We start from the raw sequence: 129605 nt of genomic DNA, 5'->3' as shown, positions 1-129605 counted from the left end.
AGATCAAGAATGTTTCTATCATACCATTTCAAATTTCGTGCATTGTATTTCAACGTATGTGCACCCAGAATAACAAAGTATACTACAGTACTCCAGAGGAGCCTGTTTGAGCATTTATTTTCCAGCATTTCCGTAGGCCTATCCGTACTGTAATCAAAATATTCTGTAAACTATATGTATTGTGATGTACTTTCTCTAAAATTTCTGTAAGATTATGTATTACATTTCTGTAAAACTATGTTTTCGATTTCTGTAATTTATGTATTCGATTTCTGTGATTCATTTGTTCCTTTTTAAATTTCCAACAGAAACATGTGATCTGTTTCGATTGGAAATGGAAATAAATAAATGAATGGATGAAAATAAAATGAATGAATAAATTATAATCTTATAGGGAATAATATCATATAACCGCTGATTCCGTGGTTAATATGCAGGTGTGTTTGTGTGTCTTTCTTTGTCTCTGTATATGCCGTTTTGCCCTTATTTATGATATATACTTATTATATGTATAGGCCTATATCAAACACGTCACACTTTGATGACAGAATCATTATTGATTTCTATGCTTTCTTCAGTGTTCATTTTTAATCTTGTGATGGAGTGTCTTTCCTTTCACAGAAATTATATTGCATGACATAACGATAGGTCTACATAAAACTTTAAACACAATTTGCGATGTGCTGTTTTATTGGATAGTACACAATGTGTTTTCGTTTCAATCTTTCATCCGTCATTTATTTTTCATATACGGAACGAAGTCCGAACAAAGTCTATAGGGTGTATACAAAATCATTATACATTCGAATGCAGGGCTTATTTATTTGAAACATACTTGCCCTTTCATGAATTTGAATGACGGAACAAAGAGACTCCAACCCTAAGCACCTTCTGATCTGGAGATTCTCCCGCCTGAAACCCCTAGCAAACGGGAGACTCCAACTTGATGTGCGCGAAGCGCATATCACGAGCGCAAAGTTCCTAGCGCCGGCCGGCGGGGTCCAGGGCCCGCTTGGCCGCCCTGGAAGCTCTAACGATTAGGGTTCTTGATGCTCTCTCGTGCTATCTAAGGCTTATTTTTCAACATACAAAGACAAAAAGTAAGAAATCATTTCAAACGGGAGACACAGAGCCAGGGCGGGAGAAATTAAATCTCAAGCGGGAGAACGGAAGATTTTGCAAAAGTGGGCTTTCGGCGGGAGATCTCCCGTCGAAAGCGGGAGAGTTGGAGTCTCTGGAGAGTCCACTGATAGTGGGCATCTAAAATTTTATTTGAATGACTATGTGCTGAACATGTATACGCTTCTGATTTGAATTTGAATTATGTTCGCATATTCTTTTCCACGGATGATAAATTCGAACGAGGGAATTTCGTTTGCACATGCCTCAAATCGTTTCCGTTTCGTCGAACTTTGGATGACTCACTTGATTTTTTTTTTCACGACAACATGATGCAAGAACATGAATTTGAAAGCTCATTCCTGAAAATGCACGTTTTTATTCTAACTTCGGATGAGTCATGCATCTTTTGCAAGGATAAGAAATTTGCATACGAGACAGAATGAATTTGAGCGCTCCATCCTTAGAAATCGTAAGCTCTTTTTTTGACACCTTTGAAATGCTTATTGAACAAAATAACGAATAAAAAAAATCATTTGAATGAGCGATTAAGAAGGTAATTCTCACTGAGCAGGGAATGTTTGCGAGTGTAGCGAATTCTAGGGAATTTCAGGGTACGTTAACAGTTGCAATCAAATTCTTAAACAATAATATTGCAATCAAATTTGCAAACAGTTTTCATTGTCGTGAACAGTTTTTCTTGTCGCAAAGAAATTTTGAACATCCACGATCAATTTTTTATTTTCTTATTTTTTTGTTGCGAAAAACTGTTTACGACAATGAAAACTGTTTGCGAAATTGATTGCAATAATTTGATTGCAACTTTACTGTTAATGAACCCTGACGAAACCTAAAATTCCCTAGAATTTGCTAGCTGGCAAACATTCGCCCCTCAGTGAGATACCGCCATAACGAATTCAAATGACGACTAAGGAGGTATCTCACTGAGGGGCGAATGCTTACGAAGTTTGCGAATTTTGGATTCGCCAACTCACTTTCTGACGAATGTTGGTGAAAATCAGGGTTCGCCTCTGTCATTTTAGCGACATTCAGCAATTTTTAGCGATGTTTAGCAACCAAAAATTATTGCAACATTTGAGTGAATGTTTGCGAAAGTGTTTGCGAAAGGCAGTTGACGACTATTAGCAACCGTCAGCAAAATGTTAGCGACAGTTTTTGCGAAGATTAACTACTATTTGCCAATCCTTTATACAATTGTACTGCTATTTGTGACTGTTTGGGAACTTTTGCTAACTCCTGGAAAAATACCAGGCGAATTTATGGACCAAACCCTATATAAAAACGGTGAGCAAACCTTCACCATGCAGCATTCCGATTTCCTCTGACCGCGGAATATTTTCGAGATTTAGAATGATGTCCAGAATTCCTGTATGGAATACAGATTTCCTGTATGGAAAAGAATTTCTGCCAGGAAGAGGCCCCATCATCAAGAGGTTCAGCAGCAGGGGGTTTATAGCAACCTCCTGCTACTGAAGGGAGAGTTCTTCCTCGGCCGGGGCCTGGCATGGACATCCACCCGATCCCAGATTGGTTTTCGCTCTCCATGTACATTGTTTCTTTGACATGGCGACTTACGTGGCAAATTTCTCCCAATGGGTCAATAACATACAGTAACCATCATAATGATCACGTGTCGGTATATAATGGCATTTTGGCGATATACAGTAGTAGAAAGAACTTCAGCGACACTGTCATACAACCGTTTGCAAAGACTTACGACTGTTTTACAAACGCTTGCAACTGTTTGCGGAATAATTCTTCGCAAAGAAATTTTGAACATGTTCACAATTTATTTGCGACGAGAAGAATTGTTTGCGACAAGGAAAACTTTTTTGAAAAAATATATAGCTGCTTCTGCCCACGCGCCCCAGTTCGATTCCCGGGCCCCACTGAGCAATGTTGTGTTTAATCATACCGTCCCCTCTTATTAATAGTATAAGAGGCAAAACACTCTGTCCAACGGATAGGACAATGGAGGTCCCCACATGTGTGAGGGAGTCACAACTCATGCACGTAAAAATCCTATATAAGAGCAGGGTGTTCAACCCGCTGAAGTGGTCCCGCCTTACATCCAACTGAACCAAGAAGACCAGCTATACTGCAGCTGAATAACAGGATGAGCTATCCAGCCATCTTCTCAGATGGAAATGAAACAAACGCACTCATGTTTGTGTTCATTAGCATGGGACATCAATCGAGCTTTTCTGACAGGTATTATACTAGTACACCACGCGGTACCCCGGGATACTGTACCGCGGGGTACCTCCTTGAATGGCGCCATCTCGTGTTTGGAAGATGTACCCAGTATATTAATTATTGCGTTCATGTTTGCCTGGGGTCATCCCACGAGACCGACATCCACGAATCATACGGCCCACGAGTTCGACATTGAAGATAGGTCCATGAGTCATACAACCCATGAGTTCGACACAAGGCAATCAAAGCCCACGAGTTCGACACTATACGCAAAAGCTATATAGAGGCTCACGAGACTGAAAGGAGGCCCACGAATTCGACAAGATGAACAGCGCCATCTATTTGCCTACATGATCATACAATGTCATCTGTACAAAAAGGCATAATTTACAATTTGCAGATGAAACAAAATCCCAGCATTGGTGCTTTAAAATAGTTCTGAAATGTGAGGTGGGGACAGAAACAACCATTGTAAAAATTTGAATCCATAATTGATGTAAAGTATTGTGAAATACACACAATGTGAACAATAGTTATAATAAGAATGCTTCTAGACTAAACCGTCTACAGTTATGGTTTATTGAGAAAATACTGATATTTATTATCTCCTTATATTTCAAGCTTTATTGCAAAAAATTTATATGGTAGGATGCTTTGTGATACAACAGACCTATACATAGCATCAAATGTGATATCTTGAACATTTTTAAAATCACTGCTCCAAAAGGTAAACTGGACTTTTTATGATAGAAGTGGAAAACTGACATAAACGGCGGTGCATGCACTTTCGTCACGCTATCAATTTTTCATTGTTTGATTGTTTGTTTGATAGATACTTTATTTTCAGCAAATCAATATACATAAGTTACATAATCATGAAAATGCAGGAAATATACAAAGTAAATTAAACGCAAAGTCGTTTGACTTGCATAAACCAAGATACATACTAAGTACATAATCATGAACACGTAGGACATATGTAAAGTAAATTTAACACAGTCTTTTGACTTGCATAAACAACGATATGAAAGAAATTTAATATACAGTATGCATGTCTATGCAGCAGTGATAAGAATAACATTTATAGTTAAGAAACGATTATGCAGAGGGCCGCCATTATAAGCATTGCTTGAAAAGATGGCCGGCCCGAGGAAAAGATAAGGACGTACTAAATTCGTAACAATATAAATTCTGCTGCGAAGGTAGCAGGGGAAAATAAACTCTGGTGTGCGATGGTGGTGGTGGTGAATGTGTGTGCAGGTGCTTGAGGGTGCACAATAGCAGATATGCTGGAATTTAGAATAGTGAAATTGGTTTACTGAAAGAGGGGACGATATGCGCTGTTGCTATCAGGAGACCAACATTAGTTACAGGTTTATATAATTTATTTGTTTTTAGTTCATATTTGAAATATACTGTAATAAAATGTACTTCTTTAAGTTTGCTTTAAATGAAAACAAGGAGGCACACTGTTTCAACTCCTCAGGAAGAGTGTTCCATGTATCCGGACCTTGATGTCTAATCGACTTTTGAGCAAGTAAAAGCTTCGGATTACTTAAGTGAAAATCATGGGAACGACGGGTAGGGTATGAGTGAATATGGTCATTGGTTACTAGGGTATTATGAAAAAATGGTAATGCATTTCGAGTGTGTTTATACATAAATATGGCAGTTAGGTATAAATGTATATCATGGGCCTTCAAAGTTTTTAGGCGATAGAATATGGGGTCAGTGTGAGCCAAAAAATGTGAATGTGTGCATATACGAAGAGCCTTTTTCTGGAGAAGAAAAATTGTGTTCAATTTTGTTTTGCTACTGTTGCCCCATACAATATTACAGTACATTACATATGGTAAAAATAAAGTGTTGTATAACATAATTAAAGTTTGATCATTAATTAAATATTTTGTTCTTCTTAAAACACCAGTTACTTTAGATATTGCTGTTGTAATATTCTGAACATGAGTATTCCAAGTTAGATTGCTATCTAGGGTTACTCCTAGGAACTTGGTTGAATGTTTCTCAGCAATGTTTATATCATCAATAAAAATACTTTGAGGAAGGGTGGGTTGGGATTGCAACGTATGAAAGTGTATAAAACATGTCTTATCAATATTCAATGAAAGCTTATTACTTCTAAACCACTTCGAGATGTTGCTTAATTCCGTATTTAATGTGTCAACCAGTGTTACAATGTCCTTGTGGGAATAAAAAACATTGGTGTCGTCTGCAAATAAGATGAAATTTAAACGAGGAGAGGAGTTGATAATATCATTGATATAAATCAAAAAGAGTAGGGGCCCAAGGATAGATCCCTGAGGGACACCGCATGACACGTTTGAATATGTTGAGTGAGTGAATTTAAATACAACATATTGTTTTCGATGACTTAGATAACTTCTGAACCACGACAGAGTAATCCCTCTCACACCATAGTTATATAATTTTTCAAGTAAAATATCATGATCAATAGTGTCAAACGCTTTACTAAGGTCCATAAAAACTCCAATTATGTGCTCCTTTTTAGAAAGCGCATCAATAATACTATCAACAGATTTAATTATAGCATAATCGGTAGAAAATCCTTTCCAAAAACCAAACTGATTCGCATTTAATATTTCATTTTCAATCATGAATGAGTGGAGACGCTTGTAAACTACTTTTTCTAAAATTTTCGATATTGCAGGTAACAATGAAATGGGTCTATAATTTTTCACCATTAAGGGATCTTCTCTTTTATGAATGGGGATAACTTTGGCCGTTTTGAAGGAGTCTGGATAATTTCCGTTGAGTAGGGATAGATTGAATATATGGGTTAGAGGGGCTGCTAGGGGGTAAATTATTTTTTTCAACAAATTCACACTTAAATTATCAGACCCACAGGATTTACTACATTTCAAAAATCGAACAGTATCAATAATTTCCGATTCATTAATTGGAGTAAAAAACAAAGAATTTTGATTACTTTCAAATAAATAATCTTTATAATTCTTTGCATCATTTGCAGGAATAGATGCTGCTAAAGAAGGACCAACATTAACAAAAAAATTGTTAAAAATATTTGCAATTTGGTCAGGATTGGTAATAACATTATCGTTATGAGTAATGCTGTCAGGACATTCCGTAGGTTTCTTTTTGAGTATTTCATTAACAGTCCGCCAAAGAGCACTTTTATCATCCTTATTAGATTCGAGTTTATTTGAAATATATGATTTACGTGAGACTCGAATCAAGGTAGTTAATTTATTTCTATATGTTTTATACCTTTTCACATTTTCAGGAGTAGGTTTTCTCAAAGATATTTTATAAAGACGGTTTCGAGTGAGAATGGAACGTATAAGGCCTTGAGTAATCCAGGGTTGCCGAGCTTTTTTCCTTCCTTTTCTTTTGGGAGTTAAAGGAATGTGCTTATCACAATAATCTAATAATTTTTGTAAGAAAATTTCATAAGAAGAATTAACATCTTGGAGTTCAAAGACGTCATTCCATTGTTCTTCAAATAAATCTTGATTCAATGAATCAATATTATGTGGCGTTACATTTCTATGCATTTTCAAATATTGTTTGGGTTGGTGACGTATTGGGGTTGTTACAGATTTATCATTTATCATAAAAATTGGTAGGTGATCGGATATATCTGAGTAAATAATGCCGTTCGTACAGGTTTCCGTTATTACGTTAGACATTATGTTATCTATTAATGTTTTGCTATGTGTGGTGTTATTTATTCTGGTAGGTTTATTGATGTGGGGATGCATTGAATTGGAAAATAATATGTCGTGGAAATGGGTAGGTTCCAATAAATCTATATTGTAATCTCCCATCAAGAAAATGGATTTTCTCTCTCCAAAGATTTCATTAACACAATGGTCGAAGTTATCAAAAAAAGATTGAATGTCATTTTGTGGAGGACGGTAAATAGTACCAACTATAATATTTTTTTCATTTTCATTTAGGATTTCAATAAATAAACTTTCTGCTTCCTGAATACACAAATCAGTTCGAATTTTAAATTCAATTTGATTATTGACGTACATGGCAACCCCACCTCCTTTGCCATACTTTCTATCATTACGAATAAAATTGTAATTTTCAATGCCAAATAGGTCCGGGGAATTGGTGTGCAACCATGTCTCGGTAACTCCTATGACGGAAAATGGGAAATCATTGAGGGAACTTAAAAATAATTCAAATATTTCAAAATTTTTATTTAAACTTCTTATATTAAAATGAATTAAACTGAAATTAGCACAAATCTGATTTGCGGTATTGAAAGGAAATTGACTGTTAAATTCGTTGATAGTGAAGTATTGGCTTGTGTGGTTCACTAGCTGTTGGTCATCTATTCCAAAATCAAAATTCATTTACAATGAGTGACATTATGTGATAACTGCATATCGTGGTGCAACGTGGAGTGCAGTGCATATCGTATGCACGGGGTGTATACGATGAGGTGCATCGGTGCGTGGTGTGCTGTAACAAACTATAAAGGAGTAATTGAAACGAAATACTTAGAGCCAGAGTCAACATAATTACGTTACTACTAGTAGTCATAAAAAACAACAACAAACAAACAGGGGAACTTAGCTATAAATCTGCGTATAAATGCACATTTAACTATTATTCACCTCATTGAGTCCTCAATGCAAACTCTACCAAAACTCCTGCACTGGATTTACTATCATAAGAATAGAACATAACATCTGGTTCACCTGTAACACACAAATGGAGCTCTTTGATAAGGGGTGTGAAACGTTGAAATGCGGTTATTTCAGATCATCCTGTGTAATAATTGCTTTCGCAATTACACCGCATGCATACCAACCATTGACATTTTCTAAAGTTTCCGTTTTCGATGTAGTGCAGGTGTCTAGTCCAACATACAAAGCGTCACTTGTAGTAGTTTGTAAAATGAATCACCGGTTGTCTGTTGACCTGTGAAGAGGCCTACACTTAACATATTAAGGGTTAGTGACACTCCGGAGCACACCGCAGGGCCAACACGGTCAACCACCGGACCCCCCCCCCCCCCCCCCCCTCCACATGGTTTTATACCATATGAAGGGAGTGGAAGGGGGCCCGGCAGCCAACCACGCCGACCCCACAATGCACCCCAATGTGCACCATACCTTGACAATATATTACATCAGTAGAGGAAAAAGAAAAAAAAAATATTTGGTTGCAATGCGCTGAATAAACTGAAGCACCATCACTTCGGCAGTTGACAGGAGAAATGCGGACATGCGTTAAACAGTACATAAAGGATGGGCCTCCGCATTGCTAACGACTGTAACAGTATGTACGGATTGAAATTGGGGTCGGATAAAAGACCGATTTGATTCTGCAATACACCCTACGACTATCAAACTTTGCCTCGTAAAACAAGAGAAAGAAAAAAGAATACAGACTTTACCATCTACTACGCAAACAGTTCGGAGATATTCAACATAGAAACTGTTCGCAAACAGTTTGGAGATATTCAACATAGAAACTGTAGTTCATAAATACACCCGATTGTATGATGTAGTAATCAATAATGTGAATGGATACAATAGCGAGAAATTATAAAAAAACGCCGAACTGTGCCGTTGTTTAATTTTGTTTTGTTTTCAGTCTTGTCTTTGGGGCGACAGTAGTATCAACACATATGCTAGGTTAAGCTCACTAAACCGAGCGTCATACTAAAATTATCTATTTAAAACCTAATCACTGAATAAAATGTGATACCAATCGACCGGGGCTCAAGCTCTATTGCGGATATAGATAACCTGTCGACCAGTGTTTACTAAATACCTTAAAGAGGCAAAAATGTGTCCGATACCTGCCCGTACTGACTCAATACTACGTATACCAAATTTTTCATACTGAATTGACTGCTTAGCAACAACAAAGATAATGGCAGTCGGAGTTTTTCTTATACGTATTCAGATCGAGGTGTTAATCGTGCAACATCTGGTAGACAGAAATTACCTCTTGGTATTATTTTGTGCAAAAAGTTAGAATGAGCGCATTGACCGCAGTGACTCAGTACTGTGTATGCTACATCTATGATACTCAAAGGACTGCCTATATAATCACAAGAATAATAATGACAGCTGAAGCTTCTTTTACACATATTTGGAGGCGTTAATCATGTATCAACTGGTGGGCAGGATTTTGTCCCTTGGTATGTGTACCAATAGTGAGAATGAGGGTATTGACCGTATTGGCTCACTACTATGTATGTCAGCTTTTTCGTACTCAAGGATTGCCTAGCAACAAGAAACATAGAGTCAATCAGATCTTTTTAAACACACAGGGGTGCTAATCATACAACATCTGGTGCACATTAACTTAACCATTGGTATTTGTACCAGGAGTGAGAATGGGTATACAACGCTATGTAGCAACGTAATGGCAATTCAGAACAGGTTATTCTGACTACATAGCTTTTCGGGTGGTTGGTTTGAGGGCGCTATGTACTGTGAATAATAATTAAGGCGCCATTTCTTAAGTAATCTATATAACCATTTTCAATTTCTTACGTAATAATCCGTGTTTATCAATACAAAGTTAATGACAATTAAATGTACACTTGATTACCTCCTATCAATCCAACACATTTATGATTTACAGGTGTCCAACATAAAACTTCGGGGTCTAGAAATGACCCTTCTCCACAGAACTCTACATGCATCGCAGACAGAAGGCCTATGTACGCCGTAGCACAACAATACCACGGATCGCTGAGAAAAGAACTTGATTCAAATACAACATTATTCTAATCATCTATTATGGGGTGTATGTATATATTAAAAACGGTTGATAACAAATACACAGTTAAACCTGGTTCATAAATAATGCAAAAACATAATACCAAAATTATTAGTTTGCTTGAAGCATAAAGGGATGACACTGTTCTCTTCATGGACCCCCCCCCCCAAAAAAAAAGAGACAAGAACAACACATGGCTTCAAGTTTAGGTCTGTGATAATGACATCATGCTAATTTCAAGATAGGCTTGCCCCAATTCTAGCTATATGGGCAGGGCATCAGATTTTCCCCTTTTCTCTATTGCTTCGGTAGTTAGGTATTAGATTTTAACCTATCATACCCGACTTTTAAGAAGTAATGCAAAACCAATTTGGAATTTGTATATTATAAGCATTTCTGTTGCTATAACTCTCTCAAAAAAAAATCGAGTGAAAATATTTACTCTTGAAGGAGTGAATACAAAAAAGAGTGAATTTAGAGTGAAATTGGAGTGAATTTTGAGTGAAAATGTTCATTTTCATTCATTTTGGAGTGACCTCAGGGATCACTCGAAGATTTTGGAGTGATCCCTGAGGTCACTCAAAAATGAGTGAAAGCGATGAACATTTTCACTCCAAATTCACTCCAATTGCACTCTAAATTCACTCTTTTTTGTATTCACTCCTTCAAGAGTGAATATTTTTACTCGATTTTTTATAGAGAGTATGTGTGAAACGAGGGTGCTTTTAAATTTTCGATATAGAAGTGGAAAGCCAGTTGATCTGGTGCACACTTTTAGTTAATGTTGTTAATTTCTGCGCGCGCGCACACACACACACACACACACACACACACACACACACACACACAATAAATGTCTTAAAGGGTGTGTACATTGCAGTTCTGGTCGGGGTGAGGATTTAGCTTTTAACGTTTTGCAAGATATTCAGAAACCACTCTATGAGATGTCAAAGAGCATGCAATTCTAAGGGGTATCAAAAGTTTATTTGATGAAAATCGTTTTTGAAATGTCTGAGATATCCAAAAACAAAGTGAAACAAAGAGATCCTAATAAAGGTGGGGCATGTCGCCTTTTATTATTATCACTTTTGGGGATATCTCAGCCATTTGAAAACCAATTTTCATCAAATAAACGTTGAATCCTTCTTAAAATCACATGCTCTTTCATATTTCATAAGAGGTTTCTCATTATCTCACTTAGGAATGTTCAAAACATGAATCCCCACCTCAACCACTACTGTACAGTCCCTTTAAGGGAAGGCAACCGACGAGATAAGCTGCGCCCGTTACAGTATTAAGCAACTCCCCTTTCTCGCCACTAATCATTTCTTCTTTATATTATGCCATAATAATAAGGACACCCTGTACAATTATGCACTCTTACTGTCTTACTTGATTTAATGGCACTCACTCATCCTGTCGAACCCGTGAGCCTTCTTTTGCTATATAGCGTCGCTCTCGTGAAGTGTCGAACTCGTTTGTTTGCCTTATGCCGCATGTCGAACTCATGGGTTGTAGTAAGACTCATGGGCCTATTTTACTTGATGTCGAACTTGTGAGCCTTGTTCTCTTTTTAGTGTCTCCAGGGAGGTAGGGTGGGCTGTATAACTAGCGGGCTGTATGCCTCAAAACTTATGGGCTGTATGACTCGTGGGATGTGATAACTCGTGCGTATAGGCTATGACTTGTTTAGGTGTTGGTTTTAATTGTGACGTGCATGTATAGGGGCTCGCCCAACGGGACTCTTAAAACTCTTGGACTGATGCATTACTACCCTACTACGTCACCTTTAATTTCTATATATTATGATATATATATATATATATATATATGTGTGTGTATATACTTTTTTGAAATGAAATAAGTTGAGCAAAATAGTTTATACAAACATGTACGTATACACTGCTGAAAATAGCTGGCCTATAACAATGAGGAAACTAACAAAGTACAACTGCTTATTTCATATCAAAGACAGTACATTTTAAAACACTGTTTGTAATAAAAAACACACACCCAAACTGATTCACTCATTAACAGATTCACATCACACACACGCAAACACACACGTAAACAAAGATTAATCACGTGAGGTAATAGTCTAAAGGTGCATGTATGGACCGTCAGTGTTATAGCTCCACTCTACAGCGAGGGAAACTAGGAAGAGGGAGAGAGAGAGACACTCTTCTTATGAACGCATATTGGAATACAATGATAAAGTCGATCTACTATAGTAATAATTGATCAATTTTTTCAATGTTAATGATAAGCTAAAGAAACTGATGATATAGGGATGATTTACGATTAATCCATGCTTCTTGCACACCGTTTCACTACTATACAAGTTTATACATTGCCCCTCTGGAACATCTCTCTAGATCAATATAGGAGCTAGTATCAAGCGATCAGTCAAATTTATGTGTTGGTTTTTTTTGTTGTTGTTGTTGTGGTTTTTTTTTAATGCTACCGGGAAAGCTAAATTGCAACTTAGAAGAATATACTTATGATAACGCATTTTTGACCATGTATATAGTATATGTTTTGTAAGCCTACAAAACATAATTGTGTTTCGGGGGAACTGCATGCATGGTCCGCTCTTTCGACACAAAAACATTATATTTAGCACGATTAATATCAGGAAATAGCGATTCCATCAGAATGACATAACCTTACGCACATTACGGTCTTGCAAGTTTACAATCTATCAAAAAGTCTTCAGAAGTTTGAGAATCGTCTCATTGGATTTGTATGGCGGAAGAATGGCATACTCTAGTATCATCCATTTACAGGAGATGGGTGTAAACGGATGATAGCGACTTCTCGAGCCAAAGTATCCGCTCCAAAAACTGGTATCCGACGTCACGGCAGTAACTAAAATCATCGGCTATCGGTATTAGTTTCGCGTTTTCTGTCATACAGCGTCGACAGCACAGTTACCCAACTAGCTGATTTTATCGTCTATATTCAGTTTCTCGGTGTTCACTATCCCACGGTACGCACGATCAAACAGCACTCGGTGCATTCCCCCAGTCGCTTTGCATGTACACGCAGCATAGCATGCACGTACTACGCAAGTCGCGTACACTAATCTCACGTTGAATAGTGTGTTGTCGCCAGCAAGAATTGTGAAGATCTTTTGCATAGCCTACTTCTTTGCTGTGTGTTTTCCAGTTTTGGCATCGTAACTTGATATATTGAGCTGCAATATCACCAATGGCGTCCAACATGGAAGACGAGCAAAGTCTGAAGGAATGCGAAGCCTACGTTCAGAAGCATAATATCCAGCAATTGCTGAAAGATTCTATCGTACAACTGTGCATTCATCGGCCTGAAGATCCAGTAAACTTTCTATGGGAGCACTTCGGAAGAATGGCAACGGTAATAAATACTTGAGTTCTAGCTCGTCCACCTTGAAGTTAAAATATACGGTTATATTTGAGCTTATATGTAAATAAGGTATATGGGAGGATTAAAATATTAGTTTTGATAAACAGGGAACCTTGAGTACCCTGTGTATGTCCGGTATTTTTGCGCTTGTTGTGGTAGGTTTACCCGCTAGGCGCTGTACGTTTGTCTTTTAATACATACCACTTGCATACGGTGACCGAACTGGAGTTTTGCCTAAAGATTGACAACACACACAGCACAGTGCAGCATTGCAATGTGATGATCATGATCATGGCTCTTTAATACTCGGAACCATTCGCCGGTGCTGTGCAACGCCATGGTGTTTACTATCATATATCAGGCACCTTATGGGTCCCAACAATGAAGCCTGTCATTGAACGCATATACATGATGTTGGCTAAAACCAGATATTAAACAGCAATCCAGGGGTAATCGGGATCCGTCCACTGCACGCACAGTTTAACGTTACTAGACCTCAACAGTGTCAGAAAAAAAAAAATGACTAACACTTAACAGTGTAATAGAATCTAGGTCTAGGCTTAATTAATTCATGGTAATCAATATTTTGAGCTACTTAGTACAGGCACAGCAAATTATACTCTCATAAACTGAAGTATGTGAGAGTGTAACCCCGGGACGCTCCGTATACAGTTACACACTGTGGGAGCGTCCTGAGTCAATAGAGTGCTATATCGGTAAGCTTGAAAAACATACACAGTCTGTCACAGATTTTCGCACCTCCGTAAGTTTCGAATATCACGAGGAAAAAACGTACTTTTATAGTATACATAAGATTCTTATCTAATTAATACCCTTCGTTCACCTTGTTCTTGTTCACACTGGTCCAATGATCTTGAAAAAACGTTTTTTTCACGGCCATATACGGGTCCGTAGTCCTAGCTCCCCATCCCATTCACCATTTTCGAAATCAGTATGCAGTACACTGCGCACGTAAATATTCATGTGCTGGCGGAGTCGCAGTGCGTTTAGCCTTTTGACAAGGCCTGCGCGCGCGCACCCACCCAGAAAGCAACGCAATATACAGCGAGAGGGTTTGCCAACAGTATGATAAGGCCTTGCCACAAAGCTACACGACTTGACGGCCAGCGCACGCGCACAAATCTCAAATCCATTGACTGTATAAGATGTAGTTCTCCCGAGTTCCTCTCGACCGAGTCGCATTTAACTCATCAAACCGAGCAGAAAGGGACTATTGCCAGAACCAAAAGTTGAACGCAGTCAGTCTTCAACATTACATCTTCACCTGTAAGTCTTCATATTGCAGAATTTTTGCGATTTCATATTGATTTTTAGGCGCTATACTTCGCCTGTCATGATCATGTCTGCTACAATGCGCAGCCCCAACACTGCGTGTTGGGGCTGGTCGCAGTTAGTGAGAGTGTAATTTGCTGTAGCCCAAAATGTACTGTATTTACAATTTAGATTTTAATACAGCTTTTCTAATTCTTCGATGTTGTTATGATGTTACTGTTCTAACACAGTTAGCGTTTATCGTATGAAAATCAGATATACACCAAGCCATGAAATGAGATCAATTACAAAGTATACCATGTGACTCTGCACCTCAAAACAAACAAAAAGTCGCCAGACATGAATTTTTAGTTAAGACCATATTCTCAAAGAGCAGACTTTAAGCTTTAAAATGATGTATAACTCAAATCAAATGGACTCTCCTAACCTATCTAAATATTGGAAAGAATGCACAAACTCAGGAAAAGTGTGAACTGAGAAAAGAGGCTCTGAAGAACAGTGTCTATTCAAGCGCTTAATCTTTACCAAACCGTGCTGGCTGTGCGATGAATGGGACAAAAAACAGGAAGTAAACCACCAGGGTAACAACAATGAAGGGATTATTAGATTAAAGTGAAATTAAGCATGCCTCATTAACACATTCTGTCTGTAATCAATGCCAACTTTCAAAGCAGTGGCAATATTCTTTCAAAAGTTATTAGAGTTGAAAGTGAAGAGTGAGGACAAGGTTTTCCAGAAATGAAAAAGGGATTCTAAAGACACACATAATCACACTATTCTACAAAAATTTTTCGAGATAAGCTGCTAAAAAAAACACTTTCCTGCCCGTTTTACGATACCAAATTTTAGCATAATGTAAAAGAAGACCCGCTCTTTCAGAAAATATGAAAAAGTCAAGTTCGGCTAGGTTGACTCATTTCACTTATTTTCAGTCCTCACGCAATATCAGTGTGTGCGACTTTATGTTCGTTTTGAGGTGCACGGTCACATATGTAGATTGATACGTAATATAGATATAAAAAGTGTTTAAATCAGCGAAATTTTTTGTTTTCTTGAAAAAATCCCGCACTTTAATAACTTTTCGTGTTCACGATTGTCCAATTGTACTTTGTAGTGGCGGCTTCGATTCGCCCATCGTTGTAAGTAGAGAGCTCGCTAGCGCTGAGCCAGTGCGCGGCGTCCGCATACGCGGAATGGCAGTCGTAAAACACACGACATCCATAGCGACTCCCGCGGCAGCAACCGCAAAGCTCTTCGCGGGCTCCGATCGGGTATCCAATTTCACTAAAACCAGGCATTGCAAGGTCCATTTCGTGTACTGTTGTTACCACATATGCGTGTATGTGAGGCTGATAAATCTTTCTTTCAAAAATTCAGAAAACATTTCAATTTTGAAAAAAGTGAAGTTCGATACTGCCATATTTTGCGCAATGTGGATTAAGTACAAAATACACCAAAGGTCATGACAAATGCAGTAAGTGTGAAATTTCGACTTAGCGTGCTAAACAGATCATCGATCTTCCTCGGGCTACTAGCGGTAGGTAGCAGACGCAAACCCGCGTACAGGAAGGCAAAAGTAGCTCAGGTTTGTGATTCGAACACGTTATTTGCCATACGGCTGTATTACTTTTGAAAAGAATGATATCAATCTGTGTCCCCCCCACTAGTTTGCCCAAAATGGATAGATTGCTATCTTTTTTTTTACTAATGACTAAATAAAGGTTATGCCATTTATGGGAAGACTTCCCATAACCTGTATTTAGTTTATTATTAGTAAGGGGGAATGGTGGTTTGTTTATTTTGTGCAAGTTGGTGGGGGGGGGGGACATAAGGAACTCTTTCCCAATCTGTGGCCGTATGTAGATCATGAAATTATTGCAATAAATATTGCCAATTGCATGCAGAATTAATCAACACCGACCAGTGCAAAATTTTCTTGCTACTCATTGTATTTACCAATTATCTCAGTTTGCAGCAGGGTGCCTATGGGCAAGTCCAAGATAACGCGCACGTTACGTATGGGACATTCAGAGACTTTTATGACCTGAAAAATAGTGTTAATGGCCTTTCATCATATTGAACTTCATCATGGTGATTGATATCTAGGAGAAGTATAATCATGTAAAAAATTGAGAAAAATGACCTTGACAATTATATTCTAGAAGAGAAAATATGTGCCGTTACGTATGGGACCAGAAAAATTTTGTTTTTTTGAACATTTTTTTCAACCTCAAAACTCTCTGAAAGTATATCATTCTACAACTTGTAACTCACTGTGATGAAAGTCACAACACTCAAGATTATCACAGGTAAGTTTCATGTCATTAGGCAAAAAGCTCTAATTACAGGTTCTAATTAAAGACAGACATGACGCGTTACGTATGGGACAGTTACGTATGGGACGGTTTGTCCCCCATTCATTTAGTGTGTGAAGAACTATGTTTATGGGTATTTTGCATAATTATTGAAGTAAAATCAGTTGAAACTACTCAAATACTGATCCAGATTGTCAAGGAAACAATATTCCCCAAATATTCACCATTATAATCATATTCAATCATATTTTTATATATTTATGACCAACCTGGGTATGCATGCCCTTTGTCCCCCATTCGTTTAGTGTGTGGAGAACCATGTTTATGGGTATTTTGCAAAATAATTTTGCAAAATACCCATAAACAAATTTTTGCATAATCATTGAAGTGGAATCAGTTGAAATTACTCAAATACTGATCCAGATTGACAAGGGAACAATATTCCCCAGATATTTACCATCATAATCACATTTAATCATATTCTATATTTTTATGACCAACCTTAGTATGTATGCCCTATTTTTATCAGGATAGTTACTACTGAAAAATTGAATAGTTTAAAGTGTTTACTTCCTATGATGAAGGGCAGTTTGCCATTCAGTTTCAATAAAATTCAGCTTGATACAAGAAATATCAAGTTTAATAAATAAGCAATACCTGCTGCATGGAACCCCAGTGATCGAGTAGATATATGATGTCTGTCTAGCAGTCAGGTCATTGATTCGAGTCACACTTCAGTATGTATACCCATGAATTTTGTTGTGGCTACTATTGAAAACTGAATAAGGACAATTTGTGTATCACTTGCAATAAATAAAAAAATAATTTTACTTTATTTTTTTTTTATATATATCACAACCATTTCAAATTGGAACTCCATACATAAACTTTGAATTCCTCTAGTCTTAAGATTGTATGCTCTTAAGTAATTCATGTAATTGGTTTCCAATCATCTCATTAAATGTTGAAAACGGAATCCTCATTTCTACAAAAAACTATACCATCCCTTTAATGCTGATTTTTCATTGTGTATTTTGCCATTTTCCCCTCCCCCTTTCAGAAAATTGTTCAGTCAAGTTCATGTATTGTTTCAAGTGTCTATAACTCAAAAAGTAGCTACAATGTTGAGATGCTTTCTTAAGGATGATTGACCATTTGTGTACTGAGAGACCTTCCCAGCTAGCTACATGCATTCACATGCAATATGTATGAGGATGTCCCATACGTAACGCATTTGTCCCATACGTAACATTATTTCAATGCCTAATAAAAAATGTTTCTTTTACTTTTTTTTCTTTTTTCTCTGGTATTTAATTTCTCTAAACAATAAATTAGAACTTTCCAAAAGGGCATTAAAATAACCTTAGCAATTTCAGAAAAAACCTAAAAAAATGACCTCATTTTGTTACGTATGGGACATCTCATGATAGGACACGAGCTAATTTGCATAATCATTTGCATAATCCCTAAATTTTCATACCAAGTTAAACTATGTGATGAACTTCTTATGTCCACATATAAATCAAATATCATTTGCTTTCCTTTGAATTAATATGAATTTTTATAAATGTCCCATACGTAACGCTGTGTTTCACATTTATGCAAATGAAGCCCTTGAAATTTGCATAGATTTACATAATATCATTTTTTCCTCCATGGAAATCAAAACTTCAACTCATAAGCTTCAAAATGATACCAAACATGTCAATATTGAGCGAAGATGAAATTTTGCCTTCTGAGGGGACCTTATCTTGGACTTGCCCCTATTACTAGTGGCAGGTGCAGTTTCCTTCACCACTAAAACTACAACTGCCCATTCAGGTGAAAGAGCGAAAGTAGTCTACTCACACTTCCCATTACTTGTTTGAGTAAAGGACGGCTTCTCGTCTAGGTGAATTACAGCTGTATGTGGGACTAAGCACATTCAACACTCTTTAGGTGAAAAACAACTGGAAATTCCAAAGAAAGCCTCTCAAGCTGGTTAATTCGCAAGAATACCATAAAGTTCCGTGTATAAGACGCACTATTTTTTCGTCGGAAAACATTGAAAATCGGGGGTGCGTCGTATACACGGGTACAGTCGAATCACGGAAAAAAATCCGTCATGTACACCCAATTTTATAAGGCCAACTTGGGGCCATGTATGCCCATCGACGTGTGGAAGGTAAGCAATCACTAAAACTTACGGATAAAAGAGCGATCTTTCAATCTGGACACACACAAAAGCTGCAAATACGAGATAAACTTACGATTGACCTTGTGCAGTAACGATGTATCAATCTGGCCATAGACAACAGCTGTAACAGCACTGCTGTATACATGCTGCCAATGTCAGTCTACCAAGCTACCAACAGCCAACCTATGTAGTAGCTGGAATTCGCGATGTACAGGTATCATTACTAAATTACCGATACCGTAAAACTTATCAATGTACTAGTATCAATATGGCCATAGACAAAAGCTGTAAAATACGGAGTAGGATCGACACTACATTGTATGTCACCGTAAATATGAACGATGTGTGAAGCATGCATGCATATCCATGTCGTTCGTTTGCTCTTCATTTCACCGAGGCCAGCTAGGATAGCATAGCTACACTGTAGCTAGCTAGCTAGCTAGCAAGCCTTTGGCAAGCAGCAGCTGCTGAGAGGCTTTTGCAATGGACTCGCGTGCACACAGCAATCGGATCGTAGCGCGCTTGCCCGTTGCACGCTGTGTGCGCAAGTCCATTGCTCTCTGTGTGCGTGTGCTGAAATTATAGCGAGCTGCCTTTTGCAAAAGGCTAGCACTGTGCATACAAGCATGGTACAAGAGACACACATGTTACTGGTAATCCCTCTGGGCGAAACAACAGTGAGTGTAATTACCGTACGCACCGTACGTCTCGCCGTATGATCCCTCTGCTACACTTGTTGATGTTTTTCTTATTTTCGTAATGAACCTTCCAGTCTGACATGCGTCAATATATGCGAGACACCCTCTGCTATGTATGACAGCAAAGATCGTACTGTACACTCATGAGTACGATATGCATGACACATGTACCACGATTGAAAGGCGAAACAATAGCAAGTGAGTACCGAGACAAGTCTCGCATTTTGCGTCTTCCATATTTTGCCGTTGTCCGATGAATACCGTTAAAAGAAAGTATAAAAGGAAACGAAAAATAGAGCAAATACATGCTGCATTCTAGGGAAATTTTGAGCTGAAATAATATGTACGACACACGCAATATTTGCGTGGAAATTTTCGTTTTTTTTTTTTTTTTAATTTTAGGTCCAAAAGTAAGGGTGCGTCTTATACACGGGTGCGTCTTATACACGGAACTTTACGGTACTAGAATCGAATCGGTAAATTTAAGGCTTTATAGACATACTACTACTATTACTACCTAGATCTGTTTAAAACGAGTAAAGTATATATTGTACTAGAGGTCAACTTGAGTTGATGTGAGAGAGTAAATACCCTGTTTACACTAGGCTGAAAAGGGGATTCTGAAGCCTCCTATCGCAGCCCTGAGCAGACTTTCAGCTCAGTATAAACAGACAGAATGCAGAAAAAGAGATCTGGTTAGGTCAGGTTCTGAAACCCTCTTTTTTGCCCTTTTTTGCTGACCCAGAAGTTATTACTGAAAGTCATGGCCAGCTTAATATGTAAACAAACCAGCTGTCGTGACCAATTGCTCGTGATAAAACACCTCACAACTTGCACACTTTTGCGCTTAATCACAATTCTGGTTAAATGTGAGAAATTCAAAAGCCCGTGCCCTGTATCAAAGGGGAACTTGGTTACCATGGGATTGGAGCCGGTCTGACCTGCTCTGGCAAAACTGGCCCAGGCAGTATAAACAGACAAGAGTCCGCTTTTTCAAGTTGGACTTCCGCCGAACAGCCAGTGCTGGTTCTAAGTTTTCAGCAGGTACTGCATACCGGTAATTATTCAAACTCATGAAATTCTTCTGTCAAGTTGTTTTTATTGCAACTGGTTAACAAATTGCCCTTTCGTATGCATTTTAATTTTGTGAATCTTTGCTCTTGTGAAATTAAAATGCACGCAAACAGTTTTGGCTGTACAGTAGTAACCACTGTGGTGGGATCTTGAGCTACAAGTGCATTGTACATATCATACAAAACATGCCGGGTTATCGTCGGTCCTCATGGATGTACACTATGTATTAAAGGCATAATTTACCATTTGCAGATGAAACAAAAACCCAGCATTAGTGCTTCAAAATAGTTCTAAAATGTGAGTTCGGGATAGAATCAACCAGTGCAAAAATTTGAACGAGTATAATCGATGTTAAGTATTTACATTGTATACACAAAATGTGAACAAGAGTTAATAAAAATGTTTCAAGACTAAACCGTGTACAGTTATGGTTTAATGAGAAAAACAGTGATATCTCTTTATATTTTAGGCTTTATTGCAAAAAATTTATATGGTAGGATGTTTTGTGATACAACTGACCTACACAAAGTGATATCTTGAACATTTTTAAAATCGCTGCTCCCGAAGGTAAACAGGACCTTTAAAGGTTGAAGGGTTAGGTACCTAGTCCTCCTTGTTTATGGCTACAAATAATAGTTTACAGTCCTAGATCAGCAAATTTTAACTTACATAGAGGATTATTGACTTTATATTTTTAAGTATAAAGGTATAAACTCATCACCTTATTGAAATATCCAAGATTTGGGTGAGATTTTCATGAAAAAGATACCGCTCAGCTGCCAGCTTGTCAACATGCTAATTAGTGATCATCGGCAAATGAATATGATAGCCAGTCACTGTAGTTTCTGAGGGCAGAGCACTCCTATGTTATTGGATTGGGTAGTACTATAGGAGAGGGGATTCTGTGAAGTGAGACGTGGTCTCTATGGAACATACTTGTTTTATCCCTGGTGATACAGACTGATCTTTCAGTCAAAGGCAGTGTATACAGCCACATTATGTTCTCTTTTTCCTGTTTCGTGTTTCTTTTATTGGCCCTAATGGGTAATGCTGAAGCCATGAGCTTTGAGCATCATTTTGCTTTTCAGTAACCCTCCCTTCCCCACAAAAAAGAAAAAAAAGAAAAGAAAAAAAGTATTGGATGCGTGGCAACTTTTATACAACATGCTTGCATGTTTCGAAGAGTAAGATCCTCTGCAAGCAAAGGCTTATGCTGTGAAAATGGATACACTGCTGATTGGATGATTCATTGTCTGCTGTATCACTGTAGTCTTGCACAGTGAGTGTGGCAAGGGTATGAAAAGTTACAGGTGCAATATGAATGATATTTAAGAAATTACAAATGCCAATTCTCAAGAAGAATGACATACAATGTACACATCAATTTATCAAATATTCTACTGGCATCAAATGTAACAACATACAGTAGAGAACAGTAGCAGACTTGATGTACCGTACCAGTACCAATACACACTGAGAAACAAAATATAGCATTAACCCACGTTAAGAAATATGAGCAATTATTGTCTCTGCTTTAGCCCTTTCCCAAAATAATGATTGTAATTTAACAAGATGTTGCCTCATTTTTTCCCTTTGTTTTTTGGTAGGCTCATGTAATGTGCAGAAAAAACCCTTTTACAGCTGATTTAAAAGCCGTTCTTGAAGTTTTGGATAAATTGAGAACATGTACACATACGATATACACTTGCCCTACAACTGTACCTTGTAAAATGTGGAATGAAAAAATAATGTGTGTACATGTATGCTTTTCTCTGAGGATAATGATTACGGATATCTCGTATTTCACATCATGAGAAAATGAGTCATATACAGTACATGTACAGTTGTACATTGTACATCACTTTATTCAGTATAGTGGCAACCCAGAGGTACAGCTGTACAGAGTGTACACATATTAGAAAACCATTTGAAAGCTAAAATGGACTATTAAAGTTATATTATGCCTATGGACTCTTCAATAACTCAGCATGCACATCCAAACTGTATTTATTCCTGTCAGATTTTCTGTACAGTGTATGTGGCCCCATATGATACGTGTAATCAGGTTTTAAGATGTGAATACATCATGAGAAAAGGCTTTTGTGCCAATTAAAATGACATACTGGATTAAAAGCAGTTACAATATTTTTGTGAGGTTATCGCAAATCACTGTTGGATGCTTGGACCAGTGCTTGCGATACCCTCCATTTCAAATCGCGAAAACAACTTGTGAAAATGTTTGTGAGCTCCTCATTCGCGAACAATATCTTTGCATGAAAATAACAGCTTTGACAGTGAGATGAACTGCATTTTACAGTCTAACATGTTTCATGAAATCATACTGCTAAACCTCTCTGTTTCTGCTTCAATACAACCTATAATACTGCACCAAATTCAGTACCGTAGTCTCTGTTTCTTTATGGCTCAATATCTTGTAATTCAATGCATTTCATTTCATTTCATTTTATTTTATTTTTCCACAGAACATTATATAGCATACATTGTGTCTTTGCAATACACAAAAATAACAAATAATAGATGGCTTTGTCAGCAAAATCATGTAGATATACATTGTAGGACTCCATGTACCTGATATGTGCTTCAATGTATTACTGTACATTGTATAAGGAACCAAACTTGAAGCTGTTTGTGGCATATTGTATGCAATATGTCTGGTAATGATTTTTTACCTTTGCCATGGCACAGCTGGGCAACCAAATACTATAAGCAGTGCATTTTACTTGGACAGAAATGAACTAGATAATACCATGTAAACACACACACAACATTCCTTATGGCAGAATGATTTGATTGTGATTTCTGACTGTAAACTACTGAAAAGTTTAGGTTCATGTTGTAGGATCTGTGGAGAGCAGCTGGAGCGTGGTGCCTCAACTCGTGGGAAAATGGAGTGAATGTACCTTAGATTTATATGTGTAGTGGTGTGAATCTACCAGTTCAATACAGGTGTAATGACAGTGACAGTGTGTGCTATATAAATGGTTGCAGGGCATCTACATGTATATCGTGTATACGGCTGTGTAATGTTTTTTTTTTTTTTTAATATCTTGCCATGCTCGGCTGTGCAGTGTAGCAGATGACATCATGCAATACATAGTTTGGCCACCTACACTTCAGAAATGTCAATGTCAAATTCTTAAAATTTAATTTTTTTTCTCTTTATACACTGTAAGTCTGTATTTGGATAATACATGACATATATCTAAGTCTGTTTTGTGAAAGGACAGTGTACAGTAGAAATGCCCCTTTTTGTACAGTCAATAAAGCTGCACCAATGAAATCATTTCAATATTTTTTTTTTCTCAACACATGTGACCACAGTATCTTCCCTGCTATAAAACATTGTTGGGGATTCATGTAGAACTCTCGAAAAGCTTGTAATGCAAAACACTGGATCAGGTAGGATTGTTGTGTGCAATTTAGTGGGATCAGGGAGGGTGTGATGATGAAACCTCATGTATTAAATGCACAAGGTATGACTTTCATGATCTTGGAACCTTGTACAGTAGTTGTACATTTGTATTATTTTTTTAATAGTTAGTGATTCTGCGTAAAGTTACAGTATGTTGCAGACCAGCAAAATTGTATAAAAAAAGCTGTCCATTAGCGAGCATTACATCTTTCATTGTAGGTATTGCAGTGTGAAAAATGTGATATTTTTAGGTACAGTTCAAGTACTTTGTATGAGGTGCTGTGGCAGAAGCCTTGATAATGTTGTCCCTCATGTTTGTTATGCCTCCGCCACGAAGTGTCGCCGGAGGCATTGTGTTTTTGGGTTGTCCGTCTGTCCATCAGTCTGTCCGTCCGTCCGTCATCCCATCCTTCTGTCGTAGCGTCCGTCCGTCCTTCCATCCGTAATCAATTTTGTGGACAGCGTATCTAAAAAACTGTTAGAGGTATCCTAATGAAACTTGGCATGTATATGTATGAGTGGGCGAAGTTGTGCCTAGTATCAACTCTTGGGTGCACATGCTCAAGGTCAAAGGTCAAGGTCAAATGCTCACAATTTCACTATTTCCCCTGTACATACTATACAATGCCTAGAGATGTTTTCTTGAAACTTGGTGTATACAATTATACATGAAGTACCAAATAAAGATTCCCCAGGGAGAGCTTTGGGTCATGGGGTCAAAGGTCAAAGGTCAACGGTCAAGTGAAAATGTTACAATTTTACTTTTTTTTCCATATATATCTCAAATATTTCAAGGTACATGTATCTTCATGGAACTTAGTTATGCATGTACTGACTGGCAGTGATCATGTCGGGGATTTAGGGGTCATGGGTCAACAGTCAGGGGTCAAAGGTCAAGGTCAACTCATCAAAATGTCATTTCTCTCTTATCTATATATATGCAATGTCTGCAGGATTTTTTTTCTTGAAACTTAGTATATACATGTATGCATGTACTACCCAATACAGATTCTCTTGGAAGGTTCTTGCCAAAAGGTCAAAGGTCAAGTGAAATTGCTAAATTTCACTTCTTCTTTAAACTTACCGGGGTATAAAAAGGTCAAAAGTTGGGTACAAATCCTCAAATCCCCAAATACCTGCACTCTTAGACAGTATAGCCATTCATCCATTATAAACCTAGTTCAAGGAAAGTGAACACTCAATGCATTTGTGACAAACCTGTCATTTTAATACATTGTATTTTGACAGTTATGTGAAACTGTCATCACACATTGTCAAGACATTGTGCTATAGACCTATTCAGAGAACCATGAATTATGGCGGAGGCATACCAGTTGCCATAGCGACATTTCTAATTTAAAATGTTTCATTTCGAACAAGTAGTGATGCTTATAATGCAAAACAGTAAATATAGCTCCTCCTGAAATGGAAGGAAGTAGTGATAGTCTTTTCACCTGAAAATGCAAACTGTGTCAAGTCTAGCATTGCAGTGGCTTTCACACTGTCTACTATTGAGACGATGTCTCTGTAGGCAGCAAATGTGTAGGACAATTTTATGTGTGCAGATAATGTTACTGCATTTCAAATGCACTACAGTGTCATACTCTGCTGAGATTTTGCAAAACATTCATTGTATTATTTGTGTACAGCTGTAGGTAGTGAGTTGTTACAGACTCCATATAATGCACAAGCATGGAAGAATTATGTTACAGTGTTAGAGTAGATGGGCATGCATTTCTTGCAGTGACAACAGCTTGTGCGTGTACATGCAGGTAGTTTCAAACGTGATGGCACACGTGATGAAAGCACTCTTGATGAATACACGCATTATGCATGGAATCACCACAGCCGTGAGGTGTGCATGGCAACCAATACCACCCTTTGTACGTGCACATACAATGAGTAGAGCTCGTGCACGTTTTGGATGCCCTTTAAAACGAATTCCAGCAGAGAAACTACTAAAATAGAAACCAAAATATCAGCAACCTCTACATGTAGGAGATGTCTACATTGTATGCAAACCATAGTTGAGTAATGCATAATCAAAGAATCATAAATTTTGCAAAAGCAAGATAATCACAATGTTCACCTCCACATTGCATTTAAAATCCTGTACTGCAGTATCACCTACAGTTTTTGACATACAGGCCTGTACTTCGTTGCTGATGCATATTTGCGTCAAGGCATTACTCCTTGATTGCATGTTGCATTAAGCAGCGTATTGCACAGACAAGTGATTGCTGAGACAGCCCACAAAATCCTCTGTTTTTTCTACATTGTAGTAGTTTTGAAAACATAGAATTTTGATTTGACACACTTGAGGATTCCTGTAGAAAAAATAATCTATAGCCTTTTTAAAAGTTAAATCTGGCAAGCCATGAAGTACTTGTATTGACAGCACATAAGTTTGATATTTTTCCACACGTACTGCTAGTTATTAAATATAAATGTAGGAGTCCGATTTTTAGCGGAAAATTATGAAGACCATTGTTATGTAATTCTCAAATAAGATTTGGCTTTGAGGAAATCTCCAAAGTATACAATTTACCAGAATTTGTAATGCATCTTTGTATCATGTGTAGATATATTTGAAGTTTTGAGATTATAGTATACCATTACATTGAAATGTACACGTGTACAGATCAAGTCATAAAGTAGGGCCTACAATGTACATAATATGCATATGTACAACAGTGTATTCAAAGCAACTCGCCTCCACAATGAAGAAAAACAAAGGATAAGTGTACGCATACATCGTATGTAGAGACCAATGTTGAGAAGAATCTACTGTAGTATGTACCCTGGTTCTAAAGGTATTTTGTGTTGTCATGTGGTGACATTTTGTTGATTGTAATTTGCAATCATGTCACAATGTTCATCAGGGAGGGAGAAACTGGAGAGAGGAAAAAAAAAAGCGTATTTGCAGCTTACGCTGTACTGTGTATGAGGCACACACAATCATGATTGCCCATGGTTCATGATAGCAATCACATATAATGAACTTTTGACATGCCTGGATCCATCGTTGCCAAGCGGAAATACAAAATGCGAAGACAAGTCGTAAAGTTCAGAATAAAAAACAGTTACTGTTTAGTGTAACTATATATATACAATGTACACGTACATGCTTCATTTTGTGGTGGTTTTAAATGGGGAATACACAGTGAGTTGACCAATATTGCCTCCAGTAACACTTTATATGTATTGTTTTATTTGAAGTGGGAATTCAGCAACTTCTTTCCCCCCTCGTATCTCCTTCCTTCCTTGATCATGAATCAGCCACTGTGGAAATTGTCTTACAAAATGTGCCGGTTTGCAAAATGTATGACTGTTTTTTCCACTTTCATTGAATCAAATTTGGTCATCTGGATGTGTAATACAAAAATGTTGAATGTGATTTTGACAGGGTGTGATATCATTTCTAGGTTAGAAGGAGTGCATTCATGTATACTTCAAAGAAGTAAGCCTACAGTAGGTCAAGCTCTTTGTTATGTCATCATAGCCCTTTACAATGCCCTCTTAATTTTAGCTCATCATGCTAATTGGATGTATCACTAAATTATAAAATGCTTTCAGTGTAGCACAGTTTTACACTGCAGATTGATAAAATCGCGGACAAGCATACCACTTACACTGTAGACCATTTTTCGTAAAAACAAAACAGAAATAAGAATAAACAGACATGATTGATTTATCGTGAAGTACCCGGTAATATTAATGTTTAATGTTAGTCACATTACTGGTGTGTTATATTCTATAAATGTAAATCTGTAACATTAAAAAGCAATGTTACATATGTACATGTACACAGTGTACAATGTACAATGTAGACTTGCGCTGTGGAGACGCACAGTCAAAGAGCTGCAGCTACAAGTGTACATGTACAGCTTGTGTACAACACTATCCAGCTGAAAACATAATGTCATGGCTCCACTTTTGAGGAAATAGTTGATTATTGCTAGTTATTCTTAAATACACCTTTGAGTGCAGTGATACAGTGTACATGCTGGTACAAAAGTGTAAAGTAAAAAGCATACAGAATACACAAAGGGTTGCAGAAAAGAAATGTAGGAAAGATATAGAGTAGAAAAGTAATGTTGATCTTTTCTGTTCATGGATTGTGGCCTTCTTTCAAGCTTGCATGGGATAGCTATCTCCGTACATTTACAAAATGCCTGAGGGATACAGTCCTCTAGCCTAGATTGTGTGTACAAGCAAACAGCATGCCGGTACACGTGAAATTGGTTTGCGGTGCTAGCGAGCATGTCCCAATGGCAATGGATATCATCATGCTGCCAGGGCCTCAGCATGCCACAGACATGCCATCAGATGCATTGCACTGACACCACTGAATGCTTTAACAATTTTGTTTTTTTTTTTTGCTGTGATTTAAATTGAATTACATTCATGTGTGTGTATGAGTGTGTGTGTGTGTGTGTGTGTGTGTGTGTGTGTGTAAAATGCATGAGGAGGCATAGTTGTACATGTATTTCATATGAAGAGCCACCATGGCTGACTGCTGCAGGTATTTTTGTATAGCTGTCTCGCCAGGAAATTGGAGGGTGTAACTGGATATTGTTATTCCTGAATGGATGTAGGAAAATTCATGTTCATCCATCGAGTGAGAGGCATTAGCTCTGTTTTTTTTTTTTTTTAAATTTGTGTGTGAGTGTGGGGGGGGGGGTGGGCAGCTTATATTATACTCTTTCATACAATGTATAAGTACATTGTACAATGTACAGTATGTACAATGTATATAGGAGATAAAAAGTCAGCAGATGATGCAGTCTGTGATGTGCAATATTTTAAAGTCCTGTGAGACACTGAGCTTTTGTACATCACAAATATACAGCAATGGGCGTGCGCCCCCTTTTATTGTTTGTTAAACAAAAGAAATTAAAAAAAGGGGGAGCAGGGGTGCGCCCCCCTTTAATTTTGTAAAGGTGCCTCCCCTTTACGGAATTCCTGGATCCGCCCCTGAATATATGCGCTAGACTTCTGCAAAATCAGTACATGTATACATGTAGAAGAAAACACTCCAAAGACATCACACATGCATTTGCTGGACATGTCAAAAAATACACAAATACTCAGTATAGTAATTGATTACTGTACATCACTCTGGTTCTTCATTGTTAATTTTATATGAGCTGCACAGTTGTCTTGCAAGTTTTAGTTTGCGAAAATATTTTAAAATTCTTGCAAAATGAAAGGTGTACATGTACAAAATGTATGCCTATAATATAGCTGTATAAAGTTCAGCCAAGGAGTTATCAGACACGTGTCTGATAACTCCTTGGTTCAGCTATGATTTATTTTTGCGTTAGGAAAAGAACATTATTTCCTGTCGTCCTGATTCTTTATTGTTCTACGAGTATTTGAAAATTTAGTGACAGAATTTAGTCATAATATATACTGGTGTCATTGCTGCTGTGTATTGAGGCTTTAAGTTATAATGAATTTGGGGTACTATCACCAATATGCAATGTAATGCTTCCCGGCCAGCCCTGTTTCAGATGCATTGTGCAGAGACTCCAACCCCAAGCACCTTCTGATCTGGAGATTCTCCCGCCCGAAACCCCTAGCAAACGGGAGACTCCAAGTTGATGTGTGCGAAGCGCGAAGTTCCTGGGGTTCTAGATGTTCTCTGGTGCTATCTAAGGCTTATTTTGTCAACATACGATAGCAATAAGTAAGAAATCCTTTCCACCGGGAGACACAGAGCCAGGGCGGGAGAAATCAAACCTCCAGCGGGAGAACGGGAGATTTTGCAAAAATGGGTTTTCGGCGGGAGATCTCCCGTCGAAAACGGGAGAGTTGGAGTCTCTGATTGTGGGATGGCTCTCAATAGCAAAGTTGGATTGGGTCTGGGCTGCATCTCAGCAGACCAGCGCACGAACAATGTTCTTACATATTTTTCTGGGATGAGTTGGGGAAGCAACTCCTCATGTGTTAGAGTTTGTGAACCAACAAACTGGTCATGTCTTTCATCGAGGGGTACGTTTTTTTTTGAAGATTTCTTTCCGTATCATTGTGTGATCAGCACATACACGTAATTGTAGCATTTCAGTGATGGTCCATGACTTTAAAAGCTGCAAATAAGTCAAATTGAAAACCTGTACACTCTATTTACATGTACACCAAATTCAAATGGAGGAAAAGAATAGTAATAGAAAAACAAAATCCAGGCACTGATTGCATTGCATCATACTGTATGTACATGTACGTGGACGTACATATTGTGTACAATGTAGATAGGTATGCGCTTTAATAGACAACTGGAAGTGACCATGCTACTGAGCTATCCAACAGTGCATAGACGCTGTGACAGGGCTCTACAAAGGTGTTTGGCATATTGGTAGTGCCTCAAATTGAATATGGGCATACACTGTATAGGGTTTCAGTAAATAGTAACAGATTGCATATTTATATCATAATATCCACATACTGTATGCATATTTTGTCATGTACTTTTATAGATGCATAAAGACACTTAAATTCTGTATGTTGTGTGAGCACTGACCAGTGAGCAGTAATTTGTACCCTAGCACAAACATTTGCCTCACTTGTAATTCAATACAAGAATTCGTACTAAGTATTTCAAAATAAGAAAAGAAATGTATAGAAACACACACACACAAAAATGTAAGAGTAGCTCTGGATTTATCAAATTTATAATCTGCAGTATAAGCTGACATTACAGCTTGATTTTGCTCAGCACATCCCTTCACTGCCATTCCAGATATGCAATACCATTAGAAGAATTCATCAGTCCATGACTGCACTACAACGTATCAATGACTACGCACTTATTCATACTGCGTCAAAAGCCCTGCATGTGGCATGCAGGGCATGCCGTGCTCAATGTGCCATGTTGCAGGGATGCTGATTTCAGGCAACAGCGCCCACTGGTGTTGGATCATGGACAGGCTCTTTCAGCAGGGGTGTAGCCACCTCCATGAAAGGGACTATCTGTTCATGCCACACGTCAGTTTCCCCTCTGTACAATCATTGAGGAGCAAGTGGATTGTGAACTGACAGGTGTGTGGCAATTAACAAATGTACACAATTGTTGTTTCCTTCTTTTTTTCACTAAAAGAATAGGAGTCCTGCAAATGGTACCAATTTCTAAACTTGATGTGTGTGTGCCAACACAAAATCTACAAAATTCTGTCATGATAATGATGCTTCCAATTGCCAGGTATACATTAGTGAATTTAGTGAATTTTATTGACTCTTTCGACCCCCTCTCGGGGTATGAGAGTACAAACAAAGAATATAAATAACAATATGACAAACCAGTGAATACAATACTTGTAGATTACACATAACAACACAGAAGATATACAAGATAATATAGTGTATATATGAAAATACAAACATGAGTAAGATAAGATACACTACACAGACAATCTACATGTAAATAGCAGAATATTCCAAATTTAAGAAAGAAGTTTGCTTCACTTATCTACCGCTACATGTCTGTGTAGGACCAACTCTTTTTGTACTATCTATGGTGCTTGTGCGATTATCGTTTTTTTAGAGTTTTTAGAAAATTGGGACATGATAAGATGAGTAAATCTTGCTATAAAGTTTTTCAACTGAGAGGTACCGGTACTTTTGGTATCAAAAAGCTCTGTCATGTGCAAATCACTTGGAAACCTAATTTTGGTTAACTTTTGGGGCAGATACAAATGTCTCTCCCTTTGGAAATAAGGGCAAACAAAAATATAATGAAACTCATCTCCTATGTGAGACGACAAGCAGAGTGTGCATTGCATATCACAATGTGATGTGTTCGCATTAAATCGACCATTGTTTACAGGTAATAAATTTATGCGATCTACACCGAAACAATGTAATTTGCTCTCCAAATGAATGCAAATTTTACATGGCCAGAAATTGTCAGCTGTTGCAGAAAATATCCAAAAAGATATTAGTTTGTCCTGAGATTCTTCACAGCTTTCCAAGCTTTCTAAGTTTGACATAATGTACAGTTCAGGGGTTAGATAATTTCTGCCATCTAATCAGTAAATTATACACACAAAAGACTTGTGCACTAGTATGATATTAATCCAGCGTACATTATACACTGTATTTTACAAGCATTATTTCCACTTACAGTGCATGGCACATTGCAGATTAAACATATTTTATGCATTTCATTCCTACACATCCCCTATTACAGTCTTCAGTATGTTTGTTACACTTTTGTTTTTACTAAAATGGGAAAAAATATGTTGTCTTGAATTCAATTTCAATGACTTTGTTTCATTTATTTAGCGGTCTACTGATATGATGATATAAGATGCAAAAAAGGAGAGGAAAAAAAAAACATAGACAAAGGACTGCCCGAACAACACAAGTGGGTCATTAATAAAAAACAACAAGTTAATTTGTATGAATCTACTCGTACATAGTTTATAAGCCATGTTTTTGTGGTTGATTAAAGAGTGCTTTATGATACTTTGCGAGTTTTTTGGTCAAAGTGCATACATTTCACTTACTGTAAAACTTGATATATTCGTGGCATGAAATTTTCACGAATTGCCACTGGCATTCGATGCGTATAGTGTAAACAAGAAATTCCGCATGCATTTTAATTTTGCAAATCTTGGGGCTCGCGAAATTCGCGAAATTAAAATGCATGCAAACATTCCTCGTTTTACAGTATGTGGTTTATATTAAAGCACTATCCTGTAGATTTCTTAAAAATCACCAGTTTTTACCTGTTGTGAATTTGTAGGGTACCAATGTTATCACGTCTCATCCAGCAACAGTTGCAAGCACCATATTGAATGGACGATTCCGAAAATGCTGTGGTGCATTTTAAAAAAAAATGCTAATGTGCAGTATGAATGCAGTGGTGACCAAAAACAAAAAGATAATCTGATGTGGACGTAATGCTTAAAATCAATGATTAGCAATTACTAGTATGCTGTTGAGTAGATGCTACTAAAAAGGACATTGACTTTTACCACATATTAGTCTGAGTGCATATTCAGACCTAGGCTGCTATTGAATTAAGATTTTAATCACCATGGCATTAAAGGCATAATTTACCATTTGCAGATGAAACAAAAACCAAGCTTTAGTGCTTCAAAATGGTTTTAAAGTGTGAGTTAGGGATAGAAACAACCAGTGTAAAAAAGTTAATCTGTAAAACCAATATTAAATATTGTTAAATATACAAAATGTGAACAATAGTTACAATAAAATTGTTTCTATCTACCGTCTACAGTTATGGTTTAGTGAGAAAAATAATGATATCTCCTTATAATATTTTAGGCTTTATTGCAAAATTTGTATATGGTAGGATGATTTGTGATACAACTGACCTACAAGTATACATTAGCATCAAATGTGATATCTCGAGCATTTTTCAAATCACTGCTCCCAGTGGTAAACTGTGCCTTTAAATGTCTGGGATTGGAAAATTCTAGGACTGGGATTTTTTGCTGTGCACATCAACCCAGAAAAAACCCATTTACTGGTCTCTTGCCAAGAATGTGCATTCATATTGTTTCTGAGCATGCTGAGTACTGGCCTGTTTTGTTATAGTGTGTGTATACAGTGTACAATTGTATGTATGTGGCATGTTTGTGTCACTGGATGTAGTATTGGTACTCCACATTTGCATTAAATTTTGTCAAGTCTGGTATCAGCAACTTGCCCCTTGTGATTTTACATCGCGTATATCCCATGGGGTAGCCATGTAATATGTACAGTAGGCCTAGCATTCATACAATATGGCCATCCAATACAAATGTAATTGTACCCTTTGGCCAAGGTTCTGTAATCTTAGAATGCAGAAAAGCCTTTGAAATTATGTATCAGTCACAAAACAGGCTAAAGGGAATCAAGTTGCACATTCACCAGCTACATGTACTTGTATGTGCCTAACTGTACATAGACTGAATGTAAATGTGACATAATTACTGTACACGCCAAATATTTCGCGAGGTTTTTATTTTCGAGAATTTCGCGAGTCAGGTGCTATTCACAAAATTAAAGACACGCAAAAATAATGTCTCTGATCCCGATATGAATGTTACGCTCACATATGCATTTCTGTGTTCAGGACAATACTCCACGATCCCGAATTTAACCAGTCGCGAAATTCTTGGGAAGTCCTGATTTGCAAAAATTTAGACTCGCTAAATATACATGTATGGCGTAATTTAATACGCAGTGTCATCTGCAGAATATTCCTTCATATACACAGATTTTTATACCCCCGCCAAATGAAGTTTGAAGGGGGTATATAGGAATCAGCGGACGGTCGGTCGGGCGGTCGGTCGGTCGGGCGGTCGGTCGGGCGGTCGGTCGGGCGGTCGGTCGGGCGGTCGGTCCGTTGCAAATCTTGCGTCGCGAACTACTTCCTCAGTTTTCAACCGATTCCCATAAAACTTGGCACAGATGTGTGCCTTGGGTTGTAGATGTGCAAGACGTATTTTTTGACAGTACCCAAAAGTACGTTGCCATGGTAACGGCATATTATGGGCAAAAATGGGTACAAATCTTGCGTCGCGAACTCCTCCCACAGTTTTTGATCAATTTTTATGAAATTAGGTACAGATGTTCATCTGAATATGTTAATGTGCAAGACACATATTTCCGCAGTGGCAAAAAGTGCGTTGCCATGGTAACGGCATGTTATTGGTAAAATATAGGGCAAAATGCTTCATGGCAAAACTGCTTCATCAGTGTTCTTCCAATTCTCATGGAATTCATATTGAATGTTTGTCTTAGGATATAGGTCAGCATGACACATTTCTTGACAGTGACAAAAAGTATGTTGCCATGGTAACAGCTCACATATTATGAGCCAAAATGATGGAAAATTTTGTGTTGCAAACTACTTCCTCAGTTTTTGCCCAATTTCCATGAAACTTGGTACAGATGTGTGCCTTTGGTTGTAGATGTGCAAGACACATTTTTTGACGGTACCCGAAAGTACGTTGCCATGGTAACGGCATATTAATGGCAGAAGATCAAGGAAAGATCTTGCGGATTTAACTACTTCCTCAGTTTTTTGACCAAAGCTTATGAAATGTAGCACACACCTTGATCTTGGTGGGAAGATGTGGAAGACATATTTTTCGGATGTGTCGGAAGCTGCGTTGCCATGGTAATGGCATATAAATGGCAGAAGATCAAGGAAAGATCTTGCGGATTGAACTACTTCCTCTGTATTCGACTGAAGCTCATGAAATGTGGCACACACATTGGTCTTGGTGGGAAGATGTGCAAGACATATTTTTTGGACGTGTCGGAAGCTGCGTTGCCATGGTAACGGCATATTAATGGCGGAAGATCAAGGAAAGATCTTGTGGATTGAACTACTTCCTCAGTTTTTGACAAAAGCTTATGAAATGTGGCACACACAATAGTCTTGGTGGGAAGATGTGCAAGACATATTTTTCGGACGTGTCGGAAGCTGCGTTGCCATGGTAACGGCATTTAAATGGCAGAAGATCAAGGAAAGATCATTCCTTGGGTAAGACTGCCGTCACGGGGCGGGGGTATTAATCACCTTAAGTGATATTTCTAGTTTGTAATGTGTTTATTATAGCTAATTTTGCAAGTTGACTGATTCTGTGTATATTCACAAGGGAACAGGAAGGGAAAATATTGCCTCCTATATTAAACACAAATGCACTGGACATTGCCCTCCAAGTTGGAAAATTACTACACAATTCAGGGTGGTCCACAACTTGAAATTTGAGCGTGTTGCAAGCTCAGAATCTGAGAATATTGCAGAAATTGAATATGCGCGGAGCGCACACAATGAGTACAATGTACGTAGTATGCAATAATTTGCTGCTTATCTCTCTTTGTGCTGCTTACATTCAATGTTCTCTCTCATATTTTGCACCAGGTAGTTTGATGTTTCTTATGTTATGCACATGTTTTGCACATTTTTGAATACTTTTACTTTGAGCTTGTTGCAAATTCTTGAGGATGTTGCATAGCATGTTGCTGGCTTTTGAGGATGTTGCACAAGAATTTTAGCATGTTGCAGCAACATGCTAAAACCCCTGGTGGACCACCCTGCAATTGTAGCTTGTCTTGTAATAGAGGATAACATTTACTACTCATTTATTCATACTGTGGTTCATGACCTCAATTCAACCACAAGATGAATTGTCTTGAATACAAGTCCCAATTTGCCAACTACATATTATTGTACATGCAAACTTATTGCACTTACATAGTGTGTTAAATAAAGCAGAGAATTTTGTACATGTCTTGCACAAGAGGAAGGCACTTCACTTTTAAACTTGCCAAGCATTTTTATCAGCATCCATTATTATAGCCAAACCTGACCTAGTAGTAAGTTAGAAATTCTCAAGCCCACTCTTAGTCATGTACCTCAGTCCAACAGAAAGGCCGTGGTGACACAATCTGTAGGGATTACAATTTCTGTGGGAAGATTAGGTAATCTGTATTAATTGGCAATTACTTTCTCGGATTCTGTGCTACTCAGCGTAGAAAGCCCTCCAGCATGTATGTCAATTTGCGTACATAGCACAGTAAGGATTTAATGGTATAATTTCCCAGAATCGTATTCTAATGATACCGCAACCCGCTGTTCAGACACGATGTTAATACGTAAACTTGATAAAGAAACATCATTTTCATCATATAGCCTATGGACTGTTCAGACACCAATCTCGGCCAATCTAAAAAATAAATTAACAAACAAACAAACAATCAAACATTGATAGATGCTCGGTTTTCTTACTACGCATATTTTTATGGGTGGCGCTATTCCCTGCCTGGCCCTTATCCATGTAGTGTAACAATTTGACTTTCGTGAGCAAGTCAAGTGAGACGTAAGGTCACCTTTAATATGAATGTGCTCATGTTAAGCCTCACCCACCTACTGTAAAACATGATATATTCGCGACACGAAATTTTCGCGAATTGGAGCTGACGGCCTTTTTCGTGGCAAGAAATTTTCGCGAATTGCCTCTTGCGTTCAATGCATATAGTGTGGATAAGAAATTTCGCGTGCATTCTAATTTCGCGAATCTTGGCGCTCGTGAAATTCGCGAAATTAAAATGCACGCGAACATTTCTCGTTTTACAGTATATTGTTCTTTGGTTGCCCTATGTTCAAACACACACAGAAAGGGGATTCGTTATTGAGGTTCTAGTTGCAAAACAATGCTCTAACCCTTGTTCCGTTGTACAATGTTTCGTCAGTCAGCATTCAGACACATTAATCCATCGTGTAGATACAAAATGTATACTGTTTTGGTATAAATTCTTTTTGTCTGAACATCCCGACAGTTGCAGTCCAGTGCTACAGGTAAAAAAATATATAAACACTGCCGACTAATAATCTCTGGCATCATTAAAACAGTTAGGGTGGAGGGATCGCTTGTGTTTGTTTTTTTTTTCAGCTGAATCATAAAAATCACGGTGGGAGATAGAGGGGAAAATGGGAAAGCATAGAAGGGGGGGGGGGGGCTCTGCAGGCTCACTCTATCATCTAACCGACACAAAGAAGGCCTTAATTGCTAATGGGGGTAGGATGCAGGTGGCGGATGCAACGGGTCAGATAGCCAGTATACATCTCATTAGGATGGCCCATGTTCTGGTGTAATGAGTGAGTGTGACCCCTGTGTGTGTGTGTGTGTGTGTGTGATGTGTGTGTGTGTATGTATGTGTGTGTATAGGGTTTCTTTACTCGGTAAAACCTTGGCAAAGAGGGATCTGGACTGCAGTGAGATGGACAGACTTTCCCTCATTAGCTGTGCCATCTTCATCATTATGAGCATTTTAAGAACGAATACAAATTGGCAGACTGTGCTTTACATCCATTTCCACCCCCAACCCCATGAAAAGAAAGAAAGATGAAAGAACAAAATATAAAATTTGTCAGTGCTCTGGCCTGATAATCCAAACCCAATAGCAAGCAGAAAGAATACCTACATTTTGTGTAGAGAAAAAGTGAACATACAAGGGAAGCAAGAGACAGAAAAAAAAGAAAAGCTCAACCTATTGAGAAAATTTAAGTCCTCAATCTCTCAGGCTTTTGTGCACTGATAAGCCGCTATGTGTTCATGCTCTGGGGCCCCTGAACGCTGAGTGTATACATCACAAATACACACATGCTGCATTTCTCTGAAACACTCTCATTCCCATCTCTCCCTCTTCCCCTCTCTTTCTCTCTCACTATTGCATGTATGTGTGTACCCTTTTTCACACACACATGCAAACACACACACACACATTTGCACACAGCTTCACGTCTCTCTCGTTCTTTCTCTCCCACACACACACTCACGTACACACACACAAGAACAAGATTTGTACAGATCTGCATTCACTCTCCGGCAGGGTTTAGCCTGATGAGATATATGCGGGTTTACTCTGTTGTGGAGATGAGTGCGTGGCGCCTACCCTTGGCTCTTGCAGTCGAATCCCTGCCAGCGCCTCGCATGCATAATGTTGACAACCCAGCAGCCCTCCGCTCGCCGCGCGACCCCCTGCCAGCTGCAGTCTTGCGTGTAGCTGCAGTCGGACGGCGCAATTTAGACTATCAGGCCAATCTGTGCTGCCGTATTTAACTTGGGGACGGGACGGAACCGAAAAAGAGGGAAGAAAAACTGAAAACGCATACAGGCATGGTGCAGCCATGAGGAAAAAAATCTGAGTCACCTTCTCCGTCACGGGCATTTCTGCTCTAAATGTATTCCGCAATTTCTTCCACATTCCATGCTTGTAGCTTCCATATGCACCGATCCTGTTGTTGTGCAGCAGTGCGTCTTGACTGCAAAGTTTTTGTCGGGGAAAACTTGCTTCGCTTGCCACCCTGGGAATTTAATTTGTGGATAATCCAATCTGCCAGGAAACATGCATGTGTGCCGTGACAGCCATTGCTTGTTGACAATCATAATACCAGCATCTATGTAAAGATTCTATGCAAAGATATATCAACATACATATTACTATCATCCCTGGAGCAGCATACTGATCAAAATTAAGTGGAGGGAGTGCCCCTTAGCCAACTTTTATTGCGAGCTCTCTTAAGAAAGCACTTCGAACCCAGTTGCAACGTCCAAGATGAGCTTCATAAAGTCAGCCATAAACCGAAGAAGAAAGACTTCCAACGGTGGGGTACCGTCTGAGCCACGTGAGGCGGTGAGTTCAGAGCCCGACAGTGCAGAGCCAGTAAGTCACAGGTGGATTCCGTGGCGTGTGAGAATAAATTGCAAAGAGCTGACATCGGACTCGGGAGAGAATTCGTAGAGAAGGACCTTTTGGGATGTTTGATGTGTAGTCTTCAAATAGTTGAAAAATATGACATCCCTCATCATTGTTGTCATGCTGCTTATTTATTCATGCATGATTTTGCTTGGATTTTTTTTTTCTGTTCTGATTCATTACTGTATAAGCTGTTAATTTCGTGAGGATTTAATTTTCGCAAATTTCGCGAATGACAGTTGGATTGCTAATTGAACAACATGTGAAAATGTCTTCATGCGCTAGGGTAATAGTGCATTTATGATAGCGATGGTGTCAGCCCACAGAAAACAGCATCTCGCAAAAATGTCTGTTCGTGGAAATAACAGCTTATACAGTAGTTGTATCCGCCATCCTTGCTTCAATTAAATGACGAAGGTATGTTTTAAGAAATTTTGAGTAGCCCTTATAAACGGGGAAACTTTTTGCAATGTCGACATTTTCATGCATTTTGCACCAAACAAATCTAGCACAAAAAAAAAGAAGCGTGCAAATATTAGAATGCTAAATTGTTTTGCTTTTTTGTTATCTGCAGTTTTCTTCACTTTAGCAAGGCAAGTAACGTGTAATGCGGACACGCTGCCATTTTCTGTAGGATAAGCTACAATGTACCAAACCCCGGAACGGCTTTGGTAGCAGTGAAATATTTGAGATGCTTTGCTCAATTGTTGTGACCGTCTGCGAAATTAATCTCCCTTGGCCAAGCACGAAATAATGATTGTTTGAAAAGTTTTACTTGTACAGTATGTACTATATTGCACACTAGAGGGCTTTTTACACTTGTGTTTCTTAACCCCGGACTTTCTCTGACCCAGGACTATCGTTAGTCCCGTACCAATTTTTTCAGCTTTTTACACTGGCCAATTAGTCCCGTACTATCTCTTGTCCGGGGCTAAGGAGAAAACTGACCTTTTTACACTCGTATTTCTTAGCCCCGGACTTTCCAAACCACATGAATATTCATAATTACGCTGTGTACTGTACACGTACACGCACGCACCGGCAGCACTTGATTGCCTCGTTTCTGATTGGTCAGTGAGGGTCGGACTTCGTCTCCGTCGCTTAGCCCAGGATTATTTTTTCGTTCTGTTTACACTCACTTGCTTGGCACCGCAATTGCGGTGCTAGCACCGCAATTGCGGTGCTAACCCCTGCTATTTTGCAGGGCCAGATAGTACCGTACTATCGGTGGGGCTAGCCCACTTTGGCAAAAACGAGTGTAAACAGAAAGTGGGCTAAGGATAGTCCCGTACCAACGGTGGGGCTAAGGCCCCCCCTTAGCCCCACCGATAGTCCGGGGCTAAGCAAAAATTTACAAGTGTAAAAAGCCCTTAGGAGGTACATCGTATGTATCATGCTCTAATACTGGGTTTTTTTGGACCAGCTGCAACATACACACACACACACACACACACACACACACACACACACACACACACACATGAGTACACAATCCCTGTCTGTAAAGGTGGCCTCAGTGATATGAAAAATGCTGAGCTGCATTCAGTTCATCTACCCATATCACTCATATGCAAACGTGTGAAATAGCTCCCTATTCCCACCTGTAATTACATTGTGAACAGGCAGGTCTGTATCTCTCAAACAAAAGTTTGATTAGCATAGATCTCTTCGATTCATTATTTCCCCCCTCTGATATTGAAAAGCTACTTTGATTCTTCGTCAAGGGTGCATTCACATACACTGTATGTATGATTTTTATGCTTACCAATGTCCACCCTAGCAGGACAGTGTGATGTAGGGTTAGGGTTACTTAGTTTTATTCCGTTGTTTATTGGACTGTAATAGCTTTTGCTCATGGAGGTATGAGCTCTGGGCCCTGTTTCATAAAGCTGTTTGTAAAGTTACAAATGACTTACAATGTACGAGCAACTGGTGATCAGTTCTTGTGCTGAATTATTGAAATAAGTATTGATGTGCTATATATAAAGTATAGCACATCAGAACTGATCACCAGTCGCTTGTAAGTTGTTTGTAACTTTACGAACAGCTTTATGAAACACCCCCCAGGACTGTATTCATTTGCTGCTCCCACACTGCATCTGTCACAGAGGTTTTAGTGATAATGGGTTTATGGTTTCTTGTTCCTTGGTATGTAAATTCAACACATGGCTGATTCAGAAAAGAAAGGTATGTGGGGGAAAAAAGATTGAAAGAAAGAAAAAACAAAGGAAAGAACAACGGAAAAAGAAAGTGAGGTACACTGGGAGTAAAAAGGGAATAATAATGAGCATGTCAAAGAAAAGACAGAGAGGGAGAGAAAGATGTTAACCTCAAAAGGTCATCATCCCTTTGCCCTTTGCATTTCTGGAGTGACCATATGGAAACCCCTGGATATGTCCAAGGACCCCTTAAATTGATATGCTTAAATCTGAGCCGAGGAGATGACTATCTGCTAGAGAGATAGATAGATGGATGGATAGAGAACGAGGGAAAGAATGAGCAAGAGCGAGAGAGAACGAGGGGGAATAGCTGGCGGAAAAGCGAAATTGAACCGACTGGGGATAGGCCCTCAATTATGCTTCCCGGACTTGCGCCATTAGCATCAGCTAGTGATTATCTGGGTGTTATGATTTTCTCCGCCAGGCACACGCCATCGGAAAATGCCCGTGCCCGTGCTTTAGGCAGCAGTGCACAATGATGGCCAGTGTGGCAACTTTGCCCACTGTAGCATACCCAGCTCTCTACCTGTTGGGCCTCATGCCAGTTCCATCTGTGATTTTAAGCATAAAATCCATTCATGATGTAAAGGAAAGTTCTTGGAAGTTTTTCCCAAGCATGATAACATTGCACATTCCCTTTGAATGATGAAAGAGACAGCACAGCAATGAGCACTAGTCAAATTGACTGAAACAATCTATTCACTGCAAAGGAAAATAAGATGTGTATAATACAGATTCCACAAAGGCTACACGGTGCTTGTCATTATGTTCCCATGTAAATTCTGTTATATACTGCATGCTGATGTACTATGTTCTCTGTGTATATTGTTACATAGTTCTGAATGACACTGGAATCAAGGATATTGCAAAGAAGGCAAGCAAATTTCATGCCCATATTGTCTGTGCCATCACTTCACATTATGTTTACATCATGAAGTTGCTTACATGACTTTAATGACACCAAGAGGCAGCTACAAGTGATTGCTAATGATTCATTAAGAATTCACAGTGGATGAACATCATCAAAGAAAATGCTCTGTAAGTCGTATGGCACCAAATAATACTTATAAATGGAATGTATGCACATGGGAGATCATGGAAAGGTTAAAGCTTGCCCCCAACTCCTGCTGTCTTTATAGAAATTACTCAGGTTATTCCAGTTTGCTGAAGTGAAAGGGAAAAAAAGGGATGGAAAAAGTTTGGAGTTGTATTGATTAGTAAATATGTAGGGTACACCCACATACGGCATGCATAGTATTTTAGGTCACACTGTAGTGTGAAGTTGGGAGTAGTATTAATCTGTAGATACAATGTAATCCAAAGACCCACATACAGCATGCTTTAATGTAATAAGCCATGAGCTCCTGCTTTGTGTGTTGCCCATAATAGCTTTACATGATGAAAGCGTCAAGAGACAGATCTTCTACCGCAACAACGAAACTGTGATTACATAAACTCACTATTTCAGTCTGACAAATAATCTGCTCCCTTTAGCAGCAATAAGGATTTGATTGTGATGAAAACATTGTTAGGTCCCTAGAAAAACAGCCACTGTCACACCCCCCCCCCCCCCAAATAAAAGATAGAACATGTCACAGATGCAAAGAAGTCATGCCCACCACGCTGTCTGAAAAGCGAAAATAGATCTAGACCAACGTAATTAGATTAGAGGTGCACATTGCGTAGAATCCCATTTAAGTTTGGTGTTTTTCAATTACCACCACCACCTGTTGGCCTCATGGCATGTCTTGGAGCTCCCAGATGAACCTGTTTGTGGCTCGCCTCATTCTTAGCCACTGAATCTGAATCGTCTTCAGAGCTCATTTACGTTTCAAAGCAGGTACGTTAATACGTAAGAATAACAGTGGGAAGTGTAGTGTGCAGAGTAATGATAGAGAAAGTAGGATTCAGTGGGCAGTGATTTTCATACATATTCTCCTCTGGAGGGAGATCCATATTCTAATGCAACTGAAAAAAAGTTTTCCAAAATTGAGCACATTTATGTCTTAGTTTTTGATGCAGAGAGCAGATAAATACAGCAGTAATTTTCTTTAAATCAGTTCTTGTGATTTGCTTCAAGACTACTGAGTTGTAAATGACAATTTTGAGGCTAGTCATGTTCACCCGTTAAAACTATCATGTGGGAATAAGAAATTAGCATTTTTCCTTTTCTTAGAGCAAAATTAGCGATGTTCCTCCTTGAAAATGATTGATATGTTGCAATACAGTGTTGTAGTTTACTCTGTTAATGATTTTTTAAAATATCAGTCGACTCCTGGAATGTGCACAAATAGAATCTCTGTGAAACTGCATTGTGGAGAATAGAGCACAGTCATGACTTGGATGTTGCACATTTGAATCTAAGGCTCAGTAGCTCACTTTACTGTGAGTATCAGTGACTTTTGCAATTAGGGAAATGTTTAACAGGTGCAGCATTCCTAAAATGTGGCTTTGTGCATCCTAGCTGTTAAACTATATATATCATGCAAGGGTACAAACGGCCAGAATGTAAGGGAGAGAAGCCATGCACTCACATGGAGAACGTAGTTCAGCGCAAGGCCACAGGTTCCAGAGCGTAGGCTTAAACTAGGGCTGTTAATGGGAAAAATTATGCATCAGTACCCACGTCTTAATTACAGTAGTATCCTCCCTCCCTTCCCTTCCTCCCTCCTCCCCCCCCCCTCCAACTCTGTTCATGACAGACTATTACAGTCCACTTCATTTCCAAGGCAGTACAGACATGTGTACGATTATAATGTATTGTGTAGTTGATTCTCCCATGTACCGTCTGGGGAGCCAAGGCAGAAGGCAAATTGCTACAGACAAGGATATTTGAGACAGATAATTTCATAATTTGACAAATGCTGGCGTAAAAAAAAAAAATGAAAACCACTGGGTTATGATGATATACATTGTAGTAGCTGCAGACAATCTCTGTGTCTTTAATATTTCCTGTTTTTGTTTGCAATTTGGCAAGTCATTTGAGATTGTTGTTGACAGCTTTCAGGAATTGTGCTGGCTTGCAGGGGATCATATTCTCTGAATTTATTTCAAAGTGTTTGCCTGTGTAGAAGTGATATTTTTGGTGGCACGCATGTACATCATTGTCTAAAAGTAGCAAGCATGTCTGAAAACATCCCTGTATGTTGATTGTGCTGTACTTGTTAAACTGTATGAGGCCAGCTGACAATTTTATAATTTTCTTGTACGAGGTTTTTCCACAAAAAAAAAGTAGTGTTAAGGTCTCAATGATGAAATTCTGCAGATTTGTGTGAAAGATTAGATTCACAAAATATTTTCTTGTGCCATGTGCATGCGAGAAATGTGTTGTGTCAGAGTTGCATTGATGAATATTACATACACATGTGAAAAAGATTACTACTTATATTGATTTTGAAGTACAATGACTGATAACTCACAAGCTCATTATTTGAGAGGCGACATATGTGTTTTGCAGACCTAGAGCCTCATGTGGCACAATAGTATCGCTTTTGATAGTAGATTATCGTCAGTCTTAGTGATTATGCTTCTTCCTCACTTGAAGATATTCTCTTAAAGATAGATGTCTTTCAAGAAACACCATTGATTCTTGCACACAAAAAAGGTTGGTCGGTAGAAAGTCTCCTAAGTCTGTCAAAAAATGCTTCCAGGGCAGGGGTTCATTGGGGTTAAACCTTAGAGGTCATGGGTTCAAAGGTCGTGGGTTATCTCAACAGACTTCAAATCTTGTCCAGGTGTACTATCAGCAGTAGATGTTGAAAAAGTGCACTCACTAAATGCTGATGTCCACGCAGTGCATTTACAAAGACTCTGGCAATTATTCAATCCGTGATACTATCTCTCCATTTTATTTTGTGTGTGTGTTTTTGGAGGGGGATTAAAGGGAAGGACTGTAATCTTTGATACATGAGCAGTGGATGTTAAGGTGCGCTCAACTTTGCAACAATGCAGAGATAAAGAGTTTATGACTTCAAAAATGCAAAATTCATATTTTCATGCATGGTCCACAAATGTGCAGCAAGCTCAGATTTCTTCTTCAGCAGGATCAATTATTGGAAGGAAGGAATGAAGTACTGGTGAGAGGTAAAATGGTATGTGAAGGGTTGCATGTTAGAAAAAATCTGATCCATGTACCAGTGGAGAGTAAAATTATCAAAATAGAATGTCGAATTGTCATCAAGATCACACTTGAAATATGACAGTATATATGGAATTTTACACTTTCTCATGGTTCCAGCCATTTAAAAAAAAAATCTACATTGTATCTATGTGAATTTATGTGAGTGTGTTTGTGTATGTGTGTGTGTATGCATATACATGTATGTATATAATGTATTAATGTGTGTGGTGTGTTACATTGCTTAGGTACTTGTTTATTCATCGGAATATATCTCTTCAGTTATTAACTTATATACTTTGTGATGAGCATGGGGAAAAATGCTTAGCCTTGGACTCTCATAGGATAATTAAAAGACAAAATACTGGCAAGTCAATCACCAGGAAGACATGCTGCTACTCCTTCATGGCCACACAGTAGTTATCGAGTCCCCACTAGGAGCATAGAGAGGGATAGGGAGCAGCTATCAGCATCTCTTACTCTGAAGATGCCCTGTGTCAGTTTCTAGATTGATGGGCATTAACACCCTCATGGTATATGATCATATGCACATTAAAGGGTAATTATTATGTCCCTCAGGCCTTACCCTCCCCCGCCCCCCAGACACACACGCCATGGCCAAGTATTTTCTTCAAAAGCATCTTCACACTGTAGACATGGATGCCTTTATATGCCACGCAAGGACATAGCTTAACAACCCGAAATGTCTGTCCTTAAGTCATGGAATTTAATGACCAATTTATACATCAACACTTTAACATTTGTCTGCCTCTTGTGTGTACACCCATTGTTACACAATCCTCTATGTATTTGTTAATAAATCTGTTATAACCTGTCATCCACAGAACAGAAAATAAGATCTAGGTGAAATATGCTTTTACCATGCAGGATATAAGCCTGTCCCCCGACAATATATCTCGCAAAGACAGTGATTATGATCAGTACATCTATGACTTATAGACCATTATATGTAAAGAAGGAATGTAATGCTTATCATACACCATGGCAATATGTCAGCATGACTTGTCATCTGTGATCTGTGGTTGGCCAAAAGTCTCCTGATATAAAATTACTTTGTAATTCCCAACATGTGTGTGATAATTATTCTTGACCAGCATTCAAAACTCCTTGTTAAGAATATTCAAGATGTTTGCCAACCATTTGAAGAGTATTTGACTTAAATTTAGGAGGAGGGGGATTTGTTTTTACCCCTCCCCCAAAAAACAAACAAACAAACAAACAACAACAACAACAACAAAGGCCAGACTATTAAAAGGTATTTTTGATATTTTTTTTTCCTTGAACAGGAGAAGGCCCGAGAGGCCAAACTTTGATGCACCAATCACGTAGAAACTCTCTTGGGGTACTCTGCTCTGGAGAAGAAATTGTCTGTGTGTTGACTGACTCGCATCTAGGTAGAGACCCTGATTGAATAGTGGTGCACTCACTAGGGAACATGCAGGAGAGGCATCCGCGTTATTGTTTAGGGAGGACAAATGTTCGTGCAAGACCATTCATTTGACCCAGTGCATGTTCACTGGACATAGCTTTGAAACAATGCCACCTAGCTGTTTTTATGTAAATACTTCTCCAAAAAGGAGAGAGGTTTTGTCAGTATCTGTACCTTATGTCCCAAAAAAACCGGACCCTCCGTAATGATATCTTTAAAAATAGTGAATAAATCTAAATACAAATTCAGGGTATGAAACTATAACTCAATGCCCACATCTTACAGAAAACCCCATTCGATTTGCTTCGTTGGTCAAAGAGAAATGAGGAGTTTTGTAGAGGATGTCAGAGATCTCTTCCCTCCAAGTTCTGTCTATTGTATTCACACACAAGAGCATCAAAGTGCTAGACTTGGAAGAATCAGACTCATGACCATGCTTTACAACAATCCACATTTCTCTGTGATCGCTTAACCAAATTGAATGGGGTTTTCTGCAATATAGAGCTACATGTAAGATGTTATATTTTAAGACTCTGAAGTAGCATTTAGACAGTTTAATCATATTGAGTGTTATCAATGCGAAAATCTGATTGTAATTTTTTTGGGGACATACTGTACAGTGAGGTACAAATTACTCAGTGCAAGTCGGTCCATATCCAAGATGCAATGTACATGTATAGTGGATTTCTGCTCTTTGTTTCTGGAATAGCACAGCGTCTATGCTCTGAAAGTCACTCCAAATGAGGACATGAAGGGGGGAATTTTTCTACTCCTTCCGTGCTACTCGAGACGGGTTATTTTCGGGGGGAACGGCATCCACAAGCATGGCCGGGGTTCTCATTGAGAGCCCTCTTGGTGATCGATGTACCCCTAATGTGGTGACATGAAACAGTAGAGCCGTCGACTGCTCGTCAAGCAGCCACGGTGTTGACCGAGAGAAGAGCCAGGGCTATATACACACTCTCCTTTTGCTCTCCCCCTCCCCCCCCCCTTCTTCATTTTATGGCTTTGTTTGGCACCATTTTTTCCCCCTCTTCTCTTAAGGACACTGATGCCATCCTCTTCTCTCCAGCGTGCCCCACTTTCTGTGAAATTTTACCCGCAAACCCTGGAGGCCCCCAATCCAATAACTTTAATATGTTGATGATGTTTGGCGTATATGAGGGGTAGATATTTTCCTCTCCCGCTATTATCAGTTTGGAAATGAGAAGAGGAAAATTATTGAGCCTCAGTTTGTTTGTTTGTTTGTCTTTTTTTGTAGATGTTATTTTGATTACAGTGCAGGTGGCATCTTTCTTAATACTTGATTCCAAATTACAGTAAAAGTGGATTATTTCCTTGCATGAAAATGCTTGTTAATTTTGCACTCACCTGCACTTCTGTGACATTATAGGAACATGCATTTGTGTGTGGGGGGGAATATTGAAATACAGTCGAACTGCTGTCTATAGCGGCCACCGAAGGGAGACAAAAAAAGTTGCCATTACATACAGATGGCCGCTATAGACGGGTTCTTTTACATGCTTTTTCTTTTGGAGGGAATTGTTTTCAGTGGTCATATACAGCAGGTGGCCGCTATAGACAGGTGGTAGCGAAGACAGGTTTGACAATATGTACAGAAATTCTCCTCAAAATGATAAACAAATAAAAATCACTAAGATTTGTCCTATTGAGAAAAAGAAATTACATCTAAATTTCTGCTTTTGTCACAGTGGAAAATGTGTGTTTTTGCAGGCTGCTGAATTCATCACTAAGACTGCATGTCACATCCCAGGGAATAGCCATTACCAAAGACAACACCACAAAATCACACTTGTGTGCAATCTGACATCCAAAAACCAATATCAAATATGCAGTTTATGGCACCTGTGAGTTTAGTTTGCACAAGGGAACTGTTTTCAACTGAAGGAATGGAAGCTGTTTTCTGCGAGCCAGTCCAATTTTCAACTGTTTAAACCCGTAAATGGTATTTGGCTTTGGAAAATGATCCAACATGGACTAAAAGTACAAAAGGGAATAATTTTCCTGGTGTCGCATCACAATTTGCTCTGCATTTTTACACCACTGCTACACAAACTAACCTTTGTGTAGCAGTTTTATTCCTTAGAAGTACACAGATATGGGTGTGTTTGATTGATATGATATGATTAGTGAGACAGAATTTTTGTCCGTTTTCGCATTCACTTAAAATTGTTTTGATTGACTAAACTATTGGGTAATCAATCAATGAGTGCAGAGGAAACCTTTAAAATTCTGTATCCTGTAGGTCAGAGTTCAACCCAGCTTTACATACCAGCTGTTGCTGTTTGTGTCAAACAGCTTGTGTTAAATAGCTTCAGCTCATTGACTGTTGGCTATGATTAATAAAATCATTGAATGGAAGGTGATGTGACTGATTATCGAGCCATGTGTTTGTGCAACCTTGGAGACTTTATATAGGAGTGAAGACATGGGGTATCTGTAGATTTTTAATGCGCTCTTTATTGAACGACCTTCTCCATTTATGTAGTAGAAGACATAATGTGCTGAACATTGCACAGTAATTACAGATGCGTTTACACACACTTAAGAATCTCCCATCAATGTGGCCAAAGTCATCGAGGTTTCTGCCGCAAATCTGTTGTGGGGCATGGCAGTTGGCACTCGCAGGTTTCTAGGTTAGCGTGTTAATGACGCAAGCAGCGGGACTCGCTGCAAAAGCATGGCACGCAGGAAATTGCCAGCCCGCTTTCACACTTCACGAGTCGTCAAAAACCGAGCCGCTAGTACTACTGTATGGGTGGACATCCACATGTGCATGGGACATTGAAACACAATTGGCTGTTAATATGTGATGTAGTAGCTTTTTTTCCCCTTGTTATTAGGAACCAATTCATCTTATCTTGCACACTGCTGTACAGTTGTTGGCAGTGATTGTGTTCAATCTAGTGCAATATTACCCTGCCAAATATTAGCTTGCCTAATAATCATCTCGCATCAGAAATAGGCGGCAGGACTTTTGAGTTAGGGAGTGGTGAAGGAGAATTTTAATAAAGCATACAATAAGAATAATCATTATGTTAAAGTGTTGGCTTGCAATTTCTATATTTTGACATGTCTGATTTCCAAGTGACATCCTTTCCCATCCTGCTAAACAAAATGTTATTTCCTTTATCCTACTAAGCAGTGTGGGTATTAAGAAGGTGTTTAAATCCAGATATCTGGGCACATGATTGATTGTCTAATCCTGTACCAAAAAGAAGAAAGAAAAAAGTTATGGATTAGAATCAGTCTCACTGACTGAAATGTTGACTACAAATCAGCCCAGGATGTTTGTTACAGGGTAAGGCTAATGAAGTTTGTGAAGAGATACTTTTCCTTCATAATGCATGGCTTCTCTCTATTAGTGGAAGTTTGTGGTGACAGCCTCCTTTGAAAGCATGTTTTAGATGAGAGAAGAAAGGAAATACTTGTGTTGGTGTAGTGTAACCTTGGAGAGGTGCACTTTATGATCAGAATTATTTCTTAAATGAGAAGGGAACCACGTGAAATACTGCGATATCTATCGCAGAACTTTGTATTTTGTGAATGAGAGTGATAATAGTGAATTACCCTGGTGCCATTACCATGGTAGTTTCAATGTGAATGCACCTAACGTGTAGAAGGTTACTCACCTGTGCCCACGAGCCATTTCTGAAACAAATGAATTAATCAAAAATGCAACCAGAAAATACTGGAATATTCTCGTGTGTCACACACGACATACATTGTACTTTGCAGCCACAAGAGATTTATGCAAGAGTTATGTAACAGCTTTAATGGTCTCCTCCATCGGATTGAGTAATTACCTCATCGCATTAGCACTAGATATGATTGTTTTGTTTTTCTCATGAATGGCAAGCATAATGGGCTGTCATGCCCTAATTGAGGTATCTTTGGGTGACATGAATATGAAGCATAGAAGTCATTCCATAATTGAATGTTATTCCCAAGCTTGTGGTTGAATTGTAATTAGGTAATGATGCCAGGATATCATGGAAAAGGCAAAGGTTGGTGAATAGTATACAGAGTAGCCAATTACTTTCTCAATTCTAAATAGTAATGAATGGGGGAGGGTGGGGGGGGGGGGGGGAAGCTACATGTACATGTAGTATGTCTGTTCTGAATCATTTTTTCCCCCACTGCAGCCATATGATATCATTGTTCTAAGAAAATCAATGCTTACCACTGCTGAAACATGAACAAGCAAGTAGAGCCTCGTGACTTCTTAGTCAGTATTGGAACAGTGTTAACCCAAGCAGTTAATAATCAAAACTCTCCCTTATAGGAAACTTGAATCATAATAAATGAATACATCAGGTTGTGAGTCATTCCATGATGTGACATCAAGAATAAAGATTGGAAGCTTTATCAAGTAGTGGTCTTTATTGCACTATGATCAGAGTTGAATGAGGCATATGATTTAGATTATCATAACTGCATAAGATTAGGTGAAAATAAAAACTGGTCAATACCTTCAGTTAATACACAGCACCAACAATATTACCTGAATGGGTAAACTCTGTTGCCAGACTCAGACTCAAAATATGTCTACAATGGATTCAAGTTAGATATAAATGTGAGAAGACAGCAAAACGTGTACCTCGATATAACACTACACATGTAGGTCTGTGTTTATGTATATCATGCATACTCGTGATCAGTTGGTGATAGCCCTTTTTTTTCTAATGATGGCAGAAATGTGATAGTACCAGCTCATGTATCATCACACAAAGTGTCAGAATTGTCAGAATACAGAAAATCCCTTTCTTACAGGATAGCTGTGTCATCAAAGCTGGCTGGACTTTGTGCGGAGAGAAGGAAAACTAAGAAAATAGTTCACGTGTGCTCTGAGTTGGCAATAGTGGATCATGCAAATTTTTTCTGTTCATTGTACAGTCAATCCTGTCAGTAGCCACTGAAGGGTGACTGAAAGAGTGGCTGTTATAGACAGGTGGCCACTATAGACATGTTTTCCGACATTTTGTGCATATCACATATTAGGTATTGTTTTGTTCATCTATGGTATAAAGTATTTACGTGTACGTGTATAAGTAGGCATGTGTGTCATGAATTGAGCAAGCTGTTATTGATCATGCAAATTGCACATGAGCGTGCCTACAGCAAGCAAGCTATTCACAACTTCATTACATACCTGAATAGTGTGAGATTCCAGTGGTGACAATCGTTGAACTGTTTGCCATGCATGACCAGCATGGTTGCAAAGCAGAAAAATACACCAAATTATTAGCTCAGCTGCAGCTGTGGCTAGGTCTGTGACCGCTATGCACAAGTTAAAATCCACAGCGGGATACAAAATTGGTGGCCACTGGCTGCTTTAGACAGGTGGCTGCTATGCACAGGGTCTTTGACATGGCTTTTCTGTCAAGGGGATTTTTCACTGGTTGTTTACAGCAGGTGGCTGCTATAAGGCAGGCTTGACTGTATGTTATAAGAGTGTAGACTCCCATCTAACCTGCATTTGTCCATGAAGATATCATGCCGAGGATGTCTACAAAGAGATGGGAAGGTATTCAAACACTAGGTGTTGAAACTGATTTAGACAGTATGTCTAGCCATGCTTCACTATAAAGGAGTAACACCCTTTATATCATCAGTTAATAGTCTCTGTGTAGTACAAAATTAATGTATGCAACCTCTGCCAATTCATGTATGTCATCTATCTACATGAGATATGAAAAGATTGGAATCATAGGAGTAGATCCACAGGGACAATTTGCATATAAATGCTTGATATGTGTGTGTGTGGTTTTTTTTTGTTATTTTCCCAGAGTGCACCCAAGCATCTCAGGCAAATCCTTGCACTATAGTAAGCTTCCTTCATTTCTCCCCTCCCCTAGCCACAGCCACAAATACCTGAAACTGATGCAGTCTATATTTCTGTTTATGAGGCATTCCAACTTCACCCAGCCTACTTAGTCTTGCGGAGATGAAAGCCATCCAACCTCAACATCTCATGGTCTATTGCATTTTCTTTTATTGATGGTAGAGTGCGGGAGTGAGATGGAGATGGAGAGAGAGATAGAAAGAGATAATCAGAGAGAGATAATATATAGAATGTGTGTGTGAGAGAGAGATAAAGTTATGAGAGGTAGAGATATATATGAGAAAAGCAAAAAAAAAAAAATAGAGTCAGTGAAAAATAAAGACATGATAGGAAGACAGTGAGAGAGACACAGTGTAAAGACATAGAAAGAAATCAAAGAGAGAGAGATAGAGAGAGACAAGGGGGAGAGAGAGAGACACGCACAGGTGTAGAGTATGGGGGGGGGGGTACAATTTGAAAGTAAGATAGAGAGGGAGAGAGATATGGGGGGAGGAAGAGGAGAAAAGACTATTTTAAGACACAAGACACAGTGACCCAGATTAACTCTCTGAGCTCCTTTAACTCTCATGATTAAATTCACCTGAAGGTTATTTGGTGGAATTCCCACCTCTCCCAATCAGATAATCTGCTGCGTGAGACTGGCGTCTTCATAAGTCTCATCGCTCCCAACAAACGCAAAATTGAGATTAATGTTGCCTTAAAGGGAGTAATGCGTATTTGCAGAAGTGGATTGAGAAATTCCCATTTACAAATTGAATTTGTGTGTGCTTGTGTGGATGTGTGTGTCTGAAGAAAGAAAAAAAAGGTATTATGATTATGTTCATTCTACCTTTCTTTGTGAATATATATCTTTTATCATCAAAATTTGTAAAAATCTATAGGAATTAAATTGCAAGGTATATAAAGTGGTTACAGCTAAATTCTATGCTGCAGCTACAAAGCTGTAAACAAAGGCTGTATATCAAGAATTAATGATGTCATTTGTGATTTGCTATGAACTTATCCATATTTTACCCACACAAAATTATCTATATCTATACATAATATATTTATATACATTTTTTATGGGGGGATTTTTTGTTATTTTTTTTTTTTTTAGATAGAAAGAGTGCATTTAAGTGCACTTTCTGATTAGTTAAAATCAGATTCCTTGGATTGGTTATATTGCATTTAGATATACCTGTACATACACCAATAAAGCTAATGATATATTGTAGACTATCAGTGTAAATGTAAGTTTATTCACATTATCTTGATGCAAATGATCACATTAAAAAAAAATGTAACAAGTTGTTACAGAGAATAGGTCGATGTCAAGCTCAAAGCAAACAACAAATAATGGGGAAACCATCCTTTTTTCCCCTTCTTTCTGTAAACAATTTTGTGTGTGTGGGGGGGGGGGGAGGGGAGAAGCAATTGTCACCTTGTGATATTATGATATCAACACTGTCTTTGAATATATCCACATCCATTGCCAGTTGATGTAATTTAACTTTGGTATTGGCCCCTTAAATTTTGCCCTCATCCTAACCTTCCCCATTCCTCCCCTGCCCCCCCCCCCCCCCTGCTGTCATCTGAAGACAGCATGTGGATGAAAATAGAACTGTTTAAATCCTGTAATATTTTCTACGCCCTGCCCCCCACCAAAAAACAAACAAACAAATGAACAAACAAACAAACAAACAAACCCCAAAACACAAAACAATATGAAACTGAAAGCCTCCACGATTCAGGATTTGATATTGCTTATTGAGATGCATGTAACACGTAGGTTTCTCCCTCCCACCTCTTCGGAGTCTTTCTTATTTTAGCAGCTCTCTGTACTTAGTAGACATCTCAGTAAAATGGGTCCCTGGTCTAGACACTGCCCCCGTGATCTGTCAGAAATGACACTTCCCAACTCCAGGAGAAAGAGTCTCTTTCTGTCTGAGGCAAGTACCGAACACAACTGCCATGAATTACGTCAAATGTTCAAACTATGAAAGGCTGTCACCTGGAGGCGCAAGAACACTAGTCATGTTTTCTCTGAAACACCTGCCTCGATATTTCTCAGCTAAAGTTGCAACCTGCTGAACGAAGACCAGCACAATGCCTCTCCCCACTCCAAGGGGAAGGACATTATGAGCAAATGCTGCACTTTCAGGTCAAAAACTCTGGACATGGTTGCATCGTTGTGATCAGGTGTTCTGCCCACCCGAGATATGTCATCATTTTGCAGGGCTCTGTTGACTGTCTTAGCCCACCTTGTTCTTCGTTATCTTCTTCTTCTTTATTGTCCTCCTCCTTTTTCATATCTGCATGGCAATCAGCCAATGGTCCCGTGGATGTTGTCGATGGTGATGACAGAATCGCAAGGACTTTCAATTTAGGGGCTTGATTGGGAGCAAAGATAGGATGGCTTTTGTCAAGTGTCAAGTAGTAATGCATGCTTGTTTTTGTTTCTTTCACATTCTTTTTTCTTCAAAACCATTCCAATTTGAAGACATAACTCTTTGTGTTGTCATTCTGTCATCTCCATTATGGCAGTAAAAGATGAAGCTGGGGATAAGAGTTGTTACTTTTAATAACATCATAAATGTATGCAAATGTGTATGGGCATCTCTTGAATGGTAATGCATGGTTCACTGAGTAAAATTTGGTTAGTGGGTATCATTTTTATTAAAAAAAAAAGAAATAGAAAAGTTTCCAAATCGTCTTGCATCCCTTATGACATGTGTTCCTACATCACTATTAAAAAAGTATTCACTATGAACAAGTTTCCATTCATTTTCGTCTGCATTGAGGTGTTTTATGGATGGAAAGTATTTAAGTCTATGGCAATGGACAAAGAGGGGTAAAACTTCTCCCGCATTTGATCTATTTTTTTGATCTGTTCTTCTACTTCATGATGACCTATTTTTTTTTTTTTGTCTGTTCTTCTACTTCATGATGGCATCAAAACCATAACAGACACCCCAGACTATATTTTGTACGTCTCCCTTCAAGCTCCTTTCATTATTTACGTGCTGACAAGCAAGGGTCAGCAGATTATGAATTGCTCATCAAGCTGGAAAGTGACACATTGAGGAAACGTGGTGTGATCAGCGCGCAAACAAACTCCCCCTCGTCCACTACTCCTGGCAGTGTATTTGTGTGTCGATTTTGTGTATGTATGTGAGTGTGTCTGTCTGTCTGTATGTGTGTGTGTGTGTGTGTGTGTGTGTGTGTATTTTTTTCATCTGTACTCTCGTCCTTAATCTTGGGTATTCTTGATGAATGCATAAACATAGCAGTCCGTTGGCAATCCTGATTATTGCCTTCTTGCATTGCATGGACGATATCACACATCTTTCACTCCTGTCATCGGACAATGGCAAGTCCCCAGCATTGGCCTTGAGTTCAGCTCCTTACCTTTTGTGGCTCACTCCAGGCACCCAGAAATCTGGTCTGCTCATTCTTTTCATGTCAGAAGTCGGGTCACAAATTTCTTGACTTCTTTCATAGTTTGATCATGTTTTCTTCAGACATCAAGAGTGTGCTATGAACATGTCTGTTTATGCCTTTTACATGAATTATATTTTATAAGGCCTATTTATAAATAGGCCCTATATATTACCGGTATGCATAACATGCATTTTAATATTTACATGCGCGATGTACAATTTTGATCATCACTTGTGCACAGCAGACTGTGAATCCAGGAATATTCCTGTGCATTATAATTTTGCGAGTTTAAAATGCACACAAAAGTTCTTGTCTACCCTATATGCATTGAATGCCAGTGACTATTCACAAAAATTTCATGCTGCAAAAATATCTTGCTTCACAGTATATTGCAACGGATAGCAAAATACAACTGGATATGAGCGCATTTCATTGCAGACTTCTAGCACCGGTCAGTCTAATTCAGGTTATTGCCCCCACTCTTCGAAACCTGAAATATGTGGCAGCTCTCTGGTTATAAATATATCCTGGTTGCTTTTCAAAGTTCACTGTCGGTCAGGACGTGGTTTCATTAGATGTATTGCAAGGCAAGATACAAGCTCGTGTGCACTTTTGACATGTATTGATGTCACAGAAGTGCTACAGAGCAAATGAATTGAATGAACGTGATATTTTCACATTTCACATGCCTCTGCCCGTAAGAGTGCTGGAAGCATCTTGTCTTGTCACGTATCAGTATTTTGCTGCTTGTGAAATATGCAAAATTTTCCACAACATGTAACAAAGTACCCATTGCTAGAAGAGGGTCAAGGGGGTCACTAATGCTCCACCTTCTAAAAACTTCTGGTCAGATACCATATTCCACATTAACCTTTCGTGGCAAGGTTGCCAGCCCTGACTTCTTTTTTTTTTTTTTTTTTTTTTTTTTTTGGGGGGGGGGGGGGGTAGAATGGAATTTGCTCAGTGATCTGTTGTCTTTTTTTTTCATACTCCCGCCAAACGAAGTTTGAAGGGGGTATATAGGAATCAGCGGGTGGTCGGGCGGTCGGTCTGTTGCAAATCTTGCGTCGCGAACTACTTCCTCAGTTTTCAACCGATTCCCATAAAACTTGGCACAGATGTGTGCCTTGGGTTGTAGATGTGCAAGACATATTTATTGACAGTACCCAAAAGTATGTTGCCATGGTAACGGCATATTATGGGCAAAAATGGGTACAAATCTTGCGTCGCGAACTCCTCCCACAGTTTTTGATCAATTTTTATGAAATTAGGTACAGATGTTCATCTGAATATGTTAATGTGCAAGACACATATTTCCGCAGTGGCAAAAAGTGCGTTGCCATGGTAACGGCATGTTATTGGTAAAATATAGGGCAAAATGCTTCATGGCAAAACTGCTTCATCAGTGTTCTTCCAATTCTCATGGAATTCATATTGAATGTTTGTCTTAGGATATAGGTCAGCATGACACATTTCTTGACAGTGACAAAAAGTATGTTGCCATGGTAACAGCTCACATATTATGAGCCAAAATGATGGAAAATTTTGTGTTGCAAACTACTTCCTCAGTTTTTGCCCAATTTCCATGAAACTTGGTACAGATGTGTGCCTTTGGTTGTAGATGTGCAAGACGTATTTTTCGACAGTACCCGAAAGTACGTTGCCATGGTAACGGCATATTAATGGCAGAAGATCAAGGAAAGATCTTGCGGATTTAACTACTTCCTCAGTTTTTTGACCAAAGCTTATGAAATGTTGTTTTGACCAAAGCTTATGAAATGTTGTTTGGCAGGGGTATAACCAGTCGCTGTAGCGACATTTCTAGTTTTCTTCTGTTTAGCTATTGCCAAAGCATGAGTTGTTTGATATGCAGCTGGAGATTTTTCGTTCATTTTGCTCATTACCCATTTCATGCACATCAAATGTTGTGAAAATGCAAACATGGCTTGCTTATCTTATAGGAGGCTAACTGTACAATTACAACGGACCTTCAGTCTTGCCATGTACACACTGCGTTCCCCAGCATTTGTTCTAATCAGCATACATTGTAGATTTGCTCTAACAAGAGGAGAAGAGTTGTGTATGAGCCGGAGCTTGAGGCACACGAGCAGAAGTCGTGCCAAATTGGGAGAAATGAGTTTGTCGATCTATCTTGAGCATTCACTTTTCTTTTTTTTTTGTCTCCGGAACTGGGTGCACAAAGACATGGCTGTCATTCTAAAGTGGGTTATAATGAAATAGGCAAATGCAGCAGCCTGCATGCTGGATAGAGACAGAGTTATTTCATTTCAATTTTGTGTATGACTGTGTGAAGTTTTGTATGCCTGCCTCCTGTTATTGTTTGCCAGAGAATCCTGTCAAACATCATTCTTGGTACAAACAAATGTTGATATTAATCATAATTTTGAGAACTGGCACAACACCAAGGTTGAGTATTACTTTCTGCCGCATTTCTCATTACTATCTCATCCACCCGAGGCTTTGGGGGGGGGGGGGGGGGTTAGGAGGGGGTAGAGAGGCTTTTCTGTATTGTCTAGCTCTGATGTTGTAGCAAACAACGTGGAGTTTGTCAGTGGGAAGCTCATATTTACCTTTAACTACTATGTGATATCTGTTGTTTTGTTTTTTTGGTCAAAGATAATCAACAACGACAACACTGTCTAAGGTTGTGAATCAAGGGGAACGTTGCACAAGTTTGCCTCATTAGACGTTTTCACATAAGCCCGATAAAAATCCAAGCTCGAGATATTTTCCAATTTTCCAAGTCAGAAAATAGCGCGCTATTTCGAAACATCGGGCTGATGTGAAAACGCCTATTGGTTAATACCTGACATGCTTAATTATGAATGAATTCATGCATACTTTAACATGTCGAGGCAGGAAGAAAAACACCCACATAAAGCAGAGGAGAGAAATCTGGGTGTAGTAAAGACAAGCTAAAATGTGGATGAGCGACAGCGTCTGCATGTCTTGCGCTTGTAAAACTTAGGTATTGCTTGAAATGCCGACGTGAAGTGCTGGTGGCTAATGAGTGTGACTCACACCTGATGAGCAGGAAAGGCGCACAGGTTGTGTCCAACGCTAACCTTGCCATGTTGTCGTTAGTTCTTTTCTTTCTTCCTCCTTCCCTTCTGTTCTTCACGAGGGGCTTGGCAGTCTGTCGAGTGCTCGGACCTGTCACGCTTGCTCTGAAAAATGTTCTGACTTCAGTCATACACCTATGCTTTCCAGTTCTGTCGGAGGTTTATGTAGTGGTGCAAAATATCCTGTACATCAGGGGTAGTGCTTGCTGTGCCATGGTGAATATGTGTGTGATTTCTGGAGGCTCTTATGTTGTGTGATTTCTGACCATTTGCAAGTTTCATCTATTCTGGGAGGCAACGAGCACCCTAGGACAGGCGATTGCTGCCACGATTTGGAATTGAGGTCCAGCGGCTGTGGATACATGCAACTTGGTGGGAGGGATGGGGGGGGGGGGGGTGGGGGACGGAAGTGGGTGGGGAGGGGGAGGATGATGTGTAGAGATTTTACAAATTCCTACCTGTGGCGAGCTTTTGGAAAATTTGTGTTGATGCGTGTAAATGTGTGCATGTGTGTCTTTGTGTGTGTGTATGCTTACATTAGTATATACGCCAGTGTGCAATGGGATGTTAGTAGTGTACGTGTAGTTCTGCCGAGAGTTGACTGTCGGAAGAGAGGGAGGAGCGCATGGGGAAAAGCAATGAGGGTCGGACACTAGCCGACGAGTGCGTGTGATTCATGGCATGGTGCTGGTTGAAGGGACAGAGGAGACCCATCGAGCGTCAATTTGCATTTAGGAGTGTCTTGAGGGGTCGCAGTTGACTTATTTTCTTCTCTATCGCTGGCGGCCTAGTGAAGCATTATTTTGGGTAATGTTATCACAGTTTGACGTCTTTCTCAACCCTCCAGCCTTATATTCTTGCCATTGGATAGCAGGTAGTGTCTGGTTTGAATTGCTATATTTTGGTTTGCTTTCTGATGTCTTTTCAACTTTGTAGACTTTAGCTCAAAGTCATATGCGACTGTACTTGCACAAGACACATTTGAAGACATATAAAAATGTTTATACTTGGTTTGTTCGCTAGAGTATGTACCATGCATACCATAATATAATCCTGGATTGCTTTCAAATGTCACTTTTAAACTGAATGGCTGTATTTTTGTAGACATGTGGATTTTCTGAAAGTTTTTGCTGATTAAATGTGTTTTTTTCTTATTTGTAGCATACTGTTTACGCTTCTGTTGTCAGGCAGATCATAGATTCTTTGCTACAAATGCAGGGAGTCCCAGTTGTTTGGGAATCTAATCCTGTAGGTCCCTACATGTATAAGTGCCTGGTTTTTGTTTTTGTTTTTTGTTTTTTCCATGTTCCCTCTGATGAATTGCATTCAGAGAGTTTTTGAGCTTTCCATAAATAGAGTTGGAGTGAGTCAGTTAGTCCTTATCACCTGTATTGTTCTGCACCCTTAAAGCTGAAGGCACGTAGACAGTCCCCTGAGGCGTGATGAAGGCAATAGGAAAATGTGTAGTGAAGACTATTAATGAGATTTTACACCGCAATGATGTCCGGGAATGGTGATGAGGTGTGGCAAGGGTGTTAGATGGTTCAACTTCTGTGCAGAGAGCCTTACTTCTAGTGTTGAATGTGACACTTAGTCCTTGACGCTCTGAATTTTTATTTTTGCCAGAGGTGAAGCACGTGTGACGTCTTGTAAAGCTTGTCACATGGAAGAAGACTTGCACTTCGTCATTCATGGTACAGTGTTGGGGAACCCATAGTCTACAGTAGCCACCTTGCTTGCTTGGAAAAAGCTGACACACATTTCCTCACATGCAAGTTGGCGGACAACATGCATACATTATAGCCACATTTCTTGCACAGATAAGGACTTTTTACACTTGCAAATTTTTGCTTAGTCCCGTACCAACGCTGGGGCTAAGGGGGGCCTTAGCCCCACCGTTGGTACCAGACTTTCCTTAGCCCACTTTCTGTTTACACTTGTTTTTGCCAAAGTGGGCTAGCCCCACCAATAATCCCGTACTATCTGGCCCTGCAAAAAAGCAGGGTTAGCACCGCAATTGCGGTGCTAACCCCGCAATTGCGGTGCCAAGCAAGCGAATGTAAACAGAACGAAGAAATAATCCGGGGCTAAGCGACGGAGACGAAGTCCGACCCCCACTGACCAATCAGAAACGAGGTAATCAAGTGCTGCCGGTGCGTGCGTGTGCTTGTACAGTGCACAGTGTAATCATGAATATTTATGTGGTTTGGAACGTACGGGACTAAGAAATATGAGTGTAAAAAGGTCAGTTTTCTCTTTAGCCCAGGACAAGAGCTTAGTACGGGATTTATCGGCGAGTGTAAACAGCTGAAAAAATTGGTACGGGATGAACGATAGTCCAGGGTCAGAGAAAGTATGGGGTTAAGAAACACAAGTGTAAAAAGGGCTCTAGTAACCTGTGGATTCATGTTACTGTCCATCAACCAATGATCCACATCAAAAGTCTCTGTCATAATTACCCAGACAGTCTAGCATTATAAATGTCATATTTTGTTTTGCTTTATTAGGTATTTGTTATGATTGTGTCAGAGTCTTTGTCTTTATTTTCTATGTTGTTTTTTCTTATTTATGTCAAGTATATGATGAGTTCTAAATGAACTTTATCTCTTATTACTGCCTACAGGATGCCAAGCCAAAGTCCTCCCAGGCAGCCCAGTCTGCCCAGGCCCAGTCTGGCTCGGCCAGCGAGGACCGGGAGGAGGAAATCTCCCCAACACCACCGGCAGTGCAGCCCAAGGGTAGGCGCAGGCGGGGCGCCTTCAGTGCCGAACCCTACACAGAGGAGGACGCCACTTCCTATGTCAAGAAGGTAAGAGCAAACAAAAAGAGAGAACTAGAACAGCACTCTCAGAGTGCAGACCTCTGCCAAGCAATTCATTTTCACCCATTTCGAGATTTCCACAAAACAAGAATAAATCAAAAACATTCCTGGATCCAAATGGTGATCAGGATCACTACCAAAACGTAATCATTTGTTCCTTGTGTCATTATCAAGTTTTCTTTAATATTTCATCCAAATCCATTGATAACTTTCTGTGTTATTATGCAAACAGACAGTCAAACAAACCAACACCTGCAAAAAGACAGAAAACTCCTTTAGGGAGATTGCAAAAAATGAAATTCTGAACATTGTATTCTTAAAAGGAGGATGTAGCAATACTTGCCATCATTTCATTCACTCATTGTTTACAAGGTGAGGGGATTTCAGGAATAAAAGTTGTATGCATATAATCAAAATTATTTTTTGCACTTCTGATTTCAGATTACTAGTACTCCAAAACAAATCATTATCCAGGCAAATGACGTCAGCCAGACAACTTTCTTTGGCCAGCAAATTCAAAATGGTGGAAGATGAGTTGTGAGCCCTTCTATGGACTATGTTTTGGCTTTAAGCCCCCAGACATGCTAGGGTTGAGATTGGTTAAGCTGTATGTTGAGATACTGCCAGGTCAGCTCAAATTGCATTTTGGATGAAGAGAGTCCTCTGCCTTTCCATCTCATCAATCAATATTTCGCACACATATTGTAATTGTCATCAGCTGTGCCGATCTGTTTTCCATGGCCATATGAAAATTATGCCATTGCTGTCATTAGAATTGCATTGCCTCTCAGTTCTGTCATTTACTTGGTTGACGTCAGGGACAAAAGCAGGAAAAGAAGAAAAGATGATTTAACCCTAAACAAATTCTTAGCCAACGAAACATACAGTTCATCAGTCCCGCCCACAATCCACAAGAGCTAAATGGAATCGTTATTCATACGATTCCTGTCAAGCCAGAACCACAGAGTGATGCCAAACAGTGCATGAGTGATTTGAACATTATGCCGGCCGAAGCACACGAGTACAGCCATGCGCAGCGCACTTGGATCGGGCTCCGTCGTAGTGTCAGATGTAATTGGTTTCGGAGAAGCGACTGGATAAACAAGACAGGCTTGCACTAGGCAGCTGTCTGGCTAAGAGTGTGGACATTTGTCAATAATATGATAATCATTTTTTTTTTTTCGTTGTGATGGGGGTTTTCCTCTTTTTTAGCCACAATTTGTGAATGTAATACAGTTTGTACATGGTTGATGTGTGAATTGCTTTCTTTGATTTATTTAGGGCACACTTGACACAAGGCCTAAAAAAAAAAAAAAAATTGTAAACCTCATCTATGTTTTATTCCCTAAACAGTAGGAATAATAAATTTTTCCGAAATTAGTCCGTATGAATTGCTGACTTCTTGGTAACATTAAATCTCCCCCAATATTGCCGTTTCTTTTCTTCTTCTTTTCTCTTATGTGTGTGTGTTTGTTGCTGATGAGTAAAGACTTGTCCGGAAAGCTTGCATGTTTGTAAGAATTTGATCTAGAGTTGGCCATTATTAATCCATTTGCTTGTTACCTTGTACATTAAATGATATTCAGTTGATATTTCTATTTGTAAGTCCATTCATTCATTCATTCATTCTTATATATTCATTCATTTGTTTATATAGATACTTACTTATTCATCATCTCCCTGTTAGTCCAGATGCCTACATGTGTTCTTTTTGTGATGTTCGGCCTTGTGCAGGTTATTCCCAAGGACTACAAGACGATGGCAGCCCTGTCCAAGGCCATCTCCAAGAACGTCCTCTTCTCCCACCTGGACGAGACAGAGCGGAGGTAGGTCCACTGCGAGGCGATGATGATTTGTGAGGATGCAGAGTGATGGAGATGACGACGATGATGATGATGATGATGATGATGATGATGATGATGATGATGATGGTGGCGTTTGTGGAGAGCATCGATGACAGGGATCGATGAGTCCGATGTCTACCTTGTTTTTCTTGGCAGTGCACACACAAGCTTCATGGTGATGGAGTTAAACACATGCACACACACACACACGCTCACACTCACACACACACACTCACACACACACACACACACACAAGGCATTATATGAAGCACACCATGGTATACCTGTATACAAACACTGCAGGCAGACTATAGAGCATATATTGGAAGGACTGTACGCTCAACTCAACACAGTCACTCTAAGATCCATTTGTTAGTGAGAACTGTGACGATTACTATATTGACGTCAAAGATGATGATAAATACGTCATGGAATGATACAATTGCTGAGTATTGATGATGACTCAAGGATCTACTAGGTAATATCTGGCAAAACCTCAGTGTTTCCACATTATTTAGCCTGACATTTATAACTAGATGAGACAACAGATTGAAATGCGAGCAATAATTTTGTTAATTTCTTATGATAATGTGATGCTGTAGACATTGCCTGCTTGGAGACACATTCATCGCAGTCATATTCTTAAGGCCATGCTGTCAGTGTACACATTCAACACTGTACTTTCAGATGATTGCCAATGTGCAAGCAGTCATTTTTGCCTTCCCCTTTTGTCTGATTTTGCTATAATCTTGCCAAGAACCTTGCTTTTGTGTCCTGATGATGAATGGGGTAATTTCCCTGGTTGGGGGTTCATTCTCTTGCAGAAGAAACGTATGCAACAGATAAGGCTGGGGGATTGGGAGAACATACAGAATGTTCCCTCCTAACCCTCCAAAATGTTATGCAGAGAGGCGAAAACCTCCCTGAAATGGCATTTCGAACTCTTGAGGTTTGAACATTCTGCATTCATGCCCATCGACAACGGTCCTCATATGTTAATTGTACTCTAAGAACACATTCATACCTTCCACTTGTCACAAAATCTCTGGTGAGCCCTGTATACAGATTATCTTCAGGCACTACCAACGACTTGCGTTTTTATTAGCGTGGCTCCTGAAATCTCATTTCTGTATGCATACAATTCATATGCCCTCTGCTGCTGTTTTTGTTTTCCGAAAGCATTGCGCAGCATACAGAATTTTATTACATTGATTGTGCTATAAATATCTTCGTTCCATTGCTAAGAGAATCGTCTGTCATTTGTATGATACACAAATATATTCTCCCATGGGAGAATGTAAGGAAATGTTCCACCATTACGTAATCAAGTTTACCTGCTGGATGAGTGGTATGTGACTTAGCTGTGATATAGCCATTGATGGAAACACAGCTCTCCAGATTAGGTGTATGTTAGGAGCTACATGTACATGGTGTTAACACTCAACACCCGTAGGGACACACAGAGACCAACATGTCATTTTACACATACATTGCTGTTTGGTGTAAAGAACACTATTATCTCCTATAGATGCTTTCTGGATCTTTTTAATCTGTGATCACACAGGGGTTCCTGTCTTTGTTCAGCAAGGTGTCAGTGGGATTTATTTGCTTGAATATGGTTATTTCTTTCGATCAAAATCACCTGAGAGTGTTACTTGAGATAATGCAATTAAACTCTGTGTCCACACATTGAAATGATTACAATTCTTATCTGGAGATGAAAAGGTAATGGTCAAGAGCAATGGTAAAGGGTAAAGGTCATGACTGCTAGTAATGAGTCAAACAATATGTGATGAAATGAAAAAAATAAAACAAAAATATGTTCAAAGACAGAAACAGTTTATAGCAATGCTCCTGCGTGATTTTTCGGATTGATATACAAAAGGCCAAAGTCATATTGTGAAACTTTTTTTTTCAATACTGGGCGTCAAATTTTGCACCATCTAAATAATTTGATTTAAACTAAATTGTAAGACCTCCACTATGCAGTGGCGGATCCAGAGAGGGGCGCAACCGACGCACGCCCCCTTTTATTTTCGTTTAAAACAAAAGAAATAATAAAAAAATGAAATGAAACCCGGAAGTGGTACCAGAAATATTAGTTGCGCCCCCCCCCTTTGCAGAATTCCTGGATCCGCCCCTGATATAGGTGATATGAAGAGAAGATTAACTTTGTTATATTAAAGACATGCCTTGTAAGTTAGAGACATTTTGATATGTCATGTTGAGATAGTCTGATGCTACTGAAGACCATGGTTAATCCTCGTGCACGTTGATACAGGCTGTAAGAGCAAAGAAATGAAAGGGTAACAATGGTATATATATACTAGTACAGTAAATTGTATATACTGGTATAGTCTTCTCTATTATATGCAAAAATGTCCATTTATATACATTTCTGTAATCTCAGATGTTCCCGATGCCAACAGGACAAATGTGTGCAGTGGGCCATAGAATGGCATTTCACTGTTGCTAAATTTGATTTAATTAAGATGACAAGGCGGATTGAAAGTTCAGGGGAGCTTTTTCAAACTCTGGAGCGAGCGGCACTTTGTGCGAGATCTTCAGATGCTTCTTACGAGGGGCCGTCTATCTGTCATTTGGAGGTTGATGCACTTCCCGTGCTGGGACTCAATGGCAATTTTGCAGTCAGGTTCATTTTTTCTCCCTCTCTTTGTTTCCCTCTGTCCCTTTCTATATCCCCTGGTTTCATTACCTGATGCACACACATGGACATACATGTAAACATTAGACACACAAATACACACACATATTCACACACAGATAGATACATGCATGCATGTATGAGTGCATATAAATTATGCATACAATAATTGTCCCCGCCGAACGAGTTCGAGCAGGGGACTATGAAATGGGCTTCGTACGTGTGTGTGTCCGCCCGTCCGTCTGTCCGTCCGTCTGTGCGTCCGTGTGTGATCAATATGTTCAAAATGCTACTCCTTCGCCATTTCTAACCCGATTTTGATTCTGTTTGCTTTATATGATAGCACTACATGGGAGCTTTGAAACTTCTATACAGAATTTCAGTTGTGACCTTTGACCTTGACCTTTGACCTATATTGTACATTTTACTTCAAAATGCTACTCCTTCGCCATTTCTAACCCGATTTTGATTCCGTTTGCTTTATATGATGGCACTAGGTGAGGGCTTCAAAACTTCTACACAGAATTTTGACCTTTGACTTCTTTGACCTTTGACCTTGATTTTTGACCTATATTGTACATTGCCTACAAAATGCTACTCCTTCGCCATTTCTAACCCGATTTCGATTCCGTTTGCTTTATGTGATGGCACTAGGTGAGGGCTTCAAAACTTCTACACAGAATTTTGACCTTTGACTTCTTTGACCTTTGACCTTGATTTTTGACCTATATTGTACATTTTGCTACAAAATGCTACTCCTTCGCCATTTGTAACCCGATTTCAATTCCGTTTGCTTTAAGTGATGGCACTAGGTGAGGGCTTCAAAACTTCTACACAGAATTTTGACCTTTGACTTCTTTGACCTCTGACCTTGATTTTTGACCTGTATTGTACATTTTGCTACCAAATGCTACTCCTTCGCCATTTCTAACCCGATTTCGATTCCGTTTGCTTTATGTGATGGCACTAAGTGAGGGCTTCAAAACTTCTACGCAGAATTTTGACCTTTGACTTCTTTGACCTTTGACCTTGATTTTTACCTATATTGTACATTGGCTACAAAATGCTACTCCTTCGCCATTTCTAACCCGATTTCGATTCCGTTTGCTTTATGTGATGGCACTAGGTGAGGGCTTCAAAACTTTTACATAGAATTTTGACCTTTGACTTCTTAGAGCTTTGACCTTGATCTTTTTACCTATATTGTACATTTTGCTACTAAATGCTACTTCCGGCGGGGACATATATTACGCACCGCGTAATTTCTACTTTTCCTTGTTTAGTCTTATATGTATTGTGTAAGATACACGCGGTGATGCCTCATTTCTTCCTGCCATGCACTATATGTCCCTATGGAGAAATTTGTGTAATAATTTGGTACTCCCTCCTCCCACCCCCCCTTTCATTCATTTTCTCTCACTTTGCCCATGATATAGCTGCCATCTTGTTCCATGTTTGTCATTTTGTTTTCTTGTTAGATTTTTGCCCACTCTGTCTCTGCATTTATGCCTACATTCTGGTTTCCTTTTCTTCCTTTGTTGAGCGTTTTCTCTTTCTTGTTTAATAGTCCATTACTTTTTCTTCCTTTATTCTTTCTATCATTCCATGTCTCCATCTTTCTATGCCTGCTTGTGTTTTCCCCCTTCATCTGCCTCGCTGCTGGCCAATCATAATTCAGTTTGCTTGATGGTACCACTGGGAGAGAAATTTGGAATTCTGTCATATGGTCATATCTAAGAACAAACAAACAATTGCATACATGAAACAAACGGGCAAATATATACTAATGTGACAAACAAACCACAGGAATGCATAGAAACATACGAAGAGTTTAAATGCAAAAAAAAAAAAACAACCAAAAACCACACACACACACACGATATATCCATTTTTATGAACATGAATGAGATTGAAGCTGTTGATGAACCGAAATGAAGTAAAATATATGTGATAATTGTAACCGGGGGCCCATTTCATAAAAGTTGTCATCAGTGACAAGTTGTCGTAGATGTGACAAGCTACTGAAATCCTTGTATCTGATTGGCTGATAGCAAATTTGTCATAGAAATGTGGCAGTTGTCACTGATAACAAGTTTTATGAAACGGGCCCCAGATCTTCAAAAAATATTTCTTTTGTAATGAGTGCAGTATCATTGAAAACATTTAACTGATTTCTATTTGATGATGAGCTTACATAAAAAAACACAACAAACAACTTTACAATGCCATTTATCTGTTTATGGCTTCAAACTCTTCATACTAACCAAGAAAGAAGAAGCACCCAAAATGAAAGGGATACACCATTCATGTACTGTGCTCTGTATGAGTCACTTCTCCAATATGTAGACCTCAGAGACAACATGTGTGAACTCCTTGATGTGAAAAACAGGGCACACTATTAGTGCAAATATGAATACATTTTTAAAAGACATCAGGGGAATTTCATGTGGATTATGTGCTGCCAGTGAGCCATGAGCTTTCCCTCCAAATGATGAGCACTGATGGCGTCAGTTAACATTTTGATACCAGGTTCCAAAATTCACTTCGCAAGGAACAACTGCATCTCATAAAATGCTGTTTGGCAATTCCAATCACTGAGACACTTACTTGTGTGCAGCGGCATATCTCAAGTACACAATGCACTGCAATAAGGTTTTGCATTTTTTTCTCCTTCTGATATTGTAGATTTCTATTTTATTGTTTATTTCAATTTTAATGTTCAGTTAAGAGGGTTTTTGTGTTCTTATTGTTTCATTTGTATGTTCGTAATTCATGCAGTACAATGTACCTGCCATGCGGTCCCAGTGTTGGATCCACTGCTGTAACACATTTAACTATTTACCTAGTACAGGAGGCATGTATAGATACTTCCATACATATTATATTATGATACATGTACATGTACATTGCAGATTGACTGGCCATGGAATAGTGCGAGGGGGGAGTAATGAATAAGTGATGGTGTCAATACTTTCAATTATTGAACACTTTTTCCTGCTCGTGCCATTTATATACTATGCATTTCAGCTGAGGTAGAACATTGGACTGACACAGCCTCGATGCATTACCTTTCAGAGTTGTACCAGGGGACGAGTGCAGTCTCTTATAGATTCTTTGAATCAGAAGAAAGCACTACAAATTGTATGCAATATAAGCATGTGACCTGGTAAAGGGGGGGGGGGGGGTGGTCATTTCAAATGGCTTTTATATTTTAGTAGGAATAGTAGTGTCATCTCTAATAAGCATGTGATGATAAATCTGTGTTATTTGCACTGTCCTTGCAGATGTTGGCATTATACTGATTTTGTAATCATTTTGCCTCGCTCTCTCTTCTCTTTTCCAAGTGACATCTTTGACGCTATGTACCCCGTTAAACATGATGCTGCACAAGTGGTCATCCACCAAGGTAAATAATGTTCACAAATATATACAGAAAATACAAAATCTTAACAGGAACACTAACGGACAGTTACTTGTCAATGGTATGTCAGTGTAGCCAGTATGTTATTCATTACATTGGATATGTAGCCATTCTGTCAACTTGTGTACTGTACGTAATTTGAGAGTTAATTTTTTTTTTTTTGCCAGCATCATTGAATTTCTAGATGATAAATACATACTTATAAAAGGCTTGGCTCAAACCCTTCTTGAGTCTGGTTGTCATGTTTTAAGCATAAAAATCCAGGTGTTGGTCTATGATAATTTTGTTTTGTGTACCCTAGCCACACATATTTTTTTTTGTAAGATCTCTTTTAATGAAAATTCTATTTAAAAAAAAAATATTTGGAATTATTACTGTGTTGGTAACAAATGGGCTGTCAGAAAGTTTGGTGAAAAGCAATTTTTCCATCCTAACCTTAACCCAGTGTATACGGCCTGACTTGCTTTTGTATGATTGTGAAGGAAGTGAAAGATATGGCATTGTTTTACTGCTGTATATCTAAAGCTGCATGTCACACCCCTTTCACACTGGCAGGAAGAATACAGCGTAGCTCAATAAGAGTCCCCAAAGTGCCCTAATTTGCACAGTGTGAACAGGCACGAGACCGGCCTGAAATTCAGAGCACTCCAAATTTTTTAGGGCGCTCTTCCTAGTGGTTCAGGGCCACTTCACGAGGACCGTGGTGGCAGCATGAATAATGGCTGCTCGTATCTGGAGTGCTCTGAATCCAGTGGTCCGTAACCTGGTCACTGGTGCGCTGTTTGAGGACTGCCCGTGTACAAATTTGTTGTTGTTGTTGTTGTTGTTGTGTGTGTGTGTGTTTTGTTTTGTTTTTTTTGAGATTGGAAAGTGTGCTGCTGTTAACACACCGACAGGGTATCAGCTTTGTTTTGAAAAAGGTGAAATTTCTTGTCAGTATCTTTGTCATCAAAATCAATTTCCAAAGGGCAAGGTATATGAAAAAAGTTCTTCATCATAAAAGTCATCAGTGTAAAGAATGATAATAAAGATATTTAAAGGATTCAGCTGTAAAATTGTCATCAACCTTCTCTGTTCTACAGTGTGGTCCGATATTGAGTCATGTTATTTCATTACTTGTGAGAGTATCATGTCATGTCTGCTTGTAACACGTAACTAAAATGTGAAATCATTCAGCCTTAAATTGTATGCTAGGAAATTTTTTTGGTGATTAACGATCAATTTTTTCCTTTTATTAAAGAGGTTATGTGAAAAAGAAATGCTATCCCCACATTACAGTAAATATTACCTAAGGGATTAATTTGCCTTTATGGCATTATGTCGTAGCACTGCCACAAATGACAAGCTCCCTGCTCCTGTGGGGGCATTTGCATTCACGTAAATTTGCAGGTTTCATAATTTCTCCTGCAATTGTAGTCACTCTCTTAATCAATATTCTCATTCACTTTGCACAGAGGAATCCATCAATTGAAGTAGGGGGAAAACCGATATTCATGTAGGGAGAGAAATGTCTACCCCAGGGGCAAGGAAACAGGTGTTAGATTTCCCACATCTCTTTATGTGCACATAGGCCGCCTCGTCACCGTCAATTACCGGCCTGTCACGTGGTCGTCGATAACCATGGCGATTCCTTTTTATCACTCTGCCCCCTACCCACTCCCGTACACGTAGAACCATGCAAATGTTGGCAAACAGTGGGCACTTTGATAACGGAACTCATTAAGTTTACTGAAAGGAAGCATTTGTGCAATTTCATGGCAGAAATTGCACTTGTGCTATGATGAATTCACTATGCCTCATGCATAGTTAAAGAGAGAATCGCTTCTAAAAGAGGGCAACACTTCTGTAGACTCATTTTACATCATGTTAATTACATGTATAGCAAACAATATGTACAACACTCTATAAGATGCATACCGTTGCCATGGTAACAAGACCTTGTATCTCAAATTTGGGTGAAAATCACTTTTTTGGATTAATTGCTAGATAGTCACTTAAGTGATGTCCTGCCTGAATCCGAGCAGTCTTAACCTAAAAAGAAAGCCACCATGGCATGTCAAAGGAAAGACGATTCTATTTGTTATAGTGCTTTGGCTGCCATGTTTTTGATCTCCTGTACGTTCAACATTTTTTAGATAAGTGGTTTTTGTACCCAACAACAACATGTCAATTGTGCAATTTCATTTCATTTCATTTTATTTATTTTCATATTTCTCAATGAATAAAAAATACATCAAATGCAACAAAATTGAATAATACATGATATCCAGCTAGGAGGCATAATATTACAAATTGAAATAGGTCCTATACATATATCCAGCTAGGAGACATACATAGAATACTGCAAACATATGAAACATAGTGGTCGATCTATAAAAGTTGGAATATGGGAATGAATGCTAAAGAAATATGAAGGAACCTACTAAAAAGTAAGCTTGTGGAGCGTAGGTCCCAATTAAGTTCGAGCTACAGATTGAGATTGAGGACAACGGGTACAACAAATGACTGAAACGTAGAGAAAAAAAAAATACAAATATACAGGGATATTGCAAAATCTTCTCTCATGCAGGTCTGGGGGTCGGATAAGCCATATGTTGTAAGCGGATGAGCCGTCATCATTTCGGCAGTAATAACAAATGTGAATCAGTATATAATGACAATGGTACACTGTTTAGACAGTTTTAGAAAATCATGCATTTCGTGTCTTCAGAAGAGACGGGGAAGTATAGAGAAGAGAACACATGCACCTTCAAATCCAGACAAAAAAAAAAAGACAATAACATGTGTGGTAAATTAAAATCAGATGTGAAAGACCATATATAAGAAGGCAACAACAGTCACAGTGGATATTGGGTATATTGCACAATCTGTGTAATGCCCTGTATTATGTTCTTTAAAGCTTGATCTTCCAAGCAAGTGTGTTTCTTTGAAATGGCACTTTCAATGATATTGTCTAGTGTGTACATCAATATGACTCAATCAAATTATGGAAACGCTAATGAAATATTGACCGGTATACTTGGATTTACATCATTCAAGACCATTTCCATCCTGGTAACCTTTTTGCACTGTACTGATTATGATTCTGAAAAGGCATGGTTTTTCTGTTTGGTTTATTTATCAATTTATTGATTTATTTATTTTTTGTCATGCCAGTCTAGATATAATTTGTATCAGAGGCGAACAGTCCTGCAAGCCCTGAACATTGTCTATGTCTGCTGTTTATCACCCATACCAACTGGGCAAGTAGTCTCTTTATGTGGCTTGGTGAACTGTGAAGTGTCGTGAGGTATGCTTGATGCATTGTGTAAAGATGGCAAGTTTTTTTATTTGCGTTTTTCCTTCTTTCTTTTGTCTTTATAGGGGATGAGGGAGATAACTTCTATGTCATCGATAGTGGTGAGGTCGATGTAAGTATGCTACTCAGCAGACAGTTTATGGTATCATATACATCATGGGCTTGACTGTCACGGAAGGAAAGGGGGAAACTTTGTTCCCCCCCTCCCCTCCCCCCCCCCCCCCCCCCCCCAAAAAAAAAAAAAATATATATATATATATATATATATATATATATTTGAAAGATGGTCAACCTTTCTGGCAAAGCAACATGGCAATGTCAAACAAAGTTGGCTTGCATTGCAGCCTGCAGCGGTGATTCATAATGAAAGCACAGACATAGAACATATGTAGGAGTGTGGATATGACAGTTTCATAAAAGTGAAAGGCCTTGATCTCAGTGACAATGACTCAATTTACACCTGAAGTTTCAGAGGAGAATAAGAGATAGGGAATCTGAAGAATGCTTTAGCTCTTCTCTTGGCAACATAGTAGATAACAGGAACTGTACATTTCATTGCACTGACATTCCTTGGTATACTTGAAAGTTAGAAAGTTTGGAAGGTGTCCACAAATGAGGGCTGCACTGTCAATTATATTAGACAGGTTGATGTATAGCAGAGAATATGAATGGGGGGGGGGGGGGCACAAGAAAATATGGCTGCCTTGTGTAGTTTGTGATAGTTTCTGTGTATTGAACTGTTACAAAGTCTGTTGAAGGGGAATTGTCCCCAATCATAAAATGGATTCAGAGCTTCACTTAATCTAATATTTAAAAAACTGTACAAAATGTTAATTTTTCTGTGAAAAGTACACATTCCCTTGGCCTTCTACTGAGATATGCCTAGACTTATACTAATTTCCATGCCATCTGAAGGAGCTAGGTTAAGTGCTCTTATCAGGTCACCGAAAATGCTCTTGTGTGAAAATACTTCAAAAGTTTCTCTATATTGTTCTGTGATACCACAAATTGTAGCAGAGTTCGAATTTAGGAAGGACATCACACAGAAATGAAACAAAACTTTACATATATTCAAAACCTTTATGAAGAGTGTATCAATTTTTTGTCAAACTGTTATTCATTGTCCCCCCCCCCCCTTATAATTTTAAATTTGTTGAATCCTCATTCATGTTTAGGGGTTCTTCCCTTTAAGGGCTCCACAGCGGGTGTGCTGATGATTAGGGGGCTCCTTGATGTTGGTCAGGGAAGAGAAATCCCTGGTCTTTGTGGTTTAATGCAAGACTTCCTAGTGAAATCCTGTTAAGTGTTACGTGTCTGTTGCCATGTGACTAAAACACAGCACTCCTTTCAAACCAAATGTTTGGTTGACAAAGAGAGGATGTGAGAAGTATTTGTAGCATCTGTTAAAGGGGAATTCAGTGTGGATTCAGTGAATGCTGAACAATAGAAATATGTGTTACGCAAACTTTTATTCTCTTTATGAAAAAGACACATTCCTTTAACTTGTTACTGACATACATGTATGTTGCTGGTAATATTATTCCCCATGCCTTCTGAAAGGAGAAAGTTGAGTGTGCTTTCATTTGCTAGAAAAATGAAAATATGTTGAATCCTCTCAATGTTATCTTCTTATCATTGCCCAACTGTGACATCACAAATTATTTTTTCATCCAGCGGTGATGGCTCATGGATTTCATCAAAACTTCAAAAGTTCATAACTTTTGAACAGATTTTCCAGTTTTCCTCAAACTCTACTAATGATAAGAGATTTGCATACATATGTATGTGGGACATTAAATTTTCCTTTAAACAGATACAATGTAATTACATGTACATCCTTCTTTTTCGTCATTTCTTTTGAATAGCTTGTTCTTAACCCTGTGGGTTACAGTAAATGTTGTAAAGATTTATAGAATTGGTAGCGAGAATCCTGCGATCTGATTGGTCGAGAGCTATGTGTTGATTTTTACTGACCGCACGCTACGTACGCTGAGTCACAGTGGTAAACATGTTATCGCGCACTTGTAGCAAGAGTACGCGTACTTGTAACAAAGGTTTGCGCACTAAGCAAGCGTTCGCGCACTCAGGTTGGCCATGCGTCCAGTAAATACTGATGCATGGCTGGCCGTGCGTCCAGTAAAAACTGATGCATGCTCGTTTACGGCAAGCCAAAAGGAAATGCATCCAGTAATTTTGTCATGGGGTAACACGATAGAAAAATGGGTTTTTTACAAGAAAATTACCCATTCTATAAATCAGATGACGCACATGTCTTTTCGTGCGTCAGTCGGAATATAGTGTGCATGCGGTAACTATGGAATTTAGCCTAAACCCACTCGGCTTCGCCTCGTGGGTTAAGCATTCCATAGTTACCTTATGCACACAATTCCGACTGACGCACTCAGACCTGTGCGTCATTTGTATATTGATTTCTGCAAGGGGAAGCTGTGCTATTTTAAATGAAATCATATCAGTATTTGCATTATAAATGCCTACTCATATGTATGTTCAAAATATGTAAATGCCAGGCTTTTGTGTTATTACATGACATTGTCCAAGTGCAACTTACTGTAGCTTTTAAAACTTGAGTCTGCTCACTGTAACACTCAGGTTTGATTGTGTTTGTGAACATAGATCTACGTGGACGGAGAGCGTGTGGTGTCTCTGAGCGAGGGGAGCAGCTTTGGGGAGCTGGCCCTCATCTACGGCACCCCAAGAGCTGCCACTGTCAAGGTGAGATGCCTCTCCTGTGTTAGCCTTTGTCAAAGACACTCTCACTCTAGTGATTGGAAGAGGAGCATGCAGAGGATGGTTACTCAAGAGTAGTAAAGCCACCAGTAAGAGTCAAGACCCAGGGAGGGGGCCCTTTAGATATCTGAACCAAATTTCTGAGCTTATGTACCTTCGATTTCCCAGATTTGGCTCCCAGCACTAAAGCCACGGCCAGTCAGCAGAAGTACCATTTGAAGAAAAGCTCATGCAAACACATTTCGCTCTGAAGACTGATCAGCAAATTGAGTGATTTTGTTGGTCAAAGAGATGACTAACTGACTCATTCAGTAACTGACTTAAATCCATTGAATACTCGGGCAGGTGTCTATGGGAAATGCGTGTTATAGCAAAATCAGTCCATCCTCGGCGGGTTAATAATCAGTGCGATGGTGCACAGGCAAGGCTTTCTATTGGTCTATGAATGATAATCACAATTGCAGATCTCTATAGGGCCCTTGCACTGATGCGCTCGGCTTATGCTCTCAACCCTTTGGTCATGACTGTGAGTGCCGAACAAGAGCGCGACTGAGTGTGCCTGAAAAAGCCTGCTTCTGTGTCGGTGAACCCTTCATCCCCTGAAATCTCTTACTAAATCAGTAATCTAATGAGCTTTACACTCATACTCTACAAAAACTCTGAGGTTCCTCACAATTGATTTCATGAGAATTTCATCATCTCAATTTCATCTTTCTTTGAGAGACCCCAGATTAAGGTACTCTCATGGGTGATTAGCCTTTTGGCCTGTACATTACTGTTAATAGTGATGCAAAAGAGGGATAAGTGGGAAGTATGAGTGTTTCATATTACTATCCATTACTGACATTTAAATATAATGTTGTGGCAGTGGGTTCATATTCACTAGCCTCCCCTCAAGCATTGTCCAAAGTCTGTATTAACACTACTACTGCTTTCTTGTGTCAAAATGTGTAGAATCATAAAATGTTTGATATAAATATCAAGATAGAATGTCACTTTATCATTATTGACTGTGTTGATCACATGGTGATACCAGAATCTGCATTTTATAGGTTTCAAGAGCATTTTGTGGTATAAAAAAGTATTCTGTGAAAAAAAATGCTCTCATGGAGGCACCTCCTTTTAAAAAGTGATCTCTTGGATTGGCCTGCAAGCTTTTCATGCCTGGCGTTGATTCAAGAGTACCTTTTAATATCTATGTTCTTTTTTAATTCCCACAGGCCAAGACTGATCTGAAGCTGTGGGGAATTGACAGGGACAGCTACCGACGAATCCTTATGGTGAGCTTTAGTCGTAGTGTATTGGCTTTCATGTTGGCATTTTTTTTTTTCTACTTGTTTGTACATCTGTGTGCTTGTGTGTTGCAGAAGTGGTCAACTGTAGTATGGGAATACAGCATGGTAGAGTAAATTGACTCGCATTAAGCTGCTCTTATCCGTCATTCATATCTGCATCACATTTTTTTTTTTTAACTTGAAGATCAGACTTTTTGATAAACGATAAGTCAAATAATAAATAATAAACAGTTTGATGAAGCATGCCTGTTTGAGGGGGAAGATGAGAAAATTAGGAATATGAAATAGTGTCTTACTAAAACTTTTACTAATCCTCTCTCTGTTTGTGAAGCTGAAAGAAGACCTTCAACCTCATGTGTATTAAAATACCATATAAAACGTTGAATCTTTTTTTGAACTATGAGCCTTATATGCCCATATGTGGAGCTAAACTCATACACTGTGTGACTGTAAAAACAGCTTTTCTGCTGAAATCTGAAAATTTAGTCCCTCCACCCCTTCATTACATTCTCCTTCTCCATTGTTAGCTTCATGGTGGGAGATGCTTGCTCAAACATGACTATTAAAATGCTGATGAACTATAAAAGCAGAAAACACTAATTTGAAGAACTTTAGAGAGGGGAAAAATGTGTTACAGGATCCTTGTGAAATCATTCACCTATTTTTTGAAGAGGCGAATTAATTCAGGGGCAAAAGTGTGTGGCTTCAGTGATGTCGGGCGGCGTTCTGTGCTTCTGAGTCTTTGAGAGAGGATGAATGAAGTGGCACAACTGGAAACTGCAGATTTGTTATGGTTGAAACCACAAAGGTGGCAACATCTCTCATTCAAGGGGGATATTAGCTTAACCGACACACACAAACGAGGATTGTATATACCCCCATGTTTGTGTGCGGTGCAGGTGCCCCCTTCACGCATTTTTATCAGGCATGCGTTTTTGCTTGTGGCCGCAGACTTGTCCGCGGTTGCGCGGACGCCGGAGGGGGGAGAAGGAATTATTGACACCACTGTGGGCACGAAATGTGATATGTCGCGTGTACTGGAGCATTCTCTCATTGGCCTGCGTATTGATTTGTAGCTGGCTCTCTCAGTTCCCATGGCTTGGCGTGGGTGTTTACATTGTATTGCCACATCTTGGTCTGTCTGTCTGTCTGTCTGTCTTTTTTCCTTCCTTTGTTCTCCTCCTCCTCACTCCTCTCCGTGCGCAGTCCACCAAGGAAGTGCCACATCACCGTTTCGTGAATGGAGCAGAACCCTTCACACATGTTAATAAAATCGTGCACTCAGCTATCATTTATTGATTCACGGTCAAGTTTTCTGTGTTGACAGTCTGCGTCGATGAAAAGCACAGTTTCGTGAGGGTCCTCTTTGGACATAGATACGCGGCACAACAACACAGCATGTGAATAGAGAAGAATACAAGGAAACAGTGTTATATGAAGTAGGAAGACACTCAAAGATGACAATTACGTGCATAGTGGTATCGTTGTTTTAAAGCAAATGATCATATTTTTCACCTTGGAACAAAAGTAATCTGTGTTGTGTATAAATCACAAGTCTCACCAACAAATTATGAGACATGGATAGCCGATGGTATTCTTATTTTTATTTTCATTTTTTGAGCCTCAGGAAATTGTGAGTAAACTTTTGATAAGCTGTACAGTTAGTTAGTTGAAGAAGTCAAGCCATGATCCCAGTGTGTCTGTGTGTGTGTGTGTGTTTGTGTGTGAGTGTGTACTACTGAACTAGGAAGTTACTTTGTATGTAAATATTGGCATCGCAATATGTTTGACATTATGTAGATGAGGTGCATTTAGAAACAGGAAAATTGCAGAATTTTTAAGTAGTATTCTGTTCAAAACAAGACTTGGACCCCGTTTACAGTGAAGGCGGGCTAGGCCGTGGCCGAGCCGCGGCCGAGCCCGCCTTCATTTCAGTGTAAACGCGCAAAAGGCCAAATGCGGGGCCAAAATTGGCCGCGCATTTGGCCACGCTCTGGAGGTGGTCTCAGCCACGGCCGAGCCGCGGCCGAGCCCAGCCTTTTCTCAGTGTAAACGCAAACTGGGCCAAATGCGCGGCCAATTTTAGTCTGGCTTCCAAACCCTCTGCCCGTACGATTTCGTTATTCAGGATATTAACCCCTCAATGTCGAAAACTAGTATAGTTTAAGGTGGTTTTGTCCTGCAAAGGATTTTTCCTTCGGCAAAGGCCTTTGCCCGAACGGCGACTTTTTCGCCATGGAATCCAGTTGGCGAAGGGTCTGAAAACCAGACTACGCCAAATTGTGTTTGTTTACAAGCAGAGCGCCACTACGACAAAAGATTAAAAGGTTTGAATTAAAAGCGCGGCCGAGCCCGACAGTGTAAACGGACAAAATTGCGGGGCTCGGCCGCGGCTCGGCCCAGCCCCGCACTGTAAACGGGGTCTGAGACATGCACATTATACCTATAGCCATAAACAGATTCTTTTAGTGGTAATTTAAAGCAATTTATCTGTTAGGTAAATTGTGAACTGCATGCATTTCAGCAAAATTGATGAACGAAGTAAAACATCACACATGTGATTTAATGTATTGTAATATAGTACGATTTATCATAATGTTATATGATTGATATAATATGATGTAACGGAGTATAATTTGTATCATACATGGCATATGACGCCTCTGAAGCAATAAACTGCCAATTCTGCAGTTGTGTGGAAAAAACAAAAACATGAGAAAACTCTTCCCTTGAATGTTTCCACCTTTGCTTTGGTAAAATCAGCCGAGCAGTGGTAATGCAATAGTTGTGTCTTTGTTTCTTCCTATTACAGGGCAGCCAAGTTCGCAAGAGGAAGATGTATGAAGAGTTTCTCTCAAAGGTCTCCATCTTGGGTGAGTGGGACTCAAATGCACCTGTTGAAAAGCCCCTGTCTGTTCATTTGTGTGTTTGTTTTTTTAGATGACAAAAGATTGATGTTGGTAAGGAACCCGGAATGTATATTGCGTTCGTTTTGGGATTTTCACTTTTGATGTTTGTAAATAAATCCTTACATCTTGGGGCAAAAATAGCCTAACATTAACCACAGCAATTTCTTGATGTAGTGTACCGTGATAAAGTAGAAAGAATATTCCCTGGAGGAGAGTCATTGAAAGGTCTTTAGTGTGAGACAAACAAAGTTTGTCCTAAGATGATTGAAAATATTGTAAATATTCCATGGTATTTATTAACGCTTGGGTATAACAGTTTATGTGTGCTTGTCTATAAAGGCAAATTGTCAGGCTGGTATTAAAGAGAAAAATTACCTAGGACTTGTACCAATAGACTTACAACAAAAATGAAACAAAGTTGAAAAAGCTGTAGCGAGATCATGGCCTTGAATCATCTTTCATCTTTACTTTCTGGAAAATTTCTTTGAGCATTGATTACAGAAATCTTCAAGCTGCTCGATCAGAAATACAATCAAAGAAAACAATAAAATACATAAGTTATTTTGATGTAGCAATTCTTTTACATAAATTTCTTAATACTACAAAAGATATTTAGACACTGAATTAGCCCATTTGAAGCTTTATATAGAGATTTAGAGCTTAAAATCTGATGCACAAAAAATTAGCTGAATTGGCATAATTTTGAGATAACGACAAGTTTAGAGAAAAATTAATGATTCATTCTCGGAGATTACCAATAAGCAACTTGCGTGCCAATATTTGCCACATGCGATCGACCACTGAAATGGGGAGGGGGGACCAAATAAGCTCTCCAGGCATTACAAAATAGTCCGGGCTATCTAGGGTTAATGTACGCACCTTTTTGTGAAAGAATGGAAATCACAATGTGCTTTCAATTCATGTGGAAGACTGATTGTTTTTCACATATATTGTTTTTAAAGCTTTTTTTCATTAAAAAAAAAATTACAGTGTGCTGTTTATCTTGTAACCAAAATTCCATCTCATAGATGTGGCTTTTGAGGTAAACAGAATTTCATTTAGGTTTCAGTACGATAAGAAGGAATAGAGAATCTAGTGTGGTATGAAAATTTAATGAAAAGCTGGTATTTCCTTGATGGCTAGCCGTCTTAAGCCATCTTCAATTCCAAAGTAATTGAAATGTGGAGTACACGATTCTGACAAGCTGACACGTGAGTTTGCCAGATAAATGGTGTAAGTGTGTAGGCGTTAACAGGCTGTAGGTCGATAATGTATTTTGTTTTTTGCACCATACAGAGAATCTGGACATGTGGGAGAGATTGACGGTGGCTGACGCCCTCGAGCCAGTGCAGTTCGACGACAGCGAGAAGATCGTCATCCAGGGCGAGCAGGGAGACGACTTCTACATGATCATTGAGGTAGGGTGTTTGATGCCGTAGGGTATTGCTTCCCGTAGGGTATCAGATCCCACAGGACTGAACTGTCACATGTCTGTCACAAGTTGTGGATGCTAAAAATTTTGATATACTGTATAAGCTGTTATTTTCGTGTACAGATATCTTCGCCAATGAGGAGGTCACTATGCTTTCGCGAATTGACACAACGGTATCGTAAATGGCCAATTACCTTAATGCAAGATGACATTTTCGCGTGTTGTTAAATTCGCGATCCGACTATGGTTCGCGAAATTCGCGAAAATAAGAGCTTTTACAGTATATGACATGTGGCATGTATTCTGTGTCACTCTACAGATAAAGACATTATGAAAGAATTATAATACCGGTAATAATAATAATAATAACTAGAGAGGGGCCGTCAAAGGCGGCAGACCCACGCCTTGTACAAAGTCGGGGTAAACATAATGTGCATTCGGTCATCTACCAGAATTCGGTCACTTAATTGCCAGTGTGCTTTATCACCAGCCAGTGAGTTCTACCAAAGAGCGTGTTTCTACTGAGCGACGAAAATTCGAGGTGATGCCAGCCGATGTGTGGTGATACCGGCCGATGCCGGCCGATACCGGCCGATGCGTGGTGACACCTCGAATTTTTCCTCAGTAGAAACAGATCTGGTAGTGGCCGATGCCGGCTGATGCGAGGTGCTCCGTCGTCCATCTATTGAGGTGGTCGATGCGTGGTGACGCGAAGGACGATTCTCAGTAGAAACACACCGGGTAGCGAAATTCGTGGTGTATCGGACGTCTAGAATTTCTCCCCGCGCTTTTCAATCGGTTCATCGCACACATGTGTACAAAATACGTGTGTACACACAGCGACCAACAACTCGCTTGTGTATGTGTTATAGGCCCTACGTTACGTTACATGTGAATTGTGGCATTTATCGCCTATTGCTCGCGTGATTAACAACCTAACTTATTGCATTACTAAGTCCTCATCACTTACTTGATTTTACACCGCGTTATTTCATTTTATATTGTCTCGAATCGCGAGAGTACCACATTAGTATGTCGCAGCCTTGAGAAAATCTCAACTGGACCCTCGATCTCCAAAGATTTCTCATCAGTCAGGATACCAGTATGTTAGTTCGGGGTATACTGGATGGGAAGACGAAGAGAAATGGCTAATCAAAAAATAGCCGACGCAGTTGTAGCAAAGCAGGCAGGGTTCGGATCGTATTAACAGGCAGTGCGCGCGTGACCCAAATCTGTGACTTAAAAATACCTGACTTCCGGAATCGCCGCATTTGCACGTCACCTTTGCATCACCTCGTATTTTATCGCTCAGTAGAAACAGCTCTAGTGGTCATAAAATACGAGGTGCTGCGTTGGACAAAATTCGTGGCGATGCCAGGGATGCGAGGTGCTCTCAGTAGAAACACGCTCAAAGATCGTACACTGAAGTGTACGATCTTTGGTTCTAAAGTTACATCACACGCAAATCACATCATTTCACACACGGTAACACTCATTCACAACAGGAAAGTCCTTTAGTCTCCTCCAAAAATCCATCGAAAATCCCAAACTCCACCGTCAAAAGTGCAGAATCAGAACTTTTCCAAGTCCAGTTTTAAGAGTATTGTCTACGCGACAGGTCGCCGAAAAAGCGCTAAAAATCGAGAAATACGCCGTTTTCTTGCGGGACATTTTGATTATAGCAAGCTGAGAGTGTGATGATATCAAAGGTCGTATGAGTGTACGATCTTTGATGGTATCCACAAAAGCGCAAAAGAAAAACAAAATTTACGTACCCCCTAGGCAATTACCCCTGTGATTAGTGTCTACGGGAATTATTCAATGCAAGGGTTGAATGCAAATGTCTACTGCACCAGTATTCGGTCACCAACGAGCGCCGCAACGTCCCCGATGCAGTTTTGCACCAACAGTGTAGAGCGCGATGCATTTTCAGCGGCCTTGCACACGCATTGACATTGAGCGCGCATATCGTGCAGTGTGACTGACCGAGCAAATGCTCCTCCAACGAAAAAAAACAATCAATGTTAATTTGAACAATCATCAAAATACGGGCCAGTTTGTGACGACGGAGAACGAACTTTCATAAATCTAGAAGGACATAGTCCCTCAAATAGGCCTAAACGTAAATTTCGGAATTCTTACGAACATTTGAGCAGCGAAGTCGGATCGTTTGGGAGTTTATGTTTTCGTATGGTAGCGGAAAATCGCAAAGTGAGAAACGGGAAATTTTCGGAGTGGTCACTATACCATGGGGTCAAAACTTCAAGATCACACAGAATTTGCAAGGGTCAACCGATTATCACCAAAATCTAATAGATTCTTTCCTGCCATTATCCAAACATCCCCTGAACATTTCGTGCAAATCCGTTTACCCATTCTCTTGTTATCTTGTACACAAACAAACAAACAAACAAACAAACATACGGAACCCTTTACATAACCCCCTGCCGATTTTCATCGGCGTGGGTAATTAACGGTGTTTATATAGCACATAACACATAGTGCATATGTCTCCATGCACTCAGAAAGGTGGAAAGATTATACAAAAACATACGATTCCAATCACAATGATGGTACCGAGCTTCATGTGTGCTTACACTGTAAAAAGTGTTTTCAAAGCAGACTTAAATCTTTTACTATCAGTGATTTGTTTTAAATTCTGAGGTAGATTATTCCGTAGGGTAGAGGCATTGTACGCAAATGTTTGCCCTCCATAAAATTTAGTTCTTCTGTTTGGAATAAGAAATAAGTCTTTGCTTTTTGAGCGAAGGCTCCTCTCTGGTTTGTAGGTTTGAAGTAGCTCTCTCAAATAATGTGGAGCAAACATATAGAAACATTCAAATGCTAGTACCAATATCTTAAACTGAATCTGACTTTTGACTCAAAGCCAGTGTAAGCGTCGTACAAGTGGTGAAATTTGTTCATGTTTCTTGATTTTGGATGCTACTTGTGGTGAGAAGCAATTCAAAGAATGCAAAGCATTCCATTCAGAAATTCCAGAGGGTATCGCAACTTTGATAGGACTCTGTTCGGTCTCTGTTGATTTTGATAAAGCTTTCTATTGCCCTTGAAATCACATCAACGGATGTGACTTTTTACATTATTTGCATTCCCCAGACTGTCTCATCATGCTCTTTCTGCCCAGGTTTTCCAGATTAATGAAAAATAATCATGTAAACCTAATGCTTCATTACACTGGCATAGTGTGATCAGAGGGTTAAAAGTCATGGTGCATGAGAACCAAGCTTTATTACCAGAAAGTCATTCATTTAAAGGCACATGGTCCCACTGGTTTAGTCGAATGCATATGCGGGCGCACGGCGCAAGTTTTCTATAGAGACCTACGCTATTGACTCCTCTAGCGCTTACGCTTTGACCCATTTCCCAGAGTCTGAAGAAGTCCGATCCACTGTAGTCAGTGGTCCGATCACAGTTCGGCTCATGATTAGACTGAAGGGGATGACAGCTTTAGCAAACTTCTTTTGTGATGTCATACTGAGAAGCACATATGCACGCACCCTGGCATTACTACAGACTGCGTGATGCGCAGAGAAGACAACAAAGGCAACGTTACCTAGCAACACCTACGCGCTTTACTCTTGATGACAGCTCAACTTCGGCAATCTTTGTATCAATGCTAACGGTGATCGGCAGTATCATCAACAGCGCCCCCGCACCCACTAGGACTATGCACCTTTAAATCATCTTTTGAGAAAGCATTTTAATTTTATGAGAAGTGTGGTTATTGTCATGTCGCTCATGATAGTTGACTTGCAAATGTTTTTACATATTTTGTAAAATGTGTTTTGCCGCCTATTGATAGCACAATCATGTTTAATGTAACGTATGTCCTGCAATGCAAAAGTGAACATTTCCAATACTTTACCTTTGTGTGGCACCTAGCCTTCATATCAGTCGGTAGTTTGTGAAAGTGCTTTTGGGAATGTTGAAGTGAATGTAATGCATATTCCTTCAAAAGATATTAGGGGAATAAATAAAAGTGTTGTCTCTGTTTAATGACGAGGTAGCATAAATCCTGTAAATGTCATGGGGGGGGGGCAGGGAAACAACAACACCTCATAATGATAGATAATGATGACAACACGCTTATTTATGACCCCGCACAGGGCCAGGCCGCTGTTCTTCAACGCCATGGCAACAAGGCAGACTCCGAGCTGATTGAAGTGGGCAAACTCGGCCCATCCGACTACTTTGGTGAGATTGGAATTCCACAAAATGTTTTTTTACTGTCTGAAAATACACTTTCATGCCTTTTTTATTTGCTCACAGAGTAATATTAGCTGAACCTAGTCAGAAGAGTAAGGCGTGTATATCTTACATTGTTATTTTATTTCCCTAGACCCATTTGACTTATGGATAGACTGAGCATGTTAAGTGATGTAGCATCCACTCATATTTGATCATCGTCCATGGTCCATCACACGAGCTGTGCACTTCTCCGTCCTATGCTTTAACAACTTATAACTCTGTTTCATTGGTCTTGTTGGGCCAGATGAGATATTCTAAACTATTTTTTGAGAAGAAGAAATGCATGCCTTCTAGAACACAATGTTCATGAGATTCCAAAAATGCAACGGGTCAATTTTTGTGCTGCTTGCCAGCCGACAGCTCTCTGCAAGAAGTTGAGAAAGTAGTCGCACAAAATTTCCAGTGACGGTCAATTTCGTTCATGTTGTCCACCAGGATCACTGTCTGCATTCAGGATGATGTCATAGATTCTTCATTGTCTCAAGATAGTCCTTCATAGAGAATCTACAGAGGGTAGACTACTTCATATAGCTATACTAACATGGAATGACAAACATTATGATTCAGTCGAGTAAAAGACCTCATTGGGGAAAAATGATAATGATAATTATAATTAACAGTGCTTTTAATTGTATATAGCGCATAACACATAGTGCATATGTCCCTATGCACTCAAAACATGGAAAGATTATACAAAAACATACAATTCCATTTATAATGATGGTACAAAAATGAGCTGTCTTAGCAGGGGTCTGTGGGAGCGTGGTCTTCCGAACACTGTCTGGTGTAAGATTTAAACAGCAAACATATAAAGTAGCACAATTAATTTGAATCCTATACTGCTATCAGGTGTACTTCAGTTTTGCACCTTTTTTTGCATTTTCTATTCTTGTTTTTTTACTCTGAATTCCCCAGGTGAGATCGCCTTACTGCTGGACCGCCCCCGCGCTGCCACCGTGGTGGCCCGCGGTCCCCTCAAGTGCGTCAGGCTGGACCGCCTCCGCTTCGAGCGCGTCCTGGGGCCCTGCCAGGAGATTCTGAAGAGGAATATCTCCAGCTACAACAGCTTTGTCCAGCTGTCCGTATAGACCCCCTCTACCCCCTCCATCCCTGTACATCAGCCTCCAACATGGGTACCAGCTGTTTGTACATAGATGTATGTATATTAATTAACAATTCAAAAAAGAAAAAGGTGTAGATAAAGCAAATGAGAGAAGAAATGATACCTTGGACATTGACAGAATGATGAGAAGAATATGTGTTATTAAAGGAAAGATGTTGCCAGAACTTGTCGGTTCTCGATGGAATTTGTGTAACGGATTCAGAAATTCAGACAGTATGTATCTCAATGTACCCTGTGTAGGGCATCATTTCAGCTGGACTTTCTCTATTTACTTGTCTTAGTTCTTCTTTCTTTTTTTTTTAAAACATTGCATGATTGCGGATAGAGGATGGAGGATGGAAGGTTAAATACAAAAGAAGAGTTTTAGAAGTGGAATTAAAGACAAACATTTTGTTTTATTTCCATCCCCTTCTTTTCCTGTCTCCAAGGCATATCCTCCAAAGAAATTATTCTCGTTGATATACATATTTTGTGGTCCTGCAGAGAACTTTTCTTCTGTAGAAAGAGCTGCACAGCTGAATTATTCCCCACCCATAAGACATTTACAGTTAATTTCTGTCAGCAGCGATTATTCTTTCTTGCCTCAATCAATCGCACACAGACTACTATACGTATCGCAGCTTTCTGTGTGATCCTTCTACTATTCGTTGGGTCTTTGAAGAGGAGCTCTATGTAAAAAGAAGGATTACAGATTGATTTACTTTTCATCCATGCTTAGGATGGGTTTGTTCAGATGACACTTGCACTCTGAATTTTAGGGGAAATGGGTACTTCTATTCTCACAATTTTTTTTAGTTGGTATTAACACGCTAAGGGGAATCCGTCATTAAGAATGTGAGTACGTTCACACCGTGCAAACTTTTTCCTATCTATAACTAGGGTAATAATTCTGTTTACAAAATTTAAAAGAAAAAAATTTCACAGGTTCATTTTTAGAGAGTTGTACTCTTAAATCTGTACAATACTGCTGCAATTTCACAAAATTTCGTACAACTTTGCAACAGAGGAAGACATGATGAAAACTCTAACTGGAAGCCAGAGGGAATATTGCAGGGGCATTGTCTCAAACTTTGTCCCGACAGCATTTGTTTTCGTAATTGTGGCATGGATATGCAAATGACACAAGCAAAGAAAGAAAGATTTGTGCTATGATGAGATTTATTCTTCCTACCCTACCAGTCCCATGCATGTGGCCGATTCTTCTTTGAAAATGGTTTCATGGCAACCATTTTTATTGCAGTCTTGTGTAAACTGATGTAAATGAATGAAAGAGTCATGAAACAGAATTGTATGGTTGCATACACTGTGGTTGCATCCTGTTCACATACACTGTGCTCTGTTGCACCCACATTGTAGTTATAGCGGGGTGTCTCTCACTGACATTTGAAGCTTGTGTGCACTTTTACACGATTATTCCGAAAGGGACCAGTGAATGTACGTTTGCAGAGGAAGGGTGAAGTGACGCTTCACTGGAATCTAAAGCTATGTGTAGTTTTGGCGTACAGCATGCAGTGAGTGTCACACGACCTTTTGAAAGACTGTGTTGGTAAGGTCAATTTCATGGTTCAGCCTGCCAGCTTTAGTGAGGGCAGAGAATATGAAACGACCAGTATTGCCAATTTGATCCATGAAAAGGGAGGATAATTGCAGTAATAAGGTATTGAATTCTTCTCACATTTTCATCCTCGAGAGTCACGCCAGGTTATGTGCGTGTGTATGTTTATGGATATCCCCCATTCTATTGTTGCTGGCGAGCATTGAGTTCGGAAAGTTCTCAAGACGCCCAATGGCATGATGCATGGGTTTGCAAGCAAGTAGAGTATATACCAATCAGTCATTGTCTAGTCCAGACACACATTTAAGTTGGGTCAAGAAAGTGGTCTAAACTTAAGAGTTAGAATCCTCAATAGATGTGTGTCATTTTCGTATTTATTGTGGTTCCTTGCCAACAGTGGTTTTTACAGATTGGCCGAATTTTGAGTGTGTGTATATAGCTAAAAATTGTTATTCATTAGTAACTGGTGCTGTGTTTGAAAAAAACAAAATAAAAAACAAAATCGAGATGAGAGGAAACAGAACCATGACATGCCAGTAGAAAAGTTAGTGTTTGGATATGTTTTGGTTCTGTAGGATGTGATATGTAAGGTATATTCACTCTCTGACATCTGTGTGTTCATAGATATATATATATATTTGTAGACAGTAAGAGAAATAGAAATTATTTGTTTTTGATGATTATGTCTTGGTTGTTATTTTCACCTATATTTGTTTATCACAAGTTATGACTTCAATTTTTCTCCTGTAAACCTTGCACCTGTTCAGTGTCACGCTTTTAAGCTGGCTTGTATTTTGACCAGTAAGAAAAAAAAAAAGATTATTTAATGCTACTACGTGCATATACTATGTATGTAAGATCTGATTGTTGTCATTGTAAGTGTACCACTGTCCGTACATGGTGCGTGTATCACGGTTGGGTCTGTTGACCATTCTCGTGGCAGAAGTAAGTGTGCTCTTGTTGGTCCACAACATAGGAATATCAGCATATTTTGCGACCTACAGCACTGGACCTGATCAAGTATTAATTGTACATACACTGGCAAGTAGATAGATTGATGATTTGAGTGTGATGATTCCCCAAACAAAGTTTATCGAGAGAAACAAAAGGATTCAGAATTTATTCTTTCTCCTGCCTCATTCTCTCTTTGTATGTTAAATAAGGATGATGACGAATATCAGAGAAAGAAGAATATTCTTTCTTTTTTTTTTTTTCAAATCATTTCTGTGATTTTATAAGTGGACGTCACAAGTTCGACAGCTGGTGCCACTTTCACAAAACCAAATACCAGAGCATGACAGCTGAAAACGCTCCCCGCGTAATGCACCTGGTCAATACTTTCTGCCCTCAGTCACCTGGGGCTTGAGGTAAGATGGCAAGAATCAGGGAGCAACCTTGCAGTCTGGAAATTTGTGAGTGTGTAGCAGGACCAACTTCCTACAACATTTTACAGAACATTATTTTATATGTGGTCTCTTGCACTGCTCGCTTGCACCGAGTATCAAAAGATGCAGATGATATTTCTTCCGTTAGGGCACATCCAGTGATGTCTGGGAGAGAACTCTGGGCTCCTTCCGACACTTGCTGCTGATTTTGATATGAATTTTTAATCATCAGCTCCCTGTGTGGAGTAGCATTTCTGTGACAACTGTTCCGCGCATTATTTCTCATTGAAAACTTTGGGCAGAAAATTTGAGTCCTCTGTGAGTTCCCTGTCATCTTGAAACATTGAGAGTTCATTGCAAGCCAGCCTTGTCTGAACACGCTGCCATTCACACACACACAAACACACCGCCGTCCTCACACACACACACACACACACTCACTTCCTACGAGTCTTTGATTAATGCCAACATTACTCTTTACAAGATCAGGGATGTATTGTCGAGCCATCGTGGAACCCTCGTATTAATCAGTGGAGGGAAAACTGTGCTATTCCAACTTCAACCAACTGCCACCCCCAACAGTGAGAGTTGCATTGGGATCCCTGACAAGCGTGTGGCAAAAATATCTAGTGCTATCCCTGTGTGAGGTGTACAACATTAAGCGTGTACAGACTGTACACCAGTGTACATGTATATTGTGTGTGTGTGCATTCTTTTAACCTTGTTCAGCATGCGACAGACTCTTCAACGTTGTACAATCTAGGGAGTTTTATCAAAAGTACTTCACTTGGATTGAAAAAAAAAAAGATAAAATCTTTGTCTATAATGATGAGAGCTAGCTTGTATTATAGTGTGCAGTTGTGAGAAGCCATGAAAAGGAAAGAAAGAAGAATATTGATAGAAGTAGCTGTAATTATTATACTGTACATGCATTCTTCTAATACACTGTATTCTGTATCAATGGCACCTTCCATATTTTGACAATACAGTGATGGCTAGTATTACTTTTACACTATTCTTTTTCATCTGTATCATAGATTGTGTTCTGCTTGGCAGTAATTTTCATGCCATTTCTAAATTACCAATTTTCTATTTCAGTAGGAACTATTAAGGGGTTAAGAAAAGGGGGAAAAAACTTTCCACTTTTTACTTTGTTTATAGTTTTTTTCTTTTGGTTGGTTTCAGTCATCACAAGCAGGAAAAACTGTGTAATTACCCTCGGAGCATTGCGTATGATATCATTACAGTGTTTTTAGCACGATATTGTGTAGAGCTATATATGACAAGTCAATGTTTTTTGTGACATGTACTCGAACCATCTTCATTAAAGAGAGAAGACAGGTAAAGTCTATATAATGGAGCTCATTTGTTTGCATGTGTTCTCTGTTTTCATGACTCCCTTTCTTGTTGCTGACTAATCATTAGTCTCCAATTTGCAAAAGCATTTCCCACATTCAATTATATATCATCAAAACATACCACTTAGTATCACCTTTCTTCAATTAAAAAGTAGGGGGAAAAAATTCTGGTGGACTTGGTAGCGGAAGTGTGAAAATTCAGAATTTCAGGAAAACTTAGAATATTTGCATAATTGATTAGATAGATTTGGAATAACAATACACATCATAAATTCTTGTACAAAACATGATGGAGTGCCAAGTTTCGTTACCAAGTTTCGTCATGATCAGTCTGTGAATGGTGTCCGAGAACTGAGTGTAGACAAATTCCACCAACCCAGTTTCACATATATCAAATTTATCAAAAGTATCTCAGTCAACAGACAAATATATGTGTGGATTGAGTGAATACAGCAATATTAATAGAAAATATCAGTGGATTCTGAGAAAAATTGGACAAGCCGTTTAAAAGTTCTGATTTTTTTATTTTTTTTTTTGAAGTCTCAGTACCCCCATGGCTGGATGAGAAAACTTCAATATTTTGTGACATTAGGCATGGACAGCAATATAAAGAAAATATAAAGAAAATTCAACGTATCTAAACTTTTCTAGCATAATGAATAAACACTTGACTTCCTTCTTTCAGAAAACAGGGAATTATATTTTCCTTAAAGGGGAATTCCAGTGCAGTTGAAGATTAGTCTGAAAAGGAGTAAAATTCTCTTTGCAAAACAATGAAAATTTGATCAAAATTGGCTGGAAAATAACACAGTAATGACATTTTGAATTTTCACTAATTTTTGGGGAAACGCTTCTTGAACAGTCAATATGAATATGCAAATGGTGTAGTGATTATGTCATCCCTCAAAAGTTATACATAAAATTTTGAACATTTCCTTTGTTTTTTTCATTAAAACACAATGAAGCACCAGTCCCAAATTCTGATGTATCTAGCTGATAATTATTCTGAAGTTATGCAACAAAGGAATGACATCATGTTTTACACTTTTATAACAAACATTGAATTTACATATTTTTTTGACACTGTCAACAGAAAATTGTGAGATGACATCAGCTAACTCATTCTTTTTTGTTTTTGAAGAAATTAACGATACTTAAAAATGTCAGAACTTCCCGATTTGTATCTGATTTCAATCAAATTTTCACTGTTATGTTTGTAAGATTTTACTCTTTCTTATCAGAGTAACTTATAACTGGACAGTAATTCCTCTTTAGCATAATAATTATGTTAATATCTGCATGAGTGAAAGTATATTTTTGATAGAAAATGAAATTTTGTGGAATTCGTTTTGTATTTTCAGTTTTCAGTGCTGTTTCAGTGTAATTTCTGTTCATGTCTCTAACAAACTGAACAGTACTTTGTGGTAACAAAAATACATCACATGCGCAAAAGACATAAAAAAAATTATATGCAGTAAAATGTGTACATGACAATTTGCTGATATTTGGGATGCAATAGAGAAGAGAAAGAGATTGAGGAAATAGATCTTGAAATCCTGTCCATGCGTGAAGCCACGAGCAGTTGGTTCTGCTCATCCAGAGATAGCGGCACCAAAAATTTAGGTATTCATAGCCTTTGAACAGATTGTAAATTTTCCCTCAGAATACATTTCATGAATTAAATTGTGAAAGTAGTTTTGAATAACAAAATTAGATTTTAAGTGGTGGCTTGGAGCCACTAGAAATTGATGTCCACCAAATTTCCAAAAGGGCTTTCTTTTGGTGGCCCGATTGGGCTATTGAAAATGGAGTGTTATGTTTCCTTTTATTTAGGACCATTACATTTTTTTTTTTTTTGGGGGGGGGGGGCACCAAAGTTTCTGTTTTAAAGATTTTAGTGGCCTGAACAGACCAAAAGAGACTAATTTATAGTGTTGATCCTTGTATGTAGGCCCTATATATGTTTAAATGCAGAATGAAGGGTCCTTAATATTTTTTTTTCTGCAACATGGAATTTTCCTTACATTTATGACATTGCAGAACTAAGAGGATAATTTTCATTTACTAATTGATACCTAGTAACATTTTCTGTTGGGGAAAAACTGAAAGCATCAGTAAAACAGGGATGAATATCTTTGCAGTATCAAACAAAGTTCAGTGATGGCACCAATAAACATTGAAACTATATCAGAATTAGTTCAGGAAGATATATACAGGTACTCTGTAGTTCACTTTCATTTGTGACTTGACATCCATAGATATGCTTAATCTTCAGCAACACAGATGATAGTACGTCAGCACGGTACCTCCTTATGTTAAAAGTAGGTCCCTACTCTAAAAGTGTTAGTAGTCGTGATCTGGCAATGTTTAAATCATAGGCACATCTCAAAGACTGCAAGATATGGGCAGTCAAGGACCATTCAGGGATACACATTACTGATTTATGTATTTATTTTTAATGGAGGAATGGGAACTCATTGGTTCATGCCAAAATAACAGCTGAACAATGAGGAAAAACAAGAATGATAAATGATAGTATATCTGCAATATTGGGGGAATGAAATATGGGGGTGGGGACAAAATATGGTGGGGGGGGGGGAAGTAAAAACAGGGAAAAAAGGAAAAGGAAAAAAAAAGTACAGTGACTTCCCACGACCACGAAGGGACTCGAACCCTCAATCTTCCGATCCGAAGTCGGACGCCTTATCCATTAGGCTACGCGGCCGCATTGGCAATTGTGCACATATTACATATATATTTTCTGTATTAAAGTATAACTACAGCAGCCTTGATAAAGTGGTATGGTAAACTTATTTTGTGGATTTTGTGAATACAGACAGTTATTTGTGTAAATTCTAGATGGATTTGGAACTACCGGTAAATAGAAACGAGGCAGGATGATCTGCCGTGCTGTGATTACGCGTGCGAGCTTATGCTGCGCGCTCTCAATGCGCACGCACGGTCACCCACATGTTTTTAATAGTACTACCAGCTCTGTCGCGTGATCATACGTACAGAGCTCGACGCGACAGGCACGGCGGCTGGTCGGGCTACTGGATGTTGATCTTGCCGCTCGAGCAGCAGCGCCGCGCGCGACTGGCGGAATCACATGGAATTGCATGCTAAGTACACGTACCTGGGACTCGCGGAGGTTGGTGACACTATTCTCTATCAGCAGAGGGGCTATCCTGGGTTGCAGAGGTAAAGTTTTTCGTCTGAATGACGTACGAATTACTGTAGATCTATATCTCGAAGCTGAATGCGCTACATTCAGACCTGAAAGTGAAACGTATGTTGAGACGCTTGACTGTGTTCATGTAAACCCATAGACGACTCTAACACTAACAGTTAGACCAGTCTAACTAGAGAATTGCCTTGGTGTTGTGTTGAAGGTCTAACTAGCGATAACATGGTTAACATGGTTAAACCGCCTAGGCCTACTAAAGTTTCGATAATATTAATATGGCACACAGTGCAATGCATTAGCTTTTGGGGTGATAAAACCGATAGCTATCCCGCCATTTCTAATACTGTATACGCTATATATTTCGCGGGGGTTTTATTTTCGCGAATTTCGCGAGTCGGGAGCTATTCGCGAAATTAACAACACGCGAAAATATTACCTTCCAAAATGAATCCCTTGCCTTGATGATACGAACATTTCAGTACTAGTATACCATGTCACGGCTTACCGAACAGACCATACTGGTTAAGCTTGTTTACGCACGTCCACGTCTACTTACGAATACTGTAGAGAGCCAATCCATTATCGCAAGGGGACCACTCGTCAGAAATCTAGCGCGATGGACTTAACCACTTCAAAAATGTTGAATTCTAACTTACTAGTTCGCAGAGTTTGGTAAGTTTTTTTCATGCAGTGTATAACTAGTATCATTCGTATTTGCTAGTAAGTTGAAAATTCACACTTTCTTTGCCACTTCGTATTTTCTCTGGTCCCCCAATCGCGAATTTAACCACTCGCGAAAAAGTGTGACAGCGGCAATTCGCGAAAATTTATGTACGCGAAAATTATAGCGTATACAGTATAGAAACTTAGTTTCGTTGTTGCGTGGTGAGTAGATTCACACGTGTGCATGGTGTGCCTCAAATTCATTTTATAAACTTTAACGTTAGAGTTGAATTTACTATAAAATTACCCCCCCCCCCCCCCCCCCCCCCCCCGGCCCCGGTGCACTCCTTGTAATGGTTACACAGTTAATACTGTTCACGTTCGGGCTGTGTTTCACAGTTACTAATGCTATAAGATAGAACTGGATTTCCTATAGACACCTAACAGTTAGTCTAGTAGTACGTTAGAAGAACTCAAAATCAAAATAAAATTTGTGGCTATACACTGCCCAGTCGCTGTAAAAACGCGTTTTGATACAGCGACTGGGCTGTGTATAGACCTATTATAGCAGATAGTTACCTAAACTCCTGCATACGCAGTGCACCTATCTTGTGATTGTCGTTGTAACATTAGGAAATAAGCGTGATGAAGCTCAGTTGAACAACCAACTAGCAACTTGAGCATGTTATGGAATTTTACCAGAATTACCTGAATTAGGCCCCGGCCCCTACCTAAATTACCATACCTACGATTGCAATGTAGGCCCTAGATCTAGACCTTCTAAGTTGAAGATTTTGTAGAGGGCCGGGTCATTCAAAGGATTCAATCCTGAGCCTGAGGAGCTCTAGGAGTTCCATGTGATGTATCCACGGGATGGTCAGTTTATGCAATCTAGATGAAATTTATGTTTCCACTGGTTTCTGTTTCCAGTGGTCATTGATTAATTAATACCTTGATACCTTGATGAAGTAATCCCTTGAAGCAGCTTGTATATGTACATGAAGCTATACTGGGATTAACCCCGGCGCGGGGCGCTGTAACCAGTAACAGCGCCCCGACGACTTGTATGCAGTTTAGTGAAGTAATCAAGTGCACTGCGATGCTTGCAATTCAGTAAACAACTCATCGTTCAAAACCAAACGACACTTGGATTCGCAACAAAAAGCCATATGTTGTAATACCAAATTGTTGAATATAATATAGGCAACGATGTATCCCTCACCATTACCTCCGAAAACAAGATTAATCGTCATCATCTTTGAGACCATCTCCGCGAGATGCGGTTCGCCATTTTGAACATATCGCGTAAATAAAATGATCTGCGCATGCGCGAATGAATATTCATTTCAGTTCTCAGCTAGCCGTCCTGTTTTTTTTTTCCACACGCATGCATTGTGTATTATAATATATGCTCTGTTTTATCCATACCCGATGGACAGCAAGGCTGTTACTGTTAGCGCATGCGCTGTGTAAGTTGTACTACGATACGAAGTGCGGAAGGACTAAAACCTCGGATAAAATCTTTCACTGCGCTCTTAAAACAGATCGTATTGTAAATTGATTTCCGCGCCTCTGATTGTAAGTATCTTATCTAACAGTATGGCTACGAATTTCAGTGTAAAACCCTGTATTTTGGTCTCTGGTCACCAAAATACTAAACCATATCAGGTGGTACATCAATAGCCATAGGGCTGCAATGCAACCTAACTACACGCAGCGCTGGCGACAGCGCTGCACCTCTTTTCCTTCGCGGACGTTGTTATCGTTCACTGTTTCCTTCATGAATATCTTTATTAATCGTGGAAAACTAAAATATAAGGAATTATCGTAATCTATGACCATCATTCAATAACCGGTATGCGATTTTTTGTTTAATTTCGTCTAAAACTTACCGAAATCTATGGCTGAAATCAGGTCTGTAAACGTCCTTACTGCTTCACTCCTCATCTGCGTGTTATATGAATGGCATTCACTCTCGTATACTACAACGTAGGTAGTCGGGACGGAAGTGATGAGATAGTCGGATGACCCCGACTAAAAAAGTTCAAATCATTGCCGGTGCAGCACGCGCGGATCTACTACAAGCTTTACGTAACACATGAAACGCACGGGCGCACGGGCGTACGTAAAAAGCAACCACTTCTGAATGCGCATGCGTAGTAGTTTGTTGCTTTTGTGAAGCTCTCGAAGGAAAAGATGCCACCGCACGATCTACTCCGAAAAATTCAACAATAAGGTCTGGATACCAACAAAACGCCGAATTCAACTCAACCATCAGGAAAATACGCTGTAGGTAAGTGTTGCAAATTATATTACTCTTAAAATCATACAAAATAAAAGGTATTTTATGTGATTTTGCCGTCAATAGTGACGGTCGTTTACAACGCTGAAACACTAACACATGTCAGACCCTGTGCGCAGCACAGTGTCTGGTCAGGCTACAATGCAACCCTGACTCGGTATGGGTTGGGGTCGCTGGTGTGGTTATACTGGGATGAACTCGAGCTGTGTGTCGTGAGGGGGTGTCATTCAGTGTATGTACAAGTGTCTCATTATCATACAATAAAATGTGAGTATGGGTGCTCAGTGCCAGTAAAAACAGCGTCGATCCTCTTACACAGTGGCAGATCCAACAAGAGGCTTCATTGCCCTGAGGATGGGTAAAGCAGCTCCTTGAAATAAAGTTGGGTTGGCAGTGGTTACTACGGGTCCCGGCAGGCGATTCCATAGTCTCATGGCTCTTGGGTAGAATGAATACTTGTGGGAGTCAATGGTGGACCTAGGAATTGTGTATTTGAGTTGGTGATCTTGTCTTCCAATGTTGTTAGCTGGGATGATATCAGGTGGAAAGGACATGACAACCAGGTGATGTTGGATTTTGTGAAAAAGTGTGCATTGTGCAGGAAGGCGGCGAGAGTGAAGGCTGTCCCAACCAAGTGCTGATACTAGGGCTGTGGAAGATGATGTTGGGCTGTAATCACCTTGGACAAAACGGGCTGCAGACTTTTCTACTTGCTCGAGTGAGTTGATATTTAATAAAAGTATATGGATTCCACACTGCAGAGGCGTACTCTAGTTGTGGGCGGACTAGTGCAGTGTAGGCTCTGGCCTTCACTTCTTTAGAACATGGAGACGAGGTTCTGCGGATGAGTCCCAGGGTTTGGCTTGCCTTGTGCCTGATGGTCTGGCAGTGCTTGTTCCACCGAAGGTCAGCCGTGACTTTCACACCTAGGTACTTGTAGTCGTTGACTCTGGAAACTACTTGTTTGGAAAGTGTGTACTGATAGATACTGGGAGTGCGTTTGCGAGTTATTGAGAGGATGCCACATTTCTTCATGTTGAAGTTCATGAGCCAGTTTTGGGACCAGGCCGATAATAGTTTAAGGTCTTGCTGTAGTAAATGGTAGTCATCATCAGTCACAATCTCACGGTAGACAACACAGTCATCCGCAAACAACCGGATGGAAGATGGAATATCATCTTGTATGTCGTTTATGAACAATAAGAAGAGAGTCGGGCCAATCACAGATCCCTGGGGGACTCTTGATGGTACAGCTCTCCATGAGGATTGTGTACCATCAAATACCACGGCTTGCTTCCTTTCACTGAGAAAGGATATGATCCAGTTGAGAGAATCTCCTGAAATTCCATAGTACTGGAGTTTCATACGCAGGCCTGCGTTGGTGTGGCACACAATCGAATGCCTTCTGGAAGTCCAAGAAGACTACATCAATCTGGCTTCTTTTTCGTAAGACTGACGACCAATCATGTACTGCTTAGGAGAGTTGGATGGTTGTAGAAAGCCCTTGGCGAAAGCCATATTGAGCATCAGTGAGGATGTCATTTCTTGCTAGATGCTTCGACACATGACTGAGTATTAATGATGGAATAGACTCGAAAACTCAAAGCTGTTAACTGATGCTGCCTTGACAGCTTCTGCACAAAGGCTATTCCAAGTATTTACTAGGGTCTGCTCTCTGACTGAAAGAGTTTAACCTTTAGCTTTACTCGTTTGACAACGTCCTTTATAGTATACAACTTAAACCTATGACGGCATGTAACTGATCATTGATAACAAAGAGAACAGCTGGATCAAAGCCTTCCAATCCCCATATCAAGCAAAATCTTGATGTGCATATCTGAATCTTCATGTCAATACTCCAGGGATGGAATCCCCCAAATACTTGAGTCTCCCAGAATATGATGACGATTTAACTTCAGATGTACTGTACCTGTACCAAAATTGTTGCTGTCCTCTGAACCGATTCAAGCTTTTTTGCATCACTTGTTTCTAATTAATTCCTCAATCTCACAAAGAAATTGATGTTTTCCAACACAGGGCAGGTTTTCTAGATGGGCAAGGAGGATATTCTGAAAAGGGTCATTAGCCTCTCCAGTCGCCATGGTTACATCTACGGCTCCAAACAGCTGAACCCAGCTGGCGTTGGCGGTTGCTATGACTATGGTCCACTTGGTGTTGAGCTGCGTTCCAATTTGATTAATGAGTGGTAAGTCTTCCATTGGTTTGTATGCTCCCCAAAACGATCAAACAGTTCCTTCAGAATCTTCAGAATGTTAACCGAACATCGCTGTCTTCAGCATCACGTCGAGGCATGACTAATTGTCAGTGTGGTGTAGACACATATTAATTAGCCCTCTAAGGAGGATTGAAATTTTTTAGAAGATGGCATATTTTTGGTTTCAATAGGCAAGGTGTTCCAGTCTTTGATGGTTTTTGTGGCCAGAAACTAAGACCCCGTTTACAGTGCGAGGCTCGGCCGCGGCCAAACCCACCTTCATTTCGGTGTAAACACGCAAAAGGCCAAATGCGAAGCCAAAATTGGCCGCGCATTTGGCCACGCTCTGGAGGTGGTCTCGGCCGCGGCCGAGCCCGGCCTTTTCTCAGTGTAAACGCAAACTGGGCCAAATGCGCGGCCAATTTTAGTTTGGCTTCCAAACCCTCTTCCTGTACTATTTCGCTATTCAGAATATTAACCCCCTCAACGTCGAAAACTAGTATAGTTTAAGGTGGTTTTGTCCTGCAAAGGATTTTTCCTTCGGCAAAGGCCTTTGCCCGAATGGCGACTTCGTCGCCACAGAATCCAGTTGGCAAAGGGTCTGAAAACCAGACTATACCAAATTGCATTTGTTTACAAGCAGAGCGCCACTATGACAAAATATTGAAAGGTTTGAATTAAAAGCGCAGCCGAGCCCGGCAGTGTAAACGGACAAAATTGTGGGGCTCGGCCCCGCAATTGAGGCTGGGCTCGGCCGCGGCTCAGCCCAGCCCCGCACTGTAAACGGGGTCTATGAAGGTATGCTTGGGTTCTACACTGTAGAGGTGTAAATCTATTGTTGTCGTCTCCTCTTGAACGATCTGCTTTTATGACATAGGGTGGCATGCATGCTGTCTACTGCACTTTCCCCTCATAATGTTTTGTAGAGTATGGTAAGTTCAGAATGATTACGCAGTTACGCTTGTGCTTGGCTGTGAATAGAAAAAAAAATACTTGTGTAGACCCGAGATCTAGTTGATTGGTTGATTTTATTGATATGAATTTTAGTGAAATCCAGAACTACACCTGTTATTTGACCTTTCAGATGCCAGTAGGTAGGATACTGTATGTGCAAAGTAACCTGGAGTTTTCAGCATGCAAGCTTGAGGTATACTTGTAAAAGGATTCTAAATATGTTGGGATAAATATTGTTGAGATTTTCGACAAGTGTTTTTCTTCTCCTGTGTACATACATGTGGGTGTCCGTTCCTTTTAAATCTTTGGAAACAGAGTGACAAGCGTATTTAGAGGGTCAACGTGATAGTTTAGCAGAATCTCGTAACTAAGCAATGATTGTCCCAAAGTTTGAGGTGTCTTTGTATTTTATGCTTGTTTGTTTGTTTTTTCAAATCCTGGTGTAAAGAGTTAAATGTAGACAATGACTTCTCTTTCTGGGTCCAGAAGAGTGTTCAGAATTGACTATCCACTCTCCTGCAAGTCATGCTTGATTCTGGTTGTGATTCAAGTTTTAAGAAGCATGCAACAGGGAAATGAATTACCCATGATTGAAAACTGGCTGGTAAAGACAAAACATGACAAATGTTCGTTCCAACACTTTCCAGAAATGCACGTCTGGCTACTGTGCCATGTTGTGATTTAATGATTGAATTGGTGTCATGATACCTAAGACTATGTGCCAGAGTCAGTGCAAGATGGCTAAAGTGTGAATAATTTTATGTCTTTTTTTTTTACCCCTGTATTGTTTATTCGTTTCCAGAGGTTTGCTTGTTTGACTGAAGTGTGTTTATGGTTGCAGGCATGCACTTTGACTGAAGTGTATGTTGCGCAAAGTTAGCTTACCTTGTATTTTTGTTTTCCTCACATGCATGATCTCTCACACTGCAACTACTATACTAGGTGGACAGAGATTGTGCGCTCCAGGGAGCACATTGTTGGCGTGCAGAATGCCATCTTGCAACGAATGCCATCTTTAGACCGTCAGGAGAATCTACATGACAGTGTTGATGGTTTGCCTCTGTCCCCTAGTCTTCAAGTAAGGTGACTTGATAGGGTTCAGTATCATTTTATGAAGTAATTATGAAGTAATTGTTCATGAGCATACATATTATACGTTGCTTAATTTTTGTCTTTTTGCTTACCGGACAGTAATTTTGTGTAATAATGCATTGCAATGATTTACATGGTTTAGAGCATCAATTTGTCTCGGTTATTTGATTTGACTGATATAAATTGTATCATAGATATTGAATTGATGAAATACAGATGTTATCAATAAAATAAATCCCCATATCCCCCACACCTTCCAAAGTATTTGCAGTCAAGCTCAGCTTTAACAGTGCTCTATTTTGTTTAATGCTTCAATGTTCATTCAGTAGATCCATAACCAGTATACTTCTCTGCATTCAATTATTGGACATCCTTTAACAGCAACGTTTTCTGCTGACATCCAAAAAAGAGTGCCCTTAACTTAGCACACAGAGCAACAACTATTGTCTGCAAAAACTGGATTCCAAGTATTGAAGTGCTTGTAGTGAAAACATGTGAAGTTTAGAGCTTCTTAATATTTCCTCAACTGAGAAAAATAGCAGTGAATTTGTACCAGACACATACTCTGGAACCTCTATGAAAGAAAATGGTAATGGATTTAGATACCTGGTACCTTACCGAGCTGAATTGTTGTTCCAGTTATGATCAGAATGTCAAATTTGCTATCACAATGGTCTGTTTTGTGACCCCCCCCCCCCCCTTGCAGGTGTGTAGATCCTGGGGAAAAAGCCGAAGGAGAAACTTGTTTGCAGAATGACCTACATCAAGGTATTTCTTTATCTGGGAACAAGCTTTGATGTATTTAATATTTCCTATCTATTTTTATGTGATCATATGTGACAGTTTGTTTACACAAGATCTGGTCGGTACTTTTGTATTTCAGTTCTTATGCTCTTTAGCAACACCATGGGATGCTTTGGACTTGCAAATTTTGGACATTTTTGAACATTTTTTTAGCATGCATGGTATGTCCTTTAGTTGTGTGTGAGAAAAAAACAGCAAATTGGTCTATTCATGTTTGTTCTAAAAGGTGGAGTTTGTTTTGCCTTCAGAAGCCTTCTTTTGTAGCAAGTTAACACAAATTTTGAAGACATTATTGAGCTGATCTATTTTGCAGTCAAATAACAACACACTTTGTCACTGAACTGACCTTCAAGCTTGGCCTGAGGTTTGCCCTAGACCTGCCTGTTGTAGCAGCACCTTCCCTTTCACAGAACTGGGGCTGAAAGATGTGCGCTAAATAGGGATTCATCATTGGGCATTTGAGCCACAAAAAGCCTTGAAATGGGCATTCCAGGCAAATTATATGATTTCACATCTTGTAGTACATAAATGGATAGTGCAATGTATAGATTTGTGGAATTTATTTGTGGTCCTTGAGAAGATAAAATGATACTCTGAAAAACCAGAAGTAATACACTGAACAAGAATGATGACATGGGAGGCTTACATATACCAGTAATGTACCAACATAATCCATTACAATACTGCTTGCTTATTAAAGAAGTTCACCTTGGTAGAATTCATGCATGCTTTCTTTTTGTTGCTCTTCTTCCGTGAGTACCCAATCATGCATTCCTATGGTGAGGCTGCCATGTCATCATCCTTGTTGATTGTGATTTATTGTGAATTTTGAAAACATTCTTATTCCTCATCCCAATCACTGTAAATTCTGAAACTCTACTCAGAGATATCTAATTCATAGATGCTCAAATGCAAACATCTAAAAATTATCTAGAAGTCTTCTTGAAGATCTGAATGTTTTGTGAAACCAGCTTATTGCCATCTCATGTCTGTGTGCATAACTGTGTGCACAGTATAAATAATTTGTGGTAATGATCTTGCAGAGGGCTAATGTGTTAGTGCAATTAAAATAGCATGTCGGGTGCATGACTGTATTATAGATGCAAGGAATTTTGTTTCTCCATTGTAGGTACCTTTGCTCATTTCTCCAACACCCTTGGCCTCCTGCACAGGAGACTCCCCTTTGGTCTGGCCCAGATTGGTCCCTGCTTCCGCAGCAGGCCTTCCAGCGATGGGGACAGCAGTCGGTTCATTTTCAGGTGGGTGAGTGACCGAAGTGAGAGTGAGAATCATTATACAGTGCATTTCCGTTATAGCAAACACAGTTATTACAAAATTTCGGATACAATGGAGTAAATTACACATCCCAAAATTATAACCTCTTATATTTTTGTACATTTTATTTGTTCGGCTATAATGAAATTTCAATGTAACAATTTAAGAAAACTGTCAGTCCCGAGGACTTCGTTATAACTGGAGTCACCTGTACACCCCTTGATATGCCAAATGGGTGAGTATTAATGTCCATTTGGGAGCCAGTTTGGGAGTCCTTTGACTTCACACACAGGGCAGTGGATTACAGGACTGTGCAAAGTGACCAGGTCTTCCCTTTTCTGCAGGCAGCTTCCTGAGAAGTCACATTATTTCTTACGAATCTTGTCTAAGGAACATATGAACACACCCTCATGTGAGATTTGTTATCACCCACTGAGATGCATGTAACATGACTCAACTCCCTGAAAGCTCCAAGGAGTTTTCTTGATTTTGATGAGTGAATGTCAGCAGCCCTGACTTTGTAACATTTCTGACATACAGGCTCCATTTCAGGAAAAGCTGCAATGAGATATCTTTTATTGTCCTTAAGATATATATTTTTTTAATTCTAGAGATGTGCCCCCCCCCCCCCTTCCCGCATGTCCAGAGTTACTGCATTGTTTTTGTACTTTATGTTGTTTGCTGGAAATAAACGCATGGAATTCAAAACTTAATCTTTTGCAATTTTAAGGGTGGTGATTTGGCGCAGTGGGTAACGCATCTTCCTCCAGATCCAGAGGTCCTGGGTTTGATTCATGAGTCAATCTAAGCAATGTTGTGTATAATCATAGTGTCCCTTCTGGTCACAGGCAAAACACACTGTCCCTCTTATAAGACATTAAATGGAGATCCCATGTGTGAGAGAGTCACAACTCATGCACATGTTTCATTCATGTATCAAAAAGAACAGGGTGTATAACCCTGTGAAGTGGTCTTGCCTCACATCAAACTGGACCCCATGGAAGACGAGCTAGTGCATCTTAACGTGGAATATCCAGACAACTTCTCTGATGGAAAAATTAAAGAAACAAACAGAGTGAAGAACCAGGAGCTGGATTAGTAGATGAAGGTGTAGATGGAATGGTGCACTGGTGTACTTAGGAACCGCAGACCATAAAACCCTGACAATTACGTGGTTATATCAAGTTTCTGGGTATATCAGGGTACAAAAGCAAAGAATTATAAGGGTTAGGCCTGCAAAATCACCTTATTATAACAGGGCCATGTTATATCTGACCTCTGTGTAAGATGTTCCACTGTTTCAATCTTTCTTTATTGATAATGATATTCTTTGCATTGTACACTGTATATGATATCTTCATGTATTTATGTATAATTTTTATTTTGTAAATGGGAATTGTAAGTCTTGGACTTTTCACCAGTCTGTGTGTTTTTGATGGTAATAAACCTGATCAATGTCAATATCAATTTTACTTTACGAATTGATCTGCTCTCTTCCCGCAGTGCCGTTGAAAGAACTGAGATGGCCCTTCACTTCTTCTCCACCCCAAAGACATCCACCCTCTGGTTTGACACCTGGCAGAAGGAACGGCTCCTCTGGTGGAGAAAGGTGAGAATTCTTCCTCTGGCCTACCTTCCGGGTTCAGAGATGAAAACTGGTTATCGAGTCCTGCAGTCATTTATGCCATTTAGTAGGGTTGTTGTGCACGTTGTGCTCTAAGTGTCTTATTTCCAATGTGACTGCAAAACAAGGAGAAGGAAAAAGAACTTTCAGTATAAATTTTGCAAAATCTAAAAGGATATTAAGGTGAAATCTGGAGGTAAGGGCTTTTGTTATTGTTGTGGTGGTTGTTGTTGTTGTTGTTGTTGTTGTTGTTGTTGTTGTTGTTGTTGTGGTTGTTGTTGTGGTTGTGGTTCTTTTTCTTGTTTGGGCTGTCAAAGGATAGGAAGATGAAGTGCAAGACCTCGATCTTGTGAGAAACAAGGCATATGATGTCATAGAAGACTGCACATATATTTGTGTATGCATACATGTACATGTCTCCCAAAGATGGATCATCGTCAAATTTAATTAGTATCACTTTTTTTTTAACGAATGTATATTCTCATTGAAAGTGCTCGATATTTGCGCAAGCAAAATGAATTGGCATCTGAACTTGGCAAACGATATCTGCACGTGAATGCAGTTTGCAGGGGTGCCTTCAGGCTTCACTGCCACGGACATCAAGACGGCCGGTCATGTGCAGTGGGCGGAGATCCAGTTCACCTTCCCGTGGGGAGTAGACACGATTGAGAGAATAGCCAATCATGGGAGCACCCCTGTGGAACGACTGCAGGCTGAATCAAAGACTGACTTGCAGGTAGCTATGAACTTCAAAATTTCATCCCTTTTCCTGTTACATCCCAGAGTCCCCTTTCTGTGCGAGAATCTGTTATTCCACAAATTATTAGGCACCTTTCATGTGAGTGCAATAGTCATAGGGAAATTACTATCCATGCTCCCAAGGTAAAATATCTTTATGAAAGTAAGTTCAGACTACCACAATGAAGGAAATTTCAGTAAAATGTTACATGAAATTAAACAGCATAGAATCTTTGAAGTTACATTTTGGTTGAAACAATGATAACTGAGTGAACCACTCATGCTAAGACGCGGTAGTAATGCCATCTGTCTCTGATGAGATTCCTGCAAAAATATTTCAGAATCATGTTTTTGGTGAAGAATGTAATGAGTAAAAACAACCCCTTTCCCCGCAGGTTGTCTTTCAGGTATTACAACTACACAGCAACTTCATACAAAGGGCACAATTTCTCTCTTTTTAACCCTATTGAGGAGTTCAGTGAGGAAAGGTTGGTGTGCAAGATAGTGGGAGTCGTATTTAGGTAATCACATCACCCCTTCTGATTTGCATGTGTGCTGAAGAAGAAGGTCACTTATGTGACAAAATTTAAATCTGTGAATTTGAAAACATCCTTATTTTATGTCCGATGTGCATGAAACTTGTACAGGTTTGTTATAAATGGGTTTCATTTTTGTTGAAGTAAAGTCACAGTGGATGTTAAGTGATATTTCACTTATTTAAAGTGGACAATTTTCATATTGCATTGATCGACTTGTGAACCGTATATAATTCATCCTAAATTCTCTCCTTGGGTCATTCCATGTTACAGGGCAAGGATGGTCGGAAGATGGTCATCCCCCATCTGATTGAGACCACATCGTCCTTGGAGGCGGGGCTACTTGCCCTCCTGCTGGACGCATACCAGGAGAAGAGCCGGACAGACACGCGGGGCAAGGCGGTGGTGAGGGAAATCCTGCGCCTCCATCTCCGACTGGCCCCACTGAAGGTGGTGGTCCTTCCGCTCAGGGGCACCCGAGAACTCAGAGAGGTATTCACTTTATTTCATTTCGTCATTCATTTCACTTATTGGCTTCTGCAGCTTTTTCATGAACAGCATTTTTACAAAGAAAATACACATGCAAAATATGAAAATTAGGTATATATTGATTTCTTGACACAAATTCTTGAAGTGTAATAGGGACTCAACATTATTAATGAGCAATTTAAATTGTATCTTCTATTACAGAATGTTTGATGGGGTTGCATGGGATAGCACGGAGTCAAAGATTGGAAGTGTAAAAACCCTGGAAAGAAATCTATATTTATTCACTTATTTGACATCCTACTCAATAATATCATTAATCTGAGAAACTAGAAAGTTGTAATACAATTTTTTCAGTATTATTTATGATATCATTGAACTTGATGAATCTATCAAAAATCTTTGCATCTTTGAATGTTCTTTAACTCTCCTCCAGCTCTGCGACTATTTGGGAAAGGAGTTCCGCAAGGCTGGCATCAACATCCGCTGCATTTTGGAAATGGCGCCCTCACTTGAGAACTACTACACAATGTGAGCACAGCTAATCCAATATTAAATGCACTCAGTGCTTTTTGTGGTATAGTTGTATTGTCCACAAATGAATGTATGCTTAGTGCCTCCATTGCATGTGTAAATGTATTTTCCACCCACTCTTGACCTTGAATTCTACCTGCTACAAATTTACCTTTCTGCTATGAGTGGGTGGAAAAAAAAAAGCTATGTGTTTAACAAGTTACTGTATTACTTTGTGAAGAGTAGGTACAGGTAATAAAGCCATGGTGTGGCAAGACACTTGCTTCAAAATCCCCCAAAACAACAGATTTTTGTTGTGCAGTGAGTAGTGTAGCTACAAGAATGTTTTCTGGGAAGGAGTTTTGAGAACAAACCTTAGGCAGTAAGTGGAGTGATATTAATAATCTTAGGGATTAGAAAGTTGTATTGCAATCTTAAGATGACTTGAAGTGTCTTTGTGCTCGAAAATGAAATGACATTAATCTCATCATGAGCCATTTCAGATATCCATGTGAATGACTAAGTCTGTCCAAGAAACTATTCAAATGTGGCCTTATCCCTTCTATGTCAGGTTTGACGAAATGGGAGTCCCATTCACCATCCTCTTGAATGAAAACACAGTCAAGACGGGAATCGTGCGGGTTAGAAATCGGGACACAACGCTCATGGTAAGATTGTGCAAGTATATCTATTCCAGTCCTTAGATGGCAGCATATTCATTAAACAATGAATGTTTGTCCATCGCACACTACCGTCCTGTGTATGTTTTTCATTTTTTAAAGTCATTCCTGAGAGATGCTGAGAGGATTATGTTTTCTTGAGTCATTCTTCCTCTGCTGAGGTATGTACATATTTGTGAAGACAATCCTTGCCTTGACAATGCTGCCATTAATGTGGTAAGGCTCACTGGAATAATGGTCAGGAAATTGACATTGTATAATGTTGATTACAATAGTTGCCTAAGTCTACAAATGGTTGTAATCATATGTCTGATAAGGTGTAGATTGTGATTAACCCATTGAGGACAAGTCCCGAAAATACTCGGGCAGGGGTTTATGGGAAATGCATGTTATAGCAAAATCAGTCGGTCCTCAATGGGTTAATGAAGACTGACCCAGCCAAAGCCACAGAAAATTATGTTACATCCCTCAAATCTCATGTTCGTGAATTTTGCTCATAAATCAACACTGAACAAGTTGCAGAAGGTGGATTTTTGTGTCCTTGGATGAAAATTCTTGGACAACAATATGAAAAGTATGCTACTTAATCACACTTCAGTTGGAACGTATTATCGAGTGTCACTTGGTTTATTGAATAAAGAGTTGACACTAAGTGTACACTGAAATTTCTGCCCAAATACCCGTGGACATTTTCAAGTGTAGTTTCTAGAAAACCATTAGAAAAAAACCTTAAAAAGTATTTTATTGTGTAAAATGGCAAAGAAGCTTCCGGAGAAATGCAATGAAAATGTTACAAATCTCATTTTTGTCATTACAGCAACAGTTGCACATCACCGAAGTGCGGGACATGATACAGCGCCATCTAGAGGCAGATTGAAGCAGTCTAGGCAGTGGTGAGTCATGTACCATCTTCAAGAAGGAATTGGTGCCGCAATGTCTGGACTTCAAAACCTGCCGGGAGGCCTGCTGGATAGCCATGCTCAAAACTGATGGGTCAAAACATACTCCTATTTTTCCCCGTAGACACTTTTCTTACAAACAATCTTCATAAAGTAGTAGGAAAATAGTCACACAATTTCAATGAAAGTGATTTTTATCAAAAACTTTTGGAGCGTATTACCTCAAAAGAAAAAAAACAACAATTTCATGGCTATTGGTTGCCATTTTGTTTTCTTCACATACATTAACAAAATTTTAAAGTGAAAGAACTCACTATCGGGATAGATTTTTGAGCAGCATTTGGGTGAAAACTGTCTGCAAGTATGTGAAAACAAAATATTATGGAAAGGAGAGACTTTCATTTTTTTAAAAGGATTTTTTGTTTCATTCTTGATTTTCTTTTATACAACCGTATTCTTAGAGAGCACCAGTGTGAAACTTCTAAGTTGCCCTGATTCTGCAGTGAATTTGGCAGTAAATTTTTTGTCTTTAACTAGTTAAGTGTTTATTTATTTATTCATTTATTCATTTTGGGGACTTTTCCGCTGATGGGATGTGGTTGTGTGGCAAGAGGTGGAGGTAGAAATACACTAACTTGTTACAGTTAGTATGTACAAAGAAACTTCTTTCTTTCAATTTTTCTTTCTCAATTTTTTAAACTAACGTTAGAACAAGATTATAGTATTAAACGCCTTACCTGCACTTGTGATCGACGACTGCCTGCATTACAACAGAATAAAAACATTTGCGATTGTAATAATCACCAGGGTTATCCAATGGGGCCTTGATTGGTATGTGGGTGCTATCAATGGCCCCTATAGCTCCCAGACACCTGAAATATCTCTTCATGTCTCAACAATGTAAAAATCACCCAATTTGGGTGCCTACTGAGTTGCATGTAGTACTGGATTTGCAAGTACTGTATCTTTTTGAGTATCTACTGAGTTGGGCAGATGTTTTTCCGATCGCTCTTGCAGAGCTTCCTGATATTGATGGAGGAGTGTTAGCAGCATTGCCAGAGTAAGCTATCACCATAGGTGAAAAGAGGGAATGAAGGGAATTTGTGAATTTCTCTCTGTAATTGTACTGAACATTGTTTAAGAAGCAGTGATCATGTTAAGATACATGAGTGTACAAGTATGCATTTTTTTCTTTTTCTGTAAAGAATATTTAAAGTTTAATGTTCCACCAAAAGCACAATACCTTGTGACTTTTATCACAAGTTATGAATAGGACACAGAAAAAAGCGTATTTTTTCTGTTTCTAAAGCTATAAACATATTTCTTCCCACTCGAACTTGTATTGTGTGGTTTGAAGTTATTTTTAATGGCACATACAATTGTATAATGTAAACTGTTAAACAGATAGACCTTACCTTAAAATTTGTGCAAAAGCCAAAGAAAAGGATAAAATCAACAACATACAATTCATGTGTAATGACTAAAATGTCCAAACCAAGCTGCTATTTGCACTTGTAATGCCTTCCTATTGACGTTACCTGTCATTGAATGCTACATTTGCTACTGCTGTGGCTTTCCTTTGTGTTTTGTTTTTTGTTCCGTTTTTATTTTCTCATTATCTGTCTCATATTGCATCCCATCCATGGCATGGGCGGGTCTTTTGAATTGTCCCAGTAAGATTTTTTTGTCCCTCTCTTAAGTCGGCAACTGCTTGCTGCCCCTTGGTGAACCTAGCCTCCCCCAAAGCTACAGCTAATTTTACTCTTGAGAGAGAGTAGAACTTTTTTTTTTTTTTTCCCCCGATAGACTGAAGGTCAGTGTTATCTATTTCTTCTCTATTTTCACACACTTACTACATGTGTGAGCATAATTAACATGATTGATACTGTTTGGTACTAACGTTCACAATTCTCTGTCCAATCATTTCTTTTTACCATATGATATACATAAATTCTTAACTATCAGAAAAATTAATGCCTTCACCATTACGATATCAGAAATAGATCACACATTCATTTACTTTTTGAAAAACTGATAGTGTATCATGGTCAGTTTCCCATATGCATCTAAAGCAAAGCTATTATCCTAGAAGTTATTGCAATAATAAATCATTTTCGCAAGTACAGGGACTTCATCTATATTTAACATCGTAACTCCAAGATCTCATTACATTATGCTCACTCCCAAAGCATTAATGAATCAGCTTTGAAGTTGTTACCTTCATTGATTCTTCAGTTGTAAGAACAGGCAATTCTCATGTTTACAATGTAATTTCTAGGGCTTTTAAGCTTTCACAACTGACACTTAACTCAAACCTAGGCATCCACACTTTCGTCCCCTGTCTGAGCCATATCTATGGCTTTTAAGCTTTCACAACACATTAGAATTTAATAATTTGATCATTACTTCCATGTATGCAGACACAAGTTTAACTTCAATCAATTATCCACTCATTGTAACAATGAACTATTGTCATTAACAGTACAATTACCTTATGAACTTTGACTCTTGATTTTAATACCCACAAATTCTATCAAATCACTCTACATGGAGGGAAAATGAAAATGGTATGCAACTCCAGCAATTGTTGTGATCCTGTTTCCTCCCCAGTGCTGATTATAATCATGACCGAGTACGTGAGAACCCTATGCCCCTACAGAGCAATTGTTTAAGTTTTACAGACCAACTGGGAAGCAATTGCTACAATTTTAGGGAAAAACCAACTAGATTGAGTCTTTGTGTACTCACTGTACAACATGATGGATGGCTATGAACTATCATAAATACTATTTCAAAATAAGGGTCAACCAAAGACAAAAAGATATTGAAAACACACTTCCAATCAGTACTAATGAACCAGATAAATACTACCTCAATAGCTATAACATAATTTATGTTAGACTCTGTCAGCATGAACCTGGAAATGCTTTCTAAAAGTTGTAAGAACACCAGTTTAACATACTTTTGTGATTGATAATTCCAACTCAACTGAAGCTTAACTAAAACCTAGGCATCCACACTTTCGTCCCCTGTCTGAGCCATATCAATGTGTCCAAGTTTACCTTCGAACAATGAGACCAGACGTCCCTCCCTATTGCGCTCCCGCACAACATTGCAGGGTAGCACCGAGAATTGCACAGCGCAGTCCTCAGGCAGCACATAGATTTACCCGTCTTCAGTGCAAATCTCTGTACATTTCCCATGACACTTGTTGCAATGACGATCTGCTCCAAGAATTTCAGAACCTCCACTCTGGTTGATGGCGTTGATTGGACTTCTCTATTTCCAATAACTTTGACACCATGCACCCGCAAGTACTGTTCCCCCTCTACAGCATCTTCAGAAACATTTCCCCACAAGTTTACTGGAGCCAACACCCCATCTTGCTCCAGTACGAGCCGCCTCCTCTTCCTCCCCATGCTTGCCCTGTACACGTCTCCAACCTCCACAACATTGCCCCCAACAGAAACCCTTGTTTTCATGGGTGATGACTTGATGCTCTTCAATTCCACAAAAGGATGGTCTAGGAACGCTTTTATAAACTCTGTCTTCTGTACTGGGAAAGATGCACATCTGCCAAATACCTTTGTGTCTGGCCCAATTCGAATCCACTTTCCACTGTGACTCTGACTTGCGCTCTGACTCTGCGTTGCAATTCCAGATATCAAAAAGAAATCTTGTGGCCCTAATGCCATCAGTGTTTCTCTTTACTGACGTACAACTTCGTCCATTGGGCAATAAATCTGATAGCACTGCTCCCTATCTGTTGCAGCCATTCTAACAAATAAGCTGCCGTCCTTCCCCTGCCTCCTCTCCTCCCCTCTCTCAAGAACCATCAACTTCACTTGACCTTTTTTTGAAGATTTAACATTAGATTTAGAATTTGACGCCATTGAACTTGAAAAGTAATTCTTCTTGCAGACAATGAAGTACACCATGCCAGAGAGTAGAACTTGGATTTCAGGCATTTATTTGTTCCATATGACTGAATGTGGGATTCCACTTGCATTCTGTTCTCTTCCTCAGCAGCATCGATTCAGTAAGCTCCTCTCGGTGAGGTGGTCATAGCATCGATTCAGTAAGCTTCTCTCGGTGAGGTGGTCATAGCATCGATTCAGTGTTATAAAGCTCTTCTCGGTGAGGTGGTCATAGGTGTCCATAAGTGTAAGTGATGTCCAGTCTGAGTCATGTTCCAGTTTTCCTTTTGTGACTTCCAGGTTTACTGTTTGCAAGTGGACGGTTGTAACAGCACTAGTTGTCAACTACGCACCTGCTGGGGGAAAAAAAAAAAAAGATGATGTAGTGGTTTCTCATCTGTTGACATGGAGTGAAACAGTGATGTATGTATGGCTCAGTACATAGCATCAACATCACTTTAGGGTTGTATTGCTACTGAAGTAGTTTACCATATTGAGGTGGCCAATCAAAGGTAAATTACCTTCAGGGTTTACTAGTAGATTACACTATAATATGTATACAATCACCAATAAGGTCTGCTCACCAAGTGCTTAGTTCCTGAGCTGACAGATGATTCCAGAGGTTTCGTGTTTCATGTCTTTCCGTACCAAATTCCAGCATCCAAGAGAATGATTACATGTTTTGTGCAGGGCAGCAGCTGGTTGTTATTTTGATTCCTAAGGCGCATGTCATTCAGTTGTGAATATTTACGCCTAATACATAATCTTGTTTTCATTAAAGAAAACTAATTCAAATCAATAAGGAAGAAAAAAAAAGAAAAACTACGCTGCATTATTGCTGCAATTTTGAAGATTCTGAACAGACTGTCATCACACTTCATGGACTGTTTTTTACATATTTTCTGGCCAGCCCGGTTCGGTATCAGTGAAAACAGGCTTCTCAGCTTGCACATGCGTGTGCAAGCCTAGGCCACTCCAATACCGGTCAAGACTGGATGATATCTGTCAATCTGAGTGTCTCCTCTTCTATATTCAGAAAAAATCACTAGAAACAAAATCTAAACATAATAATTTCAAAACCGTTAGTAACATAAATCAAAGCAGACATTCTGGGCTTCTTGTGAAGTGAAAATGATCATATATATATACATACAGATGTATTAGATCACTTGTCTTTAAATATCCCATGCACATTTCTATTATGCACATGACAGCCTACCCCTCCTCCTAGTCCCTCACCCAGTCACACTTAGTAATTAATAAATCCTCCCGTGCAACACTACCAATAGCTCATCCTCAGTTCATAGTCAGCTGCTTACACTGTCAGTCAATTTGCCAAAGCCTTTTCCTCCCATAACAATACCATGTTTTCTGGGAGTCTCTTATTGCATTTCTCAAAGCAGTCCCCACCCTTTTTCTTTACGGTTAATGCATTCTTCTGTGGTGATAGGCTGTTCATTAGACATTCAGCCCAGTAAGTCATATGTGATTCTTTGCATCGCCTTCACCTGGCATTGATATGCATCATAACTTGTCTTAACCGCTGGTTTTTACCCCAAAGACCTCGGTAGCTTTCATTTCTATTGACATTGATGAGCTAGCATGATTAATGTCACAGTCTGACTTATTTCTCTCACCATTTTGTGTATTTCTTTGAATTCAAATCCATCTTATTTCTCACATCTGAACATGTATCAGTTTTTCAACATAACATTTATTTTCCACTAGTCATTCCAATGACTAGTATAAAATCATGCACTAAATGGTCCTCCAGCGGATCTAGGCCGAGTTTCATCATGCCTCCTTGGATATCTTCATCTATTTCTTCTAATGTTTTGGCTACAGCATGAAGGTAGGGCCAGGCAACAGCCCTGAAATTTGGAAATGGCATCTCCAACCCCTCCTGTAACTCCTGGCCGATGTTAACTGGCTCAAAGGAGACCTGTCCATACTCGGTAACGATCCCCTTTTTCACTGGGGTGTGGTGGTACACACTAGCCTGGCCTGTGAGCTGGAATCTGACACTCCCAGGCATAAAATCCTTTTCTAGCTCATGAAGGACATGTGGGGGTGTCAACAAAGAATCCCCCTTATCTTTTGTGATTTTGTAGATGTCCCTACACTGGCCTTTCGTACGAGTTGCCATGACGCATGCTGCCAGACAGTCCTCTGGAGTGAGCACTTGAGAGGTCTGTTCCTGCCGCCATGAAGAAACAGTCTGGATGAAAATAAAAATATGCAACACATGATCAGAATAAGGAACACTGAGAGAATTGTTCAAAAAAAAAAGGAAAGAAGAAACTAAAGACAAAGGGAAAAAATATCTAAAATTACATTTCTTGTAAATTAGGTTGTTAAATGAAATAAATTGACCAGTTCACAAATAATTTTATATTCAAATTTTAGACATCACTTTCTCACAAAAGTTGTTAACGACTCTACATTTTTATAAAATTCTCAACAATGATGATTTTTTTTGTTCTCACTCTGCTCTAAGACCTAAGGGGACCATTTATTTTCAATCTCATATGAGATGTTACAATTTTTTATTGGGGGGGGGGGGGGCTTATCAGGCGTTTGCAAACAATACAATGAAATCTTATTAGAACAAGGTCTTCTAGACCTGAAAACAAAAAAATTTAAAGGACTGGGACAAGTTGAAATAACTTCTCATAAAATGGCTTTGTTCTTGTCCTATCTCTTCATGAAGTTTCAGTGTAAAAGCTTAGCCCAGGATTGCAAATGGAAACCTAATCAAAATCACATGGAGTGTTCATAAGATTTTTACGTATGAAGAATGGGTCTCAGTGTTGCTATAGCCCTGTGGCAACTTTGTTGGTGAATGAATAGTTATCACAGAACCATTAAGTCAGTCAAGCAATGAAAGTTAACGAGTACTGTTTGCTTGAAGACGGCAAATCAGAAATAATTTTACACGAATCTATATTTTAAAATGCTAATACAGGGAAACCCCGTTAAAACGAGCTCGGATATAGCAAGATACTGCTCATCACAAGGAGATTTTACTGGTCCCATTTTCATTTGCACATATTAAAATGATAAAAAGATGCATACGTTTATAACAAGGTACTGGTTATAACGAGGACAAAATTGTGGTCCCAATTACCTCGTTATAACTTGGTTTCCCTGTATCCTGTAAAAAAATTTCTTACCTCTTTATACCTGTCGTCATTAAGTTCCTTGAGATTTTCCGCCAACAGGAAATACAGAAGATCAGTTTTGTCTTCTTTGTGCTCAGCACAGTATGATGTCAAGAATGTTGATGCATCCTTTGCGCTCCGTCGAGCATAATCTGGGCGTGCTACTTTCAAGCTCTGCTTAGCACTCCATACCTTCTTCTTGCCAGATTTGCGAAGTGCTTCAAGGTGCTCTGTGAATAGCATCCTGTGAGCAACTTCTATATTTGTTGATGCTGAACTGGGTTCCGAATGCTAAGATGCAGAAGAAGACGGCGATGCTGCAGACGTGGACGATGATGCATACGCGGACATTGCTGCAGATGTTGATGAGGATGATGCAGACGTTGATAGAGAAGATGCTTCAGATGTTGATGGATCAGGTAGTAACTCTGGCTGAAGGGCAGAGCTGTAGACTGCGAAGCGTGTACACACTTGACATGGAGCTTGGTGGACTGTAAAGGTGTGTGGGGCTACAAGTTTGCCTCTGAACACGTTGCCTTCTTGGATCCTCTTGTAGGCACGTCCAGAAGAGAGTCTAAAATTAAGAGAAAAGAAATAAAATCATAAGGAGGGAAACTCATAATGACAAATGATATATGGCAATAGGATTTAGTAAAAAAATTTATAGAAGTACAAAGTCCTTTATGCATTAAGGATGTTATTCGTTGCCTGAATTTCTAGATTTTCTGGAATACATACATTGTATAATTCAAACACTGAACGAGTTCAGTTTTTCACTGCATCAGAGAAAAATATATTGATGTGGACACTGGACAGTAAGAAATACATGCATATTTTTCTATAAAAGATATTGACATTTTATTTTTGAAGTTGCAGCTTATCTTTTGAAACATATGGAATTTATATTAGCAGGTCTTAACTGAATGAATGTCAAGTAAAATTTAGCATTTATTGTAAAAAAAAAATAATTTAAGTGACGGATGTTTTTTTGTTTTCTCATACAAACCTGACTTTTTAAATGGAATTCTAATTAAACCTTTCAATACTGAATTGTAGGCCTTTAAATATGAGTTTTTATTTTACCTTCCTTTAAAATGGCTGAGTGTACAAAGAAAGGCAGAGAAATGCACAGGTACTGAGGTACTGAGGAAATTTAAGAATATACACTAATTGTACTAGCAAGTCCAAGACTGTTCCAGAAATCCTAGCTGACTCACTGCCTATGTGCAAAGCAGCCTACTAAAAATAACTACCAATCACATTGGGCTACAGGGTCAGTGCCTCACTCAGCCAAATCTGTAAGCACTTCCTAGAACATTCTAGATTGGTTGAGATATCATTCTAGATTGAGTGAACTATAATGTATTTCCTGTGACATGCATGTACTGTAGCTACATTGTATACCACCTAGAAAATTTTTCGCTAATCTGGCCAGCCTGTATATACTATATCTATAATTAACTACCGACCTTACCGATGATGCTGCTGGAGAAACTGAAGATGCTTCGCTCGATGACGATGATGACACTGACAGTGCTGGTGACCTTGGTGGTGTCTCTGACGCGGTGAGGCTTCTCTCATCATTGTCCAGACCAAGGCTGATGGATGGCAGGTTTGCAACTTCAGCACATCTCTTCCTGCTTTCCTTTTCAGCAATCTTTTCAGCTTTCTCCTCTTCACGATCTTGTTTCTCCTTTCTGTCCTCTCGCTTCTCCCCAGCTTTCTCTCCTTCCCGACCGTGCTTCTCCTTTCTTTGCTTTGCCTCCTTTCTGTCCTCTTGCTTCTCCTCCGTTTTTGCACCATCCCTCTCCTTTTCTCCACCTCGACGTTCATCTACTTTCTTTTCTCCCTTCCTTCTCTCCTCCGTCTTCGCATTCTTCTTTCTGTCATCTCTCAGTCGTGTCTCCCTTCTCACTCGCCTTTCCTCCGTCCCTTTCTCTTTCTCCACCTCATCGCTCATCCACCTTCTTGTCTTTCTTTCTATCCTTTCTCTCCTCACTCCGCCTTTCGTCCCTCTGTCTCCTCTTTCGCCTCTCCTCCTCTTCCAACTCCTTTTCCATGTGTCGTCTTGTCGCCACCTTATAGTCAACATATCCCGCCTCTTGCCGATGTCCAGGATGCTGTCGCTGGTAATGACGGCTGAACTCTGGTCGTCCCCTTGATTCGTAACTACAGTAGCGGCACTGCAAGGTTAGCGTCGTGTTATGCATTAAATGCAAGTGGGTCAGGAGCGATGACATGGACGGCTTGTCGTCATGGCAGATTGTGCACTGCAACATCTTGATGGCTGGTCCATGAAGTCATGTTGCGAGATACTGGCCTGCTTCGGCATTCGTCCGTCTGTTTAACTTCATACATACTTCAAAGTGTCTCTTGTAATCGGCCCAGGGAATCTTCCCACCAAACTTCTCTGGCAGCACACCCTTGTGATGATTACCCACAGTCACAGGTAGTTGCTCCATCGCTATACGGTTGACGGTTGACTAGAAACATACTCGGGCATCTCTTGAAGTGCACGTGGACTGAAAACTCCTCGTCGAACTGGCGGAATTGCATCTCCATACTCCTCCCTGACTACTATCTCTTGATCACTGTGGTCAGCAGTCCATTGCTTTGGAGTGTTTTGTGAGATTGCTTGATCACCAGCAGGTACAGTAGCTCTACTGTCGCTGTAGCAGCTTTTTGACGGTTCTCACTATCCATGTTGACTGTTATTTAATTTGAATAAAAAAATAAACCGAAATGTTTACGCGTTTTAAAGCCAGAGTATCTCTTACAATGTCAATGTGAAAGGAGTAGAACTTCTTTACTAGCTTACACTACAGTTGCTCTTACTTACACAGCTTCACTACAACATGTCAAATTTGTTTGTAATTATGATACCATGCTAAGTATGTCAAACTATTGGTGTTACTCCAACCAGATTTATAGATTTATAGCTATCTTTTCTGGTAGACAAAACCAACCCGTACAAATTAGCATCTATTTCCTCGTGACAACCTGAGAAAAATAAGAGTTTCTGCTTTATGAAGTCATTTTTATGAGAAAAAAAGCAGTGGCAGTAATAAATCTCGGTGATAGCTCACTGGCTTGAAATACTTAAGGAAATATCGGAGATGTTTAACAGTTTCCACGGTTTACACAGTTTACACAAAGTAGCCGATAAAAGTTTACCACAGATATTCAATCTTTATACAAGACCCATGGTGCTGCTTGTTTACCCTTGTTTCGGATTGCAAGGCGGAGATCAACGCCAACCAGGCGAATGCGGGTTGACTTGCCGTGTAGCTTACGTTGCTCGTAAGCTATCTTTTCCAGACGGTAGCGCTTTGCCTTAAGTCCGGGTGGAAGATCTGTTCTGATGGTGAATGGGAGGGTGGTGCCAGCAGGAAGCTGTTGCTGTGTTGCGTTGTACGCTTTCAAGATGGTGTCGTGGTCGAACATGGATACAAATCTCACGATTATCGGGTCTGGGGTTGATGGCACGTTGGGTTCGCGATGCTGCTGCTTACGCGGTACTCGATGGGCGTGGACCATAGGAATTACCTCGGCCTTCTCCGGAGAAAAGCCCAGCTTCGTTAGGGCGTCTCGAATATCAGCTGCAGCCTTCTGCGGGGTGTTATCTTCAGTAGTGGGGGCTATCTTGTAGAAGAGTAGATTTTGCTCCTCCCTTTTATAAGTCTTGTCATGGTATTTTTTAATGAAAGTACACATTTTATGTCAAATCAAACCTTTATTTCTTTTTTGCTTGTTTTTTTAGATGTTGCTATATAATTAAAGGCTCACATTAAAATAATAATACCCGAAGAGTTACGAAAACAATTATTTGTCATCATGTAAGAATGTCAGCATGTTTCCAAACCTAAAAGAAAAAATTCATTTGGTAAGACATAATTAAAGGTTATGACATTGTGTGAGGTGAGCAAGAGTTGTGGGTGAGGGAAATCTTTATTACATCATCTAGAGTATTAATACTCTGCATTCTTTCTTAGATTAGTGGTGATCCTGAAAAGGACCGTTAAAGTTATTTCAGTATTTTGTGAATTCGCCTTGGCTTGCTATCACTTCAGGGATGGGGTGTTGCAGGTTGTCCAGCTGACAGTTGATGAAGGCTTGGTCGACTTTCTCAGTCCAGTATGAGGTTTCACGTGCTGAAAGAAAGAAGAAAGGAAAAAGTCATGAATCGATTCTTTTTTTTTAAAGTGTTGTTAGTCTTGATCGATCCAAATGATAGTAGTAGTTCAATATAAAAAACAAACATTAAAACGTACTTACTCTTCGAATGAACCACTTCATGTGTGCCCACACATGCTCTATCGGGTTCCGATGGGGTGACTTGGCTAGAGTTCGGAACCAGATGATCCTCTCTTTGTACAAGAGTGCATAGTGGCTATTGTGTTTCGGATCATTGTCCTGTAGCAACCTGTAGCAACCTGATAAATTTTAAAAAAAGGATTGTTAATCTCAATCAATTCAAATAATAGTTAGTAGTTCAGTATGAAAAACAAACATTAAAACATACTTACTCTTCGAATGAACCACTTCATGTGTGCCCACACATGCTCTATCAGGGTCAGATGGGGTGACTTGGCTGGAGTTCAGAACCAGGTGACCCTCTCTTTGTACAAGAGTGCATAGTGGCTATTGTGTTTCGGATCATTGTCCTGTAGCAGCCTGTAGCAACCTGATAAAAAAAAAAAAAAAAAAAAAGGATTGTTAATCTCAATCAATCCAAGTAATAGTAGTAGTTCAGTGTGAAAAACAAACATTAAAACATACTTACTCTCTGAATGAACCACTTCATGTGTGCCCACACATGCTCTATTGGGTTCAGATCGGGCGACTCGGCTGAAGTTCGGAACCAGATGATCCTCTCTTTGTACAAGAGTGCATAGTGGCTATTGTGTTTCGGATCATTGTCCTGTAGCAACCTGTAGCAACCAGATGAATTTTGAAAAAAAAGGATCATTAATCTGAATCGATCCAAATAATAGTAGTAGTTCAGTATAAAAAACAAACATTAGAACGTACCTACTCTCTGAGTGAACCACTTCATTCTCGCATGCTCTATCGGGTTCAGATCGGGTGATTTGGCTGAAGTTCGGATCAAGTGATCCCCTCTCTGTCCAAGAGTGCCCGGGCATAGTGACTATTTGTGCGTTGGATCACTGTCCTGTAGCAACCTGCAGTCGTCATCAGGGTACGCTTCAGGAACGAAAGGGACAAGGTAGTTTTGAAGGATCTCGCCAGCAAAAAATTCTTTTCGCATTATTCCTGTGAAGATTGCCAGTCTCATTCGTCCGCGTCTGTTAATACCGGCCAACATGTGTACTTTGTCGGGATGTTTGGGCCTTGGTCTCTTCATTTGCCTAGTCTCCCTCCTTTCTGCAGTAGAAACCAGAGGCTGGTTGATCGTACTTGTCCGTGAAGATTGCTAGTGCTGGAGCCCTCCTGATTTAATCTACAAGTATATACCTATGTCCCTCCCTTCGACCAATATACACTTCACTGTCCTTATCTAACACCTCCCTTGCACTACATTCCCTACAATATTTACACATGACCTCACTATCCAAGACCTTCTTTGTGTCCATACTTATCATCACCCCAACTCGCACGTCCAAGGCGCACATGCGCCGGCCACAGCCGAGTCGCTGCAAAATGATCACTACAGTATTTTCTGTCACAACAAGAATCAACAGGTAGCGATTGGAATGAGAACAGCAAACAGGCGTGGAATTCACCAGATACACATGATAATATTAAATGGTAATATGCCTACATATATCAATGTCAAAGCTATCTTGATTTCCCAGTCATGTTTACAAATCGCGGGGAGTTATTAGACTAATCTGAGGTTTTACGTTTACCTGAACGTGAACTGAATGACCTGAAAAGCAGATCATTCGAAAGGAAAAATTTTTTTCTACTTCTCCCTTTTATAACTCTTGTCACAGTATTTTTAATGGAAGTATGCATTTCATGTCAAGTCAAATCTTGATTTCTTGTTTGTTTGTTTGTTTTTTTCAAGATGATCCTATATAATTATAGGTTCACATTATAATAATTATACCCAAAGAGTTACAAAAGCGATTATTTGTCATTATGTAAGAATGTCAGTATGTATCCAAACCTAAAAGAAAAAAAAAATCACTTAGTTAAAGGTTATGACATTGTGTGAGGTGAGCAAGAGTTGTGGGTGAGGGAAATTTTTATTACATCATCTAGAGTATTAAAATTCTGTATTCTTTCTTGGAATAGTACCGGTAGTGGTCCTGAAAAGAACCGTTTGTGTTATATCAGTATTTCATGACATTGCCTCGGCTTGCGATCACTGCAGGGATGGCATGTTGCAGGTTGTCCCGCTGACAGTTGAAGAAGGCTTGATCGACTTTCTCAGTCCAGTACCGCCTCAGGCCTTCGACGAGCTGGGCACGGGTACGAGATTTCACTTGCTTGAGGAAAGAAGAAAGAAAAAAGTCATGAATTGATAAATAAAAAAAAGTATTGTTAATCTGGATTGATCCAAATGATAGTAGTAGTTCAGTATTAAAAAAAAAAACAAACAAACATTAAAACATACTTACTCTCTGAATGAACCATTTCATGTGTGCCCACACATGCTCTATTGGGTTCAGATCGGGCGACTCGGCAGGAGATCGGAACCAGGTGATCCCCTCTCTGTCCAAGAGTGTCCGGGCATAGTGGCTATTGTGCTTCAGATCATTGTCCTGTAGCAACCTGCAGTTGCCATCGGGGTATGCTTCGCGAACGAAAGGGACAAGGTAGTTTTGAAGGATCTCGTCTGCAAAAAATTCTTCCCGCATTGTACCGGTGAAGATCGCCAGTCTCCTTCGTCCGCATCTGTTAATACTGGCCCACACGTGTACTTTGTCGGGATGTTTGGGCCTTGGTCTCTTCTTCACTGGGTCTTCCTTCTTTCTCCAGTAGAAACCTGAGGCTGGCCGATCACCTTCGAGGAAGATATAAAATGTGCACTTGTCCGTGAAGGTGGCGTTGTCGAATGTTTCTCTACTCTCCACCATTCGGATACAGTACGTACAGCTAGCAGTCTCACTAGTCACCTGTATTGACGAAGCAGAACCTTGTAAATGTCCTTAACCCTCAGTACAAAACCTGAACTTTACACAGGAACTAATGATGTGTATGTGAGTGTGTACTTACGGACCCTGAACAATGGACATGGCTACCACCTGTTTGGAGCTGTACTCCAAGGCACATGAATGCTTTATTAATTATTCATGATGGATTGCCCTGGGCACTGCTAGTCTGAATTCATGGCAAAGGGTGAAATGCATGCACATGAGATAAGTAAGCACATGTTTCCATGTGCTTGCATACACCACATTTCAGAATGAGTAAAGACTAGCTGTGAAAGTGGAATTCCTCATGAATAAATAATGGAGCATTCAAATCCTGGTCATTGTCGAGGATCATTGTCTGGGTGTCAACTACACACTCCCATACACACCAATTGACTTTTGTGCAAAGTTAAAGTTCTGTACAGAGGGTTGAAAATAGAGCAAAATCTGAAACCTAACTGGAAAGTCAATGTCTAATTTAATGAAACTGAATCACGCTTTCATTTTAAAATTGCCTACAACAAAATTGTACACTATTCAGTTATTGCTCATACCACTGTCAGTGTTATCTGATGTTTAGTTACTGAACTATTAATTATCAAAAGTGGGAAATGTTTGTTTTTATAACACTTAGTATAAATCCATCTTCTTTTTCACATTTGAACATGTATTACCGTTCTTTGACATCATGATAGTCAACGCCTAGTCTAGTAACAGTATCCACACATGCATCAACCACATACTGGGATGAAACTTATTGTTATTGTTGAGCCCACAGGAGGTGCAGGTGCAGGTCGCGTTTTTTTTATAGACGGCACAAATTGGGGCATGGCGCGTATTAAACCTATGGGAAACACGTTGGGTTAGGGTTAGGGTTAGGGTTAGGGCTAGATTTTAAAAAAAAAAAGGACCTCTGAACCCCCCAAAAGGACCGTTATGTACCCCAAAAAAGACGACCCCCATAAAGGACCGTTATGTACCTGTCCTTTTTATGGGATGGTCCTTTTGCGGGTACATAACGGTCCTTTGTGGGGTACATAAAGGTCCTTTTTGAGTTACATGTCCTTTTTGGGGTACTTAAAGGTCCTTTTTCGGGTCGACGGGAGTCCTTTTTTGGGTACTTGGTCTTTTTTCAGGTACTCAAAGGTCTATTTTGAGGTACTTAAAAGTCCTTTTTGGGGGATGGTCTTTATTGGGGTACCCAAAGGTCCTTTTTCAGGTACATGAGTCCTTTTTGGGGTACAGTCCTTTTCCGGGTACATACGACCTTTGAGTACCTGTAAAAGGACTTTTAAGTACCCTAAAAAAGACCATTTACCCCATAAAGGACTTTATTGTACCTTTGTCTTTTTTCTTAAATTTTTAGAAATTGGTTTGAGAATCCAAAATTTTTTTTTTCAAAAATGTAAAGTTCTATCCAAAGAATAATCACACAAAAAGGATTAAAAGAAATTCTTTCAAACAAAAAAAGAGAGCAAAAAAACAAAAAAATTCAGTTTTTTGATAATTTTCGCTTTTTAAGGGCATTTTCAATCATAAATATCTTGATAACGAATCAATCTAGAAAAAAGAAAATTCTTGGATTCACTGCACAAATTTTCCCTCTCTATCATATGTGCTGGGCATTTCCAGAAAATAAATAGTGGAAAAATGACAGCAATTTTTTTTCGTAAATCTCGATTTTAGAAATTTTCAGAACTGGCCCCGAAATAGTGCATATCTAACCCTAACTTTGCGAAATTCAGTCAAATTTGACCTTCAGAAAATGTCAAAAAATCGAGTTTGAGGGTTGGGGGTCAATTTTTGTCAGAAGGTACCCCCTATCATGAGGGGTCATTTTCTGGAATTTGGGATCTCAAATCCACGTAGTCTTGGTTCCAGCCGCTTTACAAAAATCAATTTTCCCATTGGCTTACGTGTTAAAGTTACAATTTTGATTAAAAAGTAACAAAAGTGATGACGATGAATTTAATATAATTATTAGAGGAACTATTAAATGTTTTTATTTCTCTAAGTTTTTGTCATTAATCATGAATAATCTGTATTTAATAATTTTTTTTTAATATTATTTTTTCCCATAGACTTTGCACTGAATTTGTATTATGTAATAACTTGACCATAAATGAAGCATTGGACTTGTGTTTTGAAGATATTGTATATCTTTATTTTATTGATTTTTCACTTTAATTTGATTTTGACCATCCCCCAAAAAGGACCTTTGAGTAACTGAAAAAGGACCCTTAAGTACCCCCGTTTGTAAACGTTATTTGTTACTTACGTCGGCTGAATGCAGCGCGTGCTGCACGTGCTAGCATGCGCGAAGTCTGTACTGTACGCATATCGTACCTTAGTCCTAAACCATTGTAGGGTTAGGGTTAGGGTTTCATCTCAACCATGTTATGTTTAGTGTTCACATGTTCCTTTAGTACTAGACTAAACATTGTAAGATTGCTAGAACTGGTACAGGAAGAACGGAGACGTGAGACAGATATTCCAGAGAGTCTACGAGTCTGAGATCCATTTATTACCAAGGCAACAAGCCAGTCACTATGCGCGCCGCATTACATTAAGTGCATACGCGCTCAATATAGTTCGTGGGAGCTATAGCGCATATCACACAACATCCCCCTCTTTTTGAAAGAAAGGACTCACCACTATCTCAACCGTGAATATGACATACTCGACACTAGACTACTGGACTAAACAAGATAAAGGTCATACGTCAAAACTTCAACACAGGAGAAATAGCAAACACTTGGGCTCAAAACGAGTAATTGTTTTTTTTTCCTTCTTTCAAATAAGCATCACATTTTGTGCGTTTCACTTAACATGCTTATTTGCCTATAAGGAGTTATGATAATCCTATAACAATCCAATAACGTGGATTTGAACTTGACATTGAAGCAATAGTGCAACTTACACATGCTTGTAACATAAAATGATCGTATAAGGTGACTTAATATCTTTCCTTTCTTTTTTTTTTTTCTTTTTTTCTTTTGGTCAGGTTTTGAAGGGTAAGCTATATTGTGCCATTGATACCAAAACAAAACTTCCTTGGATCATAATCAAAGCAAAACAATTAAAAAATGTTTTAATTGCTGTTACTACCATACTGTTCTCCCTTTTCTACAAAAATTTTGCTTTGCAAAAGTAGACATTGTAACAATAGAATGTTCTATAAACTCTTTAACATTTGGGCTTATAGCTGATGGAACACATATACAATCAGGAGTAAAAACTTACTCCTCTGTCAGTCTATTGGGAGGCCTGACTAGATGGCTGCTTCTAGTCCTACAAATTGTATACGCAGTCTGTGGGCCAGGCATTGCACGGTGTATGAGTGGGGCTTGGCACAGATATCCTTGATGACGACTGGTGTCCACAATCCAGATCTGGTGTCCCTCAGACTGGCTCTTTGGCCTATTTTTAGATCAGGCAACTTTCTAGTACCATGGTGGTCATGGTATTCCTTGTGCTTGGCTTGCCTTTCTCTGAGAATCTTGTGGATGTCACCGTTACTTGGCACTTGCCTGGCGTCACTCATCAGGAGAGTGTTCCTGACTTTCCTTCGGTACAGGACTTCAGTCGGTGATGGGAGATTGTTGTCGATTGGGGTGCTTCGAAGCGAGAGCATGGCCAAGTACTCATCCTGTTTGCCTTCTCTTGCTTTGGAAAGGGTTAACTTGACTGTCTGGATTGTGCGTTCCCATATTAACAGGCGAATGGACAGCCTGAAAAAAAAAAAATCAGGACCCTTATCGATGTAATGAGCACCCCCTCCCCCCAATTGAATGTCTAGACAAATGCTTTTTTTTTTCACTTCACTTACAGTAATCCCTCTCCATTTTCTCCACCGCGTCTTTCTTCTTTTCTTTTTGGAGGGAAGTGGCTAGCGCTCTCCAAGAAGCAGCTTTCTCTTGCAGCGTCGGAATACCTAAGAACTCCTTAAATACCCTCCTCTGCTTTGCTTTTGACAAGAAGTCAAAAAACAGCGCGACGGTGTGGCAGTAGCTCATGATTGTGCCCGCTGCCTTGATCTTTAGCTGCTTGTTCACATATGCTTCTGCCTTCCGTATGTCCATTATTCCCTCGAAGCTGCCCATCCCTGCGATAACAAATTCTAACTGACGTCCGTGCTGTGAAAACACCAATTTTGACCAGAAAATTGCCATATCTTCGTTAAAAATAGTCCGTTTGAGCTAATTTTTGGATATGTTATATAGAATGGTATGGGCTTTCTGCCTAGCATTTTTTTAGTTTTTTTTTCTGAAATTATTTTTTTTTTCACCCCTAGAACAGGGACCTTACTTCTATCATGAGTACAACTCAACTGCATTTTTTTGGTTAGGATTGAACATTGACCTTTGACCTGCAGGGGTTAGAGGTCAAAGGTCATGGGGTTAAGTACTAGCTAATTAAGGTACAATGCAAAACCCCTAAGTTGAGTTGGAACCGTAACCATGGTAACCAAATAAAGGACCTTCGCGTACCTTTAATTTTTTTGAAACCCCCTATATTTCTCATCTGCGGAAAAATTTCACAAAAAATGGTATTAGATCGATCGGTTATAACAAAATAATATATTTTATCAATTTCAGCTCAAAAAAGTAAGAAATAAAGAAAGTAATAACGATTTTTCTTTAAAAAATCCTGGGGTTAGCCAAAAAGACCTCTGCATACCCCAAAAAGGACTATTCGGTCCCTCATCTGAGTTTGCGCTTGAATTTGACCCCTTTGACCTTTGACCTCTGACCCCAAACTAAAGGTAGGGGTAGATAAAATACTCGAGATAATATAGCCTAAAAATGAGACCTAACCCTCAACCCGTTTTCTAACCCTACACTGTTAACAAACTTTTGGACGATATTTGAAACCTAGTTAGAGTTAGGGTTAGGGTTAGGGCTAGGGTTAGGGTTAAGGTAAGGATTAGGGTCCCCAATCTGTGCCGTCAAAAAAAAACATGCGGGACACCACAAGGTCAAAGGTCATAGGCAGGTCAATGAACTTCCGGGAGTTAGAAAAACATCAATTTGTTCAATGCGAATGGGCGAGACACATTTTGGCACTTGCTTTGAGTTTTTTCTTTTTTGTTTTTTTTTTTTCCAGTTGCATTTTTATCTTACTGTTTTATTAGTGATTTCCTTGTCTTTTAGTGAAAGACCCTCTGATAGGCATACATTACCCACAATTGTGACCAATTCTTGAAGCATATTCTCACTACTTAAACAAGATAGAAGTTGTTTTCGCTCTCCTAACAATTATACTCTCATTCATACACTGCATTGTATCCATGATCATACAGAACTTCTGAAGCCAGCAAAGTCAATTCCAAGATTTGTGAAAGCTGTCATAGCTCTGTAACTTACTGTACCTTTGTAATCACAAATGAATGCTTTTTAAAAATTTTTAGGCTGTCTCCGCCTTCTATGATTTTCTCATGTGGTCTTGTAGAGGTGTGTCTCCTCGACTGCATTTTGTCATATGTGGCCTATG

The 129605-nt window shown here is 39.4% G+C and overlaps 2 protein-coding genes and 1 non-coding gene across 3 annotated transcripts; 2 read left to right on the top strand and 1 right to left on the bottom strand.

The window, feature by feature from the left end:
* The first annotated feature begins 13198 nt into the window (after positions 1 to 13198).
* LOC139731179 (cAMP-dependent protein kinase regulatory subunit-like) lies at positions 13199 to 88536 on the top strand. The gene is made up of 11 exons (XM_071642060.1): positions 13199 to 13464; positions 62463 to 62648; positions 64395 to 64486; positions 70515 to 70576; positions 73955 to 74001; positions 76524 to 76622; positions 77858 to 77917; positions 80745 to 80805; positions 82138 to 82259; positions 86401 to 86488; positions 87458 to 88536. Exons 1-11 carry the CDS (start codon positions 13300 to 13302, stop codon positions 87628 to 87630), a joined length of 1155 nt encoding a protein of 384 aa, XP_071498161.1. The 5' UTR covers positions 13199 to 13299; the 3' UTR covers positions 87631 to 88536.
* A 6079-nt stretch (positions 88537 to 94615) lies between these two features.
* Positions 94616 to 94688, bottom strand: Trnar-ucg (transfer RNA arginine (anticodon UCG)). Its single transcript has one exon. It is a non-coding gene; the product is annotated as a tRNA-Arg (tRNA).
* A 436-nt stretch (positions 94689 to 95124) lies between these two features.
* On the top strand, positions 95125 to 111319 carry LOC139731156 (DNA polymerase subunit gamma-2, mitochondrial-like). The gene is made up of 11 exons (XM_071642037.1): positions 95125 to 95164; positions 100153 to 100321; positions 102227 to 102367; positions 103083 to 103144; positions 104310 to 104439; positions 105959 to 106064; positions 106642 to 106815; positions 107627 to 107845; positions 108276 to 108370; positions 108924 to 109020; positions 109850 to 111319. The coding sequence occupies exons 2-11, from the start codon at positions 100167 to 100169 to the stop codon at positions 109907 to 109909; spliced, it is 1239 nt and encodes a 412-aa protein (XP_071498138.1). The 5' UTR covers positions 95125 to 95164; positions 100153 to 100166; the 3' UTR covers positions 109910 to 111319.
* Positions 111320 to 129605: the final 18286 nt, after the last annotated feature.

The sequence above is a fragment of the Diadema antillarum genome, unplaced genomic scaffold (assembly GCF_040938485.1).
Source record: "Diadema antillarum isolate AM-2024a unplaced genomic scaffold, OU_Dant_1.0 seq00000364_RagTag, whole genome shotgun sequence".
Taxonomy (NCBI): domain Eukaryota; kingdom Metazoa; phylum Echinodermata; class Echinoidea; order Diadematoida; family Diadematidae; genus Diadema; species Diadema antillarum.
This window is presented reverse-complemented; position numbering and strand designations above follow the sequence as displayed.

Coding starts and splice junctions, on each gene's coding strand:
- LOC139731179 (XM_071642060.1), top strand. CDS start 13,300: ATGGCGTCCAACATGGAAGACGAGCAAAGTCTGAAGGAATGCGAAGCC. Junction 77,918..80,744: donor GCTACCGACGAATCCTTATG/GTGAGCTTTAGT, acceptor TTCCTATTACAG/GGCAGCCAAGTTCGCAAGAG. Junction 80,806..82,137: donor CTCAAAGGTCTCCATCTTGG/GTGAGTGGGACT, acceptor TGCACCATACAG/AGAATCTGGACATGTGGGAG.
- LOC139731156 (XM_071642037.1), top strand. CDS start 100,167: ATGGGCAAGGAGGATATTCTGAAAAGGGTCATTAGCCTCTCCAGTCGC. Junction 106,816..107,626: donor AATCAAAGACTGACTTGCAG/GTAGCTATGAAC, acceptor TCCATGTTACAG/GGCAAGGATGGTCGGAAGAT. Junction 108,371..108,923: donor CTTGAGAACTACTACACAAT/GTGAGCACAGCT, acceptor CTTCTATGTCAG/GTTTGACGAAATGGGAGTCC.